This window comes from Hibiscus syriacus, unplaced genomic scaffold (assembly GCF_006381635.1).
Source record: "Hibiscus syriacus cultivar Baekdansim isolate YM2019G1 unplaced genomic scaffold, ASM638163v2 tig00112289_pilon, whole genome shotgun sequence".
Lineage (NCBI taxonomy): Eukaryota > Viridiplantae > Streptophyta > Magnoliopsida > Malvales > Malvaceae > Hibiscus > Hibiscus syriacus.
In genome coordinates, this window is record NW_024063295.1 from 1,133,194 (window position 1) to 1,277,372 (window position 144,179).

At 35.0% G+C, this 144,179-nt stretch overlaps 2 protein-coding genes and 4 pseudogenes across 2 annotated transcripts; 3 read left to right on the forward strand and 3 right to left on the reverse strand.

Annotated features, from left to right (window-relative positions):
- The first annotated feature begins 23,074 nt into the window (after positions 1-23,074).
- Positions 23,075-26,048, forward strand: LOC120177471 (annotated as a pseudogene).
- Positions 25,490-41,527, forward strand: LOC120177433 (annotated as a pseudogene).
- Positions 41,528-41,617: 90 nt separating this feature from the next.
- LOC120177434 lies at positions 41,618-79,404 on the forward strand (annotated as a pseudogene).
- Positions 47,395-48,122, reverse strand: LOC120177501 (E3 ubiquitin-protein ligase BRE1-like 2). Its single transcript, XM_039183629.1, has 3 exons — positions 48,000-48,122; positions 47,623-47,853; positions 47,395-47,501 (listed from the first exon to the last, which is right to left on the reverse strand). The coding sequence occupies exons 1-3, from the start codon at positions 48,073-48,075 to the stop codon at positions 47,434-47,436; spliced, it is 375 nt and encodes a 124-aa protein (XP_039039560.1). The 5' UTR covers positions 48,076-48,122; the 3' UTR covers positions 47,395-47,433.
- On the reverse strand, positions 57,389-57,921 carry LOC120177502. Its single transcript, XM_039183630.1, has one exon. It carries the CDS (start codon positions 57,881-57,883, stop codon positions 57,527-57,529), a length of 357 nt encoding a protein of 118 aa, XP_039039561.1. The 5' UTR covers positions 57,884-57,921; the 3' UTR covers positions 57,389-57,526.
- A 3,297-nt stretch (positions 79,405-82,701) lies between the features above and the next one.
- LOC120177435 lies at positions 82,702-104,242 on the reverse strand (annotated as a pseudogene).
- Between the last annotated feature and the right edge of the window lie 39,937 nt (positions 104,243-144,179).

Sequence of the window (144,179 nt, forward strand, 5' to 3'; positions counted from 1 at the left end):
CGGTGTATGTGTTTAGGGGCATGTAGGTTGTATTTTCTTTTTATATCTGAGTCTGGAAATCTTTTTTATTTCTGAATATTAGAAATTTTACTTTTGTATTTATAAATGATTTTATGATTTTACATGTTTAAAAAAATGTTAATTTTTCTGAGATTTTTATTGTAGGTCGCTCTGGTGGCCCTAATGTGACACCCTAGATCGGATCGGGCCACCCGCATCGATCTGAGGGGGTTACAATGCATTTAGAGACTTGAAGAAACGACACGTTTTATTGTGACTATGTGATAGTTATGTTTTTTTCACTTTTAAAAATCTTATTTTTTATTATTTACTTTAATTTATTTTTTATTTTTTAATTTATTATTTCATATAAATATAGAACTATGTATATTTGATGTTATCATTTATATTTTTTGAAATAAGCAAATAATAAAGGTAAAATTATATATATAACTTAAAGTTGTTAAAAAGATTCGGACTCTATTGAGATCTAGTTATGGCTCTGTCCTACATTGAGCTTTCTACGCTTTTGAATACACTAGCTTTCTTTAGCGTGGAGATGTAACTTGGTTCAAGATTATATATTTTTTCAAAATCTTTGTTTTTTCTTAACTCTCATTTTTTAACCCAAGCAATGAATGGATTTTCTTTCAGTTTTCCCATCTTTTCTACCATGCATGCCAATAGAAAAAAAAATCTTTACTTTCCTACTCTTATCTTTTATCATTCCAATTTTCTTTCCACTTAACCAAATAAAGCCTTTGGGACAAAAGGGAAATCTATCCATTTGCAATTCTTTGTTAAGCATACTGTTTTTTTCTGACATGATTTAGAAAAATGCGTTTACCTTTTTTCAGTTTGATGCATAGGTTTAAATCCATCTCGAGGTCTATTTCTGTATAAAACATGTTCTTATTGTGTATTTGTGTCATATTCCATCTGGCAGCATGAGGTTAGCCAGAGTGACTACGACAACGTGATCGGTGCCTTGCCATATCTCAAAGTAAATAGAAATGACACGTGAAGGGCATCTTCAAGTTTCATACGATGAACTTATGTATATTCTAGTGATTTCACAAAATTATGCTAGAGCAAGTTTTGGTTTAGTGTTTTATGTTCTGGTGCACTTATTGGCCATTTTATAAAAATTTTACTTGAGTTTAATTTGATTAAATCATGTTGGCTATCAATTCATTCTAGTTTATGAAATTGGCGGTAACATTTCATGCATCGAATTCCTATGTCGTCTGTGGTTGATGCTTTCTGTACTAAATAGGCTTGGACCGTTTAGAATAGACCAGCATAAGAATGCAGAATCAGTTGCTGTTGAAAGCAAAAGGGAAAAAAGATAGATAAAAGAGGCTTTGGAGGTTATTGGTTAGACATAAATAGAAGCATGAGCTGATCTGCAGGTATAAGGTGACTTGCAGAAAAGCGACTAGGAATTATCAGATGTGTCTGAGATTCATTTGGTAACTTAGGCGCTGTTGTGAAGACATGCCTTTGAAGCTTTGATCAAATCGATGCCAGCAACAATCGATAAGGGATCCTAGCTTCCACAATGACGAGACCCATTTATTCCCAAAAGAAGCCGCAACGGGTATGACATACGAGCCTCAGTATCTTAAGAATTGAAACTATGCTCTCCAGCGTATATGGTTCTCAACTAGGCACTAGTAGTAATAATAGTAACAAATGATTCATAATCTGGTATAATACCATTAAGCATAGTATCAATTTGCTCCATTTCAGAGATTGAACTTCCACATGTTGCAAGAAGATCACAGCTCTCATTGATGTGCATTGTGTATTTGTGCATTGACAATGTACCTTTCTTCATGGATTAAAGTCGACAATGCAAGAACATCGGCATTTCTGCTCCAACCAACTGTGGTAGCACAGTCGGGCTAATTGTGGACAGAAGCCATGAGGGTAACAAGTATCCCGTTTAACAAGGCAAAGATACGTCAAATTAACCACCTGAACATCACTTAAATCACCGAGAAATTTAGCCAATAACGTTTTAGGCCTTCTTGAACCATAAGAACATCTTGCTATTTCCATGGCAATTTGTGTTGTCAAGTGGCACACTAATCCATTTTATTGAAAAACATTTGCTCCGATACTACAACAAAAGTGTTCTGTAGCGGCGTTTGGAGACTAAACGCCATAATATTTGAAATATAGCGACGTTTATAATCCAAACGCCGCCAAATGATAATATAGTGGCGTTTTTTTTTAAAAAAAACACCATAATAGATTGGTAATTTAGCGGCGTTTATGGCACAAACGTCGGTATAGAGTTATTTATAGTGGCGTTTTATCAAAAAAACACCGTAAAAGAGTAGCCATTTAGCGGCATTTTATACAAACGCCGCTGTTAAGTATCAATGGTGCGACGTTTTTTATAAACGTGTAATATGGTTGTTTTTAGTGGCGTTTTATGTATAAACGCTGCAATATAGTGGACATATAGTGGCGTTTTAACAACAAACGTCGTAATAGAGATAAATTTTACGGTGTTTTAGGCTAAATGCCACAATATAACGGTAATGTAGTGGCGTTTATACCTCAAACGCCACAATAATTAATACTTTCGCGTCATTTTTAGACAAACGCTACAATAGTATTAATCAATAGTGGCGTTTTTTTATAAACACCGTAAAAGTATGTGATATAGTGTCATTTTTTTAAAACTCCGCAAAATGTTAATTATATGGTCCTCATTTTTCTCCTATCTAAACCCTAAAAACATTTCAACTATTCTTCCCTCAAACCTTCTTCTCTTGTACAACAACAGGCTGAGCACGATTCCAAGGGACATTGTCTTTTGAATGTCCCGGTGACCAAATCGACCCTCTGATCGACAAACTATAACACAATTGCATGGTTTGATCCCTCTTATCATTAATGATATTTTTTATTTTTGCTTTTGTGGGTATTCTGAAAATGGGGAAAACCCAGAAAGCTAACGTATTGGAGAAAAAAATGAGCAGATATTGCCTTGAGTAAGTGAAATTATCATAGGAATGTCTACGTGGTGTCCTTGCTCTGACGATGGATCAAATTATCATTGGGAGGCTATCGTTCCAGTCTTACCGTCGAAACTCGATGATGACCCGAAAGGAAATTCTATTGCTCCATACCCTTCCATGGTTGATCTCTTACTTGAAGGTAATAATCTATAAATCTTTAAGCCGCTATATACTGTTTTTCTATGGTCACTAAAATTTCATAGATCGTACGCATCTAGGATCTTAGAAGCTTATTGAGAATGATGATAGAGGAGTGGATAAATACCCGATGTTTAGAACCGAATTTGGTAACTCTATGGCATTGAAAGAATCTTCAATTGCAAAAGCAGTATCTATCCTCAATGAAGACGATGTTGCCTCTATTGTTACTCCAAGTAAACATTTATATCATCTATTTAAATTTATTTTAATGTTTGATTCATTTCCCAAGCCACCTCCAATCAAGTTTCATAGTGTAGGTGGAAGTTCGTTATCTGTTTCAAGTGAAGCACTGAAGCGTGCAAAGAGTCTTCTTGGTAAACCGGAGGTAGGGGATTTATTTGGTGAAATGGATGAACAGTTTCTCCATATAGAGTTTACAAGGAGGAAAAACTTAACGATGCGTCGTCAAACAAGGAAAACAACTTTCCTACGTCATTTCCCCATGAAGGAGCAGAACTAAATATATTCTAGTGAACAATATGATGAAGATTGTTTATGCATAACTTTAATATTTCTGAATTTTAAGTATTTTTGTTAAGTATATTTATGCATAACTTATGGCTTAATTGAAATGTATGGATGTTGGTAATTAGGTTAAACTACAAGATAGTAAATTTATGTTATGTAGAGCATAAATTAAATATTTAAAAAAAAATCATAATCTTATATAAATCAATGTATTTAGCAGCGTTTGTATCAAGAAACGCCGCTATAGATTCATCTATAGTGGCATTTTTTATAACAAACGCAGCAATAGGTTCAACCATACAATTAATTTAATGTTTATCAATTTTATTTATTTTATTGTTAGGTTTTATTCTGCATAAGTTGTGGGTTAATTAAAATGTATGATTGTTGTTAAATAGATAAAGCTACATATATCAGTCAATTTAGCTGATGTAGAGTAGAAATTAAAGATGTAAAATCATTTATTTTTATCTAAATAAAGGTAATTAGCGGCGTTTGTCTATAAATGCCACTAATAATAGGGTTCGCATATAGCAGCGTTTTGGTAACAAACGCAGCAAATAATTCGTACTTTAGTGGCGTTTTAACAAAAAATGCCACAAATGTTTTTTATTTAAACGCCATTAACTTTAGACATATACGACATTTTTTAATAAACGCTGCAACATATGAGTACTATAGCAACATTTTGAAATACCGCAATAATGTTAACATATACCGGTGTATTGGTAACAAACGCCGCAAAATATTCGTACATTAGTGGCGTTTTGACAAAAAATGCCACAAATATTTTTTATTTAAACGTCATTAACTTTAGACATATAGCGGCATTTTTTAATAAATGCCACAACAGATTAGTACTTTAGCGGTGTTTTGATAAAAATGTCGTAATAGGGTTCACATATAGCGGCATTTTAGTAATAAACGCCGTAAATTATTCATACTTTAGTGGCGTTTTGACAAAAAATGCCATAGATTTATTTAACATTAGTTACGTTTATAATAAAAACGCCGTAATTGGTTACCCTCCAGTGGCGTTTGTATTGTTAAACACCCCAAAGTCTGTTTTAATTCACCATTCGCCCTAGCTATTTTTCCATCACCATTTCCTTTCCCTCCCGCCTATTACAACATCCATCTCCTTCACTGCTCTCCTTCACTACACCCATCATCCTTCTCCTCCAACGTCTTCGCTTCCAACAATCTTCGTTTGAGAACTAAAATCCCAAATCCAACCCAGCATTTCTTAACCCTTCTTCCCTTGTTTCCCTTCGATTTCTCTATGATTTCAGACTCGGGAAAAAAATTACACGACGAAAACGAGAAGCTTTTCACGATACCCAGATTAGGCTTTCTTTCTCTTAGTAGTTGTTTTAGTTATTTCTTCTGTGCTTTGATGGTAAACTGGATTGAGTCACCTGGATAGGGAAACATTTTGAATTTTGATGTGTTGGTTGTTTCTGTTGGTTCATTTTAATAGATTGTTTAATGTTGTTATTTTGTCATGCGTCTTTTGAGAAGAACTATTTGTAATTTCCTTTACCTCTTGATCCATATTCTGTAACAATTTTTTACTTGGTTCAATTTTTTCCTTAAAAAGTTATAAGAATCATGATATAGCTGTGATTTTTCTTAGCTACTGTAGTTTGTTTCTCAAGTTGTTTCATATTAGATTATGTTAACTTTTTTAGGATGGTGCTGTCAAAACTGGTCTTGCTATAGCTGCAGCATCACTGGTTGCAGTGAGGACAACTGGGAATGCCATATATGATCCCATAGGCTCCATTATAGTTGGAAACCTTCTTCGAATGATCTGTTATTCTTCTTACACCTGAATTTTACATCTTTAACTGAATATCTGTAAATACTGTCTGATATAATGTAACCAAACTCTTTGAACATTCACGGTGGTATTTATTGGTTTCTCGTAGTAAATAAGTATTGTTTGTCTTAACTAGAAGCTTGGATTTATTTTACCTTCCTGACCAGCATTTCATAGTACTGTGAGTTGATTTATTTTACCTTAAGTTTAAAATTTAAATGACTACTGGCACAAGCTAAGAGTTTGAAGTTTTATTGAAATTATATTTGTATGACTTAAAGTTAATTCTCATATAGTCTAAACTAGTGGTATGCAATAGCTTTGTGAATTGGATCATTTCTTAGTTGAACAAAGGTATTGAATTTAATCATATGACATCCAGAGTTTTGCAGTTAAATTGTGTTATTCACATAAGATCTCGAAATGATGATTTCCATAGTTGTCATGGTTTGTGGTTCAACTTATGTACTACTTCTTAATTGGTCACCGAGTTACGATTTTAGGTCATGCTTTCTTAATTGTTCAACTGAAGAAATATTCAGAACTCCATCTCCTAGAACCTTGAAATTTGACTTATGCATCCCTTTTTAAGTTTTTGTTCCTTATTGAGCGTCAGTGGTCTGGTGCTTCTTATTTATACAATTTTCTGATTCTGCATCTTAGCACTGGCACTGCTGACTTAATTTAAATGAGTATGTGCTTTTTAAATTTTTTTATTCATGCTTAGTTTTTTTAAACTGCATTAATGATTAAAATTTTGATTTCTTTCATCGATAGTAGCTTTTCTTTTCTTCGTCTCTAAAACTCTATATAAACACATGAAATTTCCCCGAAGCAATAGTTGGGTTCCTTTTCAATTTGCTGACAGGTCAGAGTGATGTTAATTTGTACATTTCATGTTTTAGGTGACACACTCATTGAATCTATTCTTTCTCAATTTTATTTTTAATGCTACTTTACTTGTGCCTTATATGATAGTTCTGATTTCTATTTCCTTTTTCTTTCTTTTGCACCGTGCAGTTTTGCTTTGATGTTTCTTCTTAGAATTTGATTCTGGAAGAAATATACCGCTGATAGTTGGGAGAAATGCAAAGGTATCATGCTTCCAGCTGCACTAGCACAATTAATAACAGTATAGGAGGAGCCACAGCTAAGGATACTTCTAGTGCTGACTCATCTTCACTATCATCCAATTTCTCATTGAATTCTAGGTATCAACATACCATATTGTTTGTTGTTCTGTTCACAGATACTCATTTTCTTTAATTGATTCAAAAATCCGTGTTTGATTATATTTTAGGATGTTTTCCTTTGTCGAATCTTCAATTAATGATCACATTTTGGGAATATTCTGCTCATACTTTAAAGCACACTGAAACGATTCGTGAAAATCATCAAAACGGGTTAAAGAAACGAGAGGGGATCCCAAGGAGAACGGGTTACCTAGAATAATTAACTACACCAATGAATATAGGTTACCTATAATAATTAACTAAACCAATGTCGATATTTCATGTAATAAATAACCCATTGTTTTTGCTATTTTTGCATAACACGAATGCCGATATTTTCTTGCATATTTTGTTATACACTTTCATCGGTTTGAATTCTCTCTCTAGGTGTTAATTGAGTTGAGAAGCTTAAATTTAATTCGATTGTAAGGAATATGTTTCTCAGGAAACAAAGGTAGTCTTCTCTCTTTAAGAATGAAACATGAGTATGCAAGATTTATATGCATATTGATTTCAATGAAATATCTGTTAAAGTGATTAGTTCTATACTATGTACTTCTATACATGCACCCTTATAATTTTTATAAAATAACATAGATACAATTGCTCCCACAACATTTTATAATTTTAAAAGTCTTATAATTTAGGAGTGATTAGTTATATACTATGCAAATATTAGTATGTACTAAATGATAGTTTAATGTTTATGTTTAGGTTCTACCTTTTTCTATAATATTAGCATTTAACATTTGAAATTGAAACTCCAGAAATACGAAATGGATAAGACTTGGATGGATTTCTCAAGGGTCATCGTCGAATATCGAAATGGAGTCGAAAACTTTCTAAATTTAGCTTTTCTGAATGCAAGCCAAGAGAATATGATTCTTTGCCCTTGTAAGAACTGTGTTAACATTAACTGGAATATTCGTGAAGTTGTGTACGAGCATCTAGTTGTTTTTGGATTTATTCAAGGGTATAGAAAATGGATCTTTCATGGAGAGTTTGTATCAGATAGATCTGCTTCCACGAGTTATTTGACTTATCCTGCTCCTTCTCACCATCCAACTTTTAGAGAAGATGACATAGAAAGGATGTTACGAGATGCATTTAATATGCACAATAGTCAGTCGTATGTTATAGAAAATTATTGGCAGAATGATGTTAATGATTCCATTGAGATGGGAAGAATTAGATGCGATGAATAGCCAAATATAGAAGCGACAAGTTTTACAAGTTGTTGAATGAAATGAATGAACAAATTTATGACGGATCAAAGTTTTCAAAGCTTTCTTTATGTATTCGTCTTTTCCACTTAAAATGCCTGGGAGGGTGGACTGGGAACTCCTTTACAAAATTGTTGGAGTTACATAGGAGAAGTGTTTCCTTTTGCAAAAATCCTCAATCATGTAAAGTTATGAGGAAAATGATAAAAGATTTGGGTCTTGGATATGAAAAAATTCATAGTTGTCCAAATGATTGTATGTTGTATTGGGGTGATCAAAAAAATCAGAAGTCTTGTCATGTATGCGAAAAATCGATGGATGAGTAGGGAGGCAGAAAATGTTACTGAGGATGAAGCTCAAGCACCATCAAGAAAGAAACTGATTGAGATTCTCTGATATTTTCCTCTTATACCTAGGCTACAAAGATTATTTATGTCCTCCAATACTGCTGAGTCTTTGAGGTGGCATCATGATGGCAGACTGATAATGGATTATTACGGCATCTTGTGGATTCTTTAGCTTGGAAGTCATTTGACAATAAGTATCCAAGTTTTATGAGAGATCCTCGAAATATCAGGCTTGGTCTTGCAACTGATGGGTTTAATCCATTCAAAATCATAAGTACTTCGTATAGTACTTGGCATGTTGTACTTGTTCCATACAATTTGCCTCCCTGGATTTGCATAAAATAATCATCTTTCATCTTATCCATGATAATCCCTAGCGAGAAAGTCCTCGGAAATGATATTGATATTTACATATAGCCGCTAATTGCAGAGTTGAAACAGTTATGGGAAGGGGTCGAAACGTACGATTTGTTGACGAAGGAGAACTTTAATTTACACGTGACTTTATTATGGACAATTAATGATTTTCCTGCGTATGCAAATTTTTGGTTGGAGTACCAAAGGTCGTTATGCTTGTCCTTGTTATGATGCACAAACATGTTCGAAGTGGTTGGTTAATGAAAAGAAGTTCTCTTATATGGGACATCGTCGGTGGTTACCTGATAATCATAGATTTAGATGTCAATAGAATATGTTTGATGTTGATGAAGAGTTTCGAAATGCTCCTGAGCAAACAACCGGCTCTGAAATATTTAGAATGTTGAAAAATATCAATTTACTTATGGAAAGATGAATCAACCAAGTATTACACGATCAAAGAAAAAGGCAAAGCAAGTCAATGAAGAGGTTGAAGTTGACGAACAAACTGATGATGAGTCTGATGAAGAGGATGATCCAAATGAGGTAGACTTGTGGAAAAAGAGGAGTATATTCTTCGAGTTTCCTTATTGGAAAAAGAATATTTCGAGACATAATCTTGATGTAATGCATATTGAGAAGAATGTTTGTGAGAATATTATCGGGACCATTCTGAATGATGCCAGAAAATCTAAAGATAATCTTAAGAGTCGACTTGACTTAGTGAAGATGGGAATTCGACATGATCTTCATCCGCAATTGCATCCGAATGGAAGATCTTTCTTGCGGCTTCTATTTTTTCTCTTTCGAAGAAAGAAAAAGAAGTGTTTTGCACGGTGTTGAAGGATATAAAGGTCCCAGATGGGTATCCATCAAACATTTCTCGATGTGTTAGTGTTAAAGATCGAAGACTTTATGGTTTAAAGTCACATGATTATCACATATTAATGCAAGATTTACTTCCAGTAGTTGTTCGCGGTTGCATGTCGAGTAAGGTGACGTCTTGTATCATTGAACTTTCTAATATAATTAAAGCCATCTGTGGGAAAGTTCTAATGGTTGAAGAACTTGATAAACTACAAGATCGAGTCGCCTTGACTTTATGCAACTTGGAGAAGATATTTCCGCCTTTATTCTTCACAATTATGGTGCATATGCTAATTCATCTTCCTCACGAAGCAAGAGTTAGTGGACCAGTTTTCTATCGATGGATGTACCCTATAGAGAGGTGTTAATTGAATTACACGTTTCAAATTACTACTGATTATACCTTTTAATAAAATGTATTTATGTAATATGTTGTTTTGTGTATAGGTTCTTGGGCAAGTTGAAGTCTTATTGTCGTAATAAGCATTATCCGGAAGGATCAATTACTAAAGGGTATTTGGAAGAAGAATGTATGACATTTTGCTCTAGATATTTGGAAGATGTTGAAACAAGATGGAATAGACCAAATCGAAATGATGTGTTAAGTACTTATGACTTACCAGAACATTATTTGTTTGGAAGTTATAGTCAACCATTAGGGAAAGTTGAAATTGCACACTTAGATGACACGTCCTGGGTAAAAGCACACCAATATGTTCTTTTCCATCATGATTCAATAGATCCCTTTCGCACGTAAGTATTTCGGACCCAAGCTATATGAAATCTCTTAATCTTTTATATATATCAATTTTTAACGACAGAATATACTATATAGTGAGTTTAAAGAAGTCTTGAGATCTCGTGCACGCTCCCAAAGATTAAATCAGCGAGAGCTACATAAGTTATTCACAGAAACTTTTCATAAATTGTTAGGCCAGACAGTAAGCAACTAAATCTTACGGAATACATATAAAAAGTATATGTCTTGTTTTTTATATCGACATCAATGCAAATTAATTCACCATTCATGTGTAATAGGTTTGGAGTGGGAGAGAAGTTAGTGAAGATGTTAAATGGCTTTATCAAGGTCCGAATAGAATAGTTAAAAGATATAATTCATTCCTCATTAATGGGTTCAGGTTCCACATGAAATCTCGTGAAAGATTAAGGAGGATACAAAATTGTGGAGTGGTCGTTACTTCGTCAACTACAAGTTATGCTACTATCAGGGACAATAATCGTAGGAGGGAGAGGTCGATTATTATGGAAATCTTAGGGACATTATTGAGTTAGATTATATGGAAAATAAAAGGTTGTGATGTTTCGGTGTGACTGAATTGATGTAAATAGATGCATAAAAAGAGATAAATTCGGGTTTACAATGGTGAATTTCTCTCGATTAATTCATACGGGTCAATGTTTGATGGATGAACCATATGTATTTTCTTCTCAAGTGAAACAAGTATTTTATTGTCACGATCCAATGGATGACGGTTGGTATGTTGTCCTCCGAAATACTCTCAAAGACTTGATAGACATCGGGGATGGAAGTAGAGATAAAATTGAAACAATATCATAATGTTTACCTCTACTACCATAAAACTTAGATGAAACTATCATAAATACAACACAATTTCAATGGTTTTGGGAGGACGTTGATGAAGATAATTATGACACCTGACAATACATAAGAATGTCATACGATTTGATATCTTTATTTATTTATTTATTTATAATGTTATAACCTTTAACATGTTTTCTTTCAATATATTCATTAATTAATTCGTTTTTTTATTACACATGTTTGTTTATTACAGATATCATGTTGAGGAGAAAAATAACTGATTTGCAAGTCGTTTGAGCTTCTGAAGACCATGAAGAAAGAAATAACGAGGAATCGAATGCACCTGAGTCCTCCAAAGTTCCTGAAACTGTTGAAGAAGAAGTAGAAATTCAAGGTAATCTTCAAAACTTTATTTACTACTTTGTTCATTTTCAAAACTGACATTTAATAATTTCTTATATAGTTGAAAATGTTGGAACACGCAAGACTCGAGGACGTACAACTTTGAAGGAATTATATCAACTTCCTCCTGGGCATCATGTCAAAGTTTCAAGAAACGATGCCGGTCAACCTATTGGCCCAAAAGCACGTCTTCTAGCAAGTTACTTAGGCACAGTTGGACGTAATGTGAATCTGTTACCGATCAATTATGAGTCGTGGTGCGAAATGCCTAATAGTAACAAAAATCAGGCGTTGGATTTTATTAAGGTAATAATGTCATTATTATTATATGCTCTATAGAAATTCAATACTAAAGTATACTTACGGTGCACACTTATTTGCTGTATAGGAGAAATTTTCTTTAGAGGTCTCTGACGATTATGTGAAGCAAGCGTTAGGGAAGAGATGGAGGGACCACAAGAGCTCCTTAAAGAAGAAATACTTCAAGAATGATCTCAGCCTAGAAGAAAAGTTGCAAATAGTCCCAGCTGGAATGCTCAGGTACCAATGGGAAGATGCAGTCAATTTTGGAGTTCACAAAAGAGATAGGTATGATGTAATTTTCATTAATAATTATAACGAATTATAAATCATCATTAAAAGTGTTTGTTTGACATTGTAGGACCGAGAGCATATTGGTGTTGCTAGCAGGTAATAACAAAAGTTTACACACATGGTTGGATCGAAGAGCTTTGCTTGTATAGCTAATGAGGAGGTATTATAGATTATTGACATTGTTTTTTGTATTCCATGTACATACTAACTCGTAATAATTATATTATGGTGCATTGTAGGAAAATACATACGGTTCTAAAGTTGGCTGAATCCAACTATTCGACAAGATACATACGAAGAAGGATGTCACTCCTATGACTGCTGAAACTGCAGAAATTATGGTACGTTTATTGGGTATATGTTTTAAATTTACTTGACTTTATTTATATTTGTACCATGACATTTTATATTTTAATTATTTAATCACCTTATTATTAGGAAAAATTGAGAGAGAAAATGGTGGAGTATCACACAATTAGTTCGAGTCAAGGTCTTGTTAATGATGATGACATTGATAACCGAGCTATTAATGACGTTTTGGGTCCTGAAAGATATGATCGGGTGTGCTGTCAAGGATCATTTGTTACTCCCACCAAATATTTTAGATCTAGTTCATCACAGTACATGTCATCATAGACTCAATCTTCCCAATTAGAAGTTACTCGTTTAAAACAAACGTTGGCTGATATGGATCAACAAATGGCTAACATGAAATAAGAAAATAAAGCAAGGAAACAGCGTCAGCATAGAGAAGCAACATATCAGCAGAGATGTGAAGAATTTTAAAAACAACTCAATGATATGTGTCCGCTCTTTGTGAGTACTATAAATGAGTGTGGATATATGTGCAAGTATACATAATCGAACAAGTAATACAGTGATAAGTGAGTATCGTCTCCACAGGGATTGGAGAAAATTAAATAAGTTTGTCAAGGCACTTTACTTTATCACCTAAGTAAAGTTAGTAATGGTATATACAAATGATAATGCAGGGGTAAAATGGAATGACTGATGTGGAAGTGGAACGATGGTAATGTGGTAGCAAATAGATATGTCATGGCAAAATAGTTTGTGTTTAATGCAAACAAATAAAAATGTCAAGAAAAATAAAATGTAAATATATTATTTGATTAATAGGACTTTGGTTTTCTCACACGACAAGAAACTATAGAAGTGAGTGATAGGAGGCACTAAGGAAAATCTAAGTCTACTTCTCCTAATGGTCTTTCTTCTATACCTAGTCTGCCCGACAGAGTCTACTAAGGTGCCCTATTCTATCTCTAGTAAGGGACTCGACAGGTTAAAGATTCCCTGGCAAAACCGATTGGCGTAAACCCCTGCAATGATCCTATTGGTCCAGATAAGAGGATATGTCTCGGCAATACCTTTTTGCGGTAGCATTAACATCTAACCTATCGTTCATGCACAACTCCTTTTAGTCGAATGAAATCCTAGCCTTATCTCTAAGGTGGATTAGGCCTAGTTACTACCTAGAACCCCTTGTTTATGTAGTTCCTCCATAGTTTCTCTCAAACACTAAGGATATATTACCTAGGTATTCTCTCAAACCCTAAGAATCTCCTAAGGAAAGGCTACTCTCATAGCTCTTACAACCTTAAGGCATTAAACTCCATAAACAAAACATATTATAGCATAGAAAAATCAACCATTCATTGAAATAAAACTTAAACTCCAAATGAACTCTACCAAATAGGATTAGTTCATGGTGGGGTTCGAAATAAGCAAGCACAAAGCAAGCATTATCCGTTCCTTACAACCCAAATAACAAAATATGAAAGCAAAGAACTAAGAGAATGAGAAAAAGCCTTCGACGTGCACTGCCGGAGCTTCCCTCGACCACCACAAACTGCCCCCAACGAACTAGCTCCTCTCGGATGCCTAGAATGCCACTCCCGCAGGCTTGTCACGGAGAAATGCCACGGCAAGTAGGATTGACGGAGAAGATGAGACCTTCTCTCTCTAACTTTTTAAGCTCAAATCTGGGTGGAACCAAAGTCTTCAACAATATGGCTTTATCCTCTATTATAGGGGAAAACTAATCCTAGGACTTGGAGTTAACTTCCTAAGAAACCCCAAAACCATGGTTAATTACTTAGGAGTCGGGTAGGACAGGCTATGATACAGCCTGGGTAGCTGGCTGAGTACCCGACATAATCCCGCTGCAGACACCTAAGGATAGACAAGATCTGTAGAGCAGGTGGCGTGGTCAGCAGGATCGACTGTAGCAGCGACCCCTCTAGGCGGATCTTCGAGGCAGATTTCTCGGGCAGAGAACACGGAAAGTATGAGACAGCTGGCTAAATATCTTCTTGCACTTGGCTCACTTTCGAAATGCCAATCCAACTCGGCATTTTCATTCTGCTCACCAGTCTCCTTATGTCACGACATTTTCTTTTCTCTTTTCCTTGCTCTCAATTCCTACACATCATTAGACAAACACCTTCCTCATAAGGTAGAACTGATGACAAATTAAAATGCCACGGCAAACCTATTTCCACCATGCACTAAATGCTTCTAAATGCATCTACATGGTCCTAAATGAGCTCTTAAATATTCAATAACTTAAGTGAAAAGGTCCCAAAATGTGACCTTATGGAGTTATCACAACCCCAAACTTAAGCTATTGCTTGTCCTCAAGCAATGGATAGTGATAAGCAAAACAAAAATACCATGACAAGTTCAGAAACATATAATCTTATAGGATAAAATTTCAGCCCTCAGCATATATGGCAATGCTAGACTAGGTTTGAGAAAACTAGTACTGTACCTTAGGGCAAGATTGTGTGTGGGTGTGTGTTGTATCCAGTCCATGCTTAAAAAACTTAAAATTTCTAAGCAAGCTTTCTTAATTTGCCATGACATTTAGAAATTTTTTACTCACCTTGCTTTCTTTCCTTTATTTCTGTTACGAAGGGAGCCAGCCCATCACTTTATCATCCCACATTCTAGGTGAAAGGGAGCATACCTTCCACCCCCGAACTAGTCATGTAGAGTCATCCCGTGACTACTTTCATTCACTCATATGCCCTGGCATAGAGGAGTGTCCCTCTACATATATGCCGAGGCATTTATTCACAACTTCATTTTTTTTTTCATTTTTTTCAAAATTTTTTTTTCATTTTTTAGTGGGTTTTTCATCATTCAAAATTTTATGCCACGATATTTTAAGAATTCTCTTATAAAAAAATTCTAAGTTTCAAGCATGGAAAACATACAATCGTGTGTTAAGGATTTCAAAGAAGCAAGTCTTAAAGTTAGTTCTATCATCCTCAACCAGTCATGTACATTATATCCTAGCCATCAAGAATTCTTATCATCGGGCATCCTCAATTAATTCCGAAAACTAATTCTACATTTACTAATGTCATGGCATATTCATATTATACTATCATGCAATGATTTGAGAACACTACCTCCCCCAAACTTGAGAGAAGTATTGTCCTCAATACTTACTAAAAACTAAGGAAATAAAACTACATGCTATGAATGCAATGCAAATGCAAGGTACCTTGACTTCATGCATGTAGTGGTGCGACGGTTGTGCCACGGGTGCGCTTACAGTTGGGTGGGGCTGGAGTGTTTGGAGTCAGAAGCGGGTGCAACTTTCCGTGGGCATTTCGAATTGTGTCTCATCCGTGACTAAGTGGACTGCGGAATGAGCTCCATGAAGGCAATTGCCATCCTCATCCCGTCGCTTGATATAGGCAAAGAAGGTCATCAGGTTACTGGTCAGATTCACCACTTGATCTTGGGTCTGCTTGGCCATAAGTGTTGTAATTTGTCGTGACATTTGTGCATATGTGTGGACATTATCAGTAATGTCATCATTGTGCCAACACCAATTGAGCTTCTTTCTAAGTGGGTATGACTTCTGTAGGGGCTTACCCTTGTCCACATTTGAGAGTCTGTTTTCCGAAGCATCTCAAATTGTTATGGCATTTTTGTCTCGTTCGATTGGAGCACCAGTGTAGACCAAAATGCCCCCACACATATAATAATTCTGCCTTCAAAAAATTTTGCCCTGACATTTTGGGTCTTTCACATCTGAATTGTAGGACCTTTGCAGTAGTCCTTTCTTCTTCATGTATTATCTGCGTGAAGATGAATGGTAAAGGAATGAGATCTCTTTTTTACTCCTTTTTGCTGTAGCAACTTGAAATCATTTGGGCGACAAATTTGTTGAAGAGGTCGGGATCATCCCCATGACAGTAGCCACCATCGTGTATGACCTTGTTCTTTCCTAGGCTATTGAAGTAAGAAAGAAAAACAACACGAGAAAATTGACAATGTTAGCATGCCACAAAATTGCCGCGACAAATAATGATTTCTCATTAGGAAATTTTTCCTTAATCTCCATTTCATTCCTTAATTCTTTATAATTTCTAGCCTAGACAGATGATCAATCACTTGGGGTTTAGGATAAGTGAGTTCAATAGGATTCAAAGGTTCAAATTTCATACCCGTCTAGCTATGGGTGAGCTAGACTTACTCATCTCCTTTGGAATATCCTTGAGCTCCTTAAGTGATTATCAGTGCATAAAAATTTGTTGTGGCAAAATTTTGTAGCGTTTCTTTGGTCATCATCTTCTACTGATGGGAGTTTTTTTTTGCTGTGGTAAAATTTTTCTCTCTTCATTGGTTGCACTCTTGAACCTCATCATTGTTTTCCAGCAAATGTAAATCTTCTTGCACCTTCGGATCTTCGTGCACAATCTCATGACCAGGCTCTCCGAGTGTCTCTCCCCCAAACTTAACATCTTGTAGATTTTCATGCCACTCCTTAAGGTGAATGTACCAAAATGCTCCCTGTATTGAGCTTTAGTGACTTCAGTATCACTAGGTAGACTGCCATGTGGGCAAAAATAATGCCGTGGCAATTCGGCCAACCTGACCCTCCAAGGCTCTCAAAACGAGCTATGACTTTGAAGCAAAGCTTCTTGGCTTTTTATAGAGGTCGCATGGTCATGCAGCATGGTCTTCGTTATTGCGATAAAATCTTGCATTGTGGCCTCAAAGAGCTTGTGTTAGATGAAGATGGTACTCCCTCGTTAGAATTATGCCATGGCATATTCGTTTGAAAACCTAGAATCACTGAAGTTCTGCTGCCTAGTGGGCTTACTAGAGTTGTTGGTTCCTTGATTTCCAACAAATAGTTTGGATGTTAACGCAATCCAGGATTATATGTGTTAGAATAGGGGTTATTGTTGCCCGATTGTAGTGCCCGCATAGTTGATGGATTCTTAATTGATCGGCAGTCACTCTCATTGTGATTTCCGTGGCATAATAAACATGTTGAATTAGCTGCCTTCACTTCTCTCACCTCGCTTGGCCTTTGTAAGTTCTTCAACTATTGGTTGATAGCAGCAAGTTAGGCGGACATCGAATCCTTAGAATCTAGCTCGAAAGCTCCATGTGATTTTCTCCCACTGCCAATCCTGTAGATGAAAATTGGTAATCGTTGGTGGCAATCCTATCCAGAATGTCAAATGCCTATGCTGATGATTTCAAGTAATGTCCATTTGCCGAGGCATCTAGCATCATCGTGGGTGCATTGATAGCAGCAAGTTAGGGGACATCGAATCCTTAGAATCTAGCTCGAAAGCTCCATGTGATTTTCTCCCACTGCCAATCCTTGTAGATGAAAATTGGTAATCGTTGGTGGCAATCCTATCCAGAATGTCAAATGCCTATGCTGATGATTTCAAGTAATGTCCATTTCCGAGGCATCTAGCATCATCTCGTGGGTGCATTGACTCCATTATAGAACATCACAACTTGAGTCCATTCGTGGAATCCATGATTGGGGAACTTGCGAAGCAACTTTTGTATCGATCCTAACACTCATACATAGACTCTTCATCGCCTTGGTAAAAAGATGTTATGGCATTTCTAAGATGGTTGTTCATATCGGGTTGATTATGCCATAGAAAAAAATTTTTGCACAAGTCAGCCCAAGACTTTACCAAGCTGGAAGGTAATCAATTTAACCATGCCCTGGCGTGATCTTTCAAAGAATATGGAAATACTTCAATTTCAGTACATCTTCATGCACACCTTCTTGTTGAAATCAGACACAAACCTCAAAATACCCGAATATGTTGCCTTGCATCCTCATAAGGAGCACCGCCAAACTGTCCATAAAGTCCAACATGTCGAACATAACTGGTTTGAGCTCGACGTGGGCTTGAATCATGGGTGCCACAATTCCAGGATGTAGGTCGTCCATGATAGGGTTTAAATGATCTCGAATAGTACGACGCCTAGATGCATTCCTAGAATTTAATTGCCTCGGCATTCTGATCTTCCACTTGACCCATTTCTTGATTTCTAATTTGGTACATTTGCTTGAGCACGTTGAGTATGAAAAATAAAAGCCTGAAAAAGACAAGGAAAATAACAAGTAAAACTATACAAAAAAAATTGAACAAGTAAAATAAAAATGCTATGACAAAACTAATTAACTTCCAGTTGCCAATCCCCATCAACGACACCAAAAACTTGTCCGCTCTTTGTGAGTACTATAAATGAGTGCGGATATATGTGCAAGTATACACAATCGAACAAGTAATACAGTGATAAGTGTGTATCGTCTCCATAGGGATTGTAGGAAATTAAATAAGTTTGTTAAGGAACTTTACTTTGTCACCTAAGTAAAGTTAGTAATGGTATATACAAATGATAATGCAGGGGCAAAATGGAATGACTGATGTGGAAGTGGAATGATGGTAATGTGGTAGCAAATGGATATGTCGTGGTAAAATAGATTGTGTTTAATGCAAACAAATAAAAATGTCAAGGCAAAATAAAATGTAAATATTATTTGATTAATAAGACTTTGGCTTTCTCACACGACAAGCAACTATGGAAGTGAGTGATAGGAGTCACTAAGGAAAATCTAAGTCTACTTCTCCGAATGGTCTTTCTTCTATACCTAGTCTGCCCGACAGAGTCTACTAAGGTGCCCTATGCTATCTCTAGTAAGGGACTCGACAAATTAAAGATGCCCTGGCAAAACGATTGGCGTAAACCCTACAATGATCCTATTGGTCCAGATAATAGGATAGTCTCGGCAATACCTTTTTACGACAGCATTAACATCTAACCTATCGTTCATGCATAACTCCTTTTAGTCGAATGAAATCCTAGCCTATCTCTAAGGTGGATTAGGCCTAGTTACTACCTAGAACCCTTGTTTATGTAGTTCCTCCCTAGTTTCTCTCAAACACTAAGGATATGTTACCTAGGTATTCTCTCAAACCTAAGAATCTCCTAAGGAAAGGCTACTCTCGTAGCTCCTACAACCTTAAGGCATTAAACTCCATAAACAAAACAGATTATAGCATAGAAAAATCAACATTCATTGAAATAAAACTTAAACATTCAAAATGAACTCCCACCAAATAGGATTAGTTCATGGTGGGGTTCGAAATAAGCAAGCACAAAGCAAGATTATCCGTTCCTTACAACCCAAATAACAAATATGAAAGCAAAGAACTAAGGTAAGGAGAAAAGCCTTCGACGTGCACTGCGGAGCTTCCTCGGCCACCATAAACTACCCCAATGAACTAGCTCCTCTCGGATGCCTAGAACGCCACTCCCGCAGGCTTGTCACGAGAATTGCCACGGTAAGTAGGATTGACGGAGAAAGATGACCTTCTCTCTCTAACTTTTTAAGCTCAAATCTGGGTGGAACCAAAGTCTTCAACAATATGGCTTTATCCTCTATTTATAGGGGAAAACTAATCCTAGGACTTGGAGTTAACTTTCCTAAGAAACCCTAAAACCATGGTTAAATTACTTGGGGTCGGGTAGGACAGGCTATGATACAGCCTGGGTAGCTGGCTGAGTACCGACATAATCCCGCTGCAGACACCTAAGGATAGACAAGATCTGTAGAGCAGGCGGCGTGGTCAGCAGGATCGACTGGCAGCAGCGACCCTCCAGGCGGATCTTCGAGGCAGATTTCTCGGGCAGACACGGAAAGTAGGAGACAGCTGGCTAAAAATATCTTTCTTGCACTTGGCTCGCTTTCGAAATGCCAATCCAACTCGGCATTTTCATCTGCTCACCAGTCTCCTTATGTCACGATTTTTTTTTCTCTTTTCCTTGCTCTCAATTCCTACACATCATTAGACAAACACCTTCCTCATAAGGTAGCACTGATGACAAATTAAAATGCCACGGCAAACCGATTTCCACCACATGCAACTAAATGCTTCTAAATGCATCTACATTGTCCTAAATGAGCTCTTAAACATTCAATAACTTAAGTGAAAAGGTCCCAAAATATGACCTTTACGGAGTTATCAATATGATGCAGATGATACAGAAAACTCAACCTCAAATCCACCATCATAGTATTATTTATGTTATCAACATTCTGTTAATATTACTGAACCGTGTTTAACTGAACTTATATTACGTTAATGAAAACTTTTATTTATTATATTGGATTTGATGTTGCTTGTTATTGTATAGAGTTGATGTTATTGTTGTCATGTTTGTTGGATAATGGAACAAGTTGAAAAAAATAGATTTGGGGTAATCGACAATAATTTTTAATTGTTTAAATATGTGTTATTTAGCGGCGTTTGTAACAAAAACGCCGCAATATATCATACATTTTGCGGCATTTGTATAAAAAATGTTGTGAAATATTAACACCTATTGCGACGTTTATATAAAAAAATGCCGCTATATACCAACCTTTAGCGGCGTTGTATCCTAAAAACGTCGCTAATAGACCTATTGCGGCGTTTGCATAAAAAAATGCCACTAAATCTCAAAATTATTGCAGCGTTTGTGATAAAAAAACCCGTTAAATCTCAACACTTATTACGGCATTTTTAAGACAAAGGCCGCTAAATATCAGTACTTATTGCGGCGTTTGCTCTATATCGTTACCTATTACGACATTTTCGTTAAAAAACGCCGCGAGCTTTAACGGCTATTTTCAACGGCGCTTAAAAACGCCACTATAGATAAAAAAAGCCACAAAAAGTCATTTTACTGTAGTGCGACGAACCTTCCTCAAGTGAGAAGCTTTCATCAAGAACAGTTTCCAACTGAACCTAGTAATATTGAAATGGTGAAGGTATTTTTTTAAAAAAAATTAAGATTAAATTAAAATAAAGTATAAAATTGAGGGTTAAATTATTATTATATTAATTTTATTATTCATTACGTGTTTTGATGTTAATTTTTTTAATAGTACATACTAATTTATTAATTTTCTAAAATCGAATTATTATTATATAAATTTTAGTCGATAACCAAAAATTCTATAATTAGAGGATTGCTTACTCATTTTATCCTATTTATTTATATTATAAACTGTTTATGTAAAATAAATATGGTTTTATGGAGTAAAGATTGGAAAAAACTTGGTCCACGGTGGTATTTGTAAGCAAATATGTCATTGTTTTCTACTCAAAATTGAAAAGAGTAAGCATCGCCATTTTGCTACATGTCAAATTCAGAAACGAAGACGGCGGACGTTATTTTCAACAACTTGACGTCCAGATTCATACCCTAAATCCATGTGCCAACAATCTCACATGATTTGTACTTCGTTCGACATGATTTCCTGAAGCTGCTTGTAAATTTATACATAAACTTTTTGTACGGGTGGATACAAATTAATTTTCAGAATAAAAATTATTAGTAAAATAGACAAGTAACATAAATTAACTCGGATTTCAAAGGAGACATAATTAAAAAAAATAGACAACTAACATAAAAAAACACATCGACCTTCTATAATACCTAGGTCAGGCAGTCATTAACCACCAACATTTTGTCTCTTCAAAGTCACACATTTTATATGCAGCGATCCATCATCCGCAACAAAAAATTAAGTCTTGAAGAAGAGATGAAAGTTTAAGGTTTTTATGCACATGGTCAACCATGAAGGAGGAAAAAAAAACATTGTTTCATTCCAAACTTGATAAATCTGTATGGGGCGTTGTGGATGGGTGTTAATGGAGGAAGAATAGTTATTATTCTGTGTTTGACTTTTGTTGTTTCTCATGCTTATAGTGATTTTTATTGAATGCATTACCTTAGAACATCTACGAATACTAGGGGTTCTACCCCAATTTCATAGATTTTTACGAGGTTGGGGTCTTCTTTAAAGAGGGGTTAAAGTCGGTCCAAAACTGTTGTTTCACGTGATCAAATAGTATTCGATCAGTCCATTTTATAATTATTAATGATCGAATAATTAATTTATTAGAAATTAATAATATTAATGATTAAATTTTAAATTATTGAAAGATAAAACGACTTTTCTCAAATTTTGGTGATTATTTATATAGTTTACACTGGTAAATTAATATAATATAAAAATAAATCAACTTCCTATAATCATTTTTACTAGGTATATAAGGATTGTATATGAAGATTGTTTAACTACGTATTTTATTTATTTATTTAAGCATGCATTACATTTTATCTTTATTATTAATTTTTTGACTGGCCGTAGGTCTTCCACGGAAGTTGTCTCAACTTACGGAGATTGTTCTCAACTTGACGTTGGTGGACAGCCTACTACCTTACATCCCCTTACCCTATTATATATGAGAATAAGATTTTATTGTTGTTGTTGTTGATTTTTACTGGGCATCCGATGAACAGAATAAGCGTCAACTTCGAAAGCAATATTCTAGAAGCTACCCTCGGATCTTTCGCCACGTGTACCACAGCACAAAGCTATCCCTAACATTTCTGGACCCACATGTTATCCATTTATGTGTTTACGTGTCTGCCCGCACATGCTCCTCTCTCTCTACTGAGTACCCCAAAATACCCTTTTCTACAACTCGATAATTGCCACAACCAAGGATACCCTGATCCCATCCGCACGTGTGATGGCTCAAACGACGCGGGATTCACACGAGCTCGCCGCCAAAGAGGATCTCTTCTTTACCTCCCTCTCTCTCTTCCCTTTTAACACCGTTGATTATATATCCCCCCGGAGTAATTTTTTTCTAGGGTTTCAGAATCTCCGAAATTCGCTCTCTTTCCTTAAACTTTGATTAGAGAAAAACTTTAAAGCTAGATTTTTCCGCGAGTTTTTCGGTTGGAATTGGGAAAATCGGATTTAGCTTAGATTGGATGGTGATCGGGAAATCCGACGCCGGAACCCGATGTGTGCCGGAACAAGGCGCCGGTGAAATTGGAGATCGTGGAGGATTCTTAGAGGAAGAACATGGCCCTGATAATAAACGATCCAAACTTTCTTCAAATCTTCAACAGTTTTTTTTTTTGTAAATTTTCTCTTGATTTTTTCCAATTAAATTGAAACATTCTCATATTTTAGAGAAATCTAAACTATTCAGAGAAAAGAAGTAAGATATTTTTTGTTAGAGCTTTTACATTTTAAAGATTTTATTTCTGTTTTTATTCTGCCAGGGGAACTCCGATGCCAATGCTTTCCCGATCCCACCAGCGCAATACAATCCGTTGGATGAGCCGAGTCCGCTTGGTTTGAAGCTAAGGAGAGTCCTTCGCTACTGGATTTGATCCAAATGCGCCTCTCTCAATCCCAAACCAGAGGCTCAGCTGCCCAAGCTGAAAATTCGAATTCTGGAGTCAAAACGGAGAGTAAAGCTGCTGCCGCCGCTACCGATAAGCTTAAAGCCTCGAATTTTCCAGCTTCTATTCTTCGAATCGGCCACTGGGTGGTAGCTTTTCATTAAGTTTTATGTATTTATGTATCTTCAAATCCTTTTATTTTGAGGGTCAAGAAGCTGATGAATTGTGTAATTGGTGATTTGCAGTATAAGTCGAGGTATGAAGGGGATTTAGTTGCCAAGTGTTATTTTGCAAAGCATAAGCTTGTTTTGGGAGGTGTTGGAAGGTGGGCTTAAGAGTAAGATTGAAATTCAGTGGTCGGATATGGCTCTTAAGGCAAATTGTCCTGATAATGGGCCTGGGACTTTGAATGTTGTGGTAAACTTTCCTGCATTCCGTATGATATTCATTCCCTTTTCCAATCTCTATTTTATCATTCTGCAATAATGTTGTATGACCGCTTGTTTCTTTGTTGATGTAGCTGGCTAGACAGCCCCTTTTCTCCCGGGAGACTAATCCGCAGCCTAGGAAGCACACCTTGTGGCAGACAACTGCAGATTTTACTGATGGTCAAGTTAGCATACATAGGTAAAACTTAAAAGTGATGTATTTTAACTCTTCTCTGTTCAAATACGAGCTGGGTATTGCTGTTTTACTTTGGTTGTTAAGGTAGGGGTTCTGTGCGTAATATGCTAATAAAATTTTTATATTGCGATTTTGCAGGCAACATTTTCTGCAGTGTCCCCAAGGATTGTTAAACAAACATTTTGAAAAACTGATCCAGTGACATGCGTCTGAACTGTTTAAGCAGACAGCCAGAGATTTTTGGATTCACCGTACTTTGAATCAAAGAGTTCGGATTTTGAGGATCCTGGTGAACCAAAAGGGCATGACTATTGTCAAGGGGAAACTGGTAAAGGATCTACTAGCTCTGGCTTCCAATATATAGCATCGCCTACTGCAGCTCAGTCTTCGTCCTTTGAGATTGAGAAAGGCGATTCTGCTGCCATAACCTCGGAAAATATGTCCAGGGAAGCTCCATCCCCCAGTTCAGGTACGGTCAGGAGCTTCAGGATTTGTTTTTGATGTTTCAAAAGATAAAGTTTCTATGTTCTGTTGTCCTTTAGTATTCCCTTTTGTTCACTCCTTTTTAAGTCCAACGACTAACATGATGCAGTGTGTAATCTCCTATAAAGTGGGATAGGTTTGATTTGAAGTTTGCTTTTTATTGTTAATAATGATGTTACATAGGCTATATGTTATGAATAATTTTGTTAATGGTGGTGCTGATGCATATAGAGGCAGCAGTAAGAACACAGTATCACCCCCTTTTTGGTTAATTCTGTAGGTCTGCATATGCATGCTATTTGATTTTTCAGTTCCAGGACTGATTTAGTATATGCATTAGCATTGTCCTTTTTTCTGGCTTTAAACTTAGTTCTAGCTGAGTATAAATATATTTTCTTACCACTTTTCGTCTCTGATTAGCATCTCATTTTACATTAGTCATAGACTCTCGTGGCATCGAGGGAAATGGATTCTGCGAAGCAGTGGATTCAAAGAGGACAAGAAATTGGGACCAGATAGAAGTGCCGGGACTTCACCCATCTATGTCCATGAGTGATCTTATGAACCATATTGAACACCGCCTTTCAGAACATATGACCTCTGAGAATCCATCCTCTCAAAATAAACCAGACTTGTCAGGAAATGTTGGAGGATATTGCACAATACCTTCTCAGTGACACTCAGTTTACAACAGCCTCTGATGAGAAATCCCTCATGTCGAGGGTCAACTCTCTCTGTTTCCTTTTGCAAAAGGATGGCTCAAACTCTCAGGCAAATGGAGAAAATTACAATGGAGGCGATGATGGAAAAGATGTTCAGCTAAGCAAAACTCATGGGTTTGGGTTCAATATTACAGCCATGGACGACGCGAAGGCCTTTGAAGGGGAAACGAAGGAAGTCTCTGGTAGCAGCAGACCCCAGGCATGTCGAGAAAAGACTCGTATAGCGAGTTGCTACTTCATCTTCCCCGAATCGCATCTCTGCCAAAGTTCTTGTTCAACATTTCGGAAGAAGATGGAGAGAGACAAGCTGCATAAGGTAGTTTTTTGTTTGTAGTGTGTTTAAAGAAATGGTAAAATATGAAGCGAATTTGCCAATCTCCCTCTTGGTAGTTGGAAATGGGATTTTGCAGGATTCGGAGAAATCTTTTGATGAAGAATCCCATCATATCGAAATCCCGTATAAGTGTTTAGGTGTAGCAAATAATATTATTGATGTAAGATCTCAAACAGATTGGTGGTTATGTTGTTAATTGAAAGTAAATTGCAATTGATCTCTCCGTTTGTTTGATTGGTTTTGAGAGGATTCACAGTTGAAAAAGGGAGAGTGACCATTTGATCATTTTGGTGATACAGGAAAAGGGAAAGTTGTGACGTTATAATATAGGATAGAGTATCTACAATATTAGTAGTCTCTGATAAACTCTACCAGTCTAAAGTATAACCGGTTAGAATAATACTTTGAAAAATTAGATGGGCCGTGATCAAAAATTTATTAAAAGAGTAATTTTAGAATAAAATTTTAAATTAAAATATATAGCATATAATCTTAAATTATTACCGATAACCGTTCTATATGGACTTGTCGTGTAAACATGTCCTTTGTGTGGTGAAACAGAGAATTAAAATATATAGCATATTAATCTTAAATTAATTACCCTGATAACCATTCTATTATGGACTTGTCGTGGTAAAACATTCCTTTGTGGTGAGTGAAAAGGAAGTGCAGAGGAACAAAGTGAAGGATTTAACAAAATCTGCAACAATGAGATGAATAAGTTGGATTTTTTGGATTGAAAACAAAGTTAAGAGTAGCAAAGCACAGCATGAAATAACATCTTCCAAACCTTTTACACAATCCGGAGATGCTCAAGTATTCCATTCTACCATAAAAATAAAAGATTCTGCATTGTCTGAACAGACGCACCTTTCGTATATGGGTTGGTAAAAACCCATACACGATTGGTTCTTTCATATACAAAAATCCACTGTGTCAAATATCTGACTGATGGTTGATATACGAGTCGAGTTGGGAAAATCCATACTCCGATGGGTCTTTCATATATATATGTTGGTAACATCCACTCTGAAAATTCATTCAACGATTGGTGGTGTTCATGGGTTGAAAACGTCCTTCTGTACTCGATTAACCAATGAATTGGATCATTAATAATTTTATAACCCACATCTCTATCTGTGTACTGCGATTGTTTGTGTTTTTCAAAATGCAACGCATTACGTATTTTGCATGTATTCTCTCGAGTTAAAAAATTTTAAGTTATACGAATTGACGATTCGTATTTTATGACTCGAACTTAACTTGAAATTTTTTAAGTCAAGTCGAGTTTAAGAAATTCGAGTAAAATTATTCAAGTTTCTATACAAATTTTGTTACAATTATTTATATATTAAAGATTGATTCTAATTTTTCAATTTTCTTTAACCATATAAGATATACATATGCATACACATATACATACACATATACATATACATGCACATGCACATGCACGTGCACGTACACGTACACGTACATATACACATACACGTACACATATTTCTTTATATTCTTTTATATTATAATGTTATTTAATATATTAAATATAATCTAAAATTATAAAATATTTATAATATTATATTTTAAAGATATATTTTGAGGGTAAAATATTGATAAGAGTATAAAAGACATAAGGAATTGATGAGAAGAAATAATTTGCAAACAATTGCAGTCAAAAGATCAAATTGAATAAAATGCAAAATTAAGGGACCAAACAAAAAAGAGAGTATATTCTTAGTAAAATAGAATTGAAGTTATATACGCATTTTATAGTGGTATAAGAGCATGTGGTTCAAATTTGATAAAAAATGGATACAAATGAAAGATGAATTGAAGAAAAAGAAATCAGAAAAAAGTTGAGGGACTAAATTATTAAAAAAATTGTTATAACAAAGAGAAAGAGCATGTGGTTCAAATTGATAAAAAAATGGATACAAATGAAGATGAATTGAAGAAATAAAGAAATCATGAAAGTTGAGGGACTAAATTATTAAAAAAAAATTGTTATAACAAAGAGAAATTAAAAGAACATAGGTATTCTACGATGATTTAAGAGCATGTGGTTCAAAATTTGATAAAATAGACTTAAAATGAAGGAATAAGAAAATCATGGACTAAATCGCAAAACTGTCAAAATAGCTAACCAACTTTATGTATTTCGAGTAACTCGAATTTCAAATTTCAACTCGATTCGAACTCAAAAACAAAATTGATAATTGTGGTTACTCAAATAACTCGTCTTGAATAATTCAAAATTAAAAAAGATTGATTTTTCAAATAGAACCGAGTTTTCACCTTTATCTGTAGATGTTACTGTACCTTACCTTATGATACCTTAAATATATATATCTTAAGAATTTATGAAAGCATAATTAAAACTACTTTGAGATAAAATGAATCAACCAAAAAAATACTATTTAACATTTGATTTCTTTCATCTACCTCTGTGATCCTAAAGGATAAAAATACTTTATCTCGTAAAATTTTATAATAATAAAAGGGGTATTGTTTCCCTTAGAAGTTACATGTTCGAACAATTACGTTTGTAGAATGTATGCGCGTTGTCAATGACTAAAAAAGATTCTGATCAACTTATAATTATAACTCTATACTATTAAAAAAAGGGTAAATTACACGTTTAGTATCTAACTATCAGTTTTGACCTGTTTAGTACCTTAACTTTTAATTTTTTCAAAATCATACGTAAAGTTTAGTTTTTATTTCATTTTAGTACCACAATTCAAATATAACATTAAGTTTTGAAAAAAATTGAAAGTTTAGGTACTAAAACTGATAAAACTGATAGTTATATACTAATGCGTAGTTTACCCAAAAATTATATTTAAAAAACATCTTATTCATTAAATAAATTTAATTATCATATAATCAACTTAATTAGAATATAGTTGAATGTCTTACACTTTTCAATAGTTCTTAGTTCTTACCAAGCAAGCAAACATTCGAAACTTTAAAGAGAAACATTCGTTTTGGTGTGGATGATGATATTCATATAAAATAGTTGTGACAGCTGATTCCTTGGAACCAAAGCTGTTCTCCAATCAAGAATTCTTTTCCCTCGGCCATAACTTTGTATATGCCTTATTCTTTCCCACCCTCACTCTCTGTGTTTCATATTTAAATCATGTCACCCTTCAGAGTTAAGACAAAATCTGCAGCATCCATGGCCTGAAATCCAACCACATTTGACCTGAAACACAACTAATGAAGGCTCCATCTCTCTCGAGTTTAAACCGACGTGGATTGTCGCAGCCGTGTTTTCTCATTATTCTCGCATCTCTTTTGGGCGAAAGAGGCCTTAATCACCTTGGAAAGGTACCCTCTCCTCTTAACTTTTATAACTTCATTAGTTTTTACCCCACACAAAGTATGACTTGAAGCAGGCCATATTAGCTTGTAGCCTATAGGCCAAAATTTTCAATAGCCCTTGATCAGTCATATATCCATACTTAGTCCGAATATGGACTTGGATGTTGGATACAGATACTTGAAATACGTAGCTTGGTACCTGCTTAGCATGCATGCTCAATCATGTCATAAACATTTTTTAGGAATTAAGTTCTTTGTGTATATATTCATATATGCCCAGTCTGCAAATTTGGTGAACATGTTTCTTAGGACAAATTGCATGTTGCAGCGAATCACTGGAATTCCTTTATCTCTGGGTCTTCGTTTTCTTCTGGAGCTGTTCTTATAATGAAGCTTCGAAGAACGAAAATTTTCGGTTCATTTTGGTGTCTCGATTTTAAGAAAATCTTCTATCTGTTTTTGACTTGGCAATGCAGTGCCTGCAGCATCACAATCAAGATACACTATTTGAAGCTTTGCAAAACTAAAAGCAGGTTTGCCTCACCACTCCCACTTTTGTTCCTTGAACTTCTCATTTCATGTTCATTGATACAATTCTATAGTATTTGGAATTATTAAATGTATTGTTTATGGTCATCTGAGGGTGGATACAGTATAGAGATTGATTCCGAACTTATCTCGAAACTCGACTGCATCTTAAATGTCGTGAAGCTCTTATGCTTTCCCTAACCAATGTGCTACTGATTTTTGTTGACAGAATGATGCTCTTAGGATTCATTTCCCTTCTACTAAAGTCTTTCAAGGTTTAATAAGTGAAATATGCATCCCAACTCACTTAGAATCCACTATGCTTCCTTCAAGATGCGTACTGAAAGCGATAGTCATGAAGAATACTCTCTTCTCCCATAAACACGGACGTCGCCTGTTTTCTGCTGAGAGTGGTAGTCAGATCATTGCTCAAGTCAGGTATAGTAACATGCTTTCTGTAACACCCCAACCCATATCCGACCCGGATACGTCCGACGTGTCACATTGACTTTTCAAACCTTGACTCTTAAGAAAAATCCCGGAAAATTTAAAACTTTACTTAAAACAAAATACAGACTTTATCAGAGTGCTCGTACTTAATGACTTATTACATGCCAACACTTTATACATAACCAAATACATACTTGTCAAATATTTCTGATCTGATCTTTTAGTAGTGATACTGTCTTTGCCACTTCTATCTTTCACTTCTCTTTTCTGGTACCTACTGTAAATCACTTACACGCTAAGTCATAGACTTAGTGAGGCATAAAACATATAATATAACCATATATCATTTCATATAAAAAAAAGACATACATATGCAAACACTATCAATAATCCTTTCCACTTACCATATACTCATCATATAACACATATATCACTATACCAGAACACACATAACATCATATAATTCATGTATGTGCATTCATATCATTGAATCATGACATATCAATATGCATGAATCTATTGTATGATAACAATATACAATCAGGTCATGCACACATGCAACTTACCTTCTTGTATCACTTTCACTTTCATTTGTCTTTCAATTCATTGCCCATGTATATTATTGAGAATAGAGGTATGTGAGTACATTGAGGTTGTGCACTAATGCTGTCACCACAGCTCATATAAATTCCTCATGGGGCACCGAACATTCGTTCACTATTCGTCCCGAAGGACCTGTCCAGAGGTTACAAAGAACCCCGGTAACTATCCAGAGGTCATAAAGATCCTCTGCAACTATCCATATGTTCCTTTCAACATAGGTAACCATCGACTCTTGGCATGCCAACTATACCTATAGCTCTCGTATCATATACTATGGGCATTATTTATACATTTCGTATCACTTGTTCTTCTCTTCTGTCACATACCACTGTATGTGTAATCATATATCTCATATCATATCACATGTATTATATACATGTATTCACGTAAATCATTTCATGTAATTCATATCACATAATCACATGGCATATAAGCTTATAGCTTCTTTCACATATACATGTCACATAGTTTCTTCATGTAACCATGCATGTCATGTCAAATAACATATCATATGTTGCATTTTCACTTAAGCATATAAATCATAACTAGCATCCATCTATTTCTATGTATTAATGCATACATGGTAATCACATAACATTTAGAAGTTACTTCTTACCATAGTAACTCCATCATTGGCTCATCGCAAGCCAATGTTAATTCAATAAAATAAGTACAAAATAAATTGCACTCACCTTAGCTTTGCTTTGATTCGATTCTAATCCTTCAATTGTTTTCTGAATGGGATCACGTTCTATCTACATAATCATTCATAGATCTATATCAGTATTATAACTAATATACTTTAATGGTTCACTCCTTAGACTAAGAAAAATGCCAATTTCATCTTTCAATGAAAGTATGCATCGATGCACTACTGATGCATCGGTGCATAAAATGCATTCGATGTTGTATTATACTTGGGATGCATCGATGCACTAATTGCATTCGATGTTTATATTTTAAAAGAGTGCATTGATGCACTACCTATGCATCGATACACCTTCAAACAAATTCTGGGTTTTAACCTTGATGCATCGATGCACAATGAATATGCATCGATGCACTCTGCCCAGAATCCTCTTTTGAACCCGAAAATCATTCATTTGGATTAAATCCTTCATGTTTCATCCCCTTTTTCATTCTTAACTCTAGTACACATACTTAAACATCTATACTCATTTATTTCATCTTAAACCAAAATCCTATCTTCCATATGTAATTCAATAATTACATCAATTTTGCAACATGTTTCAAATCCAATTATATTACTTCATATCTCTTACTTAGATTGATGACAAGTCAAATCCAACTTTCAATTCTTATTATAAACTCTATTTCAAGATTCATTCAAGACCACTAATCTTTAATCTTCTCTATCTCCTTTATCTTTTGATTTTAGGACAACCTAAGCTTTCCATAATCTTAAGTATTACCTAAGGATCAAACCACTCTTAAAATCAACAAATCATCAGCTAACAAGGAATCTTACCTTGCCTGGAGCTTCACGGGAGGAAAAAGAAAATGAAGAAAAGAGAGAAGAGATTTCTGGAAAATCTCTCATCCTTATCCATATATATATATCATTATTTAATTCATCTCTTGGTCAATGACCCTTTGCCCTTTAATACCTTTATAATTACTAACATCTTTTAGGATTATTTCCAGATAAATCATTGAACTAATCCATTCTTCTACTTTAATCACCAAATTATGAACTTTATAATTTGGTCAACCCGATATTGACCTTTAACTTAATACATTTACTATCACACTACTTTATTATTTAACTTATTTCTTTTAATCAAAACATAAACCTTCATCAAACTATCCTTATATTTATTCTTCCCGTCAAAGTAATTCATTCACTATTTCATCACTTATCAAACCTTCATTCGCATTTGTCCATAATAAATTCCTTTGGTTCAAATTCAACCATTCTATTTACCTTTGTCTTATACATAACTAAACCATATCATGTCTTTCATACTCACATGCCCTTTATATCATATTTTATCATTAACTCTCACTTCTTATCACATTTTCATGACTTGGTAGTCAACTTTACTTGCACAAAACCTTATTCTTTATCATTCTTATACTTATGTTTTCTCCACTTGTTTCCAATCACCTGATTTTAATACTCATCTTATTCCTTTAAAATAATTTTCCTGCTTCAATTTTTTTTTATAACTTCTAACAGAGCTTTTAACCCAATTCACAAAAGGTTGTCTTTAACCCGACTTATTATCAATTAACTCCTTGTTTAATCTTTCAGGATCAAACCCTACTCTTGTGTCTGTTGGACTCTCATCTGATTTAATTCCCTGGGATACAACTAATTCATATCTGGTTTAAAGTTGAAAACCAGAATCTCTAGCTTTCTGTGACGGTGCTTAACTCTATGAAGCACTAATTTTCTTAATCATTGGAGATTTATGTCTTCAATCCTTCCATAATAATGGAACATTTCTCAAATTCATCCTTGAACTCGGGTTCTCAACTCTTTTCGATACATTCATTCTATGAATTAGAAGTATAAATTAAAACACATCATAATATCATTTAACATCATAAAACATTTTCTAATCTTGTACAGGCACGCCCTGAGGTTTTTCGCTCTTCTCCCTGCCTGGCCAGGGCAGTGAATGCTATTACCTTCAGTCTATTGCCTTGTGTTCACTTTGGAAACTCTCATATTTTCACGTGCTCATATCATTTCTTCTATCACATATCAGGTGTGCATATGCTCATCCAATTCATATTATATAACATATGTCAATTGCATATGTTCACATATCATCCATCAACATATAAACATATATATAAATTTCATAATCATTCTCTGGTATCACATATCTTATTTAACATAACAAGACAACACACTCCTTACCCTATCAGATCAGAAATTTTCACTCTATATTGGATGTACACATTTTAAAAACTCATTTGACTTCGGTTTAAGCCTAGAATCGGCTAAACCATAGCTCTGATACCATTAAATGTAACACCCCAAACCCGTACCGACCCGGATACGAGTCCGACGTGTCACATTGACTTTTCAAACCTTGACTCTTAAGAAAAATCCCGGGAAATTTAAAACTTTATTTAAAACAAAATACAGACTTTATCAGAGTGCTCGTACTTAATGACTTATTACATGCCAACACTTTATACAAAACAAATACACTTTGTCAAATATTCTGATTTGATCTTTAGTAGTGATACTGTCTTTGCCACTTCTATTCTTTCACTTCTCGTTTCATGGTACCTACGTGTAAATTACTTACACGCTAAGTCATACTTAGTGAGGCATTAAAACATATAATATAACCATATCATTCATATAAAAAAAGACATACATGCAACACTATCAATAATCCTTTCCACTTACCATATACTCATCATATACACATATATCACTATACCCAGAAACACACATAACATCATATAATTCATGTATGCGCATTCATATCATTGAATCATGACATATCAATATGCATGAATCTATTGTATGATAACAATACAATCAGGTCATGCACACATGCAACTTACCTTCTTGTATCACTTTCACTTTCATTTGTCTTTCAATTTCATTGCCCATGTATATTATTGAGAATAGAGGTATGTGAGTACATTGAGGTTGTGCACTAATGCTGTCACCACAGCTCGTATAAATTCCCTCATGGGGCACCGAACATTCGTTCAGTATTCGTCCCGAAGGACCTGTCCAGAGGTTACAAAGAACGCCGATAACTATCCAGAGGTCATAAAGATCCTCTGCAACTATCCATATGTTCCTTTCAACATAGGTAAACCATCGACTCTTGGCATGCCAAATATACCTACTCTCGTATCATATACTATGGGCATTTATTTATACATTTTGTATCACTTGTTCTTTCTCTTCTGTCACAACCACATGTATGGTAACCATATATCTCATATCATATCACATGTATTATATCATGTTTCACGTAAATCATTTCATGTAATTCATATCACATATTCACATGTGCATATAAGCTTATAGCTTCTTTCACATATACATGTAGTCACATAGCTTTCTTCATGTAACCATGCATGTCATGTCAAATAACATATATCATATGTTGCATTTTCACTTAAGCATATAAATCATATAACATAGCATCCATCTATTTATGTATTAAGGCATATATGGTAATCACATAACAATTTAGAATTACTTCTTACCATAGTAACTCCATCATTGGCTCATCGCAAGCCAATGTTAATTCAATAAATAAGTACAAAATAAATTGCACTCACCTTAGCTTTGCTTTGATTCGATTCTAATCCTTCAATTGTTTCTGAATGGGATCACGTTCTATATCTACATAATCATTCTAGATCTATATCAGTATTATAACTAATATACTTTAATGGTTCACTCCTTAGACTAAAAATGCCAATTTCATCTTTCATGAAAGTATGCATCGATGCACTACTGATGCATCGGTGCATAAAATGCATCCGATGTTGTATTATCACTGGGATGCATCGATGCATGCCTTATGCATCGATGCACTAATTGCATTCGATGTTTATATTTAAAAAGAGTGCATTGATGCACTACCTATGCATCGATACACCTTCAAACAAATTCTGGGTTTTAACCTTGATGCATCGATGCACATGAATATGCATCGATGCACTCTGCCCAGAATCCTCTTTTTGAACCCGAAAATCATTCATTTTGGATTAAATCCTTCATGTTTCATCCCCTTTTTCATTCTTAACTCTAGTACACATACTTAAAACATCTATACTCATTTATTTCATCTTAAACCTCAAAATCCTATCTCCATATGTAATTCAATAATTACATCATTTTGCAACATGTTTCAAATCCAATTATATTACTTCATATCTCTTACTTAGATTGATGACAATCAAATCCAACTTTCAATTCTTATTATAAACTCTATTTCAAGATTTCATTCAAGAACCACTAATCTTTAGTCTTCTCTATCTCCTTTATCTTTTGATTTTAGGACAACCTAAGCTTTCCATAATCTTAAGTATTACCTAAGGATCAAAACCCACACTTAAAATCAACAAATCATCAGCTAACAAGGAATCTTACCTTTGCCTTGGAGCTTTCACGAGAAAAGAAAATGAAGAAGAAAAGAGAGAAGATATTTCTGGAAAATCTCTCATCCTTATCCATATAAATCATTATTTAATTCATCTCTTGTCAAATGACCCTTTTGCCCTTTAATACCTTTATAATACTAACATCTTTTAGGATTTATTTCCAGATAAATCATGAACTAATCCATTCTTCTACTTTAATCACCAATTCTGAAACTTTATAATTGGTCACTAACCCGGTATTGACCTTTAACTTAATACATTTACTATCACACTACTTATTATTTAACTTATTTCTTTTAATCAAAACATAACCTTCATCAAACTATCCTTATATTTATTCTTCCCCGCAAGTAATTCATTCACTTTTTCATCACTTATCAAACCTTCATTCGCATTTGTCCATAATAAAATTCCTTTGGTTCAAATTCAACATTCTATTTACCTTTGTCTTATACATAACTAAACCATATCATGTTTCATACTCACATGCCCTTTTATATCACATATATTTATCATTAACTCTCACTTCTTATCACATTTTCATGACTTTGGTAGTCAACTTACTTGCACAAACCTTATTCTTTATCATTCTTATACTTATGTTTTCTCCACTTGTTTCCAATCACCTGATTTTAATACTCATCTTATTCCTTTAAATAATTTTCCTGCTTCAATTTTTTTTTATAACTTCTAACAGAGCTTTTAACCCAATTCACAAAGGTTGTCTTTAACCCTGACTTATTATCAATTAACTCCTTGTTTAATCTTTCAGGATCACCCTACTTCTTGAGTCTGTTGAACTCTCATCTGATTTAATTCCCTGGCGGATAATACAACTAATTCATATATGGTTTAAAGTTGAAAACCAGAATCTCTAGCTTTCTGTGCGGTGCTTAACTCTATGAAGCACTAATTTTCTTAATCATTGGAGATTTATGTTCTTCAATCCTTCCATAATAATGGAACTTTCTCAAATTCATCCTTGAACTCGGGTTCTCAACTCTTTTCTATACATTCATTCTATGAATTATAGAAGTATAAAATTAAAACACATCATAATATCATTTAACATCATAAAACATTTTCTATCTTGTACAGGCACGCCCTGAGGTTTTTCGCTCTCTCCCTGCATGGCCAGGGCAGGTGAATGCTATTACCTTCAGTCTATTGCCTGTGTTTCACTTTGGAAACTCTCATATTTTCACGTGCTCATATCATTTCTTCTATCACATATCACGTGTGCATATGCTCATCCAATTCATATTATATAACATATGTCAATTGCATATGTTCACATATCATCCATCATATCATATAAACATATATAAATTTCATAAATCATTCTCTGGTATTAACATATTTATTTACATAACAAGACAACACACTCCTTACCCTATCAGATCAGAAATTTTCACTCTATATTGGCATGTAACATTTTAAAAACTCATTTGACTTCGGTTAAGCCTAGAATCGGCTAAACCATAGCTCTGATACCATTAAATGTAACCCCCCAACCCGTATCCCCGGATACGAGTCCGACGTGTCACATTGACTTTTCAAACCTGACTCTTAAGAAAAATCCCGGGAAATTTAAAACTTTATTTAAAACAAAATACAGACTTTATCAGAGTGCTCGTACTTAATGACTTATTACATGCCAACACTTTATACATAACCAATACATACTTTGTCAAATATTTCTGATCTGATCTTTTAGTAGTGATACTGTCTTTGCCATTCTATTCTTTCACTCTCGTTTCTTGGTACCTACGTGTAAATCACTTACATGCTAAGTCATAGACTTAGTGAGGCATATAAAACATATAATATAACCATATATCATTTCATATAAAAAAAAGACATACATATGCAAACACTATCATAATCCTTTCCACTTACCATATATCATATAACACATAATATCACTATACCCAGAAACACATATAACATATAATTCATGTATGTGCATTCATATCATTGAATCATGACATATCAATATGCATGAATCTATTGTATGATAACAATATACAATCAGGTCATGCACACTGCAACTTACCTTCTTGTATCACTTTCACTTTCATTTGTCTTTCAATTTCATTGCCCATGTATATTATTGAGAATAGAGGTATGTGAGTACATTGAGGTTGTGCACTAATGCTGTCACCACAGCTCGTATAAATTCCCTCATGGGGCACCGAACATTCGTTCAGTTCGTCCCGAAGGACCTGTCTAGAGGTTACAAAGAACCCCGGTAACTATCCAGAGGTCATAAAGATCCTCGGCAACTATCCATGTTCCTTTCAACATAGGTAAACCATCGACTCTTGGCATGCCAACTATACCTATAGCTCTCGTATCATATACTATGGGCATTTATTATACATTTCGTATCACTTGTTCTTTCTCTTCTGTCACATACCACATGTATGTGTAACCATATATCTCATATCATATCACATGTATTATATATACATGTATTCACGTAATCATTTCATGTAATTCATATCACATATATCACATGTGCATATAAGCTTATAGCTTCTTTCACATATACATGTAGTCACATAGCTTTCTTCATGTAACCATGCATGTCATGTCAAATAACATTATCATATGTTGCATTTTCACTTAAGCATATAAATCATATAACATAGCATCCATCTATTTCTATGATTAATGCATACTTGGTAATCACATAACAATTTAGAAGTTACTTCTTACCATAGTAACCCATCACTGGCTCATCGCAAGCCAATGTTATTCAATAAAATAAGTACAAAATAAATTGCACTCACCTTAGCTTTGCTTTGATTCGATTCTAATCCTTCAATTGTTTTCTGAATGGGATCACGTTCTATATCTACATAATCATTCATAGATCTATATCAGTATTATAACTAATATACTCTAATGGTTCACTCCTTAGACTAAGAAAATGCCAATTTCATCTTTCAATGAAAGTATGCATCGATGCACTACTGATGCATCGTGCATAAAATGCATCCGATGTTGTATTATCACTGGGATGCATCGATGCATGCCTTATGCATCGATGCACTAATTGCATTCGATGTTTATATTAAAAGAGTGCATTGATGCACACCTATGCATCGATACACCTTCAAACAAATTCTGGGTTTTAACCTTGATGCATCGATGTACAATGAATATGCATCGATGCACTCTGCCCAAATCCTTTTTTGAACCCGAAAATCATCATTTTGGATTAAATCCTTCATGTTTCATCCCCTTTTTCATTCTTAACTCTAGTACACATACTTAAAACAATCTATACTCATTTATTTCATCTTAAACCTCAAAATCCTATCTTTATATGTAATTCAATAATTACATCAATTTGCAACATGTTTCAATCCAATTATATTACTTCATATCTCTTACTTTGATTGATGACAAGTCAAATCAAACTTTCAATTCTTATTATAAACTCTATTCAAGATTTCATTCAAGAACCACTAATCTTTAATCTTCTCTATCTCCTTTATCTTTGATTTTAGGACAACCTAAGCTTTCCATAATCTTAAGTATTACCTAAGGATCAAAACCCACTCTTAAAATCAATAAATCATCAGCTAACAAGGAATCTTACCTTTGCCTTGGAGCTTTCACGGGAGAAAAAGAAATGAAGAAGAAAGAGAGAAGAGATTTCTGGAAAATCTCTCATCCTTATCCATTATATATATCATTATTTAATTCATCTCTTGGTCAAATGACCCTTTTGCCCTTTAATACCTTTTATAATTACTAACATCTTTTAGGATTTATTTCCAGATAAATCATTGAACTAATCCATTCTTCTACTTTATCACCAAATTCTGAAACTTTATAATTGGTCACTATCCCGATATTGAGGATGTTACACTTTCCGTAAGAAATTGTCTTTTTATGCCATTCATATGACTTAACTTATTTCCTTTATTTCGTCTTCCGATCTCAGGGAAGGTCCTTTTATCGACGGAATCGTTTCATCAGCTGCATTTTCATCTTTGTAGTGGCAGTTTTTCATGTGATATCTGTGCCACTATATTGGTTCTTGGAAGAACAAGGGTACCTTTTTTTGCATCTAAATTTCATTATTTGCCGACATCTTATTCATGTTAAAACGCAACTTCTTTTAGAAAAATTGTTCGAACTTCGAACGTATAGATCGGAGTCGATTAGATTAGTTAAATTTGGCAATAACAAGGTTAAGAAAGAAGAATACTATTTCTTCTTATAGGAGTACCTACTAGATCAATATCAATATTGCCTGTTCTTTGAGGATGCATAAACCAAGAAGCTTTGTTTTTATGTAGATACGCCAATGGAAACCTTGGGAAGATTGGATCTCTAAAGTAGAAAAGGGTAACATTAATCAAGTTCCCCAAGATTATCGGTTAATTTATCTTTCCTTATCAAATCATTCTGATTTCCTAGAACTGGCAGTGATATGGATCAGTGTTGACATTCATCTTGTTCTGCAGGTTCCGTTAAGGTCACTCATTCACATCATCTCCGACAGGTACTTGAAAAATTTGCATGGGGATATTGGAGAAAGGCGACCGTCATAGCTGGATCGTAAGTATTATAACATAATTGAACAGTCTCCGTCTCTTCCGTGTGCATTTGCTCATCTTATAACATATGGCACCAGTTGAGCCCTTATGTTCTTGCAGAGTCATTTTTCAAACAGTTCTATGGCTCTGTTACAGAGTCGGAGTACATAGCGCTTCGAGAAGGATTTATCATGGTTAAGTTCTCATCGTCTATCGACTATCCTATGTACTTAATGCTCGTTTTAGCTTATGTTGCTCCGACTCGTCATTTTTCTTGAAGCATACATATTACCATGCTACTTACAACTTTACCTTCCATCCAGACCCATTTCCCTGCTAATCAAGAATTTGATTTTCACAAGCACATGATGGAGTCACTTGAAAGGGACTTCAGACATGTTGTTGGCATAAGGTACTTAAAATCTTGGCAAAATTTTAAACCGAATTCTCTTTTGAATTTAAGACGAATATTGCCTGATCTCATGTCACATGTAGCTGGTATCAATGGCTATTTGTGGTGGTGTTTCTGACATGAATGTGGATAGTAACCTTTTTTCCTTTAATCTTTAGGAATCAACTTTATTCGTCTTCACATTTCGCAATAACTGGTCCTACCGACGTATTTCACGTTTTTCCGACCAGGATGGCATACGTATTTTGGTTATCGTTCCTACCAAGTTGTAAGTGATTCAGTGCATTTCAGTGGATCATTTAAACTGGTTTGAGGAATGATAATCACAATTGAGTTTTACAGCTTCTACATCTTGTTGGAGCCAAGTTAGAGCACATAATCGTCCGCTTAGTTCAGGATGTCGATGAAATGAGAAGCACCCGGGGCAGGAATCGGCATCAGTGAGACCGTCGGACGAGTACTTCTGGTTTAATCGTCCTCGCCTAATTCTCGACTTCATTCACTTCATCCTATTCCAGAACGCTTTCGAGATTGCATTCTTCTTCTGGATAATGGTATGCCATTGCCAACAAGAAGACTATAATATATAACCATGCATGATGCACTAACTTTTTAAATTTCATTTCCTCCCAGTGGACATATGGTTTTCATTCATGCTTAATGGAGAGAGAAGGATTTATCATCACCAGACTCATCATGGGGTAACATTCAAGACCCGAGGGCTTCGACTTAGTTTGGTGTTTTTGCATATCGTGATCTCTTTTTCTCTCGCCTTTGCGCGCAGTAATCGGTTCTATGCAGTTACATCACCTTGCCGTTGTACGCTCTCGTCACGATGGTATGAACCATGTCTCCTCCCTTGAATCTATGTTTATGCTATTCCTTAGGAGGCTTATGTTTCTTTTTATCATTGTTGCAGATGGGAACAACTTCAAACGCAGCGCCGGTGCAAGGGCAATCACATGCTACCATTTAACTGTATATATAAGTTACAACCATTTTGTTTAGCCGTTGATTGAGGGACACATGGATTTTTTTTCCTATTGTAAATGTGTAACCCCTTCTTCTCATAATTGCATTTGTAATTTTCGCATATGTATTCTTCAAAAATTAAAATAAAAAATGATTTAAGTCTTGTATCTGGTGTCATTTTTCTATTTCCAAAACATATGAACTTTATGACTTACATATGAATTTTATGACTTTCTTTTGTTTTTTTAATATAAGATTTATGTCTTCTATCTCTCCAAGACGTAATATTCTTTATCACTCAATTTTATGACGCTTTTATCATAAATCATCGTTACAGTTGTCCCTCCACCCACTTAGACACCTAATATGAAATCAGTCTGATATCACTTATTACAAACCATTTTCAAAAGACATGATAATCTACTATCAATCAATTGATATAAATAATGTTTTAACCATAATTACTATCTTATAGTATTATAGACACAACTTATAAGTAATTTAAATTATTTAATCTGTAATATCTCTCAATGAACACTCGATATAATAAAAAAATATATGGTAAATCAAATTTAAAGGAATATATCATTAGTCTCTTCATTATATTCATCCTTCAATGTTAGAAAAAGGTTATAGCAAAAGCTATAATTTTTAGTCTTCAATACCAATTTTTACATAAAATAAATTAGATAAAGTTATCACTCTAACCCTAACTCATATATAAATTTGAAATTACACTCTATTAATTAACATTGTAAATATTGTTTTACTAAATTGATAATATCTTAAAAGTTGAGCCACCATATGGTAGTTTACAAAAAAGCTGAATTAAACTGAAGAGGAAATAAAGAATAACATCCAGAAACTGATGAAAACATATTAGAGTCTCACGCTTTGAAACTGAACCATTGATTCAAAGAAACTTAATTTCCATGTCAACCCATCTCATTACCCGATCAATGTTACGGTTTTTCATTCACTAGTTGTTTTCATGTCACCGGAGCTGTTTCCATACTCGTTCCTTGACTAGGTTCAAACATATTAGAGTCTCTCGCTTTGAAACTGAAACAAACCCAGTCGATAGAGATACCCTTTTTTCTTCCAAAAACGAATTAGGGAATGAAAATCCAGAATTTCTTAAGGGGAAAGAAGGCCAGAACCAGGAGAAATGGGTTAAAAGAAATGTGGGTTTCAAGTTTGGTTTCAGAAGGATTAATAATGGAGTAGAAATAGGCGATTTTCTTGTGATTAGAAATGGTGGGCTGGATGTTGATTACTCTTCTATTACGCCTGGATTGAAATTGGGGCATTGTAATTCTATGGTGATTCGAGCTGTGAACTTAACGTTCGGGTTTTCAATACGATTATTATGCCTGTTCTAAAGGGGGCTTGTTGAGATGGGTGCAAAGTGGTTTGGGATGATGCTGGAATATGGGTTCGGCCGAACATTGCCACTTATGGGATGCTTATGGGACTTTACCAGAAAAGCTGGAATGTTATGGAAGCAGAATTTTCATTTTCAGAAATGAGGAATTCCGGAATTGTATGTCAATCGGCATACTCTGCTATGTTCACGATTTATACGCGTTTTGAGTTTGTATGACAAAGCGGAAGAGATTATCGGCTTCATGAATTGAATCTCGAGAATTGGTTGTGCTAATGCTTATAGTCAAAGTGGCAAGTTAGAGGAGGCTGAGCAGGTATTGGCTTTGATGCAAGAAGCAGGCTTTTGTCCAAATATTGTTGCGTACAATACACTGATCAAAGGGTATGGAAAGCATCAAATATGGATACAGCTCAACATGTATTCTTGAGCATCAAATATGCAAGAAGCAGGTATTGTACCGTAACTTTCAACATCATGCTTGATGTTATGGTAAAGCCAACTTTCAAGAAGGCCAAGAAACTATTCCGGATGGTGAAAAGTCGAGGCTTGGTGGATGTAATTGTTGGTGTATGACTGGAGCTGAGTTGGTTTTAACCAATCTGTCATGTGTTAGTTAGGCTGTTGAGTGTTAGTTAAAGATGGTTATGAGCAGTTAGCTTCTTGGGTTCTTCTAGTTAATTGTATAAATACATCTCTTCATGATTGAGAGAAAGATATGATGAAATAAATGAAGTTTTTCTTTCTAGGTGTTCTCCCTTGATCTTGTTTCTTTTACGTTGTTTGTCGTTCTTCAGAACGATACTATAACATGGTATCAGTCGCCAAATCCTGGAGTCTTTCTTCATTGTTCGCTGCTTACTGTGTTTCGCTCTCTTCACGATGCTTGGAGTCAGTTCCTTCGCCGTGACATTAGGTGCTGAAGGTGGTTGTGCATCTTGAAGGTCAGGTACAAAGATCATTCTTGTTTCTTGATTGGTATGTTTGCTTAACCGTTTCCATGGCGTCCTCTCCGGTTAGTTTGAGTGTTCAACATATCCTAAGCATGACATTGTTAAATTGTCTGAAAGCACTTACCTCTTGTGGAAGCATCAAGTGATGTTGATCATTGATGGATACGATCTGTTGAGATATATGTCTACTGACATTTCTGCTCCTAGTGAGTTTGTCACGAATGATTCAGGGCAAGAAGAAGAGAACCCAACCTTGTGGTATATAGGTAGCAAGACAAACTCTTGACATCTTGGCTCCTAACCACTGTGAGTACAGAAGTTCTTCCTCATCTCACTGGTCTCACGACAACTCTTGCTATTTGGAGTGCTATCTCACGTCTCTTTGGTGCAAGGTCTAGTGCAAAGATATCAGCCCTCAGACATAGCCTTCACTCGCAAAGGAAGGTTGGCTTAACAGTAAGTGAATATCTGGCAAAAGTTAAGTCTATTTGTGACATGTTAAATGCAGCAGGAAGCTTAGTAACTGAACAAGAACATGTCAGTGTTCTTTTGGCTGGTTTGTCCATGGAATTTGAGTCTGTAATCACTATAGCCTCTCGTGATTTTTTGTCATTGGATGTCCTAACTGAGATGCTTCTTGACTGTGAAGCTCGACAGAAGCTTTCGACAGAAGCTTTTCTTGTATGAAAGTGCTTCAGTTAATATGGCAGTTAGTTCTAGTGATAAAGACGAGTTAAAGTCAACTAGTAGTTCTGAACCTCAGTCACAGCCGAATTCGAAAAGATTACAACAAAGTGACAATTTCCGAGGAAGAGGTCGTGGTCGTTTCAATGGTTCTAATCGACCTCAATGTCAAATGTGTGGAAAGTTTGGCCACCCAGTACAGAAGTGTTTTCATAGGTTTGATCGAGACTATTCTGGAATGCATGATTCTACTGCATCGACCACTGAAGGATGGAGACAGTCGCGTGTTTTCTCGGGTGATAAACAATAATCTGTTGTTAGCATGCAAGCTTATAATCACTTGGTGAATCCCGGTTTTACCTAGACTCCTATTTTCCTCTGTCATCCAGGTGTTAACTCAGTCTTTCCTGGCGTGCAATCGTTTGGTTCAGTGTCATACTACCAAAATGGTTACTTATTCACTCCTCAGGTTGCATGTCCAGTGTCAGTGCCCCATATGAATGTAGCCTTGAGTGATTCGTTGTTTGGCTCTACTGCTGGAAAGAACCCCGTTGGTTCCTCGGTGTCATCTTCACCAGCTGCCTTTGTTTCCACATTACCTTCAGTTAGTGCCTCGACCAAACCAACTGATGATGTCTGGTACCTAGATACATGAGCTACACAACACGTTACCAATGATTTGTCTTGTCTTCAACTCTGGTACGATTTACACAGGTAATAATACTCTACTCATGGGTAATGGTGAAGGTGTTAAGATCGCACATGTAGGACATTCTTGTCTGTCGAGTAACTCGAAGCCTTTGTTGCTACAAAATATGCTTCATGTGCCAAACATAGAGAAGAATCTTATATCTGTGTCTTAATTCACTCGTGACAATAAGGTTTTTATCGAGTTTCATCCTTTTGATTGCTTTGTGAAGGACATACAGACTCAGGAGATCCTGTTGAAAGGGAGGCTCACGCATGATGGGTTGTATCAGTTGCTGCCATGCACTGTGAAGGACTCGAGCTGGCAGTTGAACAATGTGTCTAAAGCATCGAGTTCAATAGACTTGTGGCACAAACGCCTCGGCCACTTCTCGATGGCTTATGTTCGAGCAGTAATGAAGACTTGTAATATCAGCTTTAGTGAAAATAAGTTGTCTCATGTATGTACAGCATGTTTACAAAGCAAGGCTCATAAATTGCCGTTTTGTAATTCCATTACTGAATACAAGGAACCTTTTCAATTAATTGTTTTAGATGTTTGGGGTCCAGCACCTATTGTTTCTACTGATGGTTATTCGTATTATGGCCTCCTCCAGCTCGTATTCCAAGCAGGACCATATCATCAACCAACTATATAGCAGAGTAACAAAAAAATCATGATAATTGCAAAACATACAACAGTAAAAGAGTGTCATGAAAAAAATACTGATTCACAGTTATCAGCATATCATCATAATAGATTTGCTTGTCTTTTAGTTCTTTATTTTTAGTTTCAAGATCATGCAATTCATGTCTCTGAATATCTAACTGTTGGACAAGTTTTTGATTCTGGTACTGGAGAACTGCTGCATCAACCTGGATAAAAAAAAATCCTTCTATTTTAAAGTCGAATGTGTAACAGAATTGTTGACGAAAACGGGTAAAGAAAACAAAAGAACACGAGAATTTTACGAGGTTCGGCAATGTGCTTACGTCCTCGGTGCCTAGGCGGCGCTAGAAGTTTTTATTCAATGATATTTTAGGTCTAGGTTACATCTCTATTTATTCAATGATATTTTACGTCCTCAGTAGGCAACGCTGTTGGTCCTTGCAGTGCTTCCACAATTCCCTGTTGTACTAGAAGGGCTCTCATCTTCTCTCTCCATAGGCCAAAGTCATTCTTTCCGATAAATTTCTTGATATCAAACTTGGCAGATCCCATCATCATTGATTTGTTCCCACAGACGGTGCCACTTGTTGTGCAATCTACCAATAACTAATCGAAGAACGAACGCATAACAAGAATCCAGAAAATCAAGACACCAAAATATTTACGTGGTTCGGTCAGTGTGACCTACATCCACAGGAAGGAATCAATTTAACTAAAGCAAACGAAACAAGATTACAAGATTTAGAACCAGAAGTAAGAACTCTCTCTAATTCTCTCAATACAATCTGATCTCTCCTTGAACCCTCTCAACTCACTTACATCTTTATTTATAACTAAAGATCCTCTCCAAGTTGATCGGTTCAGCAACCAACTGTCAAAGTCAATGACAGTTATAACTGAGATAGTTTTGGCTTCCAACTGTAGCAACCATCTTCTGATTTATACCATTGCCTTAGTCCAGTAAATTGTGAGTCATTTCAACAGAACAAAAAATCAAGTCAAGCGCTGACAACTAGTCAGGTTGCCAGCATAAAGTAATTCTGTTGGTACCAAATCTACTGTTGAGTATTCCATTTATATATGTTAGGTAGTTATTGCAGGCATCTATATCTAATTAACAAAGCATAAAATAAAATATCTTCTAAAAGTTGAACTAGGAAAGACCTTGAAGACGTTTAATTTCAGATTGGTCAGTTGAATGGTTGCTTATATATTTGAATCTCATCCGCATATTCTTTATGCTTCAAATGTAGAACACTGATCATCTCATGCAAGTTTTAGCCTCTTCTTTCATCATATCATCAATCTTAGAAAGCTGCATCATAGTATCTGAGAGAAATATGTAATAATCAATATAAACTGTGGATAGAAGTACTAAATAATGAAAATAACTGAAAAATAACGAAAAACATGTGGAATGAAAAATTAAAAAGCAACTGAAATATCTAACCTTCAACAGATAATTTTCCATGCGAAGAAAAAGTCATTCTCTCAGTTTTCATCCTCTCGGCGGAGATGGTATCCTGCAGAGATTTTATCAAGTCCCTAGTGGAGGAATGGCGTGCCGATAAAACTAGTTCAACATAATTAGCAATCCCATCATCGTCACTACTGTCAATAAAATCTGTTTCTAGAAGCCTACAAAGAAACATCTCCTCCACAGGGCATGTTGGTATAGAACCTAGAGAGAACTCAAGTTAATTTATTATTGAGAGAACTTACACTTGACATGTTTTTATTATTAAAAGACATGAATACCTCTCCTAACTCCCAAAAAGAAAAAAAAAACAAAGAACATGTTTAACCAACAATTTAAGTTATCCTAACCTCGAGACTTGTCAGCATGGTCCAAGGTTTGTAAAACATTATGGCCTCCTCCAGCTCGTATTCCAAGCAGGACCATATCATCAACCAACTATATAGCAGAGTAACAAAAAAATCATGATAATTGCAAAACATACAGCAGTAAAAGAGTGTCATGAAAAAAATACTGATTCACAGTTATCAGCATATCATCATAATAGATTTGCTTGTCTTTTAGTTCTTTATTTTTAGTTTCAAGATCATGCAATTCATGTCTCTGAATATCTAACTGCTGGACAAGTTTTTGATTCTGGTACTGGAGAACTGCTGCATCAACCTGGATAAAAAAAAATCCTTCTATTTTAAAGTCGAATGTGTAACAGAATTGTTGACGAAAACGGGTAAAGAAAACAAAAGAACACGAGAATTTTACGAGGTTCGGCAATGTGCTTACGTCCTCGGTGCCTAGGCGGCGCTAGAATTTATTCAATGATATTTAGGTCTAGGTTACATCTCTATTTATAATAGAAAACCCTGGTACATAATTACAAAATTAACCCTGTACCGTACCGCGGGGGCTACGCCCCCGCACCCCCAACCCACATAATTCGTAACCCCACAACGAGACTTTCTTTATAAGGACAGTTGATGTTCGCTCACTCCGCTCCGTCTCCTGTCCTCTTTACTGGTATATTTATGAGCCATACCTAACAAATCTCCACCTTGGCGAATATCCTGCCCCTTGGAAACTTCAATGTGGGTTGGGTTACCTTGCTTCTTTAACAACTCGAAACATTCAACAAGTCCAAGCAATGCTTGAACTTGTCTGTCGTAACTGGCTTGGTGAACATATCAGCGCCATTCTCATCAGTATGTACCTTCTGAAACAAAACCTCTCCAGATGCAACCAACTCTCTGATCTTGAACCTTACATCAATATGTTTAGTTCTAGCACGATACACCTGATTCTTAGCCAAGTGAATAGCACTTTGATTATCACAAAGCAACTGAACTCCACCTTGTTGAACACCCAACCCTTCACTAAACCAGTAAGCCATAAAGCTTCTTTTGCAGCTTCAGCCGCTGCCATGTATTCAGCTTCAGTTGTAGATAGTGCCACGACAGATTGAACAGTAGACTTCCAGCAAATAGGCCCTCCACCAAGAGTAAACACATACCCTGTCGTAGATCTTCTATTATCCAAGTCACCTGCATAATCTGAATCCACATATCCTACAACCAAATTATATCCCGCTGACTCCCAAAAACAATTCCATGTCCCACAGTACCCTTTAAGTACCGAAAGATCCACTGACTGCATCCCAATGTTGCTTACCAGTTTAGACATGTACTTACAAACTTGACTAACAGCATGAGCTAAATCAGACGAGTACATACCATCGCATACATCAAGCAACCAACAGCATTAGAATACGGAACCTTTGCCATATTTTCAGCTTCCTTATCTGTCTTAGGGCACTGTTCTGATGAGAGCTTAAAGTGATTCGCCAATGGAGTGCTAACTGGTTTCGCGCTGCTCATCGCAAACCTTTCTAGCATTTTCTAACATAACCCCGTTGAGATAGCCGTAGTTTCCTTGAGTCTCTGTCCCTGCAAATTTCCATTCCAAGAATTTTCTTTGCAGCACCTAAATCTTCATATCAAATTCCTGACTCAAAAGTTTTCAAACCGATAACATCATCCATGTTCTTCACAGCAATCAACATATCATCAACATACACTAATAGAAAAATAAAAATCATCAAGGCTCTTAACATAGACACAACAATCATACTCACATCGGTTGTAGCCAATCTTGATCATATAGGAGTCAAACCGTTTATACCACTGTCTCAGAGACTGTTTTAACCCGTACAAAGATTTCTTCAATCTGCAAACTAAATGCTCGTTTCCAGGTTGAGTGAAACCTTCAGGTTGCCGCATGTAGATCTGCTCCTCTAAATCACCATGCAAAAAAGCAGTTTTAACATCCATCTGCTCTAAATGCAAATCCCAACTAGCCACCAATGCAAGTACTGCTCGGATTGAAGTGTGCCTGACCACAGGAGAAAGATTTCATCATAATCAACTCCTTTCTGCTGTGAAAAACCCTTCGCTACCAAACGAGCCTAAACTTCTCCCCCTCTTTTTCTGTTACTGCTGGTTTTCTTCTTATACACCCATTTGCAACAATCGGCTTCTTACCCTCAGGAAGGGGAACTAACTCCCATGTGCGATTGTGATTCAAAGACTCCATCTCCTCAACCATGGCTGCCATCCTTGTCGTTTTCCTGCTAACGGCATCATGAAAAGTAATGGATCATCACTGTAACAGTAAGTGCAAAGATACCAAGTCTTCAAAACCCAATCTGTTCGGAGGCTTTATATTCGTCCGTCTCGCCCTGTCTCTGGCGAGACTATAATCCTGCAAATCATCCGTAGTGGAACCACCAGAATCGGTTGAGAAGTTCTGGTTTCTCAACTGGAAACTGCTCGAAATCTACCACTGTCGTGTCTTGCTTCTGTTGCAACATAGACTGTTCACAAAAACGACATCTCTACTAATCACAACTTTCTCCGCAACTGGATCCCAGAACTTGAATCCTTGACACCTTTCTGTAACCAGAAAAATGCACTCCTTCGATTTTGCATCAAGTTTGGATCTCTCATCAGCAGGTACATGCACATAAGAGGACAACCAAAATCCGTAAGTTATCAAAACTAACATCATGACCAGTCCATACCTCTTCTGCAACTTTCCCAGCCAGCGATGCCCTTGGCGATCTGTTGATAAGGTAACACGCCATGTTAACAGCCTCAGCCCAAATGTTTGGGAAGCCCGCATTCAACCGCAAATATCTGGCTCTTTCATTCAAACGACCTGTTCATTCGTTCCGCAACACCATTCTGTTGTGGTGTCTTGCGCACTGTAAAATGCCTCTGAATCCCATGCTCCTTACAGAATTGTAGGAACTGTGAATCTGTGTACTCCGTACCATTGTCAGACCGCAAACACTTGATTTTTCATCCTGTTTGGTTTTCTACCTCAGCTTCCACAGCTTGAACTTCTCAAAAACTTCAGATTTCTGTTTCAAAAAATACACCCAAACTTTCCGTGAAAAAAAACATCAATAAAAGTAACATAGTACCTAGATCCACCCAAAGACGATGTCGTGGAGGCCCCCATACATCAGAATGCACATATCAACAATCCCTTGAGTTGTGTGCTTCGCAGTCTTGAAACGACTTTAGTCTGTTTACCAAGAACACAATACTTGCAAAAGTCGAGCTTACAGCTTTTGACACCATGCAACAAGTTCTCTTGTGTAATTCTGCCATACCACGTCACTAAGATGAGCAAGGCGCATATGCCACAATTTGTCGTATCATCACAGGACTCAACAGAGTGAACTCCACCTGCAACGGTACTCCCTAACAATCTGTAGATATTCCCTGCAGTCATCTTGCCTTTCATCACAGTCAATGCTCCTTTAACAATCCGAATGGTTTCCCTATCCTCGTCAGCCTTAGGGATAAAACCATTCTTGTGCAAAGTGCCCAAGGAAATCAAATTCTTCTTCAAGTCTGGGATATGTCGAACACCACTCAACGTCCGAACGGAGCCATCGTGCATCTTAATTCGACATCACCAATACCAACAATATTGCAACATCGATCATCACCCAAATAAACCGAACCAGAATTAACCGGCCTGTATGTCGAAAACCATTCCCTATTTGGCGTGATGTGATAAGAACATCCAGAATCAAGAATCCAAGCAATCCGTCAATTGTGTCGTTGAAATAGAAAGCATATCACCCTCACTGCAATCAGAAGTATCATCCTCGACCACGTTCACAGACTTGGATGAGCCATCACGCTTCTCATCAGTCTGCTTTTCAACTTCGGACAGTCTCGCTTCATGTCCCGCCTCCTTGCACTGTAACAGTGAATCGTCTCTTATCCTGGATTTGGATCTGGAATTTCGCTTCCCGGACCCTGCCTTCTCTGGCTTCCGTCCACGATCTCGATACCCTTGACATATAAGCTATCGGCTTGAGAGCTTTCCCTGCATTCTGCTTCCGCTAGTTGTGAGCCAACAAGGCTGCAGTAATCTCCTCACGTTGATAGTCTCTTTCCCATATGTAAGAGTCACCATGTGTTCGTAAGAGGAAGGCAACGAACACAACAAATCATCGCTCTATCTTCATCTCAATTTTCACATCAAGCCGAGCCAGATCAGAAACGATTTGATTGAAGACATTCACGTGTTGCGCCAAATCGTGATCGTCCTGCATCTTCAGCCCATACAGCCTGCTTCAGATACAGTTTTGTCGTTAAGGATTTGGACATAAACGACTTTCCAACTTCCTCCAAATTTCGTCTGGAGACGATAGATGCATGACGTGATACATGACCTCGTCCGCCAAGCATAATCGTAGGTTCCTGCCGCTCGCTGCTGCAATTCTTCCCAATCTTCCATCCATCGACGTCGGCTTTGTAGGTCGCAAAGCCTTCAAGATCCCTTGCGGTTCGGCAATGTGCTTACGTCCTCGGTGCCTAGGCGGCGCTAGAATTTTATTCAATGATCTTTTAGGTCTAGGTTACATCTCTATTTATAATAGAAAACCCTGGTACATAATTACAAAATCAACCCTGTACCGCGGCGGCTACGCCCCCACCCCCAACCCACATAATTTGTAACCCCACAACGAGACTTTCTTTGTAAGGACAGTTGATCTTCGCTCACTCCGCTCCATCTCCTGTCCTCTTTACTGTATATTTATGAGCCATACCTAACAGTATCGTTCATAGACGTGCACAGTAGGCACACTTGGGTCTATCTACTAAAAAGGAAATCTGAAGTTATGCAATGCTTCTTAAATTTCTACAAGATGGTAGAGGTTCAGTTTGGTTTCAAAATCAAAGCTGTTCAGACTGATGTAGGAGGAGAGTATCAAGCTCTCAAAGGTTGGTTCCTTACTAATGGTGTACAACACGGATTTCTGCCCAAGTACGTCTGAACAAACGGGAAAGTCGAAAGAAAACAGACATAGTTGAAATGGGATTAGCACTGCTAGTGAGGCTGAACTTCCCTTAAATTTCTGGAGTCTGTTATTTAATAAATCGCTTAGGTGGCAAGTCTTCTTTTGAGATTCTCTATAAACAGACTCCTGATTATTCCATGCTCAGGATTTTTGGGTGTGCGTGATTTCCCCTTCTAAGGTCGTTCAACCAACATAAGTTGGACTTCAGGTCCAAGCGGTGCACGTTTCTTGGTTATAGTCCTCTATATAAAGGATACAAATGTTTAGATGATAATGGGAGAGTCTTCATTTCTAGACATGTTGTGTTTGATGAAGGAGTCTTTCCTTATGCTGATAAGAAATGAGGAGGTCGGTCAGATTCTGGCACTGTTACCTCGACTGTTATCTCGACTAATTTTCTGCCTGTAGTTCAGTCTTCTGAAGAGTTACACAGTGTTCAATCTAGAAGGTGTGTGGCGGTTGTGACTAATCCAGTGAATAGCCATAATCGTGACTCTGACTTGGCCTGCCTGGCACGTCGCATACAACCGACACTGAGGAGTATGTGTGTGCAGGTAATGATTCAGTAGTGCCTGCTATGGCTTGTGCTGAAGAGACGACTAATGTTGTACATGAGTTATGTGTTCCAACCGCTTTGAATGCTGATAATGATGCAGTTATAAATGAGTCAATTCCTAGTGCTGTCACATGTGCAGAATCTCAGGCTGAGGTTGAACAGTCCAATGCTCATCCCATGGTGACTCGAAGCAAAAGTGGATTAGAAAGCCCAAAGTATTTCAGGTGGCTTGCTTAGATAGAGAACCGAGGACTATTCGAGAAGCCATGAGGAGTCCTGAGTGAAGAGCTGCTGCTCAAACGGAATTTGATGCGCTGGTGAAGAACAACACCTGGACACTTGTTCCTCTCCCGAGTGGAAGGAAAGCAGTGAACTGTAAGTGGATTTTTAAAGTCAAACGAAATGCTGATGGATCCATAGCGAGGTACAAGGCTCAACTTGTAGCTAAGGGTTTTTTGCAACAGCCATGCATCGATTATCATGAAGTCTTCAGTCCTGTGGTCAAGCCAGTAACAGTTCGGGTTGTGATTTCACTTGCACTGGCTAAGGGGTAGCAGTTAAGGCAAGTCGATGCAAACAACGCCTTCTTCAATGGAGTTCTAACTGAGGAGGTATATATGGCACAACCACCTGGCTATGAAGAAGGTGATGGAAGCTTGGTTTGCAAGCTTAACAAAGCCATTTATGGGCTAAAGCAGGTGCCTCGAGCGTGGTTTGAGAGGTTAAAGCAATTTTTAGTGACTCAGAATTTTGTGTTAGCAAAATCTGATGCTTCACTGTTTGTTAGGGAAACTACTAACTACATCATGTATCTACTAGTGTATGTAGATGATATCATCTTCACGGGTAGCTGTGAGGAAGAAGTGCAAGGTATGATTTGACGACCTTAACAAGCAGTTTGAGCTAAAGGATCTTGGGGTCTTGAGTTTTTTTTCTGGGAATTGAAGTGTGTGTTGAAAAGCTGATGAGATTATCTTGAGTCAGCAGAAGTATATACGTGAATTTTTGTTTAAAAGTGGACTGGAAGATGCTAAGGGTCTTCCTACTTCAATGGTCACTAATTGCAAGCTGGCGGTTGACACTGGAATATCAATTGAAGATGCAACTCATTATAGGAGTATTGTTGGTGCTTTGCAGTACATCGTTGTCACGCGACCAAGCATTGCCTTTGCTGTGAATAAGGTCTGTCAGTTCATGCAAGCACCATGTGATGATCATCTTCAGGCAGTGAAACATATACTGAGGTATCTGCAAGCTACTGCTGATTTTGGTCTTCGTTTTTCAGCTCCATCACGGTTGTCTTTAACAGGCTTTGCTGATGCGAACTGGGGGTCAGATGTAGATAGACGATCGACCTCGGGTTATTGTATCTATTTTGGTGACAATTTGGTTTCCTGGAGCTCTCGTAAACATCAGGTAGTCGCTCGGTCTACGGCAGAGGCTGAGTATCGCAGTGTTGCCTGTGCTGCTGCGGAGATGGTGTGGCTTGAATCGTTGCTGGGTGAGCTGCGGGTGTCGATTCATGGGAAACCTGTCTTGTGGTGCGATAATTCCAGTGCTGTAGCTGTCTATGCAAATCCAATCTTGCATTCCAAGTTCAAACATGTTGAACTTGACCTGTTTTTTGTTAGGGAAATGGTAGCTGCTGGCAAGCTATCGGTTCAGGAGGTACCTGCTTTTGAATAGGTTGCTGATGTTCTAACCAAGCCGTTGTCTGCTCCAGCGTTCCTTAAACATAGGCAACTATTGCTTATCTCACAAATTCAAGGCAAATTTGTGGCCTCAACGGTTGAGGATTGTAAGGAGTGAGTTTTTGGTGTTCTTAGTGATGTGAGAGTTTGCTGCAGGGGGAATGTTGGTGCATGCTCTTGCGCGTATTGTTTGTGTTTAAGGGCCTGAGGAAAGCCAGTTGTAAAGTAGGGGGAATGTTGGTGTATGAACTGGAGCTGAGTTTGTTTTAACCAATCTGTCATGTGTTAGTTAGGCTGTTGAGTGTTAGTTAAAGATGGTTATGAGCAGTTAAGCTTCTTGGGTTCTTCTAGTCTATTTTATAAATACATCTCTTCATGATTGAGAGAAAGATATGATGAAATAAATGAAGTTTTCTTTTCTAGGTGTTCTCCCTTGATCTTGTTTCTTTTACGTTGTTTGTCGTTCTTCAGAACGATACTATAACAGTAATCTCGTACAATACTATTATAGGTGCATATGGTCAAAACAAGGACTTGAAGAATATGTCATCAACAGTTCGTGAAATGCAATTCAATGGTTTTTCGGTTTCACTCGAAGCGTATAATTGCATGTTGGATGCATATGGGAAAGAAGGCGAAATGGAGAAATTCCAAAACGTCTTGCAGAGGATGGAGGAACCGAATTGTGCTTCAGACCACTATACATACAACATTATGATCAATATATGGAGAAAGGAGATGGATCGATGAAGTTGTTGCTGTGCTGACTGAACTGAAAGAATGCGGATTAGGACCCGATTTGTGCAGTTACAACACATTGATTAAGGCATATGGGATTGCCGGAATGGTCGAAGATGCTGTAGGTTTGGTGAAGGAAATGCGAGGGAATGGATAGAGCCTGATAGGATAACATACAACAATTTGATAACTGCACTAAAAAAGAATGATAAGTTCTTAGAGGCTGTTAAGTGGTCATTGTAGATGAAGCAGATGGAAATGGAGAATGCAGATGGGCTCACGCGATCGTTTTTGCTCCCCCAACACCTCGTCCTGTATAATGTCAACCAGAGTTGAATCTACCTCCACTATTTTAAATGTTCTTTTCTCCATTTTAATAGCATGATTAGCTTTTAGTTTCATCTTTGCCATTAATCTAACTAGCTCTTGCAAGATACCCCAAGAAATGACCCCCCATTACCACCTCTAATTACAAGATATACTGGTCGACGCATATTAGAAAATTTCCCTCATTTTATTTATCAAACATGTTTTTCTTCTCAATTTAAGGCCAATTTTACACCTTCGACTGATGCAGAAAATCCATATACAATAAGGAAATTAAGCCCAAAAAATACAAGAAATCATTCAGCAATCAGAAGGTGGGTCACTGTTATAATATGGCCCAGCTAGCTACGCTGCCGATTCTCGACTGAACATCGGCCTTGAAATCCTCACCACACATCACCTCTTCGCTGTCGATTCTGGGACTTACCTTCATGTTGCTCCTTGGATGCTCACTGTGGAACATACACCCTGTATTCACCTAATACAGTTGATTTTTAGTACGATGAAACAAAAGTACTCCTGATCTCTAACTGAATAATCATTTTAATCTATATTTCTTCTTAGAATATTTTAACCTTTAATATTTTGTTTTGAAGTAAAAATAACCTATTATTAGATGAAAATTGTTGACTAATTAATTGTCAACATTTTTTTTTGATGTGCCAATCTTATATGTCTAAAATATTGATGTTCAGCATACCACATATACAAAAATAATGGCATAATACATATTATATGTACATAAGTAATGATATAATATATATCATATGTACATAAATGATGACATAATACATGTCACATACACATAAATGATGACATGATGAGCATATACGCCTTGCCATATTCAAACAGTAATCCGAGAGTCTGAAGTAGGGAAGATCATCGTGATAACAAATAAGCGCATCTTGATCAATCGTTACAATTTAAATCAACATTAAAATTAGTACCGTCACGAAACATAAATATAAAGAAAATAGAATAACAACACCATGAGAAAAGGAAAAAATATAAAACTGAAAAATTAATCAACTTTTTTTTAAAAAAATAAATAGGCTTCACGCACCCTTTAATCTTATTTATTTCATTGAATAAAAACAAAAACAAGCACACGACTTTAATTTATAACAACCCATAAACATAACAAAGTGAAAAACCATAAAGATATGATAATTTCAGTTGCAAGCTTTGAAACTAGTAATATGGTGATGGTGCTGCTGCAACTTTCTCAGCGTCTCCAAAAAGATTGCAAACACCGTTAATCAAGAGAGAAACCATTGGTATATCGGGAAAAAGAACTGGCAAACAGTGATCTCCCACAAGATTTATGGCTTTGCAGCATTCATGTTTTAGTCCATCGAACTTCAAATGCCAAACTACCTCGTGGATTGCCTCAACGCAGCCATGTACACTCGACACCGACGACATGCATCCCCCGAGATTTTCGGTTTCCTCCATTGATCCCGATGGAACCACCATCGCCGCCGATGCAGCCATGCAGGTGAGGGCGGCTAACCAAAACATTAGGGTTTTTGACGTTGTTGCTTCCATGGAGTTTGGTCAAATGAGAATGATTATAGGTTTTTTGAAAGGGATTGTTGGTGATTTAGCATTGTCTAACTAGGTATTTATAGTAGAAATTTTGCAACCAGTGTTTGTTCTAATGGAAATTTTGGATCAGATGTCCAAGTGTATGTAAAAAGAAAATTATATTACGTGAAACGAAAATATAAGTATATTGGTATCTGATTTTTGTTTTGTTTTATTAAAAGTGTCCTCACACGAACTAATGAGATTTATTTAAATGGTAAACAACTTAATATCGTTTAAAGAAATATTAGGTTTGAGTTCTTGTGTATATAAATAATTCTCACTTTAAGATTTACCTAAATTAAATGTGCGACGCGAATTAGTTCAAATTAATCCAGACTAAACCCTAAAAACCAATGGGAAAAATGTATGTGAGGGAGGCAGCTACAGCTGTCTTATAAACCAATGGGAAAATGTCATGTGAGGTAGGCAGCTACAGCTGTCTTATTATTATTATTTATAAGGAATATTTTATAAGTTGAAGCAATCAAAATTTAAAGCTATTAAATTTAAAGCTATTAAAACGTATATGAGATTAATGCAGGAATACATTTTTACATGTGTTGTTAATGTTAAAATTGTAACTCATTTCTAATTTTATAGTAAGTAGTTTTAAATTGTGTTTTAAAAATGATATCTTTGTCCCTCCTATTTAATAGCTTTTTTTATTAAGTTCGAGGACCCAATTGATTTTTTAGAAAGTTTAAGAATTTTTTTTAAAATAAGGTATTATTAAAATTTAAAATATAAATAATTATTAAGATATTCAATACATTAAATATAAAAATATTATGCAGTTAAATTATTAAAAAGTTCAGTTTAAGGACCACATTGAGTGTAAATTTTTTTGCAAAAAATTTGAGGGTTTTATATACCATTATATAAAAATATTGTTAGAATGATTTGAATTTGTGCAAGTTAAGTTAAAATCTAGATCTCATTTTTTCTTTTTCTTTTTTTCAAATTTCAAAAACAAATTTAATGAAAATACTTAAAACATCTTTTTTTATATTTCATATTTCCATTTATTTTGTTTTCATTTTCAGAAATCACTTTCTAATTTTACAGCAAAACACGATTTATTTAATTTTTTCTATTTACTAAGGAAATGAAAATAACCTATATATTTTTTTAAAACCAAATAGACTATGATGGGAGGTGTTGACAATCTCAGATGATAATGCTCCTCGAACAAGAATATAAGATATACTAACATGTACACGAAAATACTATAAATGTTCAATAGTATTCATAAAACATAGGGTAAACTACATAAATGACCACCCAACTATGAGCTTGGTCACGAAATGACCACCATTTTCAGATTTACGTCAATATGACCACTGAACTATTTAAATAGTTTTAATATAGCCACCCGACGTTAACGTTTAACAAAATTAGGGCGGGAGTCCTTGTAAAGTTACATTTGCGGCGATTATACCCTCCTTTGTTTCTTCCATTTTGGTCACTACTTGTATATGATTTGTTCCCTTGGATTTTCATTTAATGCAATTTGATCTTGATTCAGTTTTTAATTTGTCTAATGCCTTAATTTGAGTATTAACTTTTTAAATATTTTGTTCTAGTAATGTATTAAATTTATAGATTAAATCTCCTAGATTTTAGAATTAATCGATGAGCCAATTCTCACCCTTGTTATCAAGGTAATACATATGTTATATAACTTGTTCATGTTTAGGCAGAAAAATAAAACTAAAACAACTTAATTACATTTGAACCCAAGATCAATTAATAACCAAGCAAAGCTTTAACCAATAGGCTAAATCTAATATTTAGGAACCAATAAAATATTTTGTGTATATTATATATTATAGTTAAAGATAGAAATAAAAAATAGACAAATAAAGACTTAAATATAGTCAAATTGAGAATATGATAACACTTAAAATGCTAAAAAATCTAATATATTATTTATAATTAATATTTAAAATTAAATTAAAATTTTATTTAACATGCCCAAACTCAAATATTTTTTCTTATGATTTTAATTTGAACATCAAATTATTTGCTAATGATTTCATATATATAATCATTAAAAAATAAATATGAAAACAATATATTTAGTTTAAAAATATCAAAATCTTAAATCAATTAAAATGATTTTCATTTCGAGACCAAACCCATAGTTAGATAGTCATTTATGTAATTTACCCGAAAGCATAAGCATACTACTCAAATAGAGGCATAGCTTTACTCATCTTAACATGCATCTCAGTCAACAAGATTTATTCCATGGTTTGGAAGCATATAATAGTTTCATACTTAGCATAGAAAATTCATTAACAGATTTTTTCCTAACAGTGTTAATCCTAAAAATTGCATACTTTATGATATTCAATCTCAATCAGTCAATAAATAGATAAATATTAATGTTTAAATTTTAAAAAAATAGTGGTCAATGTTGATAAAAAGAAAAATATATTTTTTTATTTAAGACTTTAATTAAGTACAAAAAAAATTAGAGATTGAATTAATAACTTTAAAAAAATAAATTTGTTCATGTACCCCTTAAATCTTTTTTTATTGAATAAACAATTATATATATATATATATATATATATATAAAGTTTAGAAAGCTTTAATTTGTAAAAGTAACAAGCCACAAACATGGCATAGCAAAAGAAGATAAAAACCAAAAGATATGATAATTCCACTTGCAAATATTTAGTAGAAAGCTTCTTCAAACTAGTAATAAGGTGATGACGCTGCTGCAAATTTCTCAGCGTTCCCCAAGAGTTTGCAAACGGCCCTAAGCAAGAAAGGAACGATGGGTTGATCGAAAAAAAGAATTGACCAACACTTATCTCCCACCACAATGATGGCTTTGCAGCATTCCTCTTTGAGTTCATCATACTTCCTGTGCGAAACAACCTCCTCGATTGCCTCAACGCAGCCTTCTACACTCGTGAGCGACAACATGCATCCCCCGAGATCTTCAATTTCCGTTATCGATCCCGATGGAACCACCTCCGCCGTCGCCGCAACTATGCTGGTGACGGTGGCTAACCAAAACATTAGGGGTTTTGATGCTGTTGCTGCCATGGAATTTGGTCATATGAGAATGATTATAGCTTTTGAAAAGGGATTGGTGGTGATTTACCATTGTCTGAGTAGGTATTTATAGCAGCAGTTTAGCGATGAGTGTTTGTTTTAATGGAAAAATTGGATGTATAGTTGGTAAAAATATGATGTCCAAGTGTACGTAAAAGAAAATTATATCACGTGAAAGGAAAATTGGTATATGATTTTTGTTTTGTTTTATTAAAAGTGTTCTATGCGGGAGGGAGCTACAACTGTCTTTTTTACATTATTATTTATAAGGAAATAAAGGATCTTATCTTTATTAGTTGTTTTTTTATACTTTTGTTGCTGGTAGCATTTTGTTGTTTTCTTTCGATATATAAAAAACTTCGATTTTGTTAAGGAACAAAAATGTATGACATATTGAATCCATTAAGTGATCTTAATAGGTAAGGGAGTGTTAATCTCCTTTAAGGTTATGGATTCAATCACTTGCATTTGTACAATATGTACGTGTTGGCAATGACTAAATAAAATTATTAACATATATATCTTATAACCACCGAGACTATTCAAAAGGAAAATATATGGCACATTCTTTTCAATAAATTCTTCTATATCTTACTTCATTTCAAACCAGCAATCCAAAGATCTCCATACACGTTTACTAAACTTCAATGCATAAAGAACGAACTAGAATAAGCTTCATGAAGTATATCAAGCTTTAGATCGAGACTATCTAGAACAAAGAATCAATTGTGTAATTAAAGGCAATTATCAAAGTTAAATGAGAATTCAAATTCAGATCCATTTTCTTAAGAGTATATGGAGATCCCGCCTTAGTAATCTATCAGTTCCGAGGAGAGTGGGAGACTAAAGATGTAAAACTGGTGGAATACAAAAAGCTCATATTGGATCTACTTGAATAGTTTGACAAAGTCACTTTCCACTATGTGCCTAGAGAAGAAAACCAAATAACTGATGTCTTAGCTACCTTGGCAGCAACATTCAAGGTTGGCAGGGAGTCTAACATGATGCCAATTGACATGCAGTCGTTGAGTACCCGACTCATTGTTACCAAATCGAAGAGATAAAAGACACCAAGCCTTGATACCACGATATTCTGCAATACATTAAAAACCAAAGCTATCCAAAAGAAGCAACCAAAACTGATAAAAGAACAATCAGAAGGATGGCGACCAGATATGTTCTTGATGGAGAAATCTTAAACAGGAAAAGTCATGATCAAGTCTTGTTAAGATGTGTAGATGTAGAAGAGGTAAAGATGATCTTGGAAGAGGTATATGATGGAGTTTGTGGAACTCATACTGTTGAACCATATTTTGATATAACAATTAAGGCAAAATGTTTTTGGACTTGAATTTAATTTATTCAAAAGTTTTCAAAAATAATTCAAAGTCCTTAAAAGTGGAATTGAGCACAAAATATGTTTTTGTACAAGTAGTACCGATACTATCCTTACAATATCTATACCTTATGAACAGTATCGATACTGTTCATATGGTATCGATACCAAAGGTAAGGGAAGTATTGATAATCACTAGGTAATATCGATACTACCAACTTTGCTTAAATTCCATAATCCAAAAATGGTACCGATACCCAAAGTGGTACCAATACTACTCTATATAGTAGTACCGGTACCATAGGCATAGTATCAATACCATAAGGCCCCAACGGTTAGTAACGGCTAGTTGATTTAAATATAACAAAGGTAATACCGATACCCTATATTCTGGGCAACTTTATTTTACATAAAAATTGATCCCCAACAGCTCCAAACCACCTCTAACGGCTAGAAACGTCCACAACAACATTCCAACACATAAATACAAGTTGAGGACACTTGAAGAAGGGTTAGAACAACTATCCAAACAATCAAACACAAGATAAGAGCTTTTCACTCTTTATTCCAATTCTCTTGTAAATATTTTGTTCTTGTGAGCTTTAATTATTTGTAAACACCTACCTTAGAGAGGTTTTCTCGTTTACATTTCTTTTCTTTAGTGAAAGGGGATTGGTTCTAGTTTAGCCAATTGAAAAACTAGGGAGTGTAAAGGTTATCTCTTTATCCTTGAAAAAGAAAGAACAAATTAATGAATTTTTTAGAAAATCCTTAGTGAGGGCTAAGGTAGTGGATGTAGACTTGGTTGATAAGTCAAACCACTTTAAATACTTATGCCAAATTTTTCTATATTTTGTTCTCCTTACTACCTAAACAAATTTTTATCAATTAACCCCCTTTGCACAATTTTGATTGTTCAATTGAGCCTCTTCAAACCCCCAACAATTGGTATCAGATCCTAACTTGTTAGAAGGTTTAACCACCTTGAGACGATCCTTGAAGAAGCTCTACCGATTCACAAAGTAACCGAGAAGATGGCTTCCACCTCCAGCTTGTTCAACATGGAAGACTCCCAACCGATCAACAAGCCTCCATACTTAAATAGAGCCAACCACTGTCATTGGAAGAAACTAATGAAGCTATTCATACAATCCAATGATCTTGATGCATGGGAGATGATTGAGAATGGCTACTCTTCTCCAAAGAAGAAGAAGAAGGAGTGGAGTGTCCAAGAACGGAAGAAAGCTGTAACATCCTCAATATCAGGTGAGTGACTAAATTGAAATATTTTTGAATTTGTTGGTCAAAGTGGATAAATTAAAAGTTTGGGGGAATCATATGAAAAATGTTGTGTATGATTTAAATATTAAAGAAGGAAATATGGAAAGACAAAATAGTCAATTACAAGGAAAATAATTAATTTTGTTAGGTATATATGGAGGCCACGTGTATGAGAGGAAGCAAATATCTAAGCTTCCAGAATTCTCTTATTCTATTCTTTCCTCCCAACGTAAAGACTCATAGCAAAGGTGAGATTTCTCATAAGTTGTTTGTTGGTTGAAATTTAAGTCTGGTTTTGATCCTTAGATGCTAATTAAGCTTATGGAAAGCTTAATTTGCTTTAAAGCCACAAGGTGAGGAAGTTATAAGAGATTAAAGAAAATGAGTTTTTAAATGAATTTATGGAAAAGAGTTGATAAGTTAAATTTGAAGTTTAATTTGACTTGTCATCGTGCTAATTAAGGAATATGAAGTGTTATAATTGTATTTAGAACATATTGAAATTTGAGTATGATTCTTGAATTACATATGAGGGATATGATTTTGAGGTTAAAGATGATTTTCATGGATATAAGTTGGTTTAAGTAATGATTGTTGGGTTTAATGACATAATAGGGGTTTAAAATAGAGGAATTGAGTGAAGAATTGATGATTTTCGGGCTTCAAATACAATTTCTAGGTTGTGTGCATCGATGCACATTCATTGTGTATCGATGCACTCTCAAATAAATAAACATCGAATGCAATTAGTACATCGATGCATAAGGAGTGCATCGATGCACCCGTCAAGGGATGCATCAATACATGGTGTAGTACATCGATACGTACCTTCATTAAAAGATAAAAATAGTTTTCTTTTTAGCCTAAGGAGTGATAGTTTAGAATATATCAATTATTATACTGATATGGATCCATGTATATTATGTAGATACCGAAATCGAGCAAGCTTCGGAATGATCACCGAGTTAGAATTCGATCGAAAGGAAGGAAGTCATAGGAATAATTAGTAATCAGTGAGGACAAGGTGAGTGCATATTAGATAGTGTGTTATGTTTAATAGAAATAAGACTTGCGATAAGTATATTTCCTATAGTAGAATGCATGAACACATTAATATGAGCATATGTTTGATATGATACATGTGTATTATTGGTTATTGCATATGTTAAATGATATGTGTGAATACAGGTTTATATGATACATGATGAATGTATATAGTATATGTGAACACATGATGATATGAAAAAGGATATAAGAGTATTATGGGATTTATAGAAAACATATGTGAACAATAAATAGCAATGATATACATGTTATATGAACACAAGAGAAGTGTTATAAGTTACATGATATATGCATATGAAATCATATGAGCAGTGATAAGTACATGTGAAGATATGGAATAATAAATAATAATGCCCATGTTATATGATACGAGAGCTATAGGTATAGTTGGCATGCCAAGAGTCGAGGGTCTACGCGGTCCTTCTGGACATACAATGATCCTTTGGGATATTTCATAGTGGTCCTTCGAGACAAATCTCATAGCCCCTAATGGGACCCCATACGAGCTGTAGTGACAGCATAGTGCACAACCTCAATAGACTCACATATCTACAGTTCTCACGTGTGTACATGGGCTAATAAATAAATAACATGTGTTGTATATGTTTTGTGATATTAATTGTATGATTTATCTGATGATATATGCATTGCTCGGTTAAATGAATCAGATGTTGATTATAAGGTTAGGTACAAGTTGATATAATTACAAGATACAAATGATAGTAATAATTGTGATGAAAATGATGTGTGATATGTATATGTATACCTTACATTATATTTAATGTTATAATTGTTTGGTATGACATTACAAGATTACCTATTCATGCATGTTTAAATAGTTAGAGTTTTCTTCCATATTTGATTATGCCTCACTAAGTTTATGACTTAGCGTGTAAGTGATTTACACGTAGGTATCAAGAAACAAGAGGAGCAGGAATAGAAGTGGCAAGGACATCATCACTACTAATAGATCAGATCAGAAGTAATTGACAAAGTAGGTCTTTCGGGTTATGTATAGAGTGTTGGCATGTAATAAGTTGTTAATTATGAATGCTCTGATCAATTTTGTATTTTGTGGTCTCTTTTATGTAAATTAACGTATTTTATTTTAATGAAAGTTTAAAATTTCCCTGTTTTTCTTTATGTGTCAAAGTTTGAAAAGTCAATGTGACACTTCAGACTCGTATCCGGGTCGGGTACGGGCTGGGGGTGTTACAAAAGCTCAACTTAATGCCAAGGCCATGCACATGTTATTTTGTGCATTTGGTCCCGAAGTAAATGAAGAAATTTCTTCTTGTTCAAGTGCCAAGGAGCTTTGGAATAAGCTCGAAAAGCTTCATGGAAATAAGAAAGAAGAACCAACAAAAGTAGTGTCCTTAATGGCTCGTGAAGAGCCCGAGGTATCTTCTAATTCAAATGGATTAAATTCATATTCTTTTAATGAGTTACAAGATGCATACGATGAATTATTTTCGGAGTTTGAGACCATGAACTCCAAATACAAGAAATTGATTTCTAAATTTAAAGTTGAAAATGATTTTCTTTTGAAAGCTAAAATGGATTTTGAAAACCAAAATGAAATTTTGAAAAATAATTTAGAGCTTTCAAAAATGAAAATTGAAAGTTTTGAAGAAGAATGGTTTGATCTAAAAGTTAAGCTTGAATGCCTAACAAAAGAAAAAGAAATCATTTTAAATAATTCATCTAGTTCCGTAATGACAAAATGCTCACATTGTCATTATCATGGTCACAAAGAACATACTTGTCCTTTGAAGAAAGGAAAACGTTTTAAAATTAGAAAAGTATGGGTTCCCAAGGGAACAAGGGGCATTTAAACTAATGTCCAAGGATCCAAAGCAATTTGGATACCAAAATCCAAATAAATGTCTCTTGTAGGTGTGTGGGAGCAATAGTGATGAAAGTGAAGATATTTAAATGCTCTACCCACCTTGAAAATGAATGGGTAACCTCTAAGCTTAATGCTTTTGATTATTGGTTGCTCATTTAGTTTTAAGCATGCATGAGTCTTGATCTTAAATGACTATGTTTTGTTTTTCATCTTATGTATGTTGAAAAGGTTTTATGAGAACATTTAAAGTTTTAATGATTTTCATGATTTTTAGTTCATCATAATAAATTTTGGTCAAAATTGATTTTAATGCAAATGATATCTCTCTAACAATTGATATCAAACTTTTCAAATGTTTTGATTTTAAAAATTTTAAATTTTTGACCTAAATTTAAATGTTTATGCATGTATTTTAAATGTTAAATATATCTCTCTAACAATTGATATCAAATTATTTTGCATAACTTTTTGAAAAGCTTTATGCATATGCACTTAATTTTGATTATTGTTATTGCATAAAGTATTTTAGACTTGGATATGTTTAATTTCATATGTTACTAACATTTTTGTTACTCTTTGTTGAAATTCAAGTTTGTTTAAGTGTTAAAATTTTAAAGTCAATTTTTGTTTGGAATGCACTTTTTTAGGGGGGCTTTGATTTTTCAAATGTTTTAAATGTAAAAATTATCACTTACTCTGCAATTTTTTACTTTAAAGTTGGATTCTTTTTTATTTAACAAAAATGGGGAGAAATATGGGTTTGGAAAATTCAATTTCTTAATGAAAAAGGGGGAGTTGAACATTTTCATATATTTTCCAACAATTTTTATCTTTTTAATTAAATATTTTATTACGGGGGAGGTTTTTCAAATGTTTTGTTATATTAAAAAGGGGGAGATTGTTGAACCATATTTTGATATAACAATTAAGGCAAAATGTTTTTGGACTTAAATTGAATTTATTCAAAAGTTTTCAAAGTTTTCAAAAATAATTCAAAGTTCTTAAAAGTGGAATTGAGCACAAAATATGTTTTTGTACAAGTAGTACTAATATTGTTCTTACAGTATCGATACCCCATGAACAATATCGATACTATTCATATGGTACCGATACCAAAGGTAAGAGAAGTATCAATACTCACTGAGTAGTATCGATACTACCAGCTTTGCTCAAATTCCAGAATGCAAAAAATGGTATCGATACCCACCATAGGCATAATATCAATACCAGCAGACCACAATGGCTAGTTGATTTAAATATAACAAAGGCAGTACAAATACTCTCTTTAGGAGTACCTATACCCTTTGTTCTGGGTAGCTTTATTTTGTACGATTGATCCCCAACGGCTCAAAACCACCTCCAACGGCTAGAAACGACCACAACAACATTCCAACACATAAATACAATTTGAGGACACTTGAAGAAAGGTTACAACACCTATCCAAACAATCAAACACAAGAGAAGAGCTTTTCACTCTTTATTCCAATTCTCTTGTAAATATTTTGTTCTTGTGAGCTTTAATTATTTGTAAAAACCTACCTTAGAGAGGTTTTCTTGTTTACATTTCTTTTCTTTAGTGAAAAGAGGATTGGTTCTAGTTTAGGTAATTGAAAAACTAGGGAGTATAAAGGTTATCTCTTTATCCTTGAAAAAAGAAAGAACAAATTAGTGAATTTGTTAGAAAATCCTTAGTGAGGAGCTAAGGTAGTAGATGTAGACTTGGTTGATAAGTCGAACCACTTTAAATCCTTATACCAAAATTTTCTATCTTTTGTTCTCCTTACTCCCTAAATAAAATTTTATCAATTAACCCTCTTTGTACATTTTCGGTTGTTCAATTAAGCCTCTTCAAATCCCAACACATACAAATGGACATATGATGTCAAGACAAACTATGAGATGTGGATACTTCTGGTCCATATTGGAGGGCGACTACATCAATTATGCTAGAAGATGTCATAAGTGCCAAATCTATAGGGATAAAATAAATGTTCCACCTCACCCTCTTCACGTGATGACGACACCATGAGTCTTTTCTGTGTGGGGCATGTATGTCATTAGAAAAGTCCATCCAAAAGCTTCAAATGGTCATCGGTTCATTCTTGTAGCAATTGACTATTTTACTAAATGGGTGGAAGCTACGTCATATGCCAGTGTCACTCAGTCCACTATTTGCAAGTTCTTGAAAAAAGAGATCATATGTCGGTATGGTTTACCCGAAAGAATCATTATCGATAATGCAATTAACCTAAACAACAAGATGATGGATGTTGCTTGTGAACAATTTAACATAAAGCATCACAATTCTACTACTTATAGACTGAAGATGAATGGAGCGGTAGATAAAGTAAATAAAAATATCAAGAAAATAGTGGAGAAAATGACCGAGACATACAATGATTGGCACGAGAAATTGCCTTTTGCTTTGTTTTCTTACCGAACTTTGGTACGAACTTCGACTGGGGCAACCCATTTTCATTAGCATATGGATGGGGGCAGTATTACCCATTGAGGTAGAAATCCCGTCACTCCGGGTTTTTTCGAAAGTTAAACTGGACGATGCAGAATGCATGTAAACTCGATATGATCAATTAAACCTAACAAAAGAAAAGAGGTCGAAAGTCATTCATAATGGTCAACTCTACCAAAAACGAATGATTTGGGAACACAATAAGAAAGTATGCCCAAGTTTATTTGGCTAATTCAAAAAGACTTCAGAGGAAAATGGATGCCAAATTGCGAAGGCCTTATGTCGTGAAAAAGGCCTTCTCCGAAGGAGCACTGATCCTGACTGAAATGGATGGGTCAAAACTACCTAATCTTGTTAATTCGGATGAAGTTAAGAAATACTTCGCTTAGGATGAAAACCCGAAAGGGCGCCCTAAGTTGAAGCAAAAAAATGTTTAGGGTGAAAACCTGAAAGGGCACTATAAATTAAAAAATAAAAAAAGAACAAAAAATAAGGCGTGTTCAAGATGAAAACCCGCAATGGGCATCTTGAAACCAAGGATGGATCCAAGCTGAAAACCCGAAAGGACGGCTTGGATAAATGATCTAGGATTTGCGTGTGGGAAAGGTCCCAGATCAAGACAGTAAATCATCACAACATCTAAGTCTTCTGTAGACTTAACAACTCAGAGGAACTTTGCACTCTCATAAACGTTGTCACATCTGTGAAGTCCCCTTGAAAAAAGTTGTACTCAAAAGTCATCTAACGGTGTGTTGGTTCAAAGGCGTCCGCATTGTCGATATCTAGGGCATCTACTTGTATTTCTTTCATGTATTGACTTTTCAGAGTGTTTGCCATGTACTCTTTGTTGTTTTTTTTCTCATAAATAAATATGGTCATTTCGCAAAAAAATCAATTCCTTGTAAGCATATTATATTGAATTTAAATAAGAATGATTTATTCACTTTTGAAATGATAATCACGTATTATTGTACAAAGGTTTCCTGAAAAGGTATAGGTGTTTGGAAGTCGATAAAGTTCTTGCACCATACTCGAAAGAATGACTTGAATTCCAATAAAAAGGCATTGATTAAATCAAGACTAGAAGTAGAACTTCTTTGCAAGTTCCCATAATACATATCAGACCAAAACCCGTTAAAGCGTCCAAAATCAAGGGTAAAAATTCAAGATCGGCAAGAATCAAGATCCATCCAGAATGAAAGCAAGAGATTGAGCTTTCTCTCTAAACCCTAAAATAACATATGTTGCATATACATTTTAGGCATACATAAGAACATTTCATCCATAGCATCGCATATACATATAATTTTGCATATTTTTTTCGGAGTCAATTTCAAGAATACTGAATTCAAAGGAAGCTCAAAATTAAAAACAATGTAGTCTATCCAAGTTAGATTTCAACTTAATAATGAAAGATATCTGACCCAAGGCAAATTTATTCAATCTAGACTCAACTTCACGATGAAGGATTCGCCCACGATTTCAACTTCACGACGAAGGATATCGTGCCCAATAGATCGAATAAACTTCACAAAAAATGAGTCATCTAAAACAACAATGAACTATCTCCTAGCCTAATTTTTAGTATAGCTCAAGGCGAGAAGAGATATATGTCAACGAAAACTTTCGAGTTCGATTCCATTCATCTTAAAGGCATATCAACCGCATGGTAGTAACGAGGAACTACTTTTCGGTCGAATTTTCAAACTAAAGTCTTTAAGCCAAGAAGAAGACCAAGGTTGACTACAATTTGGCAACAAGAAGTCACTTTGCAGTTCAGATTTCGAACTAGATTTCAACCTCACAACAAATGATATTATGCTCGAAACATCCAAGACCGACTCAACTTTATGACGAAAGAGCCACCCGTAATTCAGCTCAACAACAAGAAGCCATTAGAATTTTCAAATCGAATTTCAACTCCGCGACGGAAGATATTCGATAAGAGAGTCGACAGACATCGAGTCAGATTTCAATCACAGAGAAAGATATTAGACTCACAGAAGCAATACCGAACGAAAAATTGTGTCCTTTTGTCTTTGCCCTATATTTTTCGTTTACACGATAAATGGGCAAAGAGGGGCAGCTGTAGACACTCATTTTCGTCCCAGACATTAAGAGTTTTATTTTTTATTATAATATATATATATATATATATAATTTCAAACATTATTTTTGAAAGTATATAGTATATGCTTTGAAGCCGTATTTTTGAAAACATATAATATATAGTTTTTAAAAATATTTTTGAAAACATATAATATATATATTTAAAAAACGATTTTTGAAAACATATTTTTTGAAAATACATTATGGGTTATTTTATTTATTTATTTATTTCATTTTATTTTTTATTTTTATTTTATTTTTAGGTCCAAATCAGAGTTCAGTCCAGCAAGGGAGTCAAATAGGGTTATACCAGCCTGACCCAGCACAGCAGGCCTGGTAAGGGGCCTGACCCAGCCCAATCAAATTAGGGTTTTCACACATTAACCAGGGGCGTCACAAGAGAGGAAAACAGTGACGCGCGTAGAGGCCACATGCTAACAAGTTGGCTGAGATTTTTGGCCGAAAGCCCGAGACTAAACAATCTCAGAATTTTCGGCGCGACGACGACCTCAACATAACGTGAACAAGTCGGGAAACAACCTCGGAAATATTAGGGATGACCTCGAGATCATTGGGACCCCAAACGGCCGATCGAAGGCTATAAAAACCTCATCAGGAAGGCCAAGAAAGGGACAGTCAGAGAAACCCAAGCCAAGTACCACAAACATATAAACAGCCATGGAAACAACCAAGCAACAACAACAACAAGACAAACCGAAACAACCCAAACATTACACACACAAAAACAAAGCGTATTTGAACATCCATAGTAAAGTCAAACTCAAGGAGAGAAGAGATTCAGCTGCACGAAGGGAAGCACAACCGCGAGGAGCCAAGGACGCCATAACACGAAAAGTCACGAGGTAAAAACCAAGGCTTTAATCCTAGATCTACGCCATTTGGGGTGTTTTCAGCCACTGGAGTGGTAGCCGATGCGATGGCTAGCGGTGAAGGGGTTCGCCGGAGTGTGGTCGACCTATGGCCGATTGAGGAGAGCGTTGAAAGAGTTTGGGGGTTGATTTTTGAAGTTGGGGTGAAAATGATATTTTTAGGTGTTTTAAGGGGTATTTATAGGGAGACTTTAATGTAATATGAAATATTTAAATTATTTTTGCAGTCCTTTCAGTTTTGATGCGTAATTCATTTTGGTCACATGTTGTGAATTTACCCTTCAATTTTGAATTGTTTCAATTTAATCAATGTTCATATTTTTTTATATTTATGCAATTAAGCCCTCCAACATCTTATTTTTTTTCTTGTAGCCCGTGATTAATGTTAATTTAGTCTTTGATGTTTAGTTCCTTTCAATTTAATCCTTTAATTCGAATTTTCTTTTAATTTTTTTATTCACTTTTTATTTTATTTCATTTTCATTATGATTTCACATTAATTCAATTTATTTTTTTTCAATTTCATCATATCTTAACTCTAGTATTAATTCCTTTCAATTTCATTTTATTTTATTAGCTTTTTTTAAAAAAAAATATTTTTCTTGTTATTTATTTTTAACATCCTTTTTGTCTGTTTTATTTTATTTTATTATTTAACATTAATTTAGCTTTTTAGGGACAATTTCAATCGGTCCAAGGTAAGTAATTCGGATCAAACCTTTAAATTTAATTTAACTTTTAACTTTTAATTGGTACCGAAAGGGCAGTACAAGAGTGCTAATCCTTTCTTGACTATAACCGACGCCCGAATCCGACATATTTATGGTAAAACGCAGATCAGGTAAGAGGATAAAGTGAGGTGTCCGGTTAACGTAATTTAAAAAAATAACTGATCGGTAGAGACTCTAGTATGTTTTATTTAAGTCAAAGCCCAAATCTAGGCCTACCCGAATGCAACATCAGTCAAAATTTGTTGAGTTTTGGCCAATTACTTCAAAAGGGTATTAATAGTTATTTTGAATCAAATCAATGTTTAATCAAAGATGCAAATGATAATGATTGTCAAAGTGAAAATGAGGGGAAAAAGTTTTGCACTTGATCCATGGAGGAGGAACAAGCCATATTCTGAATAATAAAATCCTATGCTGAAGTTTAGCACAAGAGGCTTAGACATTTCAATCATGCAACTATTGTGAATTTGCATAGAAAGGAATTGGTTCAAGGCCTTCCTTATATTGAATATGAAATTTCAATTGTAGAGCTTGCAAAATAAAAGTAGTTTAGACTTCCATTCAAGAGATCAACTTGGAGGGCTGTTGAAAAATTGCAATGGTGCACACTAATGTGGTGGACCCTAAAATACTCCATCTCTAAATAAAGTATGAATTTTTATATTCATCGATGACTACTCTAGAATGTGATGGATCTATTTTCTTAGATTCAAATCAAAAGTTACCGATGTATTTCAGCAATTCAAGAAATGGGTTGAAGCATAAAATGGATGCAAAATTCAAGTCCTGAGATTTGATAATGGCAGAGTATACCTCCAATCTATTTAATTTTTTTGTGAAGAGGCAGCGATTGAACATCAACTTGCTGTGCCACACACTCCACAAAAAAGTAGAGTTAGCGAGAGAAATAATTGCATTGTAATGGAGATAACTAGATGTTTTATGTTTGAGAAAAACTTACCAAAGTAATATTGGGCCGAGGAAAATTACATTGCAGTCTTTCTTCTCAACAAGATTCCTACAAAAGCTGTTCTAAATTCATCTCCGTTTGAAATTTGGTATGGTTTAAACCTTCCCTTAAAAATTTCAAAGTGTTTGGATGTTAGTGTTTTATATATGTTCCTCAGATTAAAAGGGACAAATTATCTAAAAATATGGAAGCAGAGATTTCATTGGCTGCAGTACATTATCTAAAGCTTACAGAATTTTCCAACCAAACACTAAAAAAATTCTGGTAGAATTGATATTCATTTTATGGAAAATGATGAGTATAATTAGGTAGGAAAACAAGTAGCTTTGGTACCTGATCAAATTTAAAAGTTTCAATTCAAGGAAGATGAGTCGATTAATGATACGCTCGTTAGAGGTGCAATATCACTTGATGATATTTATCAAAGATGCAATGTAACTGTATTTGAACCAACATAATTTTGGGAATCTGAGAATGATCCAAAATGGATTACATCAATGAAGGAGGAGCTCATCATGATAAAAAAGAAAAAAAATGGAAATTGGTAAAAAGACATGCCAACAGAAGAGTGCTTAGAGTGAAGTGGGTATTTAGAACCAAGCTGAGTCTCCATGGATCAATCAATAAGCATAAAGCTAGGCTTGTTGTAAAAGGGTATGCCAATTTTTTTGTTGATTTCTTTGACACTTTTTCTCCTATTGCTAGACTTAATATGACTAGGTTGTTACTTGTAGTAGCTACACAAAAGGATTGAAAAATCTATCAACTTGATGTTAAATTGGCATTCTTGATGTTTTCTTGGAGTAAGAAATCTACGTCGAGCAACCTGAGGGTTTTACAGTGAAAGGGCGTGAAGATGATGTGGATATGCTTAATAAGGCATTGTATGACCTAAAACAGGTGCCAGAAGCTTGGTATAGTAGAATTTATAAGCACTTAATACAACGTGGTTTCAAAAGAAGTCTCAATGAAGCTACCCTCTACATTAAAGGTGATGAAAATTTTGTTGTTGTTTCCTTATATGTGGATGATTTTCTGGTTGCAGGAAACAATATACAACTTGTGAGAAAGTTCAACAAAATATGAAGCAAACCTTTGAGATGATATATTTAGGAGAAATGACTTTTTGGGAATGAAAATACAACAGAAAAATGGAGAAGTGTTCATATACTAGAAGAAGTATGCTAAGAAAATTTTGAAAAATTCAAAATGGATAAATGCAAGAGTGTAGATACTCTAATGTGTCAAAAGGAGAAGATGAGCAATGAAGATGAAACTGAAAAGTCAATTAAACTTTTACAGAAGTCTAGTCAGTTGCCTGATGTATCTAACGACTACAAGACCTAATCTCTTACATTCTATAAGTCTATTATCTAGATTCATAAATTGTGCAACTGAAACACATCTTACCGCTGCTAAAGTGTCCTTAGATATGTGAGAGGAACACTGTATTATGGAATCAATTTTTTTGCAAATCATGATTATATTTTACAAGGTTATTCAGACACTGATTAGGGAGGTTTGATAACTATTCAAAAGAGTTATATTTTTAGTATCTTTTTACCTAGGTTAAGCTTGAACTTTAGAATCATTAGGATCATTTTAGGTTTATTATATTTTATATCATTTGCATATTGGGAGTTAGTTTATGTCTTTGGGTTATTTTATGATATTTTGCTGTAATTTGATACGTTGTAATTTGATCGATGTAATTTAATTCGATGATGTTATGATATATCGATGCTGCAAACGTTGCTATGCACTGATGTTGTACTAGATTACAGTGCTAATGCTGCAGCGACTGGTGACTCACAAGCAGTTACAAGAAAATTTTAGAATCGGCTAACTGTCCAATACAACTGTAAAATTGTTAGAAAATATAGGAAAAATCATATTTTTCCTATTGGTAGTGTAATACCCCAAACATCGGGTTAGTGACTATAATGAAAGGATTTAAATTTTATTGGGTTAATTTGAATAAATTGAAAAGTTCATGGATTGATTTAGGAAATTGTGTTAAGACTAATGATCAAGAATGGAAGAATGGAGGGGAATTATGGTCTTTTAGATGGAATGAATTTAATATTCATTTTATTTGGGATTTTTATTAAGGGTTGAATAGGAGAAAAAGGGAAAAACTGAAAAACTTGGTTCTCTTCTTCTTTTTTTTCCCGTCGTCCCTGTGCTCTCCATAACAAAGGTAAGATCTCTTCAAGTTGGTTTTTACTTTTGTTTTTGGGTTTTGAGCCTTAAGTGATATAGAGGCTTAAGGAAAGTTCAAGGATTATTAAAACTAAGAGAATAGTGATTTATTAGATATTTAATAAAATGAGTTTTTAAGTGATTTAATGAAATATGATCAGTTATTGGAGTTTAAAAGCATATTTGACTTGTTAAAGAAGTAAATAAGAGATTTGGAGCCTTAGAAGTGATTAAAAACATGTTTGAAAATTTAGGGTGATTATTAGTTTTGAATGTTCTTTGGAGATTTTAGATGTTATAAGGAGATTTATGTCTTTTATCTCTCCAAGACGTACTATTCTTTATCACTCAATTTCATGACACTTTTATCATAATCCATCGTTACAGTTGTCCACTCCACCCAATTAGACACCTAATACGAAATCAACCTGATATCACTTATTACAAACCATTTCCAAAAGACGTGATAGTCTACTATCAATAAATCGATATAAATAATATTTTAACCATAATTACTATCTTATAGTATTATAGATACAACTTGTAAGTAATTTAAATTATTTAATCTGTAAATATCTCTCAATAAACACTCGATATAATAAAAAATATATATGGTAAATCAAATTCAAAGAAATCATTAGTCTCTCCATTATTCATCCTTCAATGTTAGAAAAAGGTTATATGCAAAAGCTATAATCTTTAGTCTTCAATACCGATTTTTACATAAAATTAAAAAAATATATTTATAAAGTTATCACTTTAACCCTAACTCATATGTAAATTTGAACTTTATCCCTCTATTAATTACATTGCAATATTGTTTTACTAAATTGATAGTATCTTAAAAGTTGAGCCACATTTGGTAGTTTACACAAAGCTGAATTAAACTGAAAAGGAAATAAAGAATAACAATCCAGAAACAGTTGATTTTGCTACACTGCTTCAATCTCCTTTTTCTCAACCACCCATCATCAAGGTATGCATATAGCTTTCTTCCTTTCTCGTTCTTACTGATTTGCTCTCCACTTCATTCATCCGCAAAATAAGATGCATAAATCTTATTATTCTGAATCCAATTCGATTACAGTACAATAGCAGCTATGTCATCTTTGAAGTTTCCCATTTCTTTGGACTCCATTGATTCAAAGAAACTTTCATGTCAACCCATCTCATTTACCGATCAATGTTCCGGTTTTTCATTCACTAGTTGTTTTCATGTCAGCGGCGCTGTTTCCATACTCGGTTCCTTGACTAGGTTCAAAATATTAGAGTCTCGCTTTGAACTGACCAAACCCAGTCGATAGAGATACCCTTTTTTCTTCCAAAAACGAATTAGGGAATGAAAACCCATAATTCTTAAGGGTAAGAAGGCCGGAACCAGGAAAATGGGTTAAAAGAAAAGTGGGTTTCAGTTTGGTTTCAGAAGGATTATAATGGAGTAGAAATAGGCGATTTTCTTGTGATTAGAATGGCGGGACTGGATGTTGATTACTCTTCTATTACGCCTGGATTGAAATTGGGGCATTGTAATTCTATATGAAAATACTTGAGAAGTCTGATGATGGAATGCTTTGAGATTTTTTGAGTGGATGAGGAGCAAGGAAACTAGAGGGAATTTGACTGCTTACAGATGTTTCTTCGAGTTTTGGGTCGGAGAGAAGATTGGGACACGGCCGAGTCGATGGTTAGGGAAGCCAATGGTGATTCGAGCTGAATTTAACGTTCAGGTTTTCAATACAATTATATACGCCTGTTCTGAAAGGGGACTTGTTGAGATGGGTGCAAAGTGGTTTAGGATGATGTTGGAATGTGGGGTTCGGCCGAACATTTCCACTTATGGGACTTTACCAGAAGAGCTGGAATGTTAGGGAAGCAGAATTTGCGTTTTCAGAAATGAGGAATTCCGGCATTGTATGTCAATTGGCATACTCTGCTATGATCACGATTTATACGCGGTTGAGTTTGTATGACAAAGCGGAAGAGATTATCGGCTTCATGAGAGAAGATAAAGTCACATTGAAACAGCTCGGGTTCAAGCCTAACTCGTCCAACTTGGACACGCTACTAACTTTTCAAGAAAGTACGAGGATGAAGAGGGTGCCCAGAACACTTGATGATATGCTCAAGATGATGAGTTTGTATGACAAAGCGGAAGAGATTATCGGCTTCATGAGAGAAGATAAAGTCACATTGAAACAGCTCGGGTTCAAGCCTAACTCGTCCAACTTGGACACGCTACTAACTTTTCAAGAAAAGTACGAGGATGAAGAGGGTGCCATCAGAACACTTGATGATATGCTCAAGATGAGGTGACAACATTCTTCAGTCCTCGGTACTATTCTGCAAGCATATGAGAAGGCTGGGAGGATCGATAAAGTGCCTCTCGTTTTAACTGGGTCTTTCCATCAACATGTTTTAGATGACCCGACTTCTTGTTCTATTCTGGTCATGGCTTATGTCAAAAGTGGATTAATAACTGATGCAATTGAAGTGCTGGGGAGAAAAATGTGGAAGGATTCATTTGAAAATATCCTGTATCATTTATTAATTTGCTTTTGCAAGGAGTCGGATGATCTTGATAATGCTGTTAAGATATTTTCTCAAATGGCGAACTCCGGAAAAAAAAACCAAACTTGCATATAATATGTACAATGATCGACATTTTCAGTGCCATGGGTCGCTTTGCGGAAGCAGAAACACTATTTGAAGTTGAAGTCTTCAGGAGTTGCCTTGGACATGATTGGCTTTAGCATTGTTGTAAGAATGTATGTTAAAGCTGGGTCTTTGAAAGATGCTTGCAGTGTTCTACAAACGATGGAGAAGCAGAAAGACATTGTCCCTGACGTATATCTTTTCCGTGACATGCTTCGAATTTATCATAAATGCAATATGCAGGATAAATTAGCGAATATTTATTATAGAATTCAGAAGAAATGTGTTTTTACTCCTAATACCGTTTGCACGTGCTTTGTCTGTTGACGAGCTCTCCAAGATTTTTAATCGGATGCTTCAGCGTGGTTTTACTCCTATACTATTATAGGTGCATATGGTCAAAACAAGGACTGAAGAATATGTCATCAACAGTTCGAGAAATGCAATTCAATGGTTTTTCGGTTTCACTCGAAGCGTAAATTGCATGTTGGATGCATATGGGAAAGAAGGCGAAATGGAAATTCCAAAACGTCTTGCAGAGGATGGAGGAACCGAATTGTGCTTCAGACCACTATACATACAACATTATGATCAATATATATGAAAGGAGATGGATCGATGAGTTGCTGCTGTGCTGACTGAACTGAAAGAATGCGGATTAGGACCCGATTGTGCAGTTACAACACATTGATTAAGGCATATGGGATTGCCGGAATGGTCGAAGATGCTGTAGGTTTGGTGAAGGAATGCGAGGGAATGGGATAGAGCCTGATAGGATAACATACAACAATTTGATAACTGCACTAAAAAAGAATGATAAGTTCTTAGAGGCTGTTAAGTGGTCATTGTGGTGAAGCAGATGGAAATGGAGAATGCAGATGGGCTCACGCGATCGTTTTGCTCCCCCAACACCTCTCCTGTATAATGTTCAACCAGAGTTAAATCTACCTCCACTCTTTTAATGTTCTTTCTCCATTTTAAGAGCATGATACTTTTAGTTTCATCTTTGCCATTAATCTAACTTGCTCTTGCAAGATACCCCAAGAAATGACCCCCCATTACCACCTCTAATTACAAGATACTGGTCGACGCATATTAGAAAATTTCCCTCATTTATTTATCAAACATGTTTTTTTTTTCTCAATTTAAGGCCAATTTTACACCTTCGACTGATGCAGAAAATCCATATACAATAAGGAAATTAAGCCCAAAAATACAAGAAATCATTCAGCAATCATGGGTCATTTATATATGGCCCATAGCTACGCTGCCGATTCTCGACTGAACATCGGCCTTGAAATCCTCACCACACATCACCTCTTCGCTGTCGATTCTGGGACTTACCTTCATGTTGCTCCTTGGATGCTCACTGTGGAACATACACCCTGTATTCACCTAATACAGTTGATTTTTAGTACGATGAAACAAAAGTACTCCTGATCTCTAACTGAATAATCATTTTAATCTATATTTCTTCTTAGAATATTTAACCTTTAATATTTTGTTTTGAAGTAAAAATAACCTATTATTAGATGAAAATTGTTGACTAATTAATTGTCAACATTTTTTGTTGATGTGGCATCTTATATGTCTAAATATTGATGTTCAGCATACCACATATACAAAAATATGGCATAATACATATTATATGTACATAAGTAATGATATAATATATCATATGTACATAAATGATGACATAATACATGTCACATACACATAAATGATGACATGATGAGCATATACGCTTGCCATATTCAAACAGTAATCCGAGAGTCTGAAGTAAGGAAGATCAACGTGATAAAATAAGCGCATCTTGATCAATCGTTACAATTTAATCAACATTAAAATTAGTACGTCGAAACATAATATAAAGAAATAGAATAACAACACCATGAGAAAAGGAAAAAATATAAAACTGAAAAATTAATCAACTTTTTTTTAAAAAATAAATAGGCTTCACGCACCCTTTAATCTTATTTATTTCATTGAATAAAAACAAAACAAGCACACACTTTAATTTATAACAACCCATAAACATAACAAAGTGAAAACCATAAAGATATGATAATTTCAGTTGCAAGCTTTGAAACTAGTAATATGGTGATGGTGCTGCTGCAACTTTCTCAGCGTCTCCAAAAGATTGCAAACACCGTTAATCAAGAGAGAAACCATTGGTATATCGGGAAAAAGAACTGGCAAACAGTGATCTCCCACAAGATTTATGGCTTTGCAGCATTCATGTTTTGTCCATCGAACTTCAAATGCCAAACTACCTCGTGGATTGCCTCAACGCACCATGTACACTCGACACCGACGACATGCATCCCCCGAGATTTTCGGTTTCCTCCATTGATCCCGATGGAACCACCATCGCCGCCGATGCAGCCATGCAGGTGAGGGCGGCTAACCAAAACATTAGGGTTTTTGACGTTGTTGCTTCCATGGAGTTTGGTCAAATGAGAATGATTATAGGTTTTTGGAAAGGATTGTTGGTGATTTAGCATTGTCTAACTAGGTATTTATAGTAGAATTTTGCAACCAGTGTTTGTTCTAATGGAAATTTGGATCAGATGTCCAAGTGTATGTAAAAAAAAATTATATTACGTGAAACGAAATAAGTATATTGGTATCTGATTTTTGTTTTGTTTTATTAAAAGTATCCTCTCACGAACTAATGAGATTTATTTAAATGGTAAACAACTTAATATCGTTTAAAGAAATATTAGGTTTGAGTTCTTGTGTATATAAATAATTCTCACTTTAAGATTTACCTAAATTAAATGTGCGACGCGGATTAGTTCAAATTAATCCAGACTAAACCCTAAAAACCAATGGGAAAAATGTCATGTGAGGGAGGCAGCTACAGCTGTCTTATAAACCAATGGGAAAATGTCATGTGAGGTAGGCAGCTACAGCTGTCTTATTATTATTATTTATAAGGAATATTTTCCAAGTTGAAGCAATCAAAATTTAAAGCTATTAAATTTAAAGCTATTAAAACGTATATGAGATTAATGCAGGAATACATTTTTACATGTGTTGTTAATGTTAAAATTGTAACTCATTTCTAATTTTATAGTAAATAGTTTTAAATTGTGTTTTAAAAATGATATCTTTGTCCCTCCTATTTAATAGCTTTTTTTTACTAAGTTCGAGGACCCAATTGATTTTTTTAGAAAGTTTGAGAACTAATTTTTTTTAAAATAAGGTATTATTTAAATTTAAAATATAAATAATTATTAAGATATTCAATACATTAAATATAAAAATATTATGCAGTTAAATTATTAAAAAGTTCAGTTTAAGGACCACATTGAGTGTAAATTTTTTTGGGACTTTATTGATTTTTTTGCAAAAATTTTGAGGGTTTTAGATACCATTATATAAAAATATTGTTAGAATGATTTGAATTTGTGCAAGTTAAGTTAAAATCTAGATCTCATTTTTTCTTTTTCTTTTTTTCAAATTTCAAAAACAAATTTAATGAAAATACTTAAAACATCTTTTTTTATATTTTCATATTTCCATTTATTTTTGTTTTCATTTTTCACACTTTCTAATTTTACAACAAAACACGATTTATTTAATTTTTCTATTACTAAGGAAATGAAAATAACCTATATATTTTTTTAAAACCAAATAGACTATGATGGGAGGTGTTGACAATCTCAGATGATAATGCTCCTCGAACAAGAATATAAGATATACTAACATGTACACGAAAATACTATAAATGTTCAATAGTATTCATAAAACATAGGGTAAACTACATAAATGACCACCCAACTATGAGCTTGGTCATGAAATGACCACCATTTTCAGATTTACGTCAATATGACCACTGAACTATTTAAATAGTTTTAATATAGCCACCCGACGTTAACGTTTAACAAAATTAGGGCGGGAGTCCTTGTAAAGTTACATATTTGCGGCGTTGATACCCTGCTTTGTTTCTTCCATTTTGGTCACTACTTGTATATGATTTGTTTCCTTGAATTTTCATTTAATGCAATTTGATCTTGATTCAGTTTTTAATTTGTCTAATGCCTTAATTTGAGCATTAACTTTTTAAATCTTTAGTTTTTAATCCCTGTAGTGTACCAAAATTTTCTGTGGTCAGCTTGAGAACCTTTCAACAATGTTGTAAGTGATTATTGTACACTCTACGCTTAACAATCAAATACAAGTATCATCTTCATGAGACGTGAATTTTGTATAATAGAAACTATTACATAATTACAATAAATTCCATTTCGAGAAAGTGAATCTACCTGGAAACGGTGAGTAAACTCTGAAATAAGAGGATATTGCTCCAAATCGAAAAAGTTCTGCTGGACCTCCGGAGATACTAAACCAAGGTCAAGTCCTTTTTCAAGATCCTGTTACAATATTTTTTCACAATTAATCTTCACGAGCATAGGAGAGTTTTGTCCTTACTAGTTAGTTAAACAATAATTTTATAATAAACAAACAAAACAGTAGAAGAGGAAAACGAAGAGAAATCTAACAAAGATACCATGTCAAAGTACTAATTGTGAAAAAATATTGTAGAAGGTTTAAATTTCATGGGGGTGGTTTAGTACTTTGACCATGGAAAGGAAGAGAAATCTAAGAAAGATACCATGTCAAAGTACTAAACAAACAAACAAAATTAGATTTTTATAATAATTTAATGTAAATATTCTAGGCAGCAACCAAGAAAATAATAAAATTACTTGCAGAAGGTTTAAATTTTGGGAACATTGTGGGGAATTTTTTTGAAAAACAGGGGTGGTTGAGAATTATTTTGAGATCTCGGCCATTTGCTACAGTCCACGTAAAACTTGTCACGTGGAGGTGACGAGTTTCATAAGATATATTAAAAAATAGAACTCGTCATATGAAATAGATCAAAATTGTGTGGAACTCTTCACCTCCACATGACAAATTTCACGTGCACCGTAGCAAATAGCCTAGATCCCAAAATAATTCTCAACCATCTCCTTTTTTCAAAAAAAATATTCCCGCCTGCATTATTTAGCTAAAGAACCCCTTGCAGAACTGTGGTTCTTAGAGTGCAATCAACCATATCAAATGAGATGTATCTGCAGATAAGTGTATGCATATCCAGGGAACTAACTTATAGGGAAACAGTCAATTTTTACTTGTTAGATGAATCACTAGACAATTAAAATATCATTTCCTTTTTAAAAAGCTTAATAAACTAAGGGATTTTCAGGGAACTCCACTTAAAGTTGACTCATTCACGACTTTACAATTATCTCTTTTTTTTTTATAAGAGACTTTACAGTTATCTTCTTTGTCTAAAAAATATAAGCAAATCAGTCACATTATCATTTGCCTTTACCACCTGTGGACTGTTGCAAGTAATCACAAGAAATGTCCTAAAGTGCTGACTTATTCCAAAAACATTTCCAAGTACCTGGTAGAAATATATAGGAAAGATAGCCATTTCAAATACTATACTTCTGAAACTTATGAATGCTCTGGAAGGAGTTGAACCGTACTGATTTTGGACGTAAAACATAGTCATACTTTTCCTTAAAGATAATTGTAACCTTCCTTTTCCTTGAAAATATACGCAACATAGTATCATTCAAAATTTCATACTTGTTTAAACTGCCAAATATTGAAATTTATGAAAAATGCGTGTATCTGCTCATGTGATTCTGTCACTTCAGCACAAAAGTTTGCAAACATCAAGGTTTTCTTTTGTACCACAACTTTCAAAAAACACTAAGTAAAAAATTGTTAAAAGAACCGACTTGAAGGAAGGATGAGGTTTAGCATGAATCACTTACTAAAATTAACAGGAAAAAAAAAGGATCCACCAATGCATCCAAAGAAAAACTAAATAAAAATCAAGGAGATAAAACATGCACTGATACCATAAAGATTTAAGCACAACTAACCTGGGGTAGGGCATCTCGCTGCCCGCTAGCTGCATTCATAACTCGAGCAATTTCAGCACGATCAAAACAGTTTCTACTGCATGGTCTGGCTGCAGAATACCACAAGAAATCAGCAACAGGGACATCTCCTTCTTATGTACTGCCTTTCAGGATTAAGAAGTATAGCCACTTGGTTCTTTTTCTGAATCTTATAAGAAATTCTGGCAGGCACCCCTGTCCCTCTAGAACCAAATTGGACATGGTTTGCACCAGTCACAGCTACTAACAAACCTGTGCCACCTCCATCTGAAACTTCTTTCAAAATAATTTGGGACATGTTATATTCCTCGACCACTCTAGCTTGTGCACATAAATATGAACTTGGGCCAAATGGAATTGACTGGGTTGGGAAATGATTATCCATTGATGATTGACAACTTTCGTTTTCGATGTCAAAATAATTCATTTTTCTCAATTAATAAATAAGGAAATGCCTAGTATAGAGAAATAAGGGTTGAATCCTCATGGACTTAAAAAATCACAAATTTAACAGTAAAATAGGGGGTTTGGTGAAATGAGATTTAAATAATAATAAAAATTATTAAATAAATAAAAGCTATTAAAGTAAAAATAAGAGAATAAATATTGTGAATGAATACTGTAAAAATAACCTCAAGCCTTGCTTTGACTCAATTTCCTTTAGATCATCGAATAAGATTTTCCTCTAGGATTCACGTCGGTTAATTTGTCTACAAGGGCAATCCCCGTGACTCTATCTTGTATAACGAATAACCAAGACAATCTTTGATTCCGGCTTCAGTAATTGATTCTAAGAACATCAATTGTCGTAGATCAATTACCATTTAAGTTCGTGGCGACTGACTCAGATTGTTGCTTTAATAACCGTTAATTCCGATCTCAATTCCCTCTTGGCGAAGCCATCTCGCCAAGTGTTTTCCCAGGAAGTTGAATTGCCTTCTATAAGCCGAATCTTCCTCCCACACGTTTAATCGCAACAACCTCTTGACCAAAGTCAATCTTTGATTTTGAAAACTGTTTTGATTTTGAAAAATAAGTGCAGAGATTAAGAGAGATATTCTGAAGATATTAAGGGCATGTTTCAATTCTCCCGTTGGAATTGAGTCATCGCGTCAGCTCTCGGCTTATGAAAATTTTAGCTAAACATGACAAAAGTCATACTTAGCATATTGAAAACAAAGCTTGAAAAACAAAAGAAAAATGAAAAGAACTTGAAAGTAAAAAGAGAAAGCTTTTATAAAAACTAGAGAGAAAAGAAGATTGTAATCTGAGTGATGATTTTAGGCTTACCCCAAGTGGGTATTTATAGCCTCTCAAAGCCTAGGGATAAACAAGAAAATAACATAAAATAATCCTAAGATAATTGTTTTTTTAATTTAAATTCAAACTTAAACTAGTTTCCTAATGCAACTCTGCTCGTCAATCTTCCAGAAGGCGTTCAGAGGAAGTCTTCTAGAAATCGTTGCTGACTGGACCTTTTAGAAACTGTCACGTCACACCGCGTCGTGTCTAGAGTCGTGCCCATGTCTCCAGCTGTGACCAAATAATAAAAAAATACAGAATGCACCCGCTTTGTCACTAATTCTAGAAAGTAAGGACCTGTACAAAAACAAGTATAACACGACTAATTCAGCAGCAATAATTCCACAAAATCGAAGAAATAACGAGCAAAGATTATCGATTCTGAACACTCATCAAATCCCCCATCACTTATCCCATGCTTGTTCTCAAGTATGATTAATCAAATCAGTCAAAATTTTCATTTACCGTTCTTTATCAAGTTTCATGTTCGAGAAAGCAAGGTAGAGACCACAATAACTATTTAAGTCAAGAAATCAATCAATTGAACATCACCAATTGGAACAAGTCAAGTGCAATTGTAATATTCATTCATTAATCTCAATGCTCATAACTCAACACCTTACCGGGATTCACTCAAATCACTCAATGTGTTTAGGGTAAAGAAACGCTCAATGTCATAATCGACACGATAGTACCATAGGCCTGCAAGTAAATCAAATCTCCACTACTAATGAGAACACGATGTTTAAATCAAAGGGTCTTTTATTGGTTGTAACGGGGCTTAGGTAAAGGTGGGGAAAAGGTTAAATATATAGCTAAATGTTCAAGGCAACAAATAATTTCAACTCCATCAAAATAAACATTAAGCGCAACAAGATAAAAAGACAACCTATCAAGCAACAAACTTATTTTCGAAATGCATTGAAGTTTTTCTTTGTTGTTGTTTCGTTCTCAATTCTTTTTCATTTCTTTCTTCTCTCTTTTTTTTTTTTTTTTTTTCTTTTTCGAACATTTTTTTAACTGTTGTTTTTTTTCCTTTTTTTCCTTTTTCGATGGAGCATACAATGGATAATTGTTCACTTGCCCTGAAAATGGTAGAAAAGAGTGATAAAATAAAAGGCTCGGGTTTGTAAACATGGTGAAAACAAAGAAGCGGGAACAAGCTCAAAAAAGGTTAACTAAGGGAAAAATGTATAGGTAGGTAATTTAGTGGGGAAATGGAATGGTTAATCCTTAGGTGCACAAATCATTTTTAAGCATCATGTTCATGTGTAATCTCGACAGTATTTAACATGCAGGTTCTAGAATATCAATGTCAAATTCAACACACTCAATCCAACAAAATAGGAGCGAAAATGATATGCTCGTAAAAGCTCAAATCTCACCAAATTGTTTTTCATGCATTGAGTTAATCATATTGCAACCAACAAAGTCATGGAATATCACAAAAATAACAACTTATCACAATTCATGCTATCTATTATCAAGAACATCCTAATATAAACAATCATGTGTTCCCAAACAAGCATAGCATTCCAAAAATTTTCAACAAGACAAAGAAATTCAATGAAATTTCCAACAAATCCAACCAACACATACTAGCATCAAAACATAAAGATAAGCAAATGGAAATTCAATCCTATACTCCACTCCCCCTCACTTAAATCGTTTTGCCTCAAAACATAAAAATAGAGTGCAAGAGAAGGAATAGAGTATTCCCCGGATTTAGTGTCAACCACAGCCACGGTGATAGGCGAAGAAGTGGGCAGCTTAGGTTTGATGCTGTGAACTAGAAGCATGGTCGGGTTGTATCGTCGGTGGAAAATCGGCTTTGAGATCCTCTGTAAAACCATAAACCGGATGGTACATTAGTAATAGTTAAATGTAAATAAGATCAGAATTTACCTTCGGGGTGAAGATGGATGATGAACAGTACTAGATCCGGGGCGGAGAGAGATGGTGGGTGCGAACGCCGAACGGTGCGATATGGTCGGAGTGTTCGATGATGGCCTCGACATCATTGTGTTGCTGGTTCCTTGTGCGCACCATCGTGGAGTGAGCACGTTAGCAAGGGCGTTGTGGTTCTGTAAGGCTAGTGACTATGAGGAAAGAAAGATACGATGGTGTTTTTGAGGGAGTAAGTAATTATTTTGAAGAAGATGAAGAGGAAAAGAGGTTTGGATTTTTTATTTCTGCTGTGTGTGGGGGGAAGTGTTTGAGTCAAATTGGTTTTGTTTTTGATGAGAATAAAAAGGAGTTTAAAATTAAAGAGGTGGTAGAGATAGGGATGGTGGGGTCCATAATCAAAGGGAAGGAGACGAGAGGATTGGAAGTGGGGTAGGCGGCAGAAAGATAACAAAAAAAAGGTGGGAAAAAGTTTTTGGGTTTTGCTAACGTGCGTCGGTCTCCTCTAAGGGGTTTTGTTAACGTGCGCCGTTTAATGAAATGGTGCGCACGGGCTGGGGTAATCTATCACTTTTTTGCACGTCAGTAATTGCTCGAAATTGGCACTGTTTGGATGAGAATTTCCGCAAATCATTGTCGTTTAAGTTTGATTAAAAATATTTGGTTCCTTCAAAATAATAAAAAAATTAAATAAAACATGCTCAATCGAAATAAAAAATAAAATAAAAATGTAACAGAATTAAAAAAAATAATGGGTTGCCTCCCATGAAACGCTTTTATTAAACGTCATTAGCTCGACGACCTGATTCATACTACATGTTATGTGACAAACACTTTCACTTCATTCGCCTTTTTCAACTAAGAAATTCCTTATGAGAAGTTTAAAAACTCTCATAAAGATTTCTTCAAATATTTCCCAATTTAAAAATCTTGTCGAAAAGAATACCCATCAAAATATCTTTTTTACCAAATATTAATTTTCTCAAACGATTCTTCGATGATTTCGACTTAATTTTTGGTGCCTGCAAAACAGAAGGCAAAATTTTAGACTTAGAAAGAATCAAATCGACACAATCTGAAAATATTTTTTCAACTTTCTGATTTCCTCATCATGATCTTCTAACTCCCTGCAAAGATAAAAAAAATTAGTTTCTACAAACTCATTTTCCAAAGGATTGATAACACCAACATAATTTATGCTCTCCACTTTGTCTGGGTGTTTCATTTTCTTATACACATCAAATTTAACAATCTCACAATCAAACTCCATGGTTAAAGTCCCGCTTCTTATGTCAATCTTTGTGTCTGCAGTACTTAGAAAGGGACTCCCCAATAGAATATCAAACGAAGTATTGGTGCAAGAACTCTCCATGTCAATTACATGAAAATCAACAGGAAATATTAAGTTGTTTACCTCCACTAGCACATTCTCTAAAAGTCCTTCCGGATAGATTATAGATCTATCGACAAGCTGAATTGATATCCTTGTATACTTCCAAAAGGCTCGTTAGAAATCATATTGTAAACAGAGAGAGGCATTACATTAATAAAAGCGCCAAGATCACACATGACTCATTTTATCCCAACTTTACCAATTTTACAGGGTATTGCGAACATACCTTGATCTTTTAATTTCGGTGGTAACTTTTGTTGTAATACAACCGAGACATGTTCGCCTAGATTTACCTTCTCATTCCCGGTAAGCTTCCTCTTTTGTTGTACAAAGATCCTTCAAAAACCGAGCATATCTTGGAACCTTTCGGATAACCTCAAGGAGAGATATATTGATTTGCACCTTTTGAAATACGTATAGTATTTCATTTCCTCAACTTGTTTATCCCTTTTAACTAACCTCGATGGAAAAGGTGGTGGCACGTCATAGGGAGATGGCGTTGGATCATTCATTTGTTCTTCTTCATTCTTCTTCTGGGATCCTGAATCATCAGTCTTCTCCTTTTTTTAGATTTCTTCATCTTTTGGAATAGGTGGCGCCACTACTGTACCATTCCGAAGAGTGATAGCGCTGACATTTTCCATTGGATTTACCTCGGTTTGAGATGGAAATTTACCTCGTGATTCTAAGCGGCCTACGGTTTGAGCGAGTTGGCTCATTTGCTTGTCTATCTCTTGTAAGTGGGCTTCAGTACGAATCTAGAATTTTTCCTATGAAAATGCTATCCTCTCGACAATCGACTCTAATGATGTATTATGCGGCTATTGTGGTGGTGGAGGTGGTCTCCTTGATAACCTTGATTCGGTCTTGAGTTTTGAGCATAACTAAAATTCGGATTATCCCTCCATCCTGGGTTGTATGTATTACCGTAGAGATTATAAGCTCTTTGGGGAGATATTGTAAAGTTCCCGACTGCATTGACTTGATTTGCTGCTTCATCTTGAATCAGTGGGCAATTGTCTGTCGGATGATCATGTAATGCACATATTCCACATAATCTGTTTGGTCTTTGTCTTTCCTGCAACAAGAAAGTTGACGACTTCAGTTAACTTATCTATCTTATTTTCTAAGGAATATGAACTTATCTCATGAACCCTTCGATGAGGTTCATTATTTGTGCGAAATTGTTGAGAATTTACAGTCATCGTTGATATTAAGTCTCTAGCCTCAGTTGGAGTCATATTCACCAAGGCTCCACCGCTAACAACATCGATCATCTTCATTTCCAGGGGAGATAATCATTCATAAAATTATTGAAGGAGTGTTTTTTCGGTTAACCCGTGTTGTGGGAAACTAGAACATAACTTCTTAAACCGCTCTCGGTAGTCATAAAGTGACTCTCCATCAAGCTGCTTGATTCCAAGTATTCTCCTTCATAGTTCACTTACTTTCGCCGTAGGGAAAAACCTATGAAGAAAAAGACGAGTCATTAGAGCCCATGTAGTTACAGAATTAGGGGGAAGATAAAATAACCACTCCTTAGCATAATCGTCTAAGGAAAAAGAAAAAGCTTTAAGTTTGATTTGGTCCTCGGTTACTCCTTGTGGTCTCATGCTGGAGCGGACCATATGAAATTCCTTGAGATGTTTGTGTGGATCTTCGTTTGGCAATCCACAGAATGTAGGGAGAAGATGAATAAGACCAGTTTTCAACTGGTACGGAGTTTCACCTTGGGGAAAATCAATACACAAAGACACTTGTTCCGTAGGTGCCACGGCTAACTCCCAGATAGTAGGATCGGCCATCAGAATTTATTATGTATCAACGGATTCCCCTTAATTTGATTATTCTTCTGGATTTGTTTTTTGTCTCCTTCTTTCCCGAAGTGTCTGTGCATGGAGTCTCCTAACTTTGACTTCGATCTCTGGGTCGTACTCCACTAATGTGATCGGATTAGTCCTGGTCATAAATCAAAACCAAACAAAAAATTAGTAACTTTGGTGAATTCCCCGACAACGGCGCCAATTTGACAACTGTTGTTTTCGATGTCAAAATAATTCATTTTTCTCAATTAATCAATAAGGAAATGTGTAATATAGAGAAATAAGGGTCAAATCCTCAGGGACTTAGAAAATCATAAATTTATGTTTGATTGTTTTAAACCAGGCGAAAGATAGTAAAATAATGGATTTGGTTAAATGTGATTTAAATAGTAATAAAAATGATTAATTAAATAAAAGCTATGAAAGTAAAAATATGAGAATAAAGATTGTGAATGAATACTGTAAAAATAGCCTCAAGCCTTGGTTTGACTCAATTTCCTTTAGATCATCGAATAAGATTTTCCCTCCAGGATTCACGTCGATTACTTTGTCTACAAGGGCAATCCCCGTGACTCTATCTTGTATAACGAATACCCAAGGCAATCTTTGATTCCGACTTCGGTAATTGATTCTAACAACATCAATTGTCGTAGATCAATTACCGTTTAAGTTCGTGGCGACCGACTCGGATTGTTGCTTGAATAACCATCAATTTTGGTCTCAATTCTCTCTTGGCAAAGCCATCTCGCCAAGTGTTTTCCCAGGAAGTCGAATTGCCTTCTATAAGCCGAATCTTCCTCCCACACGTTTAATCACTACAACCTCTTGACTAAAGTCAATCTTTGATTTTGAAAACTGTTTTGATTTTGAAAAATAAGCGCAGTGATTGAGATAGATATTCCGAAAATATTAAGGGCCTGTTTCAATTCTCCTGTTGGAATTGAGTCATCGGTCAACCCTCGGCTTATGAAAAATTTAGCTAAGCATGACAAAAATCATTCTTAACATATTGAAAACAAAGCTTGAAAAATAAAAGAAAAATGAAAAGAACTTGAAAAGTAAAAAGAGAAAGCTTTTATAAAAACTAGAGAGAAAAGAAGATTGTAATATGAGTGATGATTTTAGGCTTATCCCAATTGGGTATTTATAGCCTCTCAAAGTCTAAGGATAAACAAGAAAATAAAATAAAATAATCCTAAGATAATTTTTTTTAATTTAAATTCAAACTTAAACTAGTCTCCGAAATCAACTCTGCTCGTCAATCTTCCAGAAGGAGTGCGGAGGAAGTCTTCTAGAAACCGTTGCTGACTGGACCTTCTAGAAACTGTAACGTCACACCGCGTCGTGCCTAGAGTCGTGCCCATGTCTCAAGCCGTGACCAAATAATAAAAAAATGTAGAATGCACTCGTTTTGTCACTAATTCTGGAAAGTAAGGGCCTGCACAAAAACAAGTATAACACGACTAATTCAGCAGCAATAATTCCACAAAATCGAAGAAATAACGAGCAACGATTAACGATTCTGAACACTCATCAAATTCCCCTCACTTATCTCATGCTTGTCCTCAAGTATGCTTAATCAAATTAGTCAAAAATTTCATTTATCGTTCTTTATCAAGTTTCATATTCGAGAAAGCAAGGTAGAGACCACAATAACTATTTAAGTCAAGAAATCAATCAATTGAACATCACCAATTGGAACAAGTAAAGTGCAATTGTAATATTTATTCATTAATTAATCTCAATGCTCATAACTCAATACCTTACCAGGATTCACTCAAATCACTCAATGTGTTTGGGGTAAAGAAACGCTAAATGTCATAATCGACACGATATTACCATAGGCCTGCAAGTAAATCAAATCTCCACTACTAATGAGAACACGATACATAAATCAAAGTGTTTTTTATTGGTTGTAACGGACTTAGGTAAAGGTAGGGAAAAGATTAAATATATGACTAAATGTTCAAGGCAAGGAACTAACAAATAATTTCAACTCCATCAAAGCAAACATTAAGCGCAATAAGATAAAAAGACAACCTATCAAACAACAAACTTCTTTTCGAAACGCATTGAATTTTTTCTTTGTTGTTGTTTCGTTCTCAATTCTTTTTCACGTCTTTCTTCTCTTCTTTCTTTTTTCTCTTTTTTTTTTTTGAACATCTTTTTTTTTCGAACTGTTGTTTTTTTTTTTTTTTTTCTTTTAATTGAGCATACAATGGATAATTGTTCACTTGCCCTAAAAATGGTAGAGAAGAGTGATAAAATAAAAGGCTCGGGTTTGTAAACATGGTGAAAACAAAGAAGTGGGATTAGGCTCAAAAGTGGTTAACTAAGGGAAAAATGTATGGGTAGGTAATTTAGTGGGGAAACAGAATGGTTAATCTTAATTTGCACAAATCATTTTTAAGCATCATGTTCATGTGTAATCTCGACAGTATTTAACATGCAAGTTCTAGAATACCAATGTCAAATTCGACACACTCAATCTAACAAAATGGGAGCGAAAATGATATGCTCGTAAAGATTCAAATCTCACCAAATTGTTTTCATGCATTGAGTTAATCACATTGCAACCAACAAAGTCATGTAATATCACAAAAATACCAACTTATCACAATTCATGCTATCTATTATCAAGAACATCCTAACATAAACAATCATGTGTTCCCAAACAAGCATACATTCAAAAAAATTTCAACAAGACAAAAAAATTCAATGAAATTTCCGAAAAATCCAACCAACACATACTAGCATCAAAACATAAAGATAAGAAAATGAAAATTCAATCATACACTCTACTCCCCCTACTTAAAGCATTTTGCCTCAAAACATAAAAATAAAGTGCAAGAGAAGGAATAGAGTATTCCCCGGATTTAGTGTCGAACACAACCACAGTGATAGGCGAAGAAGTGGGCAGCTCAGGTTTAATGCTGTGAACTAGAAACAAGGTCGGGTTGTGTCGGTGGAAAATTGGTTTTGAGATCCTCTGTAAAACCATAAATCGGATGATACATTAGTAATAGTTGAATGGAAATAAGATCAAAATTTACCTCTGGGGCGAAGATGGATGACGAAAAGTACTGGATCCGGGGAGGAGAGAGACGGTGGGTGCGAACACCAAACGGTACGGCGTGGTCGAAGTGTTCGATGCTGGCCTTGGTATCATTGTGTTGTTGGTTCCTTATGTGCACCATCGTGGTGTGAGCACGTTAGCAAGGGCATTGTGGTTCTGTAAGGCCACTAACGGTGAGAAAAAAAGAGACGATGGTGTTTTTGAGGGAGTAAGTAATTGTTTTGAAGAAGATGAAGAGGAAAAGAGGTTTGAATTTTTTATTTCTGTTGTGTGTGGGGGGAAGTGTTTGAGTCAAATTGGTTTTGTTTTTATGAGAATAAAAGGGAGTTTAAAATTAAAGAGGTAATAAATATAGGGATTATGGGGTCTACAATCAAAGGGAAGGAGAAGAAAGGATTGCGGAGTGGGGTAGGCAGCAGAAAGGTAACAAAAAAAAGGTTGGAAAAAGTTTTTGAGTTTTGCTAACGTGCGACAGTCTCCTCTAAGGGGTTTTGCTAACGTGTGTCGTTTAATAAAACTGTGCGCACAGGCTGGGGTAATTTTTTCACTTTTTTGCGTGTCAGTAACTGCTCGAAATTGACACTGTTCAAATTAGAATTTCCGCAAATCTTTGTCGTTTAAGTTTGATTAAAAATATTTGGTTCTTGTAAAATAATAAAAAAATTAAATAAAACATGCTCAATCTAAATAAAAAATATGAATAAAAAAAAATGTAACAGAATTAAAAAAACAATGAGTTGCCTCCCATGAAGCGCTTTTTTAACGTCGTTAGCTCGACGACCTAATTCAGACTACTGGTTCTGTGACAAATACTTCCACTTCATTTTCTTTTTCCAACTAAGAAATTCCTTATGAGAAATTTGAAGACTCTCATAAATATTTATTTGGATATTTCCCAATTTAAAAATCTTGTCAAAAAAAATAACCGTCAAAACATCTTTTTTACCAAAAATTAATTTCCTCAAACGATTCTTCGATGGTTTCGACATAATTTTTGGTGCCTGCAAAACAAAAGGCACAATTTTAGACTTAGAAAGAATCAAATCGGCACAATCTGAAAATAGTTTTTCAACTTTCTGATTTCCTCATCATGATCTTCTAACTCCCTGCATAGATCAAAAGAAAAATTAGTTTCTACAAACTCATTTTCCAAAGGATCGATAACACCAACATATTTTAAGCTCTCCACTTTGTCTGGGTGTTTCATTTTCTTATACACATCAAATTTAATAATCTCACAATCAAACTCCATGGTTATAGTCCTGCTTCTTACGTCAATCTTTGTGTGCGCATTATTTAGAAAGGGACGCCCTTATAGAATATCAGACGAAGTATTGGTGCAATCACTCTCCATGTCAATTATATAAAAATCATCAGGAAATATTAAGTTGTTTACCTCAACTAGCACATTCTCTAAAAGTCCTTCCGGATAGATTACAGATATGTCGACAAGCTGAATTGATATCCTTGTATCCTTCCAAAAGGCTCGTTAGAAATCATATTATAAACAGAGAGATGTATTACATTAATAGAAGCGCCAAGATCTCACATGACTCGTTTTATCCCAACTTTACCAATTTTACAGGGTATTGCAAACATATCTTGGTCTTTTAATTTCGATGGTAACTTTTGTTGTAATACAGCTGAGACATATTCGCCTAGATTTACCTTCTCATTCCTGGTAAGCTTCCTCTTTGTTGTACAAAGATATTTAAAAAATCGGGCATATCGTGGAACCTTTCGGATAACCTCAAGGAGAGGTATATTGATTTGCACATTCCGAAATACGTCTAGTATTTCATTTTCCTCAACTTGTTTATCCCTTTTAACTAACCTCGATGGAAAAGGTGGTGGCACGTCATAAGGAAATGGTGTTGGATCATTCCTTTGTTCTTCTTCATTCTTCTTCTGGGATCCTGAATCATCAGTCTTCTTCCTTTTTTGGATTTCTTCATCTTTTGGAATAGGTGGCACCACTACTGTACCACTCCGAAGAGTGATAGCGCTGACATTTTCCATTGGATTTATCTCGGTTTGGGATGAAAGTTTACCTGGTGATTCTAAGCGGCCTACGGTTTGAGCGAGTTGACTCATTTGCTTGTTTATCTCTTGTAAGTGGGCTTCAGTACGAATCTGAAATTTTCTTAGGAAATTGATAACATCTCGACAATCGACTCTAATGATGTATTATGCGGCTGTTGTGGTGGTGGATGTGGTCTCGCTTGATAACTTTGATTCGGTCTTGAGTTTTGAGCATAACTAAAATTTGGATGATCCCTCCATCCTGGGTTATATGTATTACCGAAGGGATTATAAGCTCTTTAGGGAAGTATTGTAAAGTTCCCGACTGCATTGACTTGAGTTGCTGCGTCATCTTGAATCAGTGAACAATTGTTTGTCGGATGATCAGGTAATGAACATATTCCACATAATCTGCTTGGTCTTGTCTTTCCTGCAACAAGAAAGATGACGACTTTAGTTAACTTATCTATCTTATTTTCTAAGAAATATGAACTTATCTCATGAACCTTTCGATGAGGTTCATTTTTGTGCCAGCATCGTCGATATTAAGTCAGCCTCAATAGGAGTCATATTCACCAAGATCATCTTCATTTCCAGGCGAGATAATCCTTCATAAAAGTATTGAAGGAGTGTTTGTTCGGTTAACCCGTGTTGTGGGCAACTATAACATAACTTCTTAAACCTCTCGTTAATCGTAAAGTGACTGTAACACCCCCAACCCGTATCCGACCCGGATACGAGTCCGAAGGGTCACATTGACTTTTCAAACAATTTTTTTCTTTTTTTCTTTTTTTTTTCGTATAAAATAGTGAGTAATTTAAAACTTTTGTACATGTAACTTATTCAAAATATTTCCAGAACTATTCAGGGCTTACATGTTTTTGACAAAACCGATCAGAGCATATACAATTCAAAAATGTTAATTACATGCCAACTATTTGCAATGTACAGAATACATCTAATTCAAGAGATCTTTCTGATCTGATCTTCGGTAAGAAGTAACTGACCTGTCTTGCTCCGCATCACTTTTTACTCTTCTCGAAACCTACGTGTGAAACAATCACACGCTAAGTCTATGACTTAGTGAGGCAATAAACATATGTGCAAACTTTAACTAATAATCATACATGAACGATTACTGTTATCATTCATGCAATTCATACACTCTTACAGGTAACAAATACATACATACATATATGTCATAATTATTCATACCTCTTAACCCAAGTTCCTATGATCTCTTATATTCATATAATTTATCTTGTAAACTTATTACTATATCACCATGTAAATCCATTACAATTATTCACATATACTGTAACATGTACTCATATATATATCCTATCATAAAACAAATACACAAAAGCAACTATATCATCATCTTCATGCTTATCACTATCATTGATTCTTTTTATCATATGATTCAATAAACCATTTGTGCAATCATATATCACACATAACATTTCACAAGGAAACAAACATATCATCATATCAAGTTTATTAATATTATCTCGTATTTAGCCCATGTACACTAGTGAGAACTTAAGGTATGTGAGTACATTGAGGTTGTGCACACATATGCTGTCACCACAGCTCGATCAATGTCCCGAAGGACCAGTCCATAGATTCCGAAGAACCTAGGTAATCAGTCCATATGTCCCGAAGGACATAGGTAAACAGTCCATATGTTCCGAAGAACATAGGTAAACAGTCCATATGTCCCGAAGAACATAGGTAAACAGTCCATATGTCCCGAAGAACATAGGTAAACAGTCCATATGTCCCGAAGAACATAGGTAAACCCTCGACCCTTGGCATGCCAACTATACCCTAGCTCTCATATCACATAACATGGGCATTATCATTTATAACAGTTCACATTACTTATTCATATTCTTTCTCTTATAACCACATATCTTTTCTTTTCAGTCACGTATCACATGTACGTGTAATCATATATCTAATATCATACGTTGCATGTAATCACATAAATCTTATCTCATCACATATACTTGTTTTCACATATATATTTCATATCACATGCCATATAAGCTCATAGCTTCTTTCACATATACCTGTAGTCACATAGCTTCTTTTCATATTCTCATAGGATCACATAGTTCATATCTTATACTTTGTTTTCTCATGTTCACATATATCATGTCATATGATTCATATCTTCTCATGCAGTCACATAGTTCAGTTTCACATATGTTCATATATATACATTACATAGCACATACTTCTCATAACATTACATTCAAAAGCATGTTACACATAGAATCATGCATACATACAATTCATGTCATTCATATACGTATAATCATATATTCATGCATTCTAACAGAGGAAATAGACTTGTCGCAAGTCTTGTTTCCATTTAGCACCATAAACTAATTAATATGCACTCACCTGGCCTCACTAGTCCCTTTCAATCTCTTATCTTCCCTTTTTATCGATCTTACTTGTCAATGATTCCGGAACTCGTTTAGGCTTTGAATCTACATAATTATACAATTTAAGACAATTATTAGATACCTACACCTTTTAAGTGGATACTAGCAACTTAAACGAACTTATATTAAACCAATATTAACATTTTCCTATATGGGGAATCGGTTCCCCCTGTGGGGTATCGGTTCCCCTCTGGCATTCTGGAATTCTGTCGCTTGAAGGGGTATCGGTTCCCCTTGAATGGGTACCGATTCCCCTTGCCCAGAACTCATATTTTAAGCTCGAAAATCACTTCAATTTCTCTCAAACACTTCATATATCATCCCCTTTTCATTCTTAACTCTAGTACACATACTTAAACCAATCTATATTCATTTATTTCATCTTAAACCTTAGAATTCTATCATCCATATAAGATTCAAAAATCATACCAAATTTTCAATGTGTTCTAAATCAAATTCTATCACTCCAAATCTCTTAATTTAACCATTGACAAGTCAAATTCAACTTCAAATTCTACTTATCAATCCTTTTCCAAAGTTTCATATAAAAACTCCAAATCTTTAATCTCTCTTATACCTTTCATATTGTTGTTTTAGAACAAATTAAGCTTTCCTTAAGCTTAATTATCATCTAATAATCAAAACCCAACCTTGAATTGAACAAATAATCAACTAATGAAGAAACTTACCTTTGCCCTTGCTCTTACGGGAGAGGAAGAGAAAGGAAGAAGAAGATGAAATGCTTTCATCTTCTCATGTTTTTTATCTCTTAATAAAGGGATAAAAAATATCTTTCATAACCAATTACCATTTTGCCCTTCATTTCCTTTAACAATTACAAAATAACCTTCATCATATGTATCCAATAATCCTTGAACTATTTCATTCTTATACTTTAGTCACCAAATTCCGAAACTTTACAATTTGGTCACTAACCCGATATTGAGGATGTTACAGTGACTCTCTATTAAACTGCTTGATTCCAAGTATTCTCTTTCGTAGTTCACATACTTTCGACGCAGGGAAAAATTTATCAAGAAAAAGACGAGTTATTAGAGCCCATGTAGTTACAGAATTAGGGGGAAGATAAAATAAAAATTCCTTGAGATGTTTGTGTGGATCTTCATTTGACAATCCACGGAATGTAGGGAGGAGATGAATAAGGCCAGTTTTCAACTGGTACGGAGTTTCACATTGGGGAAAATCAATACACAAAGGCACTTGTTCAGTAGGTGTCGCGGCTAACTCCCAGATAGTATGATCGGCTATCAGAATTGGTTCTGTATCAACGGATTCCCCTGAATTTGATTCTTCTTCTGGATTTGTTTGTTGTCTCCTTCTTTCCCGAAGCGTCTGTGCGTGGAGTCTCCTAACTTTTGCTTCGATCATTGAGATGTACTCCACTAATGTGACCGGATTAGTCCTGATCATAAATCAAAAGCAAACAAAAAATTAGTAACTTTGGTGAATTGCTCGACAACGGCACTAATTTAACAACTGTCGTTTTCGATGTCAAAATAATTCATTTTTCTAAATTAATTAATAAGGAAATGTGTAGTATAGAGAATTAAGGCTTAAATCCTCAAGAACTTAGAAAATCATAAATTTATGTTTGATTGTTTTAAACCATGCGAAATATAGTAAAATAAGGGGTTTGATTAAATGAGATCTAAATAGTAATAAAAACGATTAAACAAATAAAAGCTATTAAAGTAAAAATAAGATAATAAAGATTGTGAATGAATACTGTAAAAATAGCCTCAAGCCTTGCTTTGACTTAATTTCCTTTAGATTATTGAATAAGATTTTCCCTCCGGGATTCACGTCGGTTACTTTGTCTACAAGGGCAATCCCCGTTACTCTATCTTGTGTACCGATTACCTAAGGCAATCTTTGATTCCGACTTCGGTAATTGATTCTAACAACATCAATTGTTGTAGATCAATTACCGTTTAAGTTTGTGGCGACCGACTCGGATTGTTGCTTCAATAACCGTTAATTTCGATCTCAATTCCCTCTTGGCGAAGCCATCTCGCCAAGTGTGTTCCCAGGAAGTCGAATTGCTTTCTATAAGCCGAATATTCCTCCCACACATTTAATCGCAACAACCTTTTGACCAAAGTAATCTTGATTTTGAAAACTGTTTTTATTTTGAAAAATAAGCGTAGAGATTGAGAGAGATATTCCGAAGATATTAAAAATTTGTTTCAATTTTCCCGTTGAAATTGAGTTATCGCGTCAACTCTCGACTTATGAAAAAATTAGCTAAGCATGACAAAATCATACTTAGCATATTGAAAACAAAACTTGAAAAATAAAATAAAAATGAAAAGAACTTGAAAAGTAAAAAGAGAGTTTTTATAAAAACTACAAAGAAAAGAAGATTGTAATCTGAGTGATGATTTTAGGCTTACCCCAATTGGGTATTTATAGCCTCTCAAAGCCTAAGGATAAACAAGAAAATAAAATAAAATAATCCTAAGATAATTATTTTTTAATTTAAATTCAAACTTAAACTAGTCTTCTAATGCAACTTTGCTCGTCAATCTTTTAGAAGGCGTGCGGAAGAAGTCTTCTAGAAACCGTCGTTGACTGGACCTACTAGAAACTGACACGTCACACTGAGTCGTGCCTAGAATCGTGCCCATGTCTCCAGCCGTGACCAAATAATAAAAAATGTAAAATGCACCCGTTTTGTCACTAATTCTAGAAAGAAAGGACTTGCACAAGAATAAGTATAACACGACCAATTCAGCAATAATAATTCCACAAAATCGAAGAAATAACGAGCAAAGATTAACGATTCTAAACCTCATCAAATTCCCCCTCACTTATCTCATGTTTGTCCTCAAGTATGATTAATCAAATCAGTCAAAAATTTCATTTACCGTTCTTTGTCAAGTTTCATATTCGAGAAAGCAAGGTAGAGACCACAATAACTGTTCAAGTCAAGAAATCAATCAATTGAACATCACAAATTGGAACAAGTCAAGTGCAATTGTAATATCCATTCATTCATTAATCTCAATGCTCATAACTCAACACCTTACCGGGATTCACTCAAATCACTCAATATGTTTAGGGTAAAAAAACGCTCAATGTCAGAATCGACACGATATTATCATAAGCCTGCAAATAAATCAAATCTCCACTACTAATGAGAACACGATGCATAAATCAAATGATTTTTTATTAGTTATAATGAGGCTTAGTTAAAGGTGGGGAAAAAGCTAAATATATGACTAAATGTTCAAGGCAAAGAACTAACAAATAATTTCAAGTCCATCAAAAAAAACATTAAGCGCAACAAAATAAAAAGACAAACTATCAAACAACAAACTTCTTTTCGAAATGCATTGAATTTTTTCTTTGTTGTTGTTTCGTTCTCAATTCTTTTTCACGTCTTTCTTCTCTTCTTTCTTTTTTCTCTTTTTTTTCCTTTTTCGATAGAGCATACAATGGATAATTGTTCACTTGTCCTGAAAATAGTAGAAAAGAATGATAAAATAAAAGGAATCTCGCTGCCAGATACCATAAAGATTTAAGCACAACTAACCTGGGGTAGGGCATCTCGCTGCCTGCCAGCTGCATTCATAACTCGAGCAATTTCAGCACGATCAAAACAGTTTCTACTGCATGGTCTGGCTGCAGAATACCACAAGAAATCAGCAAGAGGGACATCTCCTTCTTATGTACTGCCTTTCAGGATTAAGAAGTATAGCCACTTGGTTCTTTTTCTGAATGTTATTAGAAATTCGGGCAGACACCCCTGTCCCTCTAGAACCAAATTGGACATGGTTTGCACCAGTCACAACTACTAACAAACCTGTGCCACCTCCATCTGAAACTTCTTTCAAAATAATTTGGGACATGTTATATTCCTCAACCACTCTAGGTTGTGCAGATAAATATGAACTTGGGCCAAATGGAATTGACTGGGTTGGGAAATGATTATACATTGATGATCTGCGTGAAATAGAACTAAACCCTGTGATGAAACCTGAACCAGCTGGAGGAGCATATGCCTTGCGCTCAGCCTTAGAGAGGCCACGAATGCCTTCAGCTTGCACAGTCCTTTGGATCTGCGTCAAAATAATTAGAATACTCTATGCGAATTTAATATTGGCCTCGTGCACAAACTGAAATGAAAGATTGATAACGTAACATTTATATGAAACTGAAACAGTTTTTTTTCTTTCTTTTTACACATGACACCACAAGTATCTTGAATTACGATTTAAATCCGAGAATATATCTTACCGTCTCCATCCAAAGTAACCCAGCCTAATTAAAAAAATCAAGTCTTCTAAACATAATACAACTAATAATATCTATTACAATAAGTTAACAATACATTCTACGCTCTTAGACACCCCAAAAGAAGTCTAAATTATAGAAATCAGCTTTTCAACAAGCCCAATAGAGTGATGAAGCAATAGTTGACAAAGAAAGGATGCTGGCATAATCAATGCAAACAGAATGGGCAGTGCAAAATCCCCAATGACAAAGTGACAACTTAGAAGTACCTTTAAAGGAGTTCCACAAGCAACAAGGCGAACTTCATTATCGCGACAATAATTTAAAATGGGGTCATACTCATGCCACCTTTAAGTTGGCCAATGTGAAACATAAGATTTCAGTTCCTCTCCACCTATCCTGTCAACAACATAGCTCTCAAAATTAGAAGCAATTGAACACTTAAATACAGTCGTTCCAATTTCTTACCTGTAATACATTTTTTTTCTATTTTAAACAACATATACACCAATGTCATATAATGTGCATGTTTATATATATACATACGAAATACACATATATAAAGGATCCTCTTCATAAGATTTTGTTCTATAAATATTTGTTTGATACAACCAATATAATTTGCAATGTAAAATACTCATTGTGCACATAATATTTTTGATTCAGTTCAATACATCGATCATATGGATGGAGAATACAGTTTTTACAATTTATATTTGACAATTGAATTTTTAAATTCAATAAATAATTAGAAATTTAAATTTAATTGAAACTCTGCATGTAAACATATACCAGAATAGATCATGAACATGATTGTTGGATTAAACGATAAAAATCGTATAAAAAGTTATGCAAAAAAATAATTTAATTTTACAATAGTATAGTTATTAATATTTTAGAAACAGAAGTTATTGCAATAGAAAGTAACCTTTTAGCCATAAACTGATTGAGTTGACTTAGCAAATCAGAAGGAAAAGCTTCGAGAGCCAGAGCCAAGGGCATATCGCTCTCAACGCATCGTCTTTTCAAATTTTTAAAAATCTAAAGCTCCAATTCTTTATCATCAGTAATCGGAACTTGCTCAGCTTCTCCTAAATAAACAATTCTGGCATTCATCAGCTTCTCCCACACTTTCTTCTTATCTTTCCCCAACGCCAACGGCTCCTCTATTTCCGTCGCGTCGTATATCCTCGCCGAAATAACCGCTTCCTCCTCCTCCACCTTAGTAGGGCAGGAGGCGAAGCCGACGGCGGCGAGGAGGGGAGTGAACACGACGGCGCGTAGAGCGAGGGAATACTCGGAAGAGGGGCGGCGGCGAGCATTGTGATCGGAGAGAGATGCGGTGGGGAGGCGGGAAGAGGGAAGCGGACGGCGTCGTAGAAGAAGGTGAGGTGGAGGCGAAGGGTTAAAATTAGAGGTGAGGATGTGGAGGTGGGGCTTCATTGTGATATGGGGTTCAAAGGGGGCTTCGTTGGTATGATCTGGAGAGGAGGAGTTATCTGATTCCTACAACACCATGTGTGGTGGTTGTGGAGAGGAAAGCAACAATCACCAGTCTTTTGTGCATGAGATGGACAAGTTTACAGGTCGCCAAACAAGATACGGCTACTCCACTGCCACGTATGCTACGCTATTTTTCTTCTCAAAATTAAAATTTTACCAATTTTTTATTATCCACCTTTAATATTCTTTAAAAAAATTAATGTCACAGTTCAAATTTAATATGATTATAATTTGATTTTTGATATTTATATATCATATTAATTTAATTATGTTGATAATAATAAATTTATCTCATAAGTAAATAATTAGTGGTTTATTTTTTATTTGAGCATAAAATTATGACTGATGAGAAAATAATCTTTAATTAGTATTTTGATGAAGAAGAAAATTAAAAATGAAAGAAGATTAAAAAAAAAAGATCGATTATGATTGTAAGCGATACATCCTTTGTTCTAATCTTAATTTGAGATATTTATAATGACGTTTACTGTGTATTAGCCGTAAAATAAAATTAACTATAGATTAATGAATTAAACAAATTTGATAATCAAATATCAAATTATATTTTAATAAACCATATCAACTTATCAAAAATCTTACCTATATACCGTATTTGATTAGTAGGCTATTTATTCCGATAAGCAGAAAAATATGCCGGTCGATGGAGGGTTGATGGCTTCAGCAAATTCCACTTGACATAAATATTTTTAGCGAGTGGACATAATATATTAGAATTTTAAAGTGTTTAACCTTAAAATTATAACCAATAGAGTTACACAATTAGTACATCATATATTCGATTTCATATTGTCGCGACCGTATTTCAGGTGGGCTCGGAATTGGACTTTGACTTGGATAATGTGGATTAGAGTCGTCACCGATCATTTTAAAAATAATTAGGTGGATCAGACACCCTCTTACCAGATCTTCGTTTTACCAGAAATGCGTCGGGTTCGTGAGTCGGTTACAGTCAAGGAAGGATTAACGCCTTTGAACCACCCTTTCGGTACCAATTAATTTTTGGTTATCTTTATTTGCGAAAATTTAAAGTTCAATTCGAATTACTTACCTTTGACTGGTTGGAATTTATTCTAAATCAACAAGGTTAGATAAAAAAATATACCAATATTAAAAAGGAAAAAAATGATAACCTAATAAATCAAAGGGGAAAAATAGAAAATAAGAAATAAATAAAATAAGATAAAAAATAATTGAAAATTGTTAAATAAAAAGTAGTAAGTTGAGGAGAGGAAAAAGAAATTAATAAAATAAAAAAAAAGATAAAAGGAAGGAACGAAAGAAATATAAACCTCTAAAAAACTAAATAAATAATAATAAAATAAAGTAAAATAAAACAATATTTAAAAGGAAAATAAATAAATAAATAGATAAATAAAATAAAATAAAATAGCAACCTAAAATAAAGAAAAGAAAAGTTAATTAAAATAACGAGGGATGAAATTGAAAGAAAATGAAACTGGGGATTAAAATTATAATGAAATCGGGGCAAGATGAATTCTCCCTCTTATGCTTGAAAACACGTGGATCCTCTGCTGTCCGGGTCGGGTCGCGGGTCGGTTCGACAGGCGATATAAAAACCCAAAATTTCCTATATTCACTCATTTCTTCTCCTCTCTCGAAATATCATATTCTTCTCTCTCACCAGACTCTCTCAAATCTCCCAGAACAGGACCACCTCTTCGTGGCCCTTCCGTCACGCCGACCATCGACAGCCGACGGTGACCGAAGGAAAAACCACTTAGCCCGAAACACTCTCCTCTACCCCCGGTCCCAAATCCGAGGCCTAAACACCCAAAAGACAACCCCCACCGGTGTAGATCTGAACCGCAAAGTTTCAAATTTTACCTTTTTTGGGGAAAAAGCTTCGTTCTCCGGCGCTTCTCCTTCGATGTTGTCCCTCGACCCTTTTGACAAGAAAAGGCCCTGGATTTTTCCGTAATTGTTGATATTTGTAATGTTTTTTTTGGGTTCGATTGGTCTGATGTTTTGTGTTTGGTTTGTATTTTTTGGCTCGATTTGTTTTTTGTGGTTGATGGTTTTGTGTTGTAATGGTTTTTTTTACTTGTATGTGGTTTCAATATTGGTTTTCGGTGGCTCTCTCTGTGTACTATCATGGGTATTTCCGTGGTGTCGTTGTTGATGGGTGGTGGGGTATTTATACCCACCACCGATGCTCTCTGCTCCGCCCTCCACGGGTTGTTCCCGATATTATCGAGCTATTGATGATGTTGTGGGTTGTTGCCGAGTACCCCTGGATGGTTTAGTCCCGGGGATCTCGACCGGAGACTATTGGCCGTTGGCATGATTCTTGGTATCCTTCTGCGCGACGCTAACTTGCCTGACTAGGGTTTTGCAAACCCTAAGCTATACTGGGCTGGTTCAAGCCATATTTTCGAACTATAGACTTGGACAGATTAGACCCCAAACAGACTTGAAACAAAAAATAAAATTAAAATAAGTTATAATAATAAATAAATAATAATGAATAAATAATTATAATAATAAATAAAAAATATATTTTTTAAAAAAAATATGTAATATAATTTTTTAAAATATTCTTAAAAATTATATATTATATATAAAATTTCAAAATGTTTTTTTAAAAACTATATAATTTTCAAAAAAAAATTTAAAAACTATATACTTTTCAAAAATGTTTTAAAAATTATATATTACATATAAGTTTTCAAAAATGTTTTCAAAAAACTATATATTTTATAAGTTTTCAAAAATGTTTTCAAAACCTATATATTATATAAGTTTTCAAAATGATTTTAAAAACTATATATTATATATATTTTCTAAAAATGTTTTAAAAACTATATATTATATAGTTTTCAAATGTATTTTAAAAACTATATATTATATACATTTTCAAAAATCGTTTGCAAACTATAATATATATATATATATATATATATATATATATATATATATATATATATATATATATATATATGTATAAAATAAAATAAAATATGGATGAAAATGAGTGTTTACAGCTGCCTCTCTTTGTCCTTTTTCGTGGAATGAAAAATAGGACAAAGATAAAAAAAGACACAAATTTTCATTCGGTGGAGTTGAAAAATAACTCCCTGTCGAATTGAGTTACGGATGGCTCATTCGTCACGAAGTCGAGTTCATCTTGAAATGATATAGAATTGAAGCCGTAGTTCGAACTCAGGATGTGGCTTCAAATTGCAATCTCACCTCGGTCTTCTTCTCGGTTTAAAGACCTTAGTTAAAAGTTTGACTGGAAAGTAGTTCCTTAACTCCACCATGTGGTTGATAGGCCCTCGAGCCGAATGAAATCGAACTCAAAAGGTCTTCGTTGACGGATAGCTTTTCTCGACTTAAGCTATACTACCGGAAAGCGGTTTATTATCACTAAGGCACGATTAATCCATCTTCTTCTCAACTTGAAGACCTCGACTGCAACCGGACAGTAGTGGGATTGATGTGTCATCGAGCTGGATGTAATCGAACTCGACAATTTTGTTGACAGATAGCCCTTCTTGCCTTGAGCTATGTCGTTAACGATGTGCCTTGAGCTGAATGGAATCAAACTCAAAGGTCTTTGGCAGATAACCCTTTTAGCCTTGAGTTATGTTGCAAATGATAGTGCCTTTGAGCTGAGTGTAGTCGAACTCGAAGGTCTTTGTGTTTCAAGAGAAACATTTTCAAAGGGTTTTTCTTTTTGTGTGTGTTTCAAGAGAAACGATTTCAAAAGTTTTTTGTGTTTCAAGTGAAACGATTTCAAAGGTTTTTTGTGTTTCAAGAGAAACTGTCTCCAGGGAGGTAAAATTTTGTTTCAAGAGAAATATATTCAAAGATTGGTGTTTCAAGAGAAACTGTCTCAAGAGAGACAAAACTTTGTTTCAAGGGAAACTGTCTCAAGAGAGACAATTTGTTTCAAGAGAAAGTGTCTCAAAAGAGACAAAACTTAGTGCTAAAAGAAACTGTCTCAAGGGAGACGAAATTTGTTTCAAGGAAAAAATATTCAAAGATTTTGTTTCAAGGGAAACTGTCTCAGGAGAGACAAAATTTGTTTCAAGAGAAACTGTCTCAAGGGAGACAAAACTTTGTTTTGAGTAAACTAGTCTCAAGCGAGACGACCCCTTGTTTCGAGAGAAACAATCTCAAAGACGATCGATAATATGTTTGTTCCTGCATGTTAAATAAATCCTTTCAGAAGCTCTAATCGTTGACTTAAGGAAGTCAAATCTGTGGATGGCATGTTTGCTTTGACGCTAAATCACTTCATCGGGCACGATATCCTTCTTCGTGAAGTTGAAATCGTCGATGGCTCATTCGCTATGAAATTGAGCTTTTAATTGGATGTCCTTCGTTGTGAAGTTAAAATCCATACTTGTAATTTACATCTCTTTCGAGTTCAATATCTTTCGCTGTAAAGTTGAAATTGACTCTAACATGAATCTGTAAAATTATGCACATATGCGATGCTATGGATGCAATGCTCTTATGTATGCCTAAATGTATATGCGAAATATGTTAGGGTTTAGAAATCTCAATCTCTGGTTGTCAGTCTTGATGACTCTTGATTATAAAATCTTGAATTTCTGATTCTTGATCTTGGATTCTTCAACATGCTTAAATCTGATGTACAGAATGTTGATCTGTGAAGGGAATAATTGCGTAAGTAGTCTTCATTCTATCCCTGACTCAGTTTGTCTTCATTTCCACCAGGGTGTACTCTCAACCTAAATCAATTTGTTTTCCTTCCCCTATCAAATTTTGCCCCAAAAAATGGCTTCCTTTGCCTCAGCTTCGATCTTGAGCTTCGGAGAGATATTTGTTGAATTCCAAGATATGCTTCCAGAGAACTTATCTTGTTTGAAAATGCTTTTCTTCCTTTGAATTTTCAAAATTTTGAAAAATATCAAAAGGAATTTTGAAAAATATTGCCTCCTTCTAGGTTTCACAATTGAAGCAAATTATAAAACAGGAGTTCATTGGATATCAAAAGAATAAAATTCTCTTTTAAGCTTTGATAGCTGCAAATCTTTGACAAATATCAAGATCGAAAAGTTGGTTTAGAGGTGGGCTACCTAAATCCTAAGGTTTGTTTCATCAATTCGGTCATGGCTCGCCTCTTTTTCTTGGTCTGATATTTTAATCGAAGGCGAAAAAAATAACACAACTATCATAATCAATGGCTAGACCTTTCAGAACACTTCTGTTTCAGTTCTCTGAAATCTTCCATTTGTTCAAGCTTCGTAGGCTCTTCTAACAAAGGCAGTGCAGAAATATCAGTCTAAAAATGAAATTCATGAGTGCTCGTGTGAAATTGACTATAACAGGTGTTCCTTAACTCCCTTAGTCCATCTTTTACCAAAACTCCTTTTTTAATTTTTCCATTGTCTGGCTAGCTGAATCCATAAAGCCGGGGCGTTTAACCAATTGCTCTAAAGGGACAACTTAATATCATTGTATAGATATTATAATCACTTTTATCAGGCTAGATGAATATTATCCATAAAGCTGGGGCATTTAACCAAATGCTCTACAGGGATAACTCAAGCTTTATTGTACATTATAATCACCTTTATCAGGCTAGCTGAATCTTATCCATAAAGCCGGGGCGTTTAACCAATTTCTTTAGAGAGACATCTCAAGCTTTATTGTATATATATAATATTATAATCTGGGTATACGTGTCCAATTTCTTAAGTTTTTTATAGAGAACCTGTTATAGTCTAGATGTTTGTTGAATGATAGAAAATCTCATAGTTAGAGTTCAATTCCCAAGCAACTGACCTAAACTAGATTCACCTACTTGACCATTCTATTTGAGAAGATCATGATCATCATTGAACGTCATAAACAAAGGTATAAACCAATTAGTTTTGCAATCTCATTTGCTAGTTGCCCCAATCTGTTTGCTCCTAACACATACCTGAATACCAAACCTTTGATTGGCTATACATGCGAGGAGAGGGCTAGTTTGGTTCCAGTAAGAGAAGGGTATGTATTCTAGTGTATGTTCTGGATGAAAAGTGGTCCTTGTTTTGAAGGGTTCAATCTTTTCATTTGTCAAAGATTTACAACCTCAATTATTAAAAGGTTTTTTTTATTAAGGTTATATTTAAGGAATTCAAGATTAAAATTTGCTCATTTCATCAGAAGGAAACATTTTATTTAAAATGTTTAAACGTCAAGTGACTTTTAAACATAAGAAGCACAAAAGAAAAACAATTTCAAACAAGATGACATACATGAGAATACAACAAAACTCCTGATGGATAGCCCAATCAACTCCCGATCGGAATACCCTATTACACATTCCTGAATCGTTCAGATCTTAGACCTTATGCTTCAATGCCCCACATTTCTAAGTAGTGTGCCCTGTGCTCCCAATATGATGCTTCATATGGCGTTAATATCACGGCCTTCAGGATATGGGGTCTCTCTAGGTTTGAATTGAACTGGAGTTACAAGACTCTTCTCAACTAGAGTTGGGAGCAACTCTTCATATGTCATTCGGATTGGATTGATACGAGTCTTTTTATGGAATACATTATGAGGTCTAATCCCTATATTAGTTAGGTGCGATCCCCTTAGGCTGATCTCAGCTTTTTCCTCAACAATCGCATTGACACTGCCTTCTTGGTGGTTAGGCAAAGGATTATGAGCAATATCCCTTCATTCGATTTTTCCTTGCTTTATGCCCATTTCTATCATTTGTCCTGCCATTACTATGTCAGTGAAATTTCTAGATGTGATTATGACCAGGTGCCCGAAATAAGGAGCCTTTAGCGTCTGCACAAAAAGCTTCCTGGTTTCCTTTTCATCCAATGGTGGATGAACTTGCACAGCTAAATCCCTCCATTGCTGTGCGTATTTTCAGAAACTCTCGTTATGTTTCTTTTCCATGCTTTGTAGCATAACTCGATCGGGTCTCATGTCATTGATGTGTTTGTATTGTTCCAGAAATAACCTGGCCAAGTCCTTCTAAGTCTTGATATGGGATAGGCTTAGCTGATTATACCATCGGATGGCTGAGCCCGACAGACTCTCCTGGAAGCAATGGATTAGAAGTTGATCGTTTCTCCACATCCTGTCATCTTTCGATATAACATGGAAATTTGGGCAGAGGGGCAACTGTTCACTTCGAACTTCTCGAACTCAGAGACCTTGAACTTTGGTGAGAGAACCAAATCCGGAACCAGGCTCAGCTCTATTACATCCACTCCATAATAGTCGTGTCTGGTCTTCTAGCATCTTGATCTTTTTTTCCATCTTTTTCGCCTTATCCTCCTCATCGAAATCTGGGACACGATAGTCATCTGGATGATTATCTGGGTTAGTTGCAGAAGTTTGTACATTTGCAACATATATGGCTTTCCCTTTGGTAGCAGATGAGTCCCCTTGCAGTCAAGGCAAGATCCTTAGTGAGATAACCATTTGTGGAGTTGGTGGTATAGTTACCCCTTCCGGTGAACCTGTCCCACACGCACTGGTCTGTTGTAGGCTAACTAACTTGGCAATGATCTGATCAACCAATGACTCTTGGTTCTTTGTGTTTGTATCCAGAGAATTTCGATTGCTCTGGTTTATCTTGTCTTCCAACTCTCTCTGGAGCTTCAACATGTTATCTTCAATCTGAGCAATTATGGCTTCCATTTTCTTCTTTTTCAAATGGGTGTTATGCGGATGAGGTGTGTTCAATGCTTGAGGTGGTGTATCCAATGTTTGTTTCTTTCGAGGAGACATGCTTCTGTTAGTTAATGCGAATGTAAAGAAATGAAAATGAAAAAAATGCAAAATATGTTTAAATGCATAATGCATGTAATGTTCGAGGCATTGGCCCAAAAAATGTATCTTTTATTATGAATAATCCTTATTGGGGATAAAAGTGTTACGTCTTGAGAGATAAAAACATTTTTATGGTATAGATCCCGAACAGCCCCTGACAAGTTGATTCGTCTTCCGTCTTTTTTTTGCCACCGGTTGAATATCTTGTAGAACCGTTCTAGCTCATTTGGCTAAACTAGTGCCAGTGACGAGCTGCTTGCCCCAAAAAGAGGTCTCGAAGGACTGCATCCCCGACTTTCACTCTCTACCGAGCTTGTTTCTAACGAAAGTGCCATTGGAGCCCTCCATTCGAAGTTTATCGTCTTATTTCTTGAATTCGTCAATAATGGTCTCCATCTTAGCTAGGGTTTTCCCATCTTATTATCGTAGTTTTCGAAAGGATCGTCCGGGTCAGTAACATTTTCCTCGTCTTGCCCCTATAACCTTTGCCCCTGAGTATTCTTTGACCATGGCTGAACTTTTAAGCTTTTCATCTCTTTGCATTATAACCCCTTTGTCCATTAATGCAGATTATTCATGTTTAACAAACACATTTTTGGTGGATCAATACTTCTTTTAAATAACGCGAATGATGAAAACAAAATAAAAGAGAACAAAATAAAAAGAGTTAGTGAGGTAAATCAAAACAATAGTAAAAGTGAAAAATCCTATCCCACATGATATCTACCCCACATGCTAATTTCAAACAAATCCTAACCGCATATTTGTCTAGTTCACATGCTTTGAACAGAAAGTAAAGCATGAAACAAAGCAGCCTAGGGTTTGGAATGAGGTTTTGGGGTGGGCTCTAATTCCCTGTAATCTCCCGGTTTGGGTTCTAAAAACGGTACCCGAGTTCTCTTTGCTGGTTCCCCTTGGGCTTGCCAGACCCTTAGTCCTAAACTTATTACAAGCTTATGTGGACTAAGTTAAACTCGAGAGGATACATTCCCTTATGCCCATACGGAGAATAAATTCACACTAAAGCATAAGGTATATGAATCCCGAAGGTTGCTTGTTAGGCCTATACGGAGAATAAATTCTCACGAGAGTGTCGCTTTCACCCTACTTAAAAACGGGTTTGGAGCCCGGGTTTAGAGCTTGAGAATGAAAATTTTGAAAATCTATCCCCAATGAAGTAACCAAGCTGTCGCGACCGTCTTTCGGGTGGGCCCGAAATTGGGCTTTGACTTGGATAATATGGATTAGAGTCACCACCGATCATTTTAAAAACAGTTAGGTGCATCGGACACCCTCTTACCTGATCTTTGTTTTACCAGAAATGCGTCGGGTTCGGGAGTCGGTTACAGTCAATGAAGGATTAGCACCATTGAACCGCCCTTTCGGTACCAATTAATTTTTGGTTGTCTTTATTTGCGAAAATTTAAAATTAAAATTAAAATTTAAAAGTTCAATTCGAATTACTTACTTTTGACTGGTTGGAATTTATTCTAAAAAGTCAACAATGTTAGATAAAAAAATACACCGATATTAAAAAAGGGAAAAAATGATAACATAATAAATCAAAGGGGAAAAATATAAAATAAGAAATAAATAAAATAAGGTAAAAATAATAATTAAAAAAGTGTTAAATAAAAAAGTAGTAAGTTGAGGAGAGGAAAAAGAAATTAATAAAAAAGATAAAAAGAAGGAACAAAAGAAATATAAGCCTCTAAAAAACTAAATAAAAAAATAATAATAAATAAGTAAAATAAAACAATATTTAAAAGGAAAATAAATAAATAAATAATATATAAATAAAATAAAATAGCAAACTAAAATAAAAAAAGGTTAGTTAAAATAACGAGGGACCGAATTAAAAGAAAATGAAACTGGGGATTAAAATTATAATGAAATCGGGGCAAGATGAATGACTAAAAACCGAATTCTCCCTCTTATGCGTGAAAACACGCGGATCCTCTACTGTCTAGGTTAAGTCGCGGGTCGGCTCGGCGGGCGATATAAAAACCCAAAATTTCCCATATTTACTCATTTCTTATCCTCTCTCGAAATATCATATTCTTCTCCCTCACCAGACTCTCTCAAATCTCCCAGAACATGGCCACCGCTCCGTGACCCCTCTGTCGTCGCACCGACTGCCGCCGGCGGTGGCCGAAGGAAAAACCACTTAGCCCGAAACACTCTCATCTACCCCCGGTCCCAAATCTGAGGCCTAAACATCCAAAAGATAACCCCCACCGACGTAGATCTGAACCACAAGGTTTCGGATTTCACATTTTTTTGGGGAAAAACTTCTTTCTCTAACGCTTCTCCTCCGATGCTGTCCCTCGACCCCTTTGACAAGAAAAGGCCCTGGCTTTTTCCATCCTTGTTGGTATTTATAATGCTTTTATTGGGTTCGATTGGTCTGATGTTTTGTGTTTTGTTGGTATTTTTTGGCTCGATCTATGTTTTATGGTTGATGGTTTTGTGTTGTAATGGATTTTTTGACTTATATATGGTTTCAATGTTGGTTTTCGGTGGCTCTCTTTGTGTACTGTCGTGGGTATTTTCGTGGTGTCGTTGTTGATGTGTGGTGGGGTATTTATACCCACCACCGATGCTCTCTACTCCGCCCTCCACGGGCTGTTCCGATATTATCGGGTTGTTGATGATGTTATGGGTTGTTGCCGAGTACCCCGGGATGGTTTAATCCCGGGGATCTCGGCCGGAGACTATTGGTTGTTGGCATGATTCTTGGTATCCTTCTGTGCGGCATTGACTTCATGACTAGGGTTTTGCAAACCCTAAGCTATACCGGACTAGTTCAAGCCCAATTTTCGGACTATGGACTTGGACAGATTAGACCCCAAACATACCTTAAACAAAAAAGGTAAAAATAAGTTATAATAATAAATAATAATAATGAATAAATAATAATAATAAATATTTAAAATATTTTTTTTAAAAACTATATAATATAAATTTTTTAAAAATTCTTAAAACTGTATATTATATATAAATTTTCAAAATGTTTTTTTAAAACTATATAATTTTCAAAAATGTTTTAAAAACTATATAATTTTCAAAAATGGTTTAAAAACTATATAATTTTCAAAAAAAATTTAAAAATTATATATTATATATAAGTTTTCAAAAAACTATATATTATATAAGTTTTCAAAATGATTTTAAAAACTATATATTATATAGATTTCAAATCTATTTTAAAAACTATATATTATATACATTTTCAAAAACCGTTTGCAAACTATATAATATATATATACATATGTATATATATGTATAAAATAAAATAAAATAAAATATGGACGAAAATGAGTGTCTACACATATATAATACTTTGTATTTACTTTTTATCAACTGAAAATATTAACATAAAATAAAGTACTCAAAGACAAAGGAGCATTAGACATCACGATTTATTTCTCAATCTAGTGGCACGACCAACATTAAATATAAGATAAATACATGTTCATTACTTAAATTATTATTTTTATTCTATATTAATATTTAAATTTTCATTTTCTTCAAAATCATATCTAATGTTTGTCTTTTGTCTTGTTTTGGTACATCATCGTTAAAAACTTAATAAAACTATAGTATGTAACACTGTAATTAAATTACATCATTCATTATTCAATTATCTTCTCACTCTTATTTTGGTCACTAAGGTTTAATTTTTTTTATTTAATTATTGAACTTTCAAATTACTCCTAATATAATCACTCAAACTTTCAATTGTAATTTTCTTATTTTAATTATATATTAATAAAATAATAATAATAATACATGTCAAAAAAATTATTAATAAAATAAATTAGAGTGATTAAAACATGAGCAATTTGAAAGTTGAGTAGTTAAATTGAATTATTTTTAACTTTGGTGACCAAAATATGAGTGAGAAGATAGTTGAGTGATGAATGATATAATTTATCCATAAAAGTGTCACTGACAATAATTCTATTAAAGTTTTAGCGATAAGGTACAAAACTAAACAAAAGATCTATGTTAGGTGTAATTTTTTTAAAAAATAGAAGATTAAATACCAAAACGTGACAAAAGTAAATTTTTAGTTTACCTGTGGTGTGTTTCTGAGGCATATAATACATTATTGAGTAAGGATTTGAGGCCCATCAAGATAATTTATGGTCCATTTGGTTTTAGAAAATATATGTTATTTTTATTTTCAATATCTTAGAAAATAGAGAACTTTGAAGAAAATGTGTTTGGTTGTAAATTTAAAAAATGATTTCTGGAAAATAAAAATAAAAACAAGTGGAAATATGAAAACATAAAAAAGATGTTTTTAGCATTTTCATTAAAATTTGTTTTGGAATTTTGAAAAATAGGAAACATAAGATTCATATTTTTAACTTAACTTATGTATGTTCAAATCCTTCTAACAATATTTTTTTTACTTATGGTATCAGAAACCCTAAATATTTTACAAAAAAAATCAATGTGGTCCCTAAATTTTTTCATAATCAATATGATCCTTAAATTAATTTTTTAAATAATTTAATTTTATAGTGTTTTTATATTTAATATGTTAAATATCTTAATAATCGTTTATATTTTATATTTTCAAGTTTAATACTTTCTTAATTTTTTCAAAAATTAAATAAGTCCTCAAACTTTTTAACAAATCAATTAGACCCTTGCACTTAGCCAAAATGTCAATTAAGTTAATCTATCACATTATCATCCATCGTGTACTATCATAACAACATCGTGAACTATCAAATCAATATGGTAGATTACCATGTAAACGTCGTAACAACCAATGTTTGATTCTGTTGATCAAAAGGTTAGATTGTTTTTTTCTAGATTAAGGGTCTCATTTAGTGCCAAAAACAATTCAAAGACTACAATAGTTTTTAAGTTTTAGGGCCTTAAATATCATTAGACATTTTTTTTTATTTTGATGACACTTTTGTGTATCTTGCTGATAATAATATTTTTGTTTATTTTTTAATTTAATCGATGTTCAATATGCATTAACGTTATATTCTTACTGTAACCTAAAATAAATTTTGTTTATGAAATTTCTTTATCAATTTTATTATTTTATATTTGTATAACTCACATGTTCAATTTACGTATTAAATATTTTAATAATTATATTTTAATTTAATTAGTTAATAACTATTTGTTCATCTCTATTTTTAAAAATTAGATACTAGATATATTTTCACTATTTTTATTTATGAATTCAACTTTTTAATTACATTAACCAAACATGTTTTCTAATTTTCAAGAAATTGAAATTGAAAATTATTTTTTGAAAATAAAAATAAAAAATATTTTTAGAACCAAAGAACCATTAATTTCTTGGTGGAGAGCTATAGTAAGTCTTGTGGCCCTTGGAACGATCCTTTAAATCACATAAGTCGTTGTCGACAAAATCTCAAGGCTGGGTTTTTTGGCCCAATACCCGAAGCGGGTTAATTATTTAGGGTATTGGTCCAACATGGACTTTATTTTGGAAACTATGGCATTATCTACAGTGAACACCGAACTCGTCACCTCGAGATGATGAGTTCCTGAAGATATTATTTTTAAATTGTCCCCGTGAAGTGAGCCTCACGTGGGCCATTATTTTATTATCATTAAAATGACTCGTCACCTCGGCATAACAAGTTCATTTAAAAAATATTTTTTAAATTACAAAAATAAAATAAAATAAAAAATATAAATTAAAAAAAAATTAAGTTGATCTCGTCATGTCGAGGTGCCGAGTTCCTTCAAATTTTAAAAATAGTCGTTGGTCAACGACTATATGGGTAACGGTCAATGCTAACGGTCACTTTCGATCGGGTATTTTTCCCAACTAGTCGTTTATAGCCGTTGGATGTAAGGCTATAAATAAGGGTTTGGGGGTTTTGGTTTATAACACCCCTGACTCGTACCCGACCCAAATACAAGTCCGAGGTGCCACATTTGACTTTTCAAACATACGAAAATTTACCAATAGGCATAATTTTAAAACTTATTGTTCCAAACAAAATAAAGAAAACAATAACATTCTAAATCGTAAATCATTTCACAAATATCTTAATAATTTACATAGATAACCTCAAAGGTAAAAGTTTACAAAATACAATATATATATATATATATATATATATTCAAAATCGACCAGAGCATTTCAAATTAAACATATAATACATGCCAACTGTTTACAAAATAAACAACAACCTACATTTAATTTGCAATGATATGATCTTTAGAAACGTATGCTATCCCATCAATCTTCAACCTTCTTCAAACCTACGCGTGAGAAAACACACGCTAAGTCGATGACTTAGTGAGGCAATACTATAGTGCTAACTTGCTCACATGAATCTTATTTGTTTTATTAAAATTGTTTTTCAAAGAGCTTCAATGAATTCCATATTAAAAGTATACTTATGATTAATTATGTTGTATATGTCTTTGTTCCAATTGCCCAAAGTATACTATTGAGAAATCTAGATATTTGAGTACTATGAGGTTGTGCACTAATGTTGTCACCACAGCTCGTAATTTACACCAAAGTGCAACATAATTATCTCGAGGGACCACATAGTTTGCACTGAAGTGCCACATAGGGTTGCACCGAAGTGCCACATATTTATCCCAGAGGATCACATAATTGTCCCGGAGGACCACATAGACCGTCAACTCTTGGCATCCCAAAGATCGGGTTAGTGACTAAAATGAGAATTTTTTAAATTTAGAGACCAATTTAGGAAACATTGAAACGTTCAAGGATTTAAATAGGAATATTTTAGTGTTGGATTAAATTGTAATTATAGAATGAGTTAGGGGCATTATGGTAATTTAAACTTAAAAGAATTTTCCCCCCTTAAAAATAGAAACATGTGGGCTTTGAAGAGTCATATGAAACTCTTCTTCTTCTTCTTTCTTCTTCCCGTGTGCTTAAGCTCAAGCCTCAAAGGTGAGTTTTAATTTTGATGGTTAATTCTTGAATGTTTGAGTTGGGTTTTATTCTTTGAGTGTTATATAAGCTTAAGGAAAGCTTAAATTGTCTCAAAACAATAAGATGAAGAAAATATAAGGGATTAAAGAGATGAAGGGAATAAGTGAAATCTTGGAAAAAAGTTCTTTGATGAAGTTTGAGACTAATGAAGGGATGTACCGATACCCTATAGTGTGTACCAGTACACTTCAAAAGTGAAAATATAAATAGATATTTCCTTTAATTTAGAAATGAAAGATTAGAGTATAACAATTGGAATACTGATATGTATCAATACATGATTGTGTAGACATCGATCGAAAGCAAAGTTCAGATAGGACGACAGAGTAAGATTCGCAAGAAAGAACAAGAGCTTGGTAGTGTTTATTGAGACCATGACATGATATTAAGTGTACGCGATGTCTAAGGAATTAAGACTTGCGACGAGTCTAATTTCGATAATAGATGACATGAGTATAAGAATACAAGCATGGGGTGATATGAAATTTATGAATACTGGAGCATAATCTTGTAGTGAAATAGTGCTAGATGTATATGAGTAAATGCATGTGTCTAATTATTGAGTGCATCGTTATATGTGAACTATGTGAATATATGTATGTGTGATAATAGGTTACGTGATCGTAAGAGATAAAATAAATGATAAAAGATATGTGAAAGTGATATGACTTATATGTGTTTCTATTAGAATGTTACATGATATGTTATGTATATTAAATGAGTTATGTAAATATATGACAGTGTAATAAGCTATGTTAAAGGTTATAATGGAATTATATGATGGTATAAGAAATGATATGGATTATATATGAAAACATGTATATGTTATGAGATAAGACATATGACTATGAGCTATGTGAAAGAGAATACAAGTAAATGTGAAAAGCCATGTGATATAAGAATGTGATTTACATGGAAATATGCTACTTGAAAGTAAACTATGTGCCTATGTGAAGATTGTGAAATGGTATAAGAGATAATGCCCATGTCATGTGTTATGAGAGCTATAGGTATAGTTGGCATGCCAAGAGTCGAGGGTTCTACGTGGTCATTCGGGATATATGCGTTCTACGTGGTCCTTCGGGACATATGTGTTCTATGTGGTCCTTTGGGACATAGTGGTCCTTCGGGAAAAATTTCTACGCATCCCTATTGGGATTTATATGAGCTGTGGTGACAACATTGTGCACAACCTCTATATACTTACATACCTTAAGGGGGTGTTGGTTGGGGGAAAGTGGGATTCCCATGGGAATGAAATCCATATTCCCCCGTTTGGTTGGCCGGGAATGTTGTTCATGGTAATGTTTTATTACCAATAGTGGATTTTTGTTGTATTTTACCGGATTGCCATTACCCCTTCTCTTAGGTATTGTTAGATTACCGACGTTTTGAACTAAAATGCCCTTAAATATTTTTTTCTTTAAAAAATATCCTTTTTCTGTCATTGAATAATAAATATTCTACGAAGGTTAAATTACAAATTTATCCTTAAACTATTTTTATATTTACAAAAAAAATCTATAATTAAAATTTTATATGAAGTTCAGGGGTTAAAATAAAATTTTACCCTTTCATTAAACCTTTTTATATTTTCAATTTTGTAAAACATTATATAAATTTTATGAATTTAATTTTTTTTAAAGAAAATATATAAATATTTTCCAACTTGTTAAAAAAAATATATAAAAAGGACAATTTGGTCAAATATACATTCTAATAATTTTTTATTCCTTTAGCCAAACACATAATATTACATTCCTACTAAACCAACCAAACACAAAATACAACATTCCAGTAATCTTATTCCCTGGTAATATTTTATTCCCACTGGTAATCTTACATTCCGTGAACCAAACGCACCCTAAGTTCTCAGAAGTGTGCATGGGCTTTAAAGAGAATAAATAACTTGATATAATGATATGTGTGTTCCTCGTGAAATGATATATGTGATATATGATATGTATAAGTGATAAGTTAGGATCATATGATAATAATGATAATAAGTGCATATATGTAATTGTGATATGAGATGCTATGTGTTTGTGTATGATATGATCATAGTAATTGTTCATGTATTGAGGTGATTTAGAGATTATATAATATGTTCATGTTAAGTATATGCTCATATGATAGAAAGGAAGTAATGATAAGCATGTTTATAATGGTTTAAATATGTATGTAAGTAGAATGTGTATTATATAATATGTACATACGTTTGTTAATTACATATGTATTTACATGTCTCACTAAGTCTATGATTTAGCATGTTAGTGTATTACACGTAGGTGTTGATAAGCAAGAGGATAAAGCCTAGTACCAACATAATAGCATATATCCACTCGAATATCATATCAGAAATATTTTGGAAAGTATGTTTTGTTATGTAAATCAGTATGTTGGCATGTCAATTAAGTTATTAAGTATTTATGCTCTGATAGAGTTTGATAATGTTTTGAATATGTTTATGTAAAAAAATAACTTTATAGAATGGAAGTTTTAAATTTTTTATGGTTTTTATAAAAATACATGTTTTGAACAATAATGTGACACCTCAGATTCGTATTCGGGTCGGATATGGGTTGGGCTGTTGCATTTAATGGTATCAGAGCTAAGGTTTAGATGATTTTAAGGTTAAACCAAAGGTAAAAGAGTTTTAAAATGTGTACATGCCAACATAGAGTGGAAAATCTCTGATATGATAGTGTAAGGAGTATGATGTATTGCTAATAAAATAAGATCAATTTAATATAGTAGAAATCCGATTGTGAAAATTTTGAAGAAAAGTGAGAGGTAAATCTAATGGTGATAATAATTCACTTTCCCTGGCCAGGCAGGATGAAGAGCAGACACCTCAAGAAGTGTCTCATAAGATCAAAGTTTGATTTTAGAAAGTTGAAATCATATTAGAATAGTGATAGAAGATCTTCATTGTTTTGAATCAGAAAAAGTGATATGTAATAGTTTTGTTAGTACGTGGATAAGATAGAATATGGCGAACAAGTGTCACCATAAGAACGTTAAAAAAATCAAAGGAGGTGGTGAGTATTTGTAGAAGAGTTCAAGAATAAGTGCATCAGTGACAAGTGTATAAGATATATGGAGATAGAGTTTATGAATTTGAAACAAGGGAATTGTAAAATGTATGGATAAGAGTGCAGTTAGATAAGCTAGAGGAATTGCTCTTAGGCTAAATTAAATGACAATGAGGTATGCAAGTGGTTTGTGAATGGCTTGTGCCCAGATGGAAGGAGTGTTATAGTGATAAAGTTCTAAGGAGAGAGTTCAAAATGATTAAGAGAACTGGTATTTTGGATTTCAAATACAACCTTGGTTGGGATTAGTTGAATTCCATGTCAAAAGATCAAATCTTATGAAAGCCAGGTATATTTTAAATAGTAGGGTCTGGTACTGGAAGATTAAATAAGAGTTAAGAATGAATATGAAGTTAAGTTTAGAAAGGAAAGTAATGGATTGGATTAAAAGTTCTGCCAGAAATTATGTAAAGCAAATTATTTTAAAGGGATCAAGTGATATAGGTACTGCTTTGTAAGAGTTTAAGAATGGGTACATTGATGATTGGTTTATAAGATAAAGGAAGTTGTAATGTTTAAGTTCGAACCAAGGAAAATGAATAAGAATGTGAGTTTGATGAGTCAAATAAATTAATGCTAAGTTAGTTTTGACCGAAAAAAGTGTATATGATTGAAAGAACTATTGTTAACTGACAAGGTTAAGTGATAAAGAAAGTATTAGAGTTAAAGGATATGTGTATTGTGATTCGAACAAGGATTTTACAAAGAATAAGATTCGTGCAAGGAGTGTTGACTATCAGAGTTATGAAAATGTTATGAAGATTAATGATCAAGGATAAGTATAAAGGATATGAAAAGATTATATGAGTATAAAGGAAAAGATATGATCCATGTTTTAAGGAGATTTTGATTGCTAGAATAATAATTAGATGGAAAATTTAAGATGAAGTTAAAGTTTAAAGGATCAAGTACGATAAAGATTATATTGAGGCATGGATTGTAAATATGATTAGAAGTAAGAACGGTGTGTCAGATGATGTGAAAGATTAGTTGATTCAGTAAAGTGTATGTTTTAATCATTTTTGATGAAGATTTATAGATTTCATTTTGATTAAGTAGATTTAATCAGAGAAATAAAGAAGGATTATATGTATTAAGGAAGTTTAAGAAGTAGTTAAGGGATGATGAAATATAAGTTGGTGATCATTGCAAGGCAATTAGAGGTTAATGAGGAAAGTGAGTAAGTGATGATTTTTGAGTGAAAGAATTGATGAGTAATGTTTACATGATAAATGGTATAATATGAATGTAGAAAGGAAAAAGGTAGTTGAAGAAGTGAAGCAATGAAAGCCAAGTTTGTTAATGATAACTCAAAAGATTAAAGTGAGGAGACAACTGAAGAATATGAATAGGATATGGGTGGATAATATATTCATCTATTAGTACAATGAAAATTCGAGGACGAATGTTCTTAAAGGATGGGATATTTGTAACATCCTAAAGATTGGGTTAGTGACTAAAATGAGAATTTTTGAAATTTGGGGATCAATTTAGGAAAAATTGAAAAGTTTAAGAATTTAAATAGGAATATTTTAGTGTTGGATTAAATTGTATTTATGGAATGAGTGAGGGGTATTATGGTAATTTAAGCTTAAAAGATATTTTCCCCTTAATAAGAGTGAAACATGTGGGCTTTGATGAGTTATATGGAACTCTTATTCTTCTTCATTCCTTCCTTCTTCCCGTGTCCTTAAGCTCAAGCCTCAAAGGTGAGTTTTAATTTTGATGGTTAATTCTTGAATGTTTGAGTTGGGATTTATTCTTTGAGTGTTATATAAGCTTAAGGAAAGCTTAAATTGTCTCAAAACAATAAGATGAAAAAAATATAAGGGATTAAAGAGAGGAATAGAATAAGTGAAATCTTGGAAGAGGGTTCTTTGATAAAGTTTGAGACTAAATTTAATTTGTCAATAGTTGAATTAAGAGATATGAAGTGATAGATTTGAATTTAAAATAAATAGAAGATTTGATATGATTATTGAATTTCATATGGAAGATATGATTTTAGGGTTAGAGATGTGATTAATGAGTAGAAATGGGTTTAAGCATGTGTATATGAGTTATGAATATGTAAAGGGTTGAAACATGAAGTATTTGTGAGGAATTGAGTGAATTTTCGGGCTCAAAACATGATTTTTGGGTAGGGTGTATCGGTACACATTCAACATGTACCGATACACTAAGACCAATTTTGAAGAACATCTTCATGGTGCATCGATACATTAAGGAGTGTATCGATACCCCCTTGAAACGAAAATTTCAAATGTAATTTGTGTACCGATACATAGGCAGTGTATCGATACACCAATTAAGGGATGTATCGATACCCTATAGTGTGTACCAGTACACTTCAAAAGGGAAAATATAAATAGATATTTCCTTTAATCTAAGAAATGAAAGATTAGAGTATAACAATTGGAATACTAATATGTATCAATACATGATTGTGTAGACATCGATCGAAAGAAAAGTTCAGATAGGATGACAGAGTAAGATTCGCAAGAAAGAACAAGAGCTTGGTAGTGTTTATTGAGACCATGTGAGTACATGATATTAAGTGTACGTGATGTCTAAGGAATTAAGACTTGCGATGAGTCTAATTCCGATAATATATGACATGAGTATAAAAATACAAGCATTGGGTGATATGAAATTTATGAATAATGTAGCATAATCATGTAGTGATATAGTGCTAGATGTATATTAGTAAATGCATGTGTCTAATTGTTGAGTGCATCGTTATATGAACTATGTGAATGTAAGTATGTGTGATAATAGGTTAGGTGATCGTAAGAGATAAAATAAGTGATAAAAGATATGTGAAAGTGATATGACTTATATGTGTTTCTATTAGAATGTTACATGATATGTTATGTATATTAAATGAGTTATGTGAATATATGATAGTGTAATAAGCTATGTTAAAGGTTATAATGGAATTATGTGATGGTATAAGAAATGATAAGAATTATATATGAAAACATGTATATGTTATGAGATAAGTCATATGACTATGAGCTATGCGAAAGAGAATACTAGTAAATGTGAACATTTATGTGAAACATGAATGTGATTTACATGGAAATATGCTACGTGAAAGTAAACTATGTGCCTATGTGAAGATTATGAAATGGTATAAGAGATAATGCCCATGTCATGTGTTATGAGAGCTATAATTATAATTGACATGCCAAGAGTCGAGGGTTCTATGTGGTCCTTTGGGACATATGTGTTATACGTGGTCCTTCAAGACATATGTGTTATATGTGGTCCTTCGGGACAAATTTTTACGCATCCCTAGTGAGATTTATACGAGCTATGGTGACAGCATTGTGCACAACCCCTATGTACTCACATACCTTAAGTTCTCATAAGTGTGCATGGGCTTTAAAGAGAATAAATAATTTTATATAATGATATGTGTGTTCCTCGTGAAATGGTATATGTGAATATGTATAAGTAATAAGTTAGGATCATATGATAATAATGATAATAAGTGCATATGTGTAATTGTGATATGAGATGCTATATGTTTGTGTATGATATGATCATAGTAATTGTTCATGTATTGAGGTGATTTAGAGATTATATAATATTTTCATTTTAAATATATGCTCATATGACATAAATGAAGTAATGATAAGCATGTTTATAATGGTTTAAATATGTACGTAAGTAGAATGTGTATTATATAATATGTACATGCATTTGTTAATTTCATATGTATTTACATGTCTCACAAATTCTATGACTTAGCGTGTAAGTGTATTACACGTAGGTGTTGATAAGCAAGAGGATAAAGCATAGTACTAGCAGAACATCATATCTTCACTCGAAGATCATATCAGAAATATTTTGTAAAGTATTTCTGTTATGTAAATCAGTATGTTGGCATGTCAATTAAGTTATTAAGTATGCATTCTCTGATAGAGTTTGATAATGTTTTAAATATGTTTATGTAAAAGAATAACTTTATAGAATGGAAGTTTTAAATTTTCTATGGTTTTTATAAAAGTACATGTTTTGAACAGTAATGTGACACCTCGGATTCGTATTCGAGTCGGATACAGGTTGGGGGTATTACACATATACATTGGGCTTTTAATCACATCATTAGGTTTAATCCTTATTCAAAGTGTTTCTTATTCACATAGCTTCTATGTCATAGAATATATTCACATTCACTGGTTTGAAGCTCATATTCATATTTTCAATGTTCATAACAGATTGTTTGTACAATTGGAAATTGAATAAAACATTTAAATAAACCATAAAATAAATATATAGTTTTCGATCGAAAACATTGAGGTGGGCTTATCGCAAGCCTTCCTCAATTCTATTACGAAAAGAGAAGTTGCACTCACCTTTGCCTCGCTAAAGTCTAATCCAAATCTTTTCAAGTCGATATTCGAAATGCCAAGCTGACTAGAAATTCACTTGTGTTCAGTCACTACACAAACAATCTAGAATCAATATCAATCTCATCTCAATAAAATCGAATCATAATAACTTGATATACAAGAACCCTATTTTTCGTTTCATACTTGGGGGTATCAATACACTCCTCAGTGTATCGAGACACAAATAGCACTCGATATTTTAGGTGTATCGATACACTCCTCAATGTACCGATATAAAAATAGCACTCGATGTTTTAAGGGTATCAATACACTCTCAGTATACCGATACACACTCATACAATCACTCATATTCAACATGATGTATCGGTACTTCTTCTAAGTGTACCCATACACTAAGCCCATAATGGCCATTTTCAGCTCGAAAATCACTTAAAATCCACCCAAAAACTCTCTTAAACACATTCTTTGAGTTTATAAACTCACATTTATACCTTCAAACCAACTTGTACACATTAATAACTCTCAAACATCCCAAATTCTCATTTAAACACTTGAATCTTCAAATCATACTCAACATTCAAACATGTTATTACCCAATTCTATTACTCCTAATCTTTGGATTAGACTATTGACAAGTCAAATATCCAACTAAAACTTCAAAAACTACACCATAATAACAATTCACCTAAAAGCCCATTTTACAAATACATCTCTAAAACACTCATATTATTGTTTTAATGGTATATAAGCTTTCCTTAAGCTTATATACCATCCAAACTTCCATTACTAAACCAAAAATTAAAGTAAAACTACAAATCCAACTTCTTACCTTAGAAGAGGAAGCTCACGTAGAAGAAGAACAATGAAGTGTTTCCAGACACTTTTCTCTCTTTTACACTAATATATACTAAAATATCATTAGCCTATAATTTACCATTTTGCCCTTGTTATAATTCATTTTTGTTATATTACCCAAAACAAATTCCTCCATAAATAACTAAACTTATCACTTTATTCTAATTCAACCACTGAATTTAGAAGTTCTTACCATTTGGTCACTGACCCAATACTTGGGATGTTACAGATCTCCCCCTTAAGAAAATTTGTCCTCGAATTTTCATTGCACAAAAAGGTGAGGATATTGCTTCCTCATATCCTCCTCACATTACCACATAACTTATTCTACTTTATGGTTTCTCCAAAGAACCTTCATTAGTGGAATTATTTTATTCCGTAACTGCTTGCTCTCGAAAGCTAAAATCTAAACCGGTTCTTCTTCATATGACAAATCAGATTGAACTTCGACTTCATCTGGAGTTATGATGTGTGAAGGATCAGATCGATACCGCCAAAGCATATACACATGAAAGACATTGTGAATCTTTTCCATTTCTGGTGGCAATGCTAACTGATAGGCTACAGATCCAACCTTTTTCAGAATTTCATATGGTCCAATAAACCTATGACTCAACTTTCCTTTACGCCCAAATCTAAGCACTTTCTTCCAAGGTGATACTTTTAAAAACACCTTATCGCCCTCTTGAAATTCAATCTATTTTCTTTTCAGATCGGCGTATGACTTTTGTCTGTTCGAGGCAACTTTCAAATTGTGCTGAATCACTTGAACTTTTCTTCCACTTCTTTGATCAAATCCAGACCATGAACTTCCCGATCCTTTAATTCATACCAATTGAATGGTGTTCTGCACTTTTTCCATATAATTCTTCATACGGTTCCAATATATATTGGATTGGTAGCTGTTATTATAGGTAAATTCAACAATAGGCAAATATATTTCCCATGATCCAGCAAAATCAATCACACAAGCTCTCAACATATCCTCCAGAATCTGAATTGTTCTCTTGATTGTCCATCAGTCTGAGGATGAAATGCCGTGCTAAAATTCAATCGGGTACCCAAAGTTCCTTGCAAATATTTCCAGAATCTCAAAGTGAATATGGGATCTCTATCAGAAACTATCGAGAGTGGAATACCATGTAGCCTTACGATCTCCTTGATATACAACTCCACATGTTTCTCCATAGAGAAGTCCGTTCGCACTAGAATGAAATGCGCAGTCTTGGTAAGACGATCAACAATTACCCAAATCGAATCCTTTTTACCCGACGATAAAGGCAAACCCATTACGAAGTCTATCGTAATGTTTTACCATTTCCATTGCGGAATTGAGATGGGTTGCAACAAACCGGAAGGAACCTGATGTTCAGCTTTCACTTGTTGACAATTTAACCACTTTGCTACAAATTCTGTAATATCTTTCTTCATACCCGGCCACCAATAATGCTCTTTCAAATCTTGATACATCTTGTTCCCTCCTGTGTGCATCGTCAAGGGACTACAATGTGCTTCATACAAAATATCTCGTTTCATCTCACAGTCCTTAGGAACATACACATGATTCTTGAAATATAAGCATCAATTTGACTTAACTTCAAATTTTCAAGTCCACATTTCTCTACTCGTTCAAACAAGCTAAACACTTATAATCTTTCTTTTGTAACTCCTGGATCCAATCCAAAAACATTGATTTCAACTTTAATTCAGCCATCAATGCACCATTTTCTTTTACCATCAACCGACCATTCAAACTACTTAAAGCGGTAAAAGTCTTCCGACTAAGAGCATTCGCTACGACGTTGGCTTTCCCTGGATAATAGGCAATGATCGCATAATAGTCCTTCAGCAACTCCATCCATATTCTTTGCCTTAAATTTAACTCCTTTTGAGTAAAAAAATAATTCAAGGTCTTATGATCAGTGAAGATGTAGCAACGTTCACCATACAAATAGTGCCGCCAATTTTCTATACAAAGAACACATCTGCTAACTCCAAATCATGCATCGGATAATTCTTTTCATGAGGCTTCAGCTTTATCAAGGCATAAGTAACTACCTTTCCATCTTGCATTATGACACATCCCAAACCATTATGGGATGCGTCGCTAAAAATTGTGAAATCCTTGTTTGATTCCGGTTGCACCAATATCGGAGCTTCAATCAAAACTTTCTTCAATGTTTCAAATCTTTTCTAGCAATCAGGAGTCCATTAAAAATGCACATCCTTCCTTAATAATTTGGTTAAAGGTAAAAATATCATAGAAAAGTTTTTGACAAACCTCTGATAATAACTACGAGACCTAAGAAACTTCAAACTTCCGACACATTTTTCGGAATCTCCCATTCTAATATAGCTTTAACTTTCTGTGGGTCTACCCAAATACCCTCTACCAAAACCACGTGTCCAAGGAATGCCACTTCAGATAACCAAAAATCAAACTTTGAAAACTTCGCATAAAGCTTCTTATCTCGCAACGTTTGAAGAACTATCCGAAGATGAACATCATGCTCCTCCTTCGACTTAGAATACACTAATATGTCATCAATAAAGACGACCACGAACTGATCAAGGTACGGTTGAAAAACTCTATTCATCAAGTCCATAATCACTGCAGATGCATTTGGTAACCCGAATGTCATTACAACAAATTCATAATGACCATACCGAGTCCTAAACGTTGCTTTAGGAACATATTTTTCTTGAATTTTCAACTGATGATACCCAGAGCGTAAATTGATCTTTGAAAATACGGTTGCTCCCTTGAGTTGATCAAATAGATCGTCTATCCTTGGAAGAGGATAGTTGTTCTTTATGGTCGCCTTATTAAGCTGACGATAATCTATACAGAGGCGCATTGAACCATATTTCTTCTTTACGAATAACACTGGAGCACCCAAGGAGACACACTAGGTCTAATAAACCCTTTATCCAAAAGCTCCTACAACTAAGTTTTTAACCTTTTCAACTCTCTCGGAGCCATCCTATATGGAGCCATCGAAATGGGTGTTGATCCTGACATTAATTTAATTTGAAACTCAACCTCCCTATATGGAGGTAATCCCAGAAAATCATCCGGAAACACGTCTGGAAATTCTCTAACTGTCAGAATATCTTGAAGCTTACTTCGTGCAGTTCTTATATCAATTACATTAGCAATATATGCCTGACATCCTTGTCGCATCAACTTCTAAGCCAACATTACTGATATCACATTAGTTAAAGGATGGATTCTTTCGTTGACCACACTAACTTTCAATCCCTCTAGACTTGTTAACTGCACTCGCTTCAGTCGACAATCTAAGTTGGAATAATAATGATAAACCAGTCCATCCCAGAATAACCTCAAATTCATCAAAGGGTAATTCCATTATATTAGCAGGGAATTCAATTCCTGAATCCTTATGAGACACCCTTTACAAACTTGTCTCACCCGAGCACTATTTCCTAATGGATTCGTCATAATCATCTCACTACGAATAGGCTCTAACGAAAGACTTAATTCTTTAACCAATTTACTACTGACATAGGAGTAATTTGAGCTAGAATCAATCAAAACTAAGATAGATTTACCATCTATCTAAAAAGTCCTGCAATAATTAAAACCTACAAAAGAAAATAGTAAACTAAGTTAGACTAATATAATGTGACAAAGAGAACTTGATATGGCTAAAAATATTGTCAGTTGCCAATCCCCGGCAACGGCGCCAAAAACTTGATCGCTTGTAAATGTATATGCTAAGGCAAGCAAATCTGTGCAAGTATACACAATCGATGCAAGTAATATAGTAGTGAGTGAGTATCATCTTCACAGGTATTAGATTAGAAATATATTTTCACCACAACTAGAACTAATGTCACAAGCTAAGTCCTACTAAGTATTATCCTAAGAACTAATATTAATGAAATAATAAATTGATTCAATGATTTTAGAAAGGTTTGCTTGAGGTAAAATTATTATGCAGACTAATAAAACAAGTGATAGTTTAAATATAATGCAAACAACCTCACTTATTCAGACGTATCATAGAGCACTTATGCTAAACCATTGTCTTCATGTTTGCGTATCATGAGTACTATAAAATTATATGCAAATAATGTGCAAGTATACATAATCACAAAAGTAATAAAGTGATGAGTGAGTATCGTCTTCACAGGGATTGGAAGGATATTGAGTGAAGTTTATGCACTATTCTATCTAAGTATAGTTAGTCTTGATATATACAAATGTCACGGCAAATGAAAAATGTATGATGGTGGATATGAATGAATGGTCTGATGGTGTAGTAAATGGAAATGCAGTGGCAAGAACAGATGTTTAATGTTGAGTATGGTGAAATGTCAAGGCAATAAAAAATGGTAAAAACAGTAAATAAATAAAAAAATGAAAAGATGATAATCCTAACGTGACAAGCTTCCAATGGAATGAATGATAGGGATTGATTTAAGGATGCTAAACATATTCCTCAAGCATATTTAAGCTATCTAATCCTTACTTGCTCGATAGGGCTTTCCTAAAATGTTCTCAAAGGAACCTAACAGAATAGGATGCCAAGGCATCTGCTCTCACTCAACGATGTTGGCCAGCCTACCCTATTGATAAAAACACCCTTTTTAGTCTTTGAAATCTTATCCTAGTCTCTCCCGAGATCTAAGGATTAGGTTATAATATCCCTAGGCCGGTTCAAAGCCCCTTGAAAAGATTATAACCCATTGCTTATGAGGATCTTGTCTTGCGGTTCTCTCAAATACTTACAAGTATTTTTAGCTTAGGTTTCTCCCGAATACCTAATTTCATCTAAGAAATGGACATTTTCATGCCTCTTACAAGCCTAGATGGTGAAGCATTCATAAGAAAAGCAAATAAAAAGCCAAGATAAGCTTAAATATACCATTAAAATAAAGTCTAAACATTCATTAAACCAACCACCACCAAATAAGTTAGTTCATGGTGGGGTTAGAAATATCCACAAAGTAAATCATGAAAATATTCGTTACAATCAACCCACAAATAATTAAAAAAAATAGCAGCAAAGGGAAGTGAGAATAAACCTTCGACGTGCGCCACCGAATGTCTCCTCGGCCACCACGAACCACTTTAGCTTGCTAGCTCCTCTCGGCACCTAGCTCGCCACTCCTTGAAGCTTTATCAATAGAGGAAAACCCAAGGAAGAAGAAAGGAAAAGGGAAAATAAAAATGAGATTTTTCTGCTCTACTCTATGCGTCTCATTTCTTCCACACTCTCTCTCTCTTGTGAGGTGTAATATATAATAAAAATATCTAGGGGTAATGATGAGGTTGTTGGGTGATTGTTGGGTGCAAAATACCCCTCATACCCCTAGAGTCACACCTTGTGTGTGAACCTTATCCTGCATGTGGCAGTAGTCCCATAGCAGGCTGTTACAACCATCATTTCACGTGAAGAGCCAGCTGTCCTCGTACAACTGTATCTTTTTTTCGTTTTCTACGCCAAAAATGGCAAGGCATTTCAATCTGCGTGTGATGTCACGACATTACTTCCTAGCTCTCCTATTTTGCTTGTTATTTTCTACACATCACTAAAAACCACACCTTCCTCCTCATATAGCACCTTAATAAAATAAAATAACACAACCACCACAAATGAAATTATATACAGCTACATACATCTAAAATGACCTATATGTACCCTTAAACAAACAATAACTTAAGTCAAAAAGGCCTTAAAAGTACTCTTTTTACGGAGTTATCACACCCCCAAACTTAAGCTATTGCTTGTCCTCAAGCAATGGATAATAATTAACACAATCAAAATGTCATGACAATTTTCATCAATAGGACAAGAAAAAAATTGAATTTCAACCCTTAGAAAAATTGGCATCAACATGCTAGACATATCAAGAATTCAATTACTTTTCCCTAGGTCAAGATTCTTTATGGTGTTGTGTGTGTTTGATTGTATCTAATCTATACTTAACGAATTTAGGAAATTTCTAATTGAGTTCCCGTTTTTCCACGGCATTTACTCATTCATTAAGCACATTTATACTCACTTTTCACTTACTACACATTTTTTCTTCTTCTTTTTTTTCACTTTTTCTTTTTTTTTTTCCTTTTTTTTACAATGCTACAAAGGGAGTCAGCTCATCACACCTACCATCCCACACTCTAGGTGAAAGGGAGCATACCTTCCACCCCCAAGCTAGTCAGGTAGAGTCATCCCGTGACTACTTTCATTTACTCGTATGCGCATGGCTGCCATTTATTAAAGAGAGTTCCAGACAATGCCACGGCAAAGAAGAGTGTCCCTCTACAGCTATGCCGAAGCATTTATTCACGATTAAACAAAATTCAGGGATAAGAGAGTTCTTAAAAAATGATTTATCATTTAAGCATAATATCATATTTTAATGCCAAGGCTAACCAGAGTTCTTTCATAAAACTTTCTAAGTTCCTTAAGTATAAAAAACATACAAATCGTGTAAGATAATTCACAAAGCATCAAGCCCTAGAGTTAGTTCTATCATTCTCAACAGTCATTTACATTCAATTTCTAGCCTAAAAAAATTCATCATCATCGGGTATCATTAAAATATTTCATCTAATTGTCCTATCATTTACTGATGCCATAACATAACATTTTGCTAATATTATCATGCACATGTTCTATAAAGAACACTACATCCCCCAAACTTTAGAGAAGCATTTCCTCAATGCTAAATAAAAACTAAGTTAAAATTATACTACATGATATGCGATGCAATGCAATGCAATGCAATGTACCTTGTCTTCCTAAGATGGTGGTGGAGTCACGCTGGCAGTGCTAGTAGTATTGCGCCTGGTGCACTTCCTCAATGGGGTGGGTATGCGTCAGGCTCAGAATTGGGTTCAGCAGGTGGTGTGCTAGGGCCTTTAGTGTTCTTAGATGTTGAGGTCTCCATACGCCCAACAGATGACTTCAGACGTCATCTAGTTCATGTTGACTGGAAGATTACAATTCAAATGTAGGAGCAAGTCCTTATAAACAGGTGCCACGACTGTGACTTGTTAGAGCCTCGATTGCATCTATCTTTGCCGTGGCATATTGGTTTGCAGCAGCCTGTGAAGTTCATCGTGAGATTTCATCATATTCATCCTCCAAAACACCCTTGGTCCTAAAAAGAAGTATATTAAAATTTAAAATAAAGAAATAAAACAAAGAAAAATAAACAAACAAACAAACACTCACAACAAAACAAAACTTCTAAAACATAAATTAAAAAGGGTTCAAGGGATGCAAACATCAAAACATCATGAATTGTCATGGAATTTTTGTCGCGTTCAATTGGAGCACCAGTATAGACCAAAATGCTCCACACATATATCATCGCCACCTTTTGTGTAAGTTGATAGAACCCGATTTGTAGGAACTTTGCAGTAGTCCTCTCTTTTCTCTCCCCGTTTTTGTGGCATCTTTTAATTGCTTGGGCAGCAAAGTCGTTCAAGAAGTAGGGGTCATCATCCTGCATCAATCTGTTCTTGCCCTGGCTATTCAAGTACGGAAGCAAAACACCACTAACGAGAAAATTGAAAATTTCAGCGTACCACGACAATGCCGTGGCAAATAATAATTTCTCACAAGGAATTATTTCTCCATTTTATTCCTTAGTCCTTTACAATTTCTAGCCTAGAAAAATGGGAAACTAATTGGGGTTGAGTAAATTCAATGAAATCAACAGGTTTAGATTTCGTACCTGGTCTAGCTATGAGTAAGCTAGATTGGCCCGTCTCATTTGAAATATCCTTATGCTCATCTTTGTCTTCTTTATCGAGCTTCATGTACTCAAAAGTGCCTACAAAATTATCTTGGCATGATTCTGCAGCTTCCCTTTGGTCATCAACTCCTTCTAGTGGGGTGTTTTCTTTTGCCGTGGCATTATTTTGCCTGCCATCATTGGGTTTACTCATTGAACCTTCAACTTTGTTCTCTAGAGAATGTGAGTCCTCTTACAATTAAGATTCTTTAAGTATAATCTCATAGTTGGGTTCTTCGAATATTTCCCCCTCAAACTTAGCATCTTCGTAGATCTGGGTGTCACTCCCTAAGGTGAATGTACTAAATTGCTCACTGCTTTTAGCCTTAGTGACTTCAGTATCACTAGGAAATCTGTCTGGTTGGTATTCTTGTAATGCCTTGGCAATTTGACCCACTTGCATTTCCAAAGCTCTCAAGGGCAAATTATGACTTTGCAACCATGCCCCTTGACTTTGTAATAATTCTTCTTGACACTTAATAGATGTGTCATTTTCTTGTAATAGAGTCTTTGTAGTTGCTATAAAGTCTTGCCTAGCGGCCTCTGGAGAACTTGTATTCAGTGAAGATGATATCCCCTTATTATGCCATGGCATATTCGTTCGAACGGCTGTAGGCTCATCCATATACTGCTGCTGAGTGAGATGACTGACATTACGAGCTCCTTGATTTTCCCATGAGAAATTAGGATGTTGACTCCATCCATTGAAGCTTCCTACATAGTTGATGGATTTTTTATTGTTCAGGCATTCGCATTTATGGTGATTGCCACGGCGTAAAAGACATGCCGAGCTTGCAACCTTTACTTTTTTCACCTCATTAGAATGTTGCAAATCCATCAACATATTGGTGATAGTAGAGAGTTGGGCCGATACTAAATCTTCAGTTTCTAACTTGAATGTCCCGGATACCTTCCTTCTAGTTTCAAACCTTAATGAGGGAAATTGGTAATCATGGTTAGCAATTCGATAAAGAATGCCAAAAGCCTCTTCAGGTGATTTGTTAAGTAAAGTGCCATTTGTCCAGGCATCTAGCATCATCCTCGTGGGTGCTTTGGCTCCATTGTAGAACATCACGACTTGAGTCTAGTCGTGGAATCCATGGTTGGTACATTTGCGAAGCAATTCTTTGTAGCAGTCCCAACACTCATGCATTGACTCGTCATCAGCTTGGTGAAAAGATGCTATGTCATTCCTAAGATGGATTTTCATATTCGGTGGATTATGCCGTAGCAAAAATATTTTTCACAATTCAGCCCAATACCTTATCGATCCAGAAGGTAATCCATTGAGCCATGCCCTGGCATGATCTTTCAAAGAATATGGAAATAACTTCAATTTTAGCATATCTTCATGCACAACTTCTTATCGAAAGGAGTCACAGACCTCCAAAAATGATAGAACATGTTGCCTTGCATCCTAATGAGGAGCACAACCAAACTTTCCAATCAAGTCCAACATGTCGAACATAACCGGTTTGAGCTCGAATTGGGTTGCCTGAATCTTGGGAGCTATAATAGCAGGTTTTAGGTCATCCAAGGTAGGAGCTAAGTAATCTCTAATAGTTTATGGTCGAGCAGCATTCCCATCATTTAAAATTGTCGTGGCATTTAGAACTGCAGGATCCTTCACTTGATTTTGAACAACATGAGCCTCAGGTTCAATATGAAATAATGGTTCTTTGGGTCTCTTATGTGTCATGAGACAACGTAACACCTGAAAAAGGTAAATATAAAAAAAAGTAATTATGTACAAATAAAAGAAATAAAACGGTGCAACAACTAAACTCAACATCATCAATTGCCAAACCCCGGCAACGGCGCCAAAAACTTGTTTGCGTATCGTAAGTTCTATAAAATTATACGCAAATAATGTGCAAGTATACACAATCATAAAAGTAATAAAGTGATGAGTGAGTATCGTCTCCACAGGGATTGAAAGGATATTGAGTGAAGTTTATGCACTATTATATCTAAGTATAGTTAGTCTTGATATATACAAATGTCACGGCAAATGAAAAATGTATGATGGTGGATATGAATGAATGGTCTGATGGTATAGTAAATGGAAATGCAGTGGCAAGAAAAGATGTTTAATGTTGAGTATAGTGAAATGTCAAGGCAATGACAAATTGTAAAAATAGTAAATTAAAAAAATAAATAAAAAGAAGATAATCCTCACGTGACAAGCTTCCAATGGAATTAATGATAGGGATTGATTTAAGGATGCTAAACTTATTCCTCAGGCATATTTAAGCTATCTAATCCTTACTTGCTCGACAGGGATTTCCTAAAATGTTCTCAAATGAACCTAACAAAATAGGATGCCAAGGCATCTGCTCTTACTCAACGATGTTGGCCAGCCTACCCTATTGATAAAGACACCCTTTTTAGTCGTTGAAATCCTATCCTAGTCTCTCCCGAGATCTAAGGGATTAGGTTATAATATCCCTAGCCGGTTCAAATCCCCTTGAAAAGATTATAAGCCATTGCTTATGAGGATCTTGTCTTGTAGTTCTCTCGAATACTTCCAAGTATTTTTACCTTAGGTTTCTCCCGAATACCTAAAATTCATCTAAGAAATAGACATTTCCATGCCTCTTACAACCCTAGATGGTGAAGCATTCATAAGCAAAGCAAATAAAGAACCAAGATAAGCTTAAATATACCATTAAAATAAAGTCTAAACATCCATTAAACCAACCACCACTAAATAAGTTAGTTCATGGTGGGGTTCGAAATATCCAAAAAGTAAATCATGAAAATATTCGTTCCAATCAACCCATAAATAAATAAATAAAATAGCAGCAAACGGAAGTGAGAATAAGCCTTCGACGCGCGCCACCGGAGGTCTCCTCGGCCACCACGAACCACCTTAGCTCGCTAGCTCCTCTTGGCACCTAGCTCGCCACTCCTTGAAGCTTTATCAATGGAGGAAAACCCAAGGAAGAAGAAAGGAAAAGGGAAAATAAAAATGAGATTTTTCTACTCTACTCTATGCGTCTCATTTTTTCCACATGCTTTATCTCTTGTGAGGTGTAATATATAATAAAAATATCCAGGGGTAATGATGAGGTTGTTGGGTGATTGTTGGGTGCAAAATACCCCTCATAACCCTAGAGTCACACCTTGTGTGTCAACCTTATCCTCCAGGTGGCAGTGGTCCCATAGCAGGATGTTACAACCATTATTTCACGTGCAGAGCCAGCTCGTACAACTGTATCTTTTTGTCATTTTCTGCACCAGAAATGCCAAGGCATTTTAATCTGTGTGTGATGCCACAACATTACTTCCCAGCTCTTCTATTTTGCTTGTTATTTTCTGAACATCACTAAAAACCACACCTTCCTCCTCATATAGCACCTTAATAAAATAAAATAACACAACCATCATAAATGCAATTATATGCAGCTATATACATCTAAAATGACCTATATGTACCCTTAAACAAACAATAACTTAAGTCAAAAAGGCCTTAAAAGTAGTCTATTTACGGAGTTATCACTTGACAACAAATATTATCAGTTTAGAATGACTTATTATGACTCACTAAAACTGCCCGACATGATTACTAGCTATTCTTAGACGGTTGCTACAGCAATACCTCTCGATGTTAACTGTAGACATATTCTCTCCTACTCTAGCATATACCCCTTTTAGTCGTTTGAAACTCACTCCTTATCTCTAAGGCATACAAGTTAGAACTTCACCATCCCATATTCATTTCATTGCTCACGTTGATCTATCTTAATTCTCTCCAATTTAAGAATCACTTATCTAGACAAAAGACTATCTCTCGATGCTCTTATAATGCCAAGACATGTTTTACTAAAACCCAAGGTTATCTCTCGATGCTCTTACAGTGTTAAGGTAAAATATTTAAACTATGAACAAAACAGTCATAAGCAAAACATACTTCATCATTCATAAACAAAAAATATTGTTCAGGAAAAAAAAAGTTTAACACCAAGTAAAGCATTCATGGTGCTATCAAAATCATCCAAGATTCAACATTTAATAAAACCCCAAATAGATAAAGAGTTAAAAACAAAGAAAGAACGACTCCCAAAACCGAGGGCTCTATCGCGACAATCCTGATCAGCATCGCGCCTGCCTTGGTGATCACCCTCTCTCGAGGCCTGATCATCGCTCTGCTATCGTCTAGCTATGGAGGACACCAAGGAAGGTTGGTGGGTAGACGGTCGGAAAACTCTGCAGTTGCTTGCTCATGCCTTAGGTCAAGCTCTTCTCTCATCTTATTTGCCTCCCTTTTTGGCAGCTACGACTGGTTATTTATAAGAAAAGACCTCTTAAGTCTTTATCTATTTTTGGAGTTTCCTTAACTAGCCGTTATTAATTGCCCGTACTTAAAAAGAAAGGTGGCTGGCGGCTGTCTGAATAATTGAGGCTTGCTTGCACGTGAAGTAGGTCATCCAGCTGGCGTGTGACATAGGTGGTTTAGCCACACCTGCTTCAGAATTCCTCAAATAAATCTTTCCTTGGTGAGACAAATCTTCTCCTCACATTCTCATATGTTCCGTTGGCCTCTACACTTTTACATTGTCACGACTGAATTGTTCTTCCTCTGTAGGATTCCTACACAAACACAACCTAAACAACCCTTTCTCTTCAGCAGCATCAGTCAAACCAAATAAATCTTGCCTAAGCAAAATTATCCACCACAATCTAATATAACCTATATGCAACTAAATGCAACTAAAAATGCAGTGCATACTTTGTCTAGACTAGCAATAACTTAAGTGAAAAGATTAGGAATTAAATCTTTTTACGGAGTTATCACACCCTAAACTTAAGCTATTACTTATCCTCAAGCAATGAATACTAGCTAGAAGAGAATTAAAATTGTCATGGCAAAGCAGTATTAAGAAAATCATATGGTTTGAGATTTCAGCCCTCAGCAAAAATTGTTTGGCCTCAACATGTTGACAATCATACCAGTCAAGTCCTTCCCTAGTCAGGATCCCTTGCTATTGTGTGTGCGTGATTTTAACCATTCTATGCATAGAGGTAATTTGAAAACTTAAAGTAAGCACTCCTGGTTTGTCAAGGCAACAAATTATTCATCAGGCTTAGTTTATACTTCTAGTTATTTATCAACTTTTATTCTCTTTATTCCTTTTTTTCTAGGGGAGTCAGCTCATCACAACTACCGTTCCACACTCTAGGTGAAAGGGAGCATACCTTCCACCCCCAAGCTAGTCGGACAGAGTCATCTTGTGACTACTTTCATTCACTCATATTCCTTGGCTACTCTTAATTTATTTTAGAGTTTTTCTTGCTCATGCCTTTGCACAGAGGAGTGTCCGTTTGTATTTTCAAGTTTTTAAACACTAGAGAGTTTCCACTTTACCCTTAGAATATTTTTGCAGTCTCGGCAAATAGAAAGTTCTTTCCTAAAAATTTACAGATTACCTAGAGCAAAAATAGCCTACAATCGTGTTTATAAATTTCAAGGAATCAAGCCTAGGGTTGGTTCTCTTCTTTAGACAGTCTTAACAATAATTCTGGCCTAGGCAATAAAATTTTTCATTCATCATTAGGCATCCCTAATTCGTTCCTAACAATAATCTCAACCTGCTTATGTCATGACAACCAAAATTCTCAACCAATTAACAACAATTGCTTATATCAAAGTATAGCAGAATATGGTACAATACCTCCCCCAAACTTGAAGGATGCATTATCCTCAATGCATGAAAATAAACTACATTATTCTAAATGCATATGCGAAAAAGAAAAAAAACTAAAGTAAAGACTCACTGTGGTGGGGTGGCTTGACTAGACGCCCTCGTTCGGCGTCGTTTGGGAGGAGAGAGACTCTCAGATCCAGAGTCTACTACTAATGGTTGATAAGGAGACGACTGAAGTATACGGCCTGCGGTTCTTTTGTAGCGTTTCTTGCTGGATGAGGCTCGTGCTGGAGTGGATTGCTCGGTCGTAGGAGTTTTTTGTACTGGGATTGGTGTTGGACTTGTACTTACTGCTGGGACTAGAAGTATTGGACGGACAGGGACTGAGTAGGATCATGCTCGGGTTGCAGCGGTGCTGGAGTAAGATCTTCATCGGAGAAGAAGTGGGGTGGAGTATCATCACTGCTTTCGGAGATTGAAAAGGATGAGGAGCTGATAAATTCTTCTGTGTCGCCTGGCCTTCCTCTGGTACAGGTGGTACTTGAGTTGCTAGTGGTGGCACATCAACGGGTACTTCTGGGGGAACGTCTGGAGGTGCATACGATGTCGAGGCATGGAATGTTCTCCCACGCATTGTATTTAAGGATAACAGTGGGGAAGGTCGATAGTCTGATGTTTGAGTTTGGGAGCAACTCCTTGAAGAAGACGTTGATTTACATATCCCTAGCCTTGACATACTCAAAGTAAATTTCCATGTGGTCCTCCAAGAGACCGATCTTTTCACGTGTTTCTCGAGTGCGCGTGACCACAACAGTCATTCTAGCTATGGTAATCGATTTTGCTCCTCGCTCCAAACTTTTCTTTGGGTTGTCGTCATTGAAACTCATCAACTCGGGGACCTTTTTCTTTGTGATGCCCTCCTTTGGTTTAATTTAATCATTAAAGTGATCCTCAGAAACCTTCTTCTTCTTGCATAATGCGGTTATCAAGTTGGGAAACAAAAGGTTACCCCGGTTTCTCTTGGCACAGTCATAGATCTGCTCAAAAATGAGTTCTCCAACGTCAATCTTCCTCCCGTAAATGATCGAGTGTAGGAGCATCAATCTCTTCTCGAGGACAGTGGTGTTGTGAGATGTTGGCATCAGCTTGCCTTTGAGAAAGTAGTTCCACAGTTTCACGTACGGTTTCAGTGCTCGATGATCAACTCTTTTACTAGTTGAGGCAATCCCTTGAACTTGGACCACCCAAAGCAAAGATCCTACAGTAAGCCACTGTATGTTTCTTGATCGGCCTCTGCCATAAATCTCTTGTGTTACTCTTCAACTTTTCCCAGCTTAAAATATCGGTTGAGTGCAGAAAGGGAAAATCGTATGAGCTTTCCTCGAACGTAAACTGTATGGCTAGACGGGTCCTCGAGATGGACATAGAATTCTCGTACCATCGTCGGTGCTACAGCTTTAGGATTGCAAGCAAACTTCTCCAGTTGCGCTTCTTTATCACGTCCATCACCTCTGGTTCAAACGACTCCTCTTCCTCGACTGGAAAACGAATACATTTTCCAAATATACTTGGCGTTTCTAGAAGGTCTTGAAGCGTGCTTCTGCTTCGGCTGTTTGGAAACGTTCGAAACTTTGTGTTGGGGCTGGGGCTTTCCTTGTTCTCACCATTATACTTGGCTGACTTTTGTGGTGGCGATGGGGAGGTATTGTTGAGAGAAGAAAAGATTTTCTTGTTTGTAGAGAGAGAGGGAAACACGATGAAGAAGAAGAGGTTGAGTAGTTTTTCTTGGGAAAGTGATGGGTGGTTTCGGGGAAATTCAGTCCTTTCATGGTGGGGAAAAGATTTCTCATTAAATGAAAAATATTTGATTGGACGTAAAGGGGGAGAAAAGGTTTCTTCCGCTCTTTATTCTACCGCCAAAACCGTATACCCTAGGTCTTTTTCTTCATGAATGCTTCAACTCCCCATGCTGCCACGTGTTCTTTGCTTGCCTACAATAAGAAAGAAGAAAATAATAAAATAAAACATATTAATGCATAAAATAACTTAACTTATTTATGTATAAAATTCATATTTTCGTTACCTAGGCAACAAATATTTGCTCAATTAAGTAAAGCAAATTCTTGGGCATCATGTGCCAATGATGTCGGTTTGTTGTTCATGATTGGGGCTCTTTTGTACTCTTTGAGTCTCTTCCAGTTCACCTTGAAGATGAAACCATCGTTTTGGTTTCGAATTTCAATTGCTCCATTGTCATAGACTTGGTGAACGATAAATGGTCTTGACCATCTTGATTTCAGCTTGCTTGGGAATAACTTATAGCGTGAATTGTAGAGCAGTATTTGTTGTCCAATATAAAATTGTCTAGGTAATATTTTTCTGTCATGCCATCGTTTTGTTTTCTCCTTTTAAAGGTAGACATTCTCGTATGCATGTGCTCTAAATTTATCCATCTCCTTCAGCTCCAAGAGTCTTCTTTCTCCAGCAAGCTGAGCATCCATGTTTATCTTTTTGATGGCCCAGTAGGCTTTATGTTCAAGTTCAACCGGTAGATGACATTCCTTTCTATAGACCAGCTTGAACGGGGACATTCCCAATGGTGTCTTGAATGTTGTGCGATAAGCCCATAGTGTTTCATCTAGCTTTGGCGACCAGTCTTTTCGATTCGGGTTGACCACTTTTTTAAGGAGCTGCTTAATCTCCGGTTAGACACTTCAGCTTGTCCATTCGTTTGAGGGTGATACATTATAGCAATCATATGTCATACTCTATATTATTTTAGTGCCTTGGCAATCAATCTGTTGTCAAAATGTGTGCCTTCGTCGTTAATTATAGCTCGTGGTATTCCAAAGCGGGTGAATATGATTTTTGCAAAAACTTTAGCATCGTCTTGGAATCGTTTTTAGGTGTTGCGATGGCTTCCACCCATTTTGATACATAATTCACTGCCAGGAGAATATACAAATCTCTGAATGATGATGGGAAAGGTCCTATGAAATCTATTCCCCATACGTCGAAAAGTTTGATTTCCAGAATATTTTTCCATGGCATCTTATGCCGTTTCAAGATGTTTCCTATTCTTGACATCTATCACATGACTTGTAGAATTCATGCGCATCTTTGAACAGGGTTGGCCAATAAAATCCAGACTGAAGCACTTTTGATGTTGTTCTCATTCCACCAAAATGCCCTCCATATGGTGACGAGTGGCATTGGTGTAGGATATCTTGATGTTCTTCTTCTGAAATGTATCTTCGGATTATTTGGTCTCCACATTGTTTGAATAGAAACGGTTCATCCCAGTAGTAATGTTGCACCTCATGTCGGAACTTCTTTCTGCCCTGGCTAGATAAATCAGGAGGAAAATGACCACTAACAAGAAAGTTAACAATGTCAGCATACCATGGTGCAACCGTGACAAATAATATTTTCTTGTATGGGAAATCCT

What these genes read in the sequence shown, in the direction of transcription:
- LOC120177501 (XM_039183629.1), bottom strand. Translation starts at nt 48,075, where the DNA reads ATGGTCCTGCTTGGAATACGAGCTGGAGGAGGCCATAATGTTTTACAA. An exon ending in CCATGCTGACAAGTCTCGAG is followed by an intron (nt 47,854 to 47,999) that starts GTTAGGATAACT and finishes AGTTCTCTCTAG; the next exon opens with GTTCTATACCAACATGCCCT. An exon ending in TGGAAAATTATCTGTTGAAG is followed by an intron (nt 47,502 to 47,622) that starts GTTAGATATTTC and finishes TATTTCTCTCAG; the next exon opens with ATACTATGATGCAGCTTTCT.
- LOC120177502 (XM_039183630.1), bottom strand. Translation starts at nt 57,883, where the DNA reads ATGGAAGCAACAACGTCAAAAACCCTAATGTTTTGGTTAGCCGCCCTC.